This window comes from Ictidomys tridecemlineatus, chromosome 2, assembly GCF_052094955.1.
Source record: "Ictidomys tridecemlineatus isolate mIctTri1 chromosome 2, mIctTri1.hap1, whole genome shotgun sequence".
Classification (NCBI taxonomy): domain Eukaryota; kingdom Metazoa; phylum Chordata; class Mammalia; order Rodentia; family Sciuridae; genus Ictidomys; species Ictidomys tridecemlineatus.
The window spans coordinates 132,783,607-132,927,785 of record NC_135478.1 but is presented as its reverse complement, the minus strand read 5'-3'; the positions used below and the strand labels follow the sequence as shown (position 1 = coordinate 132,927,785).

General features: G+C 41.3%; 3 protein-coding genes, 1 long non-coding RNA gene and 1 pseudogene across 18 annotated transcripts; 2 read left to right on the top strand and 3 right to left on the bottom strand.

The window, feature by feature from the left end:
* Window positions 1-1,917: 1,917 nt before the first annotated feature.
* LOC101957491 (uncharacterized) lies at window positions 1,918-7,094 on the bottom strand (annotated as a pseudogene).
* A 54,157-nt stretch (window positions 7,095-61,251) lies between these two features.
* On the bottom strand, window positions 61,252-64,500 carry Mrps24 (mitochondrial ribosomal protein S24). The gene is made up of 4 exons (XM_005319225.5): window positions 64,174-64,500; window positions 64,035-64,103; window positions 63,758-63,869; window positions 61,252-61,703 (listed from the first exon to the last, which is right to left on the bottom strand). The coding sequence occupies exons 1-4, from the start codon at window positions 64,498-64,500 to the stop codon at window positions 61,420-61,422; spliced, it is 792 nt and encodes a 263-aa protein (XP_005319282.2). The 3' UTR covers window positions 61,252-61,419.
* LOC144375347 (uncharacterized) lies at window positions 64,437-67,566 on the top strand. Its single transcript, XR_013435043.1, has 2 exons — window positions 64,437-64,572; window positions 67,429-67,566. It is a non-coding gene; the product is annotated as an uncharacterized LOC144375347 (long non-coding RNA).
* A 3,876-nt stretch (window positions 67,567-71,442) lies between these two features.
* On the bottom strand, window positions 71,443-118,824 carry Urgcp (upregulator of cell proliferation). 9 transcript variants are annotated; one of them, XM_040291874.2, is made up of 6 exons: window positions 118,674-118,824; window positions 81,793-81,819; window positions 81,419-81,489; window positions 78,025-78,075; window positions 77,631-77,669; window positions 71,443-74,769 (listed from the first exon to the last, which is right to left on the bottom strand). In XM_040291874.2, exons 4-6 carry the CDS (start codon window positions 78,056-78,058, stop codon window positions 72,176-72,178), a joined length of 2,667 nt encoding a protein of 888 aa, XP_040147808.1. In that variant the 5' UTR covers window positions 78,059-78,075; window positions 81,419-81,489; window positions 81,793-81,819; window positions 118,674-118,824; the 3' UTR covers window positions 71,443-72,175. The 9 variants fall into 9 exon arrangements, with proteins under 9 accessions (XP_040147808.1, XP_040147806.1, XP_013211416.1 ...); XM_040291872.2 differs by having other exon boundaries at window positions 81,793-81,814; window positions 118,674-118,813; XM_013355962.4 differs by lacking the exon at window positions 118,674-118,824 and adding an exon at window positions 118,296-118,520.
* On the top strand, window positions 118,523-140,061 carry Ube2d4 (ubiquitin conjugating enzyme E2 D4). 7 transcript variants are annotated; one of them, XM_013355964.4, is made up of 7 exons: window positions 118,523-118,656; window positions 123,531-123,594; window positions 128,048-128,079; window positions 128,169-128,320; window positions 135,126-135,231; window positions 137,291-137,384; window positions 139,134-140,061. In XM_013355964.4, the coding sequence occupies exons 1-6, from the start codon at window positions 118,633-118,635 to the stop codon at window positions 137,354-137,356; spliced, it is 444 nt and encodes a 147-aa protein (XP_013211418.2). In that variant the 5' UTR covers window positions 118,523-118,632; the 3' UTR covers window positions 137,357-137,384; window positions 139,134-140,061. The 7 variants fall into 7 exon arrangements, with proteins under 7 accessions (XP_013211418.2, XP_021577979.1, XP_005319283.1 ...); XM_005319226.5 differs by having other exon boundaries at window positions 118,524-118,656; window positions 128,169-128,246; XM_078039823.1 differs by adding an exon at window positions 119,524-119,668 and having other exon boundaries at window positions 118,538-118,656; window positions 128,169-128,246; window positions 137,291-140,061.
* Window positions 140,062-144,179: the final 4,118 nt, after the last annotated feature.

The following is a 144,179-nucleotide window of genomic DNA, read 5'->3' as shown; positions in this document are numbered from 1 at the left end:
GTACTGAGAATAAAACTACAACTAAAAAAATAATTTTAAAAAACCATATTGTTCAATCTCCAGTGTATTTGTGTGGTTTCCATAATTTTTTCTTGCTGTAAACTTCTAATCCCATTCTTTTATGATCTGACAAGATGTAAGGGATTTTTGTATTTACTAAGACTTGCTTTGTAAATACATGGTCTTTTTTGGAGAAGGTTCCATGAGCAGCTTAGAAGAAAGTAAATATAGTGATTGTTGGACAAAGCATTTTGTACATGTCCATTATGTTCATTTTATTATAGTATTTTCTAGATCTGAAGTATCTGTTGATTTTATGATGATGAGAATTTAAATTCCACAGTATTACTGTGTTGGGGTTTTTCAGAGTCTTTATGTCAAGCAGTGTTTGCTTATATAATTAGATGCTTTAATGATTGGGGAATAAACATCTATTATCATTATATTTTCTTATTAGATTATGTCCCTTACTAGTATAAAGTGACTTTTGTCTCTTCTGGTTAATTTTTGCTTGACATCTGCTATTTGAATGAGAGTAGTTAGTCCTGCTTTCTTGGGGACTCCATTTGCATAGAATGTCCTCTTATATCTTTTCACTGTCAGTGTGTATATGTCTTCATTTATAAGACGAGCCTCTTGAACCACATGTGGTAGTGTGTGCCTGTAATCCTAGTGACTCAGGAGGCTGAGGAAGAAAGATCATGAATTCAAAGCAAGCCTTAGCAATATACAAGGCCTTGAGAAACTTAGTGAGACCCTGTCTCAAAAGGGCTGGGGGTGTTGCTCAGTGGTTAAGTGTTCAATCTCTGGTACAAAAAAAAAAAAAAAATGAGCCTCTTGCATACAGCATATATTTGGGTCTTGTTTTTTAATCTACTCCACTCTGTCAGTCTTATTAGAGAGTTGAGACCATTAATATTCAGAGTTATTATGGAAATATATTTATTAATTCATGCCATTTTTATTTGTTTCATATATTGAATTCAGGCTTAACTCTTAATTGCTTAACTGTTCTTCTAGTGAGTTTCATCTATTTGTGATCTCTGGGTAGTTTTTGTTTTGTTTCTGTCCACTATCACCACTACCACCCTGTCATCTGTATGTAGTATTTCTGTAAGTATTTTCTTTTTTTTTTTAATTGTTGGTTGTTCAAAACATTGCATAGTTCTTGATATATCATATTTCACACTTTGATTCAAGTGAGTTATGAACTCCCATTTTTACCCCATATACAGATTGCAGAATCACATCAGTTACACTTCCATTGATTTACATATTGCCATACTAGTGTCTGTTGTATTCTGTTCTGTATTTTCTGTAGTGCTGCCATAGTAATCATGCACATTTTTAGAATTTATTTATTTATTTGATACCAGGGAACCCAGAGGCGTTCAACCACTGAGCCACATTCCCAGCTTTTTCTTCTTCTTCTAAGTTGCTTAGGGCCTCACTGAATTGTGAGGCTGGCTTTAAAGTTGCAATCCTCCTGCCTTAGCCTCCCAAGCCACTAGGACTATAGATATGTACCTAACATGAACTCTTTTACTTGATATGTTTCTTAGAAAGTTTTTATTTCTGATTCACATATTTCATTTGATAAAACACAATAGCATGAAGGCCACTAAACTAAGCAAACAGTTTTTTTTTTTCTTTTTATGTTAGAGATAGAGCCTAGGTCCTCTTGCATGCAAGGCAGGTACTTTAAAACCACAGAGCTATATCCCTGACTCCATAGGTAATCTTAGACAAAAGGAGTAACAAATTTTATGTGAGCACTTTGCAAAAATAATTTTGACAAAGATTGTCCTTATAGGATTAGTAAATTTTGAAAAAATAACTAAGTTTATACTATTTTCTAAACTCTGCTAAATTATATTCATTTTCACAGTAGAATAATACTGAGAAGTAGGGAAATAAGCTTGCTGATTTTGTTTTTGATTTATATGAACTTATATGTTGTTGTTGTTGTTATTCAGCTATATACATAGTTGGTACAATGATAAATTTTAACAGTGGACATGTAGTTCTTGAACTGCTAGCAATGATTGGGAACAGATATAGAATTCTCAAAATCATTCTGGGATAGCTCCTTTTGACTTTAAGAATGATGCTGATCTCCCAGGTGATTATGGAGGCAAGTACTGTCAGATCTGTGTTCTGGGAGAGGTTCTATCACTCATTTTAGAGCATTTAGCCAAGTCATGGGTTTAATTTCAGTGGAAGTCAATAATCTGAAATTGGGCTTCATGTGGACACACAACTCGCTGAATTGCATCAGGAATTAGGCTTCATGTCTCCTTTTTTGAAAGGCAGGAGGATTGCAAGTTCAAACCCAGCCTCAGCAAATTAGTGACACCCTGTCTCTAAAAAATTAAAAAGGGCTGGGGATGTGGTTCTGTGGTTAAGCACCCCTTGGCTCAAGTTCTAATTCTCACACACACACACACACATCCAACCTGTATTGAAAATAAGATCCTGAAGGCTCTAACCAGAATTCTTCAATTTTATATTTCTTCTTCCATTTGTTTATTTGACATAGTTCTGTGATATATTATTGGGCACATATATGTATTTTTTCCACAGAACAAGAATTTATGACTCAAGTTTCATTTTTTTCATTAAGCTTTCTGACTATGCTTGAACCTTTGACACTTTCATAATTTTCTTTTTTCAATATTTATTTTTTAATTTTTGGTGGACACACAAAGATCTTTGTTTGTATGTGGTGCTGAAGATCAAACCCGGGCCACGCATGCCAGGCGAGCGCGCTACCGCTTGAGCTACATCCCCAGCCTACTATCATAATTTTCTACTCCTCAATAAGGTAAATATGCTTAATCCTGTCACAAACACATTTAGCACAGATAGAACCATGGGCCTGGCTGGCTTTTTTTTTTTTTTTTCCATTTTAGACAACCTCCTAAGAATGTTAGTTTTTACTACACAACACCATATTAGTCTCCCTGGGTATAAAACACATGCAGATTTTGGTGCTTTCCCAACCTCTTTGGTGTATAGGCAAACTCTGTTTCCAGGGTTTTGGGACAGCCTACTTAGAGGCTGTACTGTAGAAATGTCCACAGTATGTCAAATGCTGGACCATTCTCAGTGTCTCCAGACACCACCTTGAAGAGGAAAAGAACTAATTGCTAAATATATGTTGGTATTTCCTCTATGTTACTGAGTGATATTTTTATCAATATAAAATGTCCTTGGATCTCTATTTCAAAATCCATCTCTAGTACTAATAAAGCTATTTTAGTAATTTTTCTGGTTTCTGTGTATATAGCTTCATTTTCAACTGTTTGCTTTTGTTTGTAACTTTTGAGTTACTCATATACAGTTGTATTTTGTTTTCTAATTAAATCTGAATATCACTGTTTTTTGATATATTCCTTAATCCATTTACACAGTTATTCTAGATACTGTTGGATCTGTCTGCCATTATTGTTTTCAATTCATCCCATACTTTTTCATTCCTTTTTACTGCTAAACAAGTGAATATTTTGTAATGTAGCATTTCAATTTCTTTAATCTTTTCTCTTTATATTCCTCAATGCCTCAGAGAGTGTACTTGGGATTTTTTCCACTTTGTGAGTTCACTGATGCCTATTTAAACATCATTAACATGTTCCTGAAGTGGGAAAAATGAGAATGCTAAAAAGTATGACATCAATTAAAAATTTAAAATTGTTGGGGCTGGGATTGTGGCTCAGCAGTAGAGCACTCATTTAGCACATGTGAGGCCCTGGGTTCAACCCTTAGCATCACATTAAAAAAAAAAAAAAAAAAGGTATTGTTTCCAACCACTTACAAAAAATAAAAAATGTTAAAAAAAAATTGCAACGTCTTTAGTAGGAAATGATGGTATCAATTGTAGCCTCAGAACCAGGCAAAGCAGCTGGAATTGTGGCCTGTTCTGTAAGTACTCTAAGTTCTATTTGAGATTTTGTTGCCAGCCAATGCCTTAAAAAGTTGGAATGAGGACTACAGTGGAGCTTGGATGTCTCTTAACATCAACATTTAAAAAAAATTTTTTTAAAAAGAAATAAGATAACTGAATGGTTGTTCTTATGTTGGCAGGTTTTAAAGTAATGTTCCTTTTTTCCATATTCCCCAGGCAGATAGCTAAGTTAATTGATGATAGTGACCATATGAAAACCTGAGAAACGCAGGCTGTGTCCCAGAGAAAATAAAATAGTTTTGGGGGATGAGTAGTATGCTTATGCCATATAAGATTTTTTTCTACTTTGTGAGTTCACTGATGCCTACTGAGGTCTGCTTCTGGTAAAAAAAAAAAAAAAAAAAAAAAAAATTCCACACTGATTATATTCATACTCTTCTTCTCACTGTGAATTCTTTGATGCTTCCTGAGGACTAACCTCTGATAACAGGTCTTCAACACTGAATATGTTGATAGTTGTTTCTGCCCTGTGTGGATTATCTCATATTTAGTGAAGGATGACACAGTAGAAACTTCTTTTTTTTTTTTTTTTGTACTGGGGATTGAACTCTGGGATGCTCAACCACTGAGCCACATCTCCAGCCCCGTTTTTTAAAAAATATTTTATTTAGAGACAGGGCCTCACTAAGTTGCTCAGAGCCTTGCTAAGTTGCTGTGGCTGGCTTTGAACTTGCAATCTTCCTGCCTCAGCCTTCCAAATCGCTGGTATTACAGGCTTGCGCCACTATGCCAGCCTTCTATAATTTTGGTCTTTTTTACCTTTTTTATTTATTTTTACATGGTGCTAAAGATGGAACCCAGTACTTCACACATGTTAGGCAAGTGCTCTACCACTGAGCCACAACTCCAGCCCATTCTCCTACAATCTTTACATTCATTTGGCTTCTCAGAATACCTGATGCATTCTGAGCCATCATTTTTGGCAAAGGATTTTCCACATTCATTACATTCATAGGGTTTCTCTCCTTGTGAGAGCTGTATGATGCTTCCTGAGGTTGTAGTTCTAGTAAAAGATTCTTGGGCTGGGGATGTGGCTCAAGTGGTAGCGTGCTCGCCTGGCATGCGTGCGGCCCGGGTTCAATCCTCATCACCCCATACAAACAAAGATGTTGTGTCTGCCGAGAACTGAAAAATAAATATTAAAAAATTCTCTCTCTCTCTCTCTCTCCCCCCCCTCTCTAAAAAAAACTGTTTTAAAAAAAAAAAGATTCTCAACATTCACTACATTCAAAGGGTTCCTCACTTCTGAGTTCTCTGATGTTTTCTTTTGGTTAAAGGTTTTTCCACATTGCTTACACTTTCAGCAAAAGGTCTTCTCACATTGCTAACATTAATAGGGTTTCTTCCCAGTCAGCTGTGACTTCCTGCCAAGGTCTTCCCACATTGATTACATTCATAGGGTTTCTCTCCTGTGTGAATTCTCTAATGTATCCTGAGGTCTGACTTCTGGGCAAAGGCTTTTCCACATTCATTACATTCATAGGGTTCTCCCCCAGTGTGAATTCTTTGATGCTTCCTGAGGTCTGACTTCTGGGAAAAGGGATTTCCACATTGATTACATTCATAAGGTTTCTCCCCTGTGTGAATTCTTTGATGTTTCCTGAGGTAGGACTTCTGGTAAAAGTTTTCTCACATTCATTACATTCATAGGATTTCTCACTTGTGTGAGTTTTCTGATGTTTTCTGAGACTGGACTTTCGGGAAAAGGTTTTTCCACACTGCTTACACTCATAGTGTTTCTCTCCAGTGTGGACAGCCTCATGTTGACTCAGTTGTGACTTCCAATAAAAGGTTTTTCCACACTGATTACATTTGTAGGGCTTCTCCCCTATATGAAGTCTTTGATGCTTCCTGAGATTGAACTTCTGGCCAAAGGTTTTTCCACATTCATTACATTCATCGGGTGATTCCCCAGTGTGAATTCTTCGATGTTTCCTGAGACCTGACTTCTGATAAAAGGTTTTCCCACATTGCTTACACTGATAGTGTTTCTCCCCAGTGTGGACAGCCTCATGATATGTCAATTGTGACTTCCAGCAAAAGGTTTTTCTACACTGCTTACATTCATAGGGTCTCTCCCCTGTGTGAATTCTCTGATGATTCCTGAGGTTGGACTTCTGGCCAAAGGTTTTTCCACATTGATTACATTCATGGGGTTTCTCCCCAGTGTGGATTTTCTCATGTCGAGTGAGGTGTGATTTCTGTCGAAAAGTTCTTCCACATTGATTACATTCATAGAGTTTCACCATAGTGTCGACAGCCTCACTGAGTGTGAGGTTTGACTCCCGGCTGTAAGTTGTTCCATACTGAGTACATTCATAAAGTTTCTCCCCTGTGTCAATTCTCTGAGGGTCTCTGAGGTAGGATTTTTGGTAAAATGATTGAACGTATTCAGTACATTTGTCAGGATTCTCACCTGCGTGAGTTTTCCAATGGACTGTAAGGTCTGACCTATAGCTGAAGGATTTCTCACACTGGTCACATGAGTAGGGTCTTTGCCCTGTATGTGTCCCCAGATGTACTGGAAAATCTAATTCGCTAATGAAGTTTTTCTCACATTCAAGACAGTCACAGGATGTCATCTCTGTTTGTATTTGCTGATTTTATTTGAGAGTACATTCTTGATAAAAAATCTTCCTTCCTTCCTCGTCAATAAGAGCCGACTCATAATGGTTGTTCCCATATTCATTATGGTTACCAGAAGTCTCTCCAATCTGAACACTCTTTTTCAGTACAGCTGCCTCTTTGTTGAAAACTTTCCCTTCTCCACTATATTCAAAATTTTCTCCACTATATTCAAAATTCTGCTTCCAAGGGTGAATCTTGGGATGCTGATCAAAATTTTCAGGACATCTGAGGAATTTCCCAGTTATGTTATAGTCATCACCAGATTTCTCTCCAGGATGCATCTCCTCAGGCTCAATAGAGAGATGAGAGTTCTGACATATATTAAACTCTTCAGGCTTTCCATTATTTATAATCAAATCTGAAATACAATTTGGGATCAAAGAAAAAGTGTTTCCTAATCCATCTCTTTCCTCCGTTAACATGTTGTTGGTGTTCATTACATCTTGCCAGAAATGGCTATCTTGTCTTCCCTGGTTAATCTCAATTAAATCATCCATTTTCTTCACATCTAAAATGAGAGGAAAAAAAAGAACACACCTATGAACTACATATGAACATTTCTTCTTTTCATGGGACAGCTGGGATTGAACCCAAGGCTTCATGCATAGTAGGCAAGCACTCTTCTACTGGGCCACATCTATAGCCCTTCATGTTTTTGAGAAGGTCCCACCAAGTTCCCAGGCTGGTCTCAATCTTGTGATCATCCAGCCTCAGATTCTCAAGAGGCTGGAGTTACTAAAGACAAGTATCATCACTCCTGGCTTAAATATTTCTGTGGAATGCTCATATATATGTACGAGCATATCCTATCGGCATAAAATTTTATAAAATACATAACAAGTATTGGTTTTGCATTCTCTTCCTACTGACTTCATTTAATAAATGGCACTGGTAGTTTTTCTAGTGCACAACTGTTTTTCTATGTTTATTTCATGAAGAGACAGACATTTGATTAAAATATTCAGCTACTTCTTGCAATAATTCTTCATTGAGTGCTTATACCCTGCCATTAGTTTTCCCTGTTCTTTATCTCCACTTTTTTTATATAACAATTATCTCCCACTGAGATTCTTCTCATTATTCTGTTTTGAAGGTGGCAAGAATTTCTGTGACCAGCTCCTTGTAGGGTGAATCAGGTCAAATGACTGTCCCCTAGAGAAGGAATATGGGTAATGGAAAGTGTTTTGTATCTATGTTCATTTAGTTTTCATTTTTCCCTGGGGAAAGACTATAAGTATATGGGAGTTTTCTAAATATAAAATTGTTTTACACTCTAGAAAAGGACAGCTTTCTGACAATTTCTAATTTAACCTGGCTTCCTCCAGTTCTCAGAACCAAAACAAGTACAGGAAGCTTCAGAGCCCCACCCTGAACACTCACCTTTGGTGCCCATAATCTCTGGAAAGTGTTTTTCTGGTTCTTTCTGAGATTAACAGCCCTGGCATTTTCCCCACTATTCCTGGGACATGTACCAATTGGTTGATAATCCACTGCTTTTGAGGAATATAATCTCATGCACTGCAGTGTTAGCAGTTTTGCTAATTTTATGCAAAGTGGAGTCTTCTGTACATTTCTCATTGTGTATGTTGTTTTAGAATAATAGCCACAAAGAGAAAAGGGAAATGCTAAATTCAAATTCTACTCCCCAAAATGTCAGCTCAATGTAAAACCCTTGGTTCTGTTGTGCTTCAGGCCAGAATTTCCTGACTCTTCCCCAAGTCCAAGACCACCCCTTTCCATGCTCATATACTGGATCCTCACTTTGACGATTTCTGATATCCTGGTTCACATATGTGACTCTGGACTTCTCTCATTTTCTTTATGAAATCCTTTGTTGAATTTCTAAGAATAACTTTACCACATTTACACTATCAATTTCCAAATTTACATTTCCAAGACTGAGTTCTGCTTGCAAATCTAGATCTTTTTTTTATATCAACCTATGTTTTTTTTCTGTAAAATTTCAAAACCAGTAACTGAAACAATACCAGTGTAAACATTAATAATTCCCCTAAAAATATAACCTAGTTGAAAAGTGCTTGACGAGTATGCACAAGGACCTGGGTTTTATGCCCAGCCCCATAAAAACAAATCAACCAATGAACAAAAAAAATCACCCTAAGGCTGTCTTCTCTCACCATCCTTTTTAAATTATAACATTTCCTGTTTCTCTCTGTCTCACTCTGGTTAAATATTCTTCACAGTTCTTAACTGCCTACTCAATACACAGGAACTTTTCATTTAAATATCATCATAAATAAATTCTATGAGAGGCACAGAATCACCCTCATTGCTGTCATAGGTACAAATATAAAATCAATGGTAGTGAAAATATGCTCCATTAGGATGTGCTTGAAGCATAAAGAAATTTATGAAGAAATGTCTGACAGCAAAAAAAAAAAAAAAAAAGCACATGAGAATGAAGGATAAGAGATAACAGAGAATCAGAAAAAGTAGAAATCAAAGAAAAATGTCTAAGAAGTATCTAAGAGACTAGATTTGGTGTAAATGTAAGAAAATATTCAGCAAAATTGAAGGTAGGAATATATGTGAGAGTCCTCCTTAGTGATTATATTTCACGTGTCTTATGTATATAGAACAGCTGTTCTCATGTCTGGGACCTAGGGGATGCTTGTGAAGACAGCACAACATGGCCAACATCTCCTGGCTCTCCTCTTCAGGACCTCCCAGCCCAATATGCACTCACTGATGCTCTCATTTGGGAGTTCTCCCATCCACGGCTCTGCTCCTTGCTCCAGGTTCACTTCAGGTTTGGTGATGCAATGTCCTGTCAGTGGAAAATAACTTGGGACTTTACCAAACTATTAAGGCAGGTTCTTTGAAGAATTTCAACAGCTCAACTTCAGGGGCTAGGCAACTAAGAAGCCTATGTAAGCCTTTTAGAGATGGGAACACAATCAATTCTTCATAGACTGGAATCTTCGATCTAAACAGCATTAAATCCTACAAGTGTTCATGTGTTTACTATAGAAAGGGCTTGCTTCTGAGAATAACTGCAGAGTTTCACTCACCCAGTGACATCAGGGAACTGTAGGTCTCCAACATCGAGTCCCTGTGCAGAGTCCTCCGAGTATCATCCAGATCTTGCCACTCCTCCCAGGTGAAGTCCACAGCCACATCCTCAAATGACACTAGTACTTGTAACAGCATATTTCTCAAATCATCAGTCCTAGTCTAAAGAGTTAGAATTTGGAAGTTCTGGCTTTTGGGTGTGCTGAGGGGTGGGGGTTATGTGAATTTTACATAGAATGCAGCTTACTTTGTACTCTACATGGCAGGGAAAAGAAAAATCATACACTATCCTGCCCTTTTAATTAAATACTTATTTATCTTTACCACCGGGAATTGTACTTATGGCATTATACATATTAGGCAAGCACTCTACCACTGAGATACAAACCCAGCCCTGTTCATTTCACTTTGAGATAGGGTCTTAATAAGTTGTACATGCTGGCTGGAACTTATGATCCTTCAGCCATAGCCTCCTAAGTAGTTAAGATTAAAGTCATGCATCATTTTATTAATTAGTTACTAATGCTATTATCAAGCTTACCTTCTGGATCTGAAAATCAACCTTGTTGCTAGGGATTAAAGTGTGAATATAATTTTGCTTGTTCAAAACACTTATTACTTAGTATGAAGACAACACAAGAATAAATACCTACAATAATTTCTTTGATGAACCAAACACAACTTCCATGTAGATGAATTGAGGAAGGAGAATAAAGTTCTATTTTGTACTATAAGACTGCCCCTCGCTAAAACACCAAAAACATTTAAGCTCTGCCATGTATCAACCATGTGTTTTCATGAGAGCAGGAATCCAGTCACCAGCACACAAACACCACACACCTGGCTGAATCCAGGTGAAAGAATCTGGATCATGATGACACAAACACAACACTGAAAGAAGATATTATGGAGTGGGTGATTCTACACTTAAATACTGAAAAGATCCCAACTTTAAGCAACATTGTTTATAATTACTTACAAATTAAAAGCATGTAGAGAGGCATCCCAATATTTCCTTCCTGCATGCCAAAGGCATGTTTATGTTCACTTCAGGCTGAGCACTGCCACTTTCCAAACCACAGGGTGTAAACAGTGAGATCATAGAAGATCAGGTCAGTTAACTAAGAAGTTCTATATTTCAGTAGTCATTCCCTAAAAAAACACTGGAGGCGGGCTGGGGATGTGGCTCAAGCAGTAGCACGCTCGCCTGGCATGTGTGCGGCCCGGGTTCGATCCTCAGCACCACATACAAACAAAGATGTTGTGTCTGCTGATAATTAAAAAATAAATATTAAAAAAAAAAAAGAAAGAAGAAAAACACTGGAGGCCAGGGCTGTAGCTCAGTGGCAGAGTGCTTGCCTAACATGTGTGAGGCACTGCATTTGATCCTCAGCACCACATAAAAATAAACAAATGAATAAATGAAATAAAGGCATTCTGTACATCTACAAAAAAAATTTTTAATTTACAAAAAGAATTGGAAAGGGTTAATGAAGAGAAGGGAAGAAACCAGAATGAGACATGATGGGACTACATGAAAACCACCATCAGAAAATAGAGAAGTAGGAACACTGAATAAGTAATCCAAAAAGACAAAAAAGAAAAGACAGGAACAGAATTTAGTACTAACTTGCTGAGCAGAAGATTAAAACAGACCTTATATTTCTAGGCTTCCTGCATGCATGCTGCTAGTTAGATACTTTTGCTATAAAGAGAATTTAGAAAACATAAGAACATAATGGCAAAAGTAACACATACCTGAACACATCATATCTGGAATCCTAAAGTCCCAGATGTGGAATGTCCAAAAGGCAATTACAAACATATGATTCTGGAGAGTCCAGGAGAGAAGTAAGTGGAATATTAAAAATTTAGAAAGTAATACAATTTAACTGTTGCTTGAAGTCATCAGAGTGAAGAAAATGGCTTGAAGAAAATGTAAGAGACTGAAGAAGAAAAGTAACAGGAAAACTAATATATGCTGACAAAAGCAAAGAAATAAAAGTGTAAAGAATGAAAGAATTTGGTTTTATCCCATGAATAGAGGGAAATTCAACATTAAGGACACTACTAATATAATTTATCATATACATACTTCTTCAGAGATAAATTCTTTAGGTTGTCTGCATAGACATTCAGATGACACTATAAAAAAATATCATCCTAGCATCCAGCCCTATATGTAAAGAGCCTGAAAGTTGCTTTAGTTTGCAATGTACCCCAAATACCCATGTGTGAAAGGCTCAAATTTATAAGAAGGAGTGGTAGAATCATTAAGAGGTGAGGCTTCATATGTAGAAGTTAGATTATCAGAGTCCTACATTTTTAGGGGACACTGGGACCTTGGCCTGTTCCAGCATCCAGGCTAGCTTCAACTGCCATTTGCCACAGGCCCAAAAGTAATGAGGTGAATTCACCATGGACTGCAACCTCCTAAATTATGAGCCAAAATAAACCTTTCCTCCTTTTAAGTTGATGACCTCAGGAAATTTTCTCAGTAATGGAAATCTGAAAGACAGCTTTCCATTCTTAAACCAAGTAAAGAACTTAAGAGACTAAAGAGAAAAAAAAAATCAATAAATCTTCTTGAATATAAAAGTAAGGAGAAGACACTGAGATTAACCACTGAGCAACATCCCTAGTTCTTTTTGTCTTATTTATTGATTTAGAGACAGGGTCTCACTAAGTTGTTGAAGCTGGCTTTGAACTTGTGATCCTCCTGCCTCAGCCTCCTGAACCACTGGGATTACAGGCGTGTGCCACCACATCTGTCTACAGAGCCCTTTAATATGGTGTAAATGTTTGTGTCTTCCCAAAATTCATATGTTGAAACTTAATCCTCACAGTAGCAGTAATCAGAGGTGGGGCTTTTGGACACGGATTAATTCATGAAGGTACAGCACCAGTAAACAAGATTAATTCCCTGATAAGAAGACCAAGGTAGCTTTTCCACAACTTCTGCCAGGTGTGTAACAGCACACAGACAGGGCTATCTATAAAGAAAAGGCCCTCACCACACATGCAATCTACTGGGGCTCTTGGACTCTGAAGATTCCAGAACTGTGAGCAATAAATTCATATTGTTTATTAATTGCCCACTCTAGGTTATTTTATTACTGTAATCTGTACAGACTAAAACAGCCTCTTACACCTTACCACAAAGCTAAAATGATTTCCTACAGTTCCTCTTACTTGGCATAACATGCCAGGCTACAAAGAAAATGCTACAGGGCATACCAAAGGCATACATGATTTCAACTGGCAAAGGATGCACTAGAACAGACATGGCAGGATGTAAGAAATATCAGACAGCAAATGTGGTTAGAAAATAAAATACAACTATATATTCACTACAAGAAGTTCACTTTCAATATAAACATATATGGATGAAAAGTAAACACATGAGGAAAAACATATCACACAAGTACTCAAATGAAAGTAGGAGCTAAGGACATAGCTCAATGGTTGAGTGCTTGCCCAGTATACATTAAATCCTACAGCTTCAAATCTGATATCCAGCGTACATGGTGGCATGCTGAGAGCTCCAAAGAGCTAACACAGCCCCAACTCTATGGTCTTTCAGGCTGCAGTTCATATAGCCACTCTTGGATGGCTCTGCTTATTCCAAGTGGCTTTCCTTGGCAGGCTATCCACATTCCTGACATCCAGGTTCTCCATGGTACTTCAGCTCATTCTTATAGCTTCACCCATTGCCTACTTAAAGAATTCCTGCAAGCACTCCAACCCTGCCACACAGGTCTTCCTTTGAAGCCTTGGTGGGAGCCTCCACGACCCCACACTTCTTCCATTCTGCACTGCTACAAAACCACCATCAAGTGGTCAATGTCATGTCTGCTACTGACTTCAGTAGGAACTAGGTCCTCCTGGACCATGGTGGCAGTGGCCTCTGACTGCTTGGAGGGCTGAACAAGGTGAAATAAATCCTGAGAAACAACCTGCTAGATTGCCCAGTGGGGAAGCAGAGCACCCAGGAGTTCTATTCTCAAAAGAAAGAATTATACTTTTATACCCTTGAGCCTGTGAGAAATAGGGTCTTGCTGATTCCTGAGATGCTCTCAAGCCATCTTTCTTTCTTTCTTTCTTTTTTTTTTTTTTTTTTGAGAGAGAGAGAGAGAGAATTTTTTAATATTTATTTTTTAGTTTTCGACGGACACAACATCTTTGTATGTAGTGCTGGTGCTGAGGATCGAACCCGGGCCACACGCATGCCAGGCGAGCACGCTACCGCTTGAGCCACATCCCCAGTCCTCAAGCCATCTTTCTTACTGTAGTCCTCCTGCAAAGTATTTGGCTTCTTTTAATGGTCCTAATGTCCTCAGCAAACACCCCTTTCTCAGCCCCCATTTCACATTTGATGCATTTCTGGTCAAACTACAAGTCTGTAAATCTTTCCACTCTGCTCTTTGCTCTCAATTTCCACAATAAACCTGGCTAAGAGCAGCCAGAAATGCCCAAGGCATTGTCTGAATGCTGTGCTACCTTGAAATTTCCTTTTCCAAATTAATTAGTCCATCATCTTTATGCTCAGCCTCACACAAAATCTCAGTACACAAACAAAATATAGACAAGTTCTTTGCTAGAAATACCTCTATTCCAATTCCAACAGAGTTCTAAACCTCATGAGCATCGTCTCTTACTATCTATATTTCAGTCAAAATTCTGGTCTTCTAATCTCACAGAATCGTCCACTAAACTCTACCTTCAGAATTCTAGGGCTTCTCGACACTGCATCTCCAAACCTTTCCAAATCCTTCTACAAACCAGGTCCAAAGCTTCTGATTCCAATGGTCAGATGTAGTCAAAGCAACAATCCCTACTCTTGGTAACAGTAATTCCTGCCAGCTGGCTGGGCTGGCGAGGCGAGCTGGGTTTAAAAGAGCTGGCTGCAACATTAAACTAAGAAAACGGTGAAGAAACCATGCAACACACACACATGAGTTTCTCAGGTTGAGAGGGGGACTGCTCTGTGACCTCAAGGGTCCTCTTCCATGCTGGAAGGCAAAAGAGAACCCACCCGGAACACCTCTATTTATTAGGGAAAAGCCATTCCATAGATAAGGCAAGGGATAGGGTTTCAAAAGGTGGAGTCTTGCTTTGTGATGTCTTGGATATTGATTGACATCATGGCAAGTCATACCCTTCTCAGGTGCTGTGTGGGATCACAGGCAGAGTGAGAGGAAGGGCACGCTTCCGTCACACAGCCCAATCTGCGTGCAATGCCAGACCAGTCCCCTCATATCGCTCAAATGTGCATAGCTCATACACACAGTCTGTGGATGACTCACAACAAATATTCTATGTTAGCCAGATTTCAGTCACTGTAACAAAATAACTCACATAAACAACCTAAAAGGAGGAAAGACTTATTTTGACCCTCTGTTTCCAAGTTTTTAGTCTACAGTCATGTAGTTCCATTGTTTGGGGGCCTGTTATAAAGCACAACATGTTGCTAGGGAAAATGTGTTGGAGCAAACTACACACATCATGATGGCTATTTACCTTTCAATCAGTAACCTACTTTCTACAACTAGGCCCTACAACCAAAAGTTTCCACCACCACCCCAGAAAACACTCAAACACGGAAACAACCTCGATATAATAAAAGCCATATGTGGAAAGCACAAAGTTGACAATAACTCAATGGTGAACTTTAAAATCTTTTCTACGATGATCTTTTAGGGAAAAGATTACATTCCCTACGTTCCCTTGTGCAGTTCCTGACACACACATGGTTAATCATTATGAGAATTCCTGTTTAAGCCAGTAAGTTTGGGGGAACTTTAACATGCAGAAGATAATTGGAACACCTTAAAACTCATTACAGGTCACAAATAGTACCTTAGTTTAAAACATGCAATGTGAAGGTTTTAATTTAAAATTCAGTTCAAAATAAATAAAGATCACTTCACATTTTGTTATATGGAAATATAATAATGAATTTAAATATTCAGTTAATGAGGATTTATTCTTTTATTTCTTTTTTTTTTAAATATTTTATTTATTTTTATTCGGTTCTAAGAATTAAACCCAGTGCCTCACATATGCTAGGCAAATGCTCTGCCTCGAAGATACAGCCCCAGCCCAATAAGGTTTATTCTTACCCTATTATGAGCTACAGTTATAGTCCATTAACATATCCATGATTGTCACACACATCCATTTTTCCTTATTCATGGTTAAATGGTTAGAGGAAAGAACAATGAAATTAAATGCAGTCTTTGAAAGAGTTTGAAAAGAGCTTGCCAAGTACATGTGAGGCACTGGGTTTGATCCTCAGGACCACATAAAAATAAAAATATATAAATAAAATAAAGATGTGTCCAACTACAACTTAAAAAAACAAAACCAAAAAACTCTACATAGAGCCACTGTAACATAACAAATTTTTATAAAGACAAGGTACCAATTAGGAAAATCTTGTTTTCATTCTCTGCATGGCTTTCTAGTGACCTTTCCATATGGCCCACTAACTCCTGCCTTCTTGCTCCACCAGACTCCTAAGGAAGTCACCACACATGCTGCAGAGCTGCACCACCCAAGGGAGCAGGCTTCCAGTATTGCCAGGAATGGCATTTCTATAGTTTCTGTGTTTTATTCATGAGCATTACCAGCTCCTCCCCTACACTGGAATTGTATACAAATATTAGAATAAAAATGAAAGGAATTTTTTAAAGTTGCAAAAGTTAACACCACATTGGGGGAGACCAACCTCACACGTGTGACTGAGTTAACTTCCTGGCTGGGCGATGTGGCAGTCAGGCACCCATGCTGCTAGACTGCCCGGCTCTTCTAGGGTTGGAGTGACTGTGTCTTTGCCCGGGCGTGTCTTCCTACAGCCCCATGGGTGAAGCTAAGCTCACCTGTTCCTTTGTAATCTAACCCCTTGCCCTGTTTAGGATAGAATTTTCCATGGAAGTGCCTTGTGTGTGTCCCCTTCCCTTACTGTGCCCTTGGATGTGGCCTACCCAGGTGTCAGTCAACCTGCTGACAGTGGACATCATGAAGATAAACTCAGCCCCCTGAAAGCTGACCCCTTGCCTCATTTGAATACCTTCTCCTCAATAAAAGGGGTCAGCACGTGTGTGTGCGCGCGCACGCACTCACGCTCTCACGCTCTCACGCTCGCGCTCTCTCGCTCTCTCTCTCTCTCTCTCTCTCTCTCTCTCTCTCTCTCTCTCTCTCTCTCTCTTCCTGTGGACCCTTAAGGTCAGAGGAGCCTTCACAGCGACCTCAAAGAAAAAAGTATTTGTGTCTCTTGTGTGATTATTTTGTGCAGCCCAGTTAACCCAGTTTACCTGGAGTGACCTCTGAGCCACTTAGTCTCAAACAGAAACCCGGCACCACATGAGATAGGAATCCAAGGAAAAAACTCATCTTTGAGGGCTGTATCACTGGCAAGATGGGGTTGTTTTAGCAAGCTTTTTCACTGTTGTAACCAAAAGACCTAACAAAAACAGTTTTAGAGAAAGAATATTTTGAGGTCTCAGTCCATAGATAGCCTGCTCCACTGCTCTGGGACCAAGGTGTGGCAGAACATCATGGTGAAAAACTGTGATGGAGGAAAGTGGGTCAGGACATTACCAAGAGGAAGTAGAGAGACTGCGATGCTCAACAAGGACAAAATATAAACCCCAAAAGCATGCTCCCAGGAACCAATCTCCTTCAGCCATACCCTACCTGTGTACAGTTACACCCAGTTAATTCCTATCCAGGATTAAGGCACTGATTAGGTTAATGCTCTCATAACCCCATCATTTTGCCTCTAAACTTTCTTGCATTGTTTCACGTGGCTTTTGGAGGACACTTAATATCTAAACCATATCAGGGGTGAGCTAAAAAAAAGATTTTCATTTTGGATCTGTCAGGCAGTCAAAGGTAATTCAACAGGGAACTGAAGGGGTGGGGCACAGGTCCACACTAGAGAGAAAGAGGAGTGCAAACCAGAGGGAGCCAAAGCCATCAAAGCAAACTGTAGAGTGAGAAGAATAGAGCCCAGGATGGAGCACCTGGATGAGCTCTGTGAACAAGTAGAAAGGGGAGCAGAATTCAGGGAAACAGAGAATAAAGGCATCATGACAGAGGCTGTGACAGTAACTGACAAAGAATTTCCAGGAGGAAATCATGGGCAGTGATTTCTAATAAGGCAAGGGACTGTCGATTCAACTACACTTCAGATTATTAATGAGCTTATGAAGAACTAAGACAGCACTGAGTGGGACAAAGTATAAATGAGCAATGGGAATATTTGCCAGAAAATAACTTTGAACAGGGGGCTGCACACCCTGTGTGTGTAGATGAGCTGAGACATGTGTACAGAGAGTTACTAAATGACCTGTGGTCAGAAGAATCCTCCAGAAAATCCTTGAATCAATATGGCCTTCCAAAACCTGCCAAAGACCACACTATTTTACTAATTCCAGAAAAACCTTAAGACAGCTTTCCTTTAGAACAAGTTAGTTCCACTGCAGAAAGTTAGAAGTGTTTATTTCCAGGCGTTAGTGAAAAAACTCACCACAGCTTCACCTCCATGTCTAATGAAGTCAATGTTTTCAGCTTTTAGTGGTGTTATGTCCCATCAAAGGTGAGCATGTACTCCTCTCAGGTTCTTTTCAAATCATGTAGCAAATGTGACTGCACTGTGTCAGGCATCAGAAAGACGAATTCTACTCAACATAGATGTCTTTCAGGTCTCAAAGCCTGCCTATAGCTGAGTGCAATGGCACATGCATGCATATCTGCAATCTGAGAACTGAGGCAGGAGGATCACAATTTCACAGTTAAGGTACCTTAGCAAGACCATGCCTTAAAATAAATTTAAAAAAAAAAAAAAAAAGCTGGGGATGTAGCTCAGTGGTATGCACCTATGGGTTAATCTCAAGCATCAGAGGCAGAGAAGATGACCCTCTCTTAGCTCCATGTCAATTTTACCTTATATATGTACATGTCTCTGATGCTGAACTTGACTCTTTTCTACAATTCCATTTTAATTCCTGGACTTCATAAAGCTCCCAACATATGATGTAAAACAAACAAGGAATAGATAAACAACTCACCAGAGATTTACTCATTTTTTGTTGCTCTTCAAAACATGCTGAGGACGCTGGAAACATGGCTGCGAGAAGGCAAGGGAAGCAGTCAAGACAGCACAGGCAACATTTGCCCTAAATTCTCCTGCTCAAAGCACTCCACATGTTAGCTGGAAAGAGGAAAAAAAAGACAAAAGAATAACAACAAAAATTCTCAGTAAGAGAATAGCCCCATCAATGAGAAAGAGCAACAGACCCCATTCAAAATATACCCATGAGTCCTTTAATTGGCAGAGATTAGACAGAAAATGTATTAGTGTATTAATGAAAACATATATTATCAATTGATTAGCAATAATTAATGTTCCCTAAAAAAATAATATTTTAAGCCAAAGAAATGCTATACCTTCACTAAAATGAGTGTTATAGAAATGCTCTTGGGCTAGATGAACTATTCTTTTAATACCCACACAGGAATCCACAAGAATATTCCATTACAATATTTTCTGCCTTCAAGAATGTACAAAATGTACATTTTTTGGTGTGTGCTCTACTGTTTCAGTTATGGTTCCAAATGAGGCATGTATCTACATCCTTCTACTCTCCACTGACAATAAACAGGCTTGGGCATTTGACATGCTTTGGCCAAAAAGACATCATTCAATGTGATGAAAAACCTGTTTGAAAAGTATTTGCTTACTGGCAACTTGCCTTCTTGGATACAGTCAGGAAGAAGCCTGGGGCCACCTACTGGACACACAGGCAATAATAGAAGTGAAGCTAACTTGAACCAACCAGCCTCACCAGGTGACTAACACCTACATATAATCCCAGGCAGCAAGAACCTAAGGACTTCTTAGTTCACCCAGAGGAATGTAATCAAATCAAATGGTTCTTCAGTCAATACATTTTTCTTGATCTTTTTTTTTTTAACACAGCAATGCCTAATCTAAGGACATTTTAACCTTTTGGGGAGTGGGAGAAAAAAAAGTCTCCAAACATACTAAATGCAATTAGAAAACATAACATGTACAAGTTTTGAAAAGCATGATCATGGCCAACTAGATGGACAGAGTTTTAAGTATCTCACACTAACATAATTCTGTGACTTATCTGTTAGCACTGTACTGTTTTATGTACACTTTATTAATGTGTAGTTCAGGTATGATATAATCTGATTTTCCACCTGTAAATAATTTATTAAAAGCCACTATCATTTTCCTGCAAAACTTCGAATCTTTACTGACATTAAGAGGGTCACGACTATTATAGGTCACAAAATGCACAGATACACTGTGGATAAGAAAGGAAAAGTAGTTTTAAAACAATGTTCAGGGTTGGGGGCTATATTCAGGGTGAAGTGTGCCTGCCTCTCATGTGAGAGGCCCTGAATTTGGGTCTTCAGCAATGCAAATGAAAGCAAACTCTGGAAAAATCTTAAAGCAATGTGCTGGTTAAACTGACTGAAGTCTCAAAAATGATCTCACAAACTAAAAAAAGCCCTCTGAGTTAATTATATGAAACAGGTAACATTAACCCCAAAAGCAAGATATACCAGACATCTACATCTACATCTCCTTTAAGCCATTTTTTCTTTTCCATCTTTCTTAGAAAGTTAAAGTACTTCAGCAAATAATTCCTGTGATAGTAGAAATAACAGGATGGAGGGATCATCAGATAACAAATTTGATGATAATCCAGGTTTAAGTGAGTTCACAAACTGGAAACAATGGGGGCAGATTGAAAGAGTAGGTGTGTCTAGAGAGCACATAAAATCAGATTTTCTCAAATGTGACAGGGTAGCCCCCCACTACAGTGCACACCTGTTGGATCCCTCCAATAAGAAATGTTACCTTTCCCAGGTCATTGCCCATATTTCTCAGTACATTCAGCTCACCTCTCTCCCATGAAAGTGATGCCAGATTTACAGAGAGGTAGTTAGTATAGTTAGGTACATTGGGTCTAATATGGAGTAAGATAAATAAAATGGAGGCCATTATAGAGAATGGAATCCAGGAAACCAGAGCAGCACTTCGGGAAATTTAAATGTTAATGTTCCCAAGGCCCTGAGCCCATCTTAAGGAAATGTTAATGAAGCAGCTCCCAACAAACAGGGAGGTACTAATCCAGAGCTCCCCAGGCCCTTCCTGCCCAGATTACTCCTTCAGCCCACCTATCCTCCACTTTTTGGGCCTTCCCACCTGCATTCTATCACTGAAAGAGAAAGGGAAACAAAAGACAAAAATGTGGGAAAGCTAAAAGAAGACCTAGCTATAAAAAAAGGGAAGACCTCCCGGATTCCACCTTTGGGGTTCCCTTCTTCCTCCGGGAGAAGTCTTTTCTGTTGTCCTTTAATAAAGCTTCTACTTTCCACTCTACACTTCCCGCAGCCTGCTTCTCTGGTGTTATACTTCAGCACTCGGGGAAGCAAGGTAAACATGGGAAAACAGCGGTAACAAAAGTTGGTCCAAATTCTCCATGAGCACGTAGTTGTTGACAGTTTCTGGAGAAGGCAGTAGCATCCCTATAATGTAGTCTTCTTTAGGCACCTGGATAATTACTTAGGCCATGCATCTTCACCTCTCTGGGACACTGTGTCTCTGATTTGAAATTCTGGTGACGGGGTTCACGCCACAAAAGTGTTCCTCCGATGGGATTCCTTCGCATGGGATACCCTTCTTCCAACTTTGGAACACCTCTATTTTGTTCCAAAAGAAATAGGACTGTAATCTGTACCCCAATCTTCCCTATAAAACTCCATTTCCCTGGAAATAGGTCCTATATAAAACCTTCTGGGGCCTCTAACCAGGAGCGCCGGGGAGGCTACATGATGCCAAAGACCAGGAATGTCACTTGCTGAAGACACCAAGAAACCCCACAAAGAGAACAGCCACACAGCAAGGCTCAATCTGCACACACTTCATAACTACTTCTCTTCCTTTTGCGAGAATTTCACTAGCACTGTTAATACCCCCATCTCACAGCTGACAAGTGAAGTCGCGTAGCTGAGTGACAGGCTCCTTCAGCAGCAGAGCAGGGTGTGAACTCACACCACACACCTCTCAGCACAAGCCGCCTGCAGAGTGCACCCACCCCACGTCGCCACCCGGACTCCACCATCTGCCTAGCGGAGCTTCTGGAGCCACCGCCGGGACACCTGCAGTGATACCTGACCTCCTCAGGGCAGCCTCTTCCCAAGAGCAATCCTGAGCGTGCAGCCTGACTCCCCCGGTCCCCTCTGAGCACTCGCCAAAGTCCCTTCCCAGACCCGCTCAGCTCCCACCGCCAAGACCCACGGACGTTCCAGCCGCCGCCTACCTGAGGGGCACCTGGTCTGCCCCTCAGTGGCCCAGAGCCCGAGGATCCTCTCCTAGCGCCGCACCCGACCTTCCAAGACGCAGACCCAACCCAGCACGCAGCGCACCAGCGTTGGAAAACCGCGGGTCAGGATTTGACCAACGGAAGGGCGGGACTGGGCAGGGCGGCACTTGCCCAGGAGAAACGCCCTGGGTTGGGGGCTTATTCTGAGAAGGTTGGACTCGGTCTCCCAGGTGGCTCTGCGCGAGTCCTTCAAGTTCAAAGGGCCTTGTGGTCAGTCCCAGGGTGGCAGTCCTAACACCCTGAGACCAGAATGGGGGTGCTTCTGGACTGTTCGTGGGATGTGGAACTTTGCTTCTTTCTTAAGTCATAGTTGGCAATCCACCACATTGTGCTTTTTATGTGTTATTGAAAATTATTGTGGTTGTCAACTCATCTCTAGTTGGTACACGTGCATTCCAAGGCTTGAAAGATCATGTCTCAAAATCAGAATTTGCAGGGAAATGGATGGCATTAGAGCAGATTATGCTAAGTGAAGCTAGCCAATCCCTAAAAAACAAATGCCAAATGTCTTCTTTGATATAAGGAGAGTAACTAAGAACAGAGTAGGGACGAAGAGCATGAGAAGAAGATTAACATTAAACAGGGATGAGAGGTGGGAGGGAAAGGGAGAGAGAAGGGAAATTGCATGGAAATGGAAGGAGACCCTAAGGGTTATACAAAATTACATACAAGAGGAAGTGAGAGGAAAGGGAAAAATAATACAAGGGGGAGAAATGAATTACAGTAGAGGAGGTAGAGAGAGAAGAGGGGAGGGGAGGGGAGGGGAGGAGGGATAGTAGAGGATAGGAAAGGCAGCAGAATACAACAGACACTAGTATGGCAATATGTAAATCAATGGAAGTGTAACTGATGTGATTCTGCAATCTGTATACGGGGTAAAAATGGGAGTTCATAACCCACTTGAATCAAAGTGTGAAATATGATATATTAAGAACTATGTAATGTTTTGAACAACCAACAATAAAAAAAGAAAGATCATGTCTCTTACTTGAACTTTTCTAATGAACAAGAAATTCTTCCCGTAACTCTCTTCCAACCTATTAAAAGTTGTTTGTCCTCACCAAGCTGATTTGTACATCTCCAGTGCATCATACGAATCAGCTGGAAACACTGCTCTTGTGTATGTATTGCAATGAAGTAGCAGAGGTTCCATCCATCCATCCATCCATGTATCTAATCTTTAATTAAGGATTTGTTTTGTTTTGTAGTGAGCCTTGAACTGAGGGCCTCCCACATTCTAGGCAAGAGGTCTACCACTGAGCTGTCCAATCCCAGCCCTTTGAGGGGAACAGTTGCAGGGAGTGTTAGGGAGAATTTGACATAGACCACACCATTTTCAAACATATTCGACATCTTGGAACAAGAGTCAACACACAATAACTCTAACTCAGCTCTGACCTAAACCCCAGACAATACTCCATTATTACACAGGAAAGGGAATTGTTATCTGGGACTGAAATCTTGAGAAACACCTTGTTTGACATGAAACAGAAATCACCACAAAGGATGAAAGTGACTGCCACAAGGACCCTTCCCTGACAATCCTCAGCAACAGCCTGTTACTCAAAGTTTGGTCCTTGTCCCCCATGCCAATACAATAACAAGAAGTGGTTTTGAGAAAAGGAAAAATGTTTTACTGCTTGGCTAACAAAGGAGAAACACAGGGCACTCCTGTTCTAGAGGCTGTGATTCTCCACATCAGGGTGAATAGGGTGTTTTTAAAGAGGCAACTCAAAGGCTACATTCCATGTGTTCCTGTCTGGAGCTGTAATTCACTCATTAATTTAGGATCTTCTGGTGCCACAACCCCCCCAAGTCTGGATTACTTCATTTCTATGGTGGGTGTATGTGCTCAAGGACAGATAACTCTGCCTAGGATAGGGAAGAAAAGTAAGTGCAACACCCCACCCCACAGCCACAGGAAGAAAAAGAAACATGTCCATTTTGAAAATAAGTCGCAGTGGCAGAGCAGCAAGGGCTATAGTCAAAGCATAAAGTGGACAACTGTTATACTCACATGCATTACAGCATTTTTGCTGACCTGGTTTGCTGGTCAGCCAGGTTTCTGTTTGTACTTGGTAGATGTTTAAGGCTTGTACTTGGTAGATGTCTGCAGTGTCTATTGCTATACTTCCGGTATATACTTGGGGTTTCTGTGATAAAAAAAAAAACCTTAGCCAAGTGCAGTGGCGCACTCCTGAAATCCCAGCAACTCAGGAGATGAGTGTTGTGAGTGAGCTCTGTCACTAACATAGGCCACACTTATTTGTGTCTTTTTATGATGTTACGGTTTGGATGTGAGATGTCCCCCAGAAGCTCACATGTGAGACAACACAAGAAGGTTCAGAGGAGAAATTATTGGGTTGTGAGAGTCTTAACCTGATCAGTGAATTAATCCCCTGAAAGAGATTAACTGAATGATAATTTAAGTGGTAGGGTGTGGCTGAAGGAGGTGGGAATTGGGGTGTGGCTTTGGGGTATATATTTGTATTTGGCAAGTAGAGACCTCCCTCTCTACTCTCTGATCATCATATGACCTGGTTCCCTCTGCTACACTCATCTGCCATGATGTTCTGCCTCACTTCTATGAGGAAGCCCTGAGGAATGGAGCCAGCCTTCTATGGACTGATACCTCTGAAACTATGAGAACTCAAATAAACTTTTCCTCCTCCACAATTATGCTGGTCTGGTCTTTTAGTTGCAGCAGCAAATTTGTAGCAAGCCTTGGCAATTTAGTGGCACTCTATCTTAAAATAAAAATGAATGGGGATATAGCTTAGTGATAGTGTCCCTGTGTTACCGCTGTTGGCCGGTGACGAGTCCTTGCTTCCCCAATGTTGAAGAATAACACCAGAGAAGCACGCCGAGGCAAGGTCAGAGTAGAAATTAGAAGTTTATTAAAGGACAGCAGAAAAGACTTCTCCCGGAGGAAGAAGGGGACCCAAGAGGTGAAATCCGTGGAAGGGCTGTTGTCTCCCTTTTTTATAGTTCTTTCAGTGATGGACTGTAGGTTGGAAGGCCAGAAGGGTGGGACACAGGTGGGCCAAAGAAGTAATTTGGGCAAGAAGGACTTCATTAACACTTCTTTGGGATGGGCTATCTTCAAATCTGCTGGGGCTGTTCATTAACATTCCTTTGGGATGGACTTCATTATCATTCCATGAGTTGTCCTGTGTTTCCCGGAATCATTCCCAGCATGGCCTCCATTTTAGATTTCACTGATACTAGACCCGATTTACCTAACTACACTGACTACCTAATTTTAAATCTGGCTTCACCTGGATTGTATACCCCATGTCAAAAGATAGATAGATAGATACATACATACATAATAACCCATATCAATAACCTAACAAAGTGTTAGACCAGGACGCAAGAAAAGACCACTGACTCTAATTAAAATCAAATTAAAGCAAGCTTATTATTTTGACTGGGCTGCCTTTCCCTCCCAAAACGGCTGGAACAAAACAGCAGTCCCACCTTTCCTACAGCCCAGCTTTATAGCCCAGAAAGTTACACAAAGGGGGGTTACAGATAACAGAACTCTGAAAAGCATCACACTAATGGTAATTTACATTTTTTTTTTTTTTGCTGGCCCTAACATCAGAATTTATGAAGATCATTAGAGCCTCAGAGAGGGTCGTTGTCTGGCCAGGGAAGGCCAATATTTATGAGGTGTCACTAAAGTTTCAGAGAGGGCTGCTATCTGTTCAGAGAGAGAGCCAGGCCTGGGTGAGTTCAAGGCACGGGCAGGCATTCCAAGCAGGTTCAGAATTTGCAGTAATTTATAGTAAAGCCGAAATTAGCTTTTCATGGCTTTGTGGCAAGATGGCTCCCAATTTTAATAAAAGATCAGGTTGGGTCTATCAAAAGAAATAAAAGAAAAATAATACTCTGGTACAAAATCTTTCACAAGAAGCAGCATGTGGTGTGGGCCTCGGGGATGTCCAGAATGTCTGAACATTAGACCACCAGGACTCCTGAGACACAAAAGCTGACAGTAAATGCATGTTGTTTTGAGGTAAATGAAGGCTATTTCTTATGCTCCAGTAGAAACCTCATGACCTACATAAATACCCCAAAACACACCAAGTCCCAATTTGACTTTCTTAGTTTCCCCTCACACTAGTTCTACAACATTCCTCCTTGCCACGTCAGGCCCCACATCTGATGCCACTATATGCAACCCCACACTATGTCAACAAATAGTAGTGTCTTCCCATAGAAGAACCATTTGTCCCATGTGCTTTCTGTTGTAGAAACTTTCCCGGACATGCCCCAGAATCCTCCCAATATACCCCTATGCATAGCTGGGATATTGCTCAAAGGATAACTAAAGGAAATAATAGTTTCAGATAATCATAAAAGCTAAACTTAGATAAACCCCTGTGTTGAAGTAGGTAACAAAACCAAATCAAGACTTTGTCAGAATGTGAACATGGCTGAAGTAGAGTCAAACTAGTCCTACCAATTTAATATAGTAATTTTGTCAATTATGACAATCACTATCAATATCATGGCTAAAGACTATATGCTCTTTATCTGGTGCAAAGGAAATATGGAAAGAAGTTTACTTATCTAATGTAGTCCTTAGATTACCCTCTGAGACAGTTTCCTTTATTACTTCTTTTTTTGTAAATTTTCCATTTGTTCTTTTTAGTTGTACTGTACTATTGCTTCCTTTTTGAACAAGAAGAATCAGAAGCCCAGAGAGGTTATGGTAAGAAGTCATGGGCATGAAGTGGTAGAGACTAGGATTATCATATTACTCCACGCATGGGCATGCGTAGAACACTCGATCAATGAAAATGTAAATGTAGAGACCGCTCAGTTACACAGCACTGAGTACACACCTATGCTGCTATCCCATGTAAAGACATGGGGATGAGTGAAGAGGAGGTTTTGCTTCCACAGGTTGCTTTTCACTGAACAGAATCAGTGCCATTAATTGTAGCTGTTTATGCCAATTTAGGTTTTGGGGGTTTTGTTTGTTTGTTTTTGTGCCAAGGATTGAACCTAGCGGCACTTAACCACTGAGTCACATTCCCAGCCCTATTTTGTATTTTTTTATTTAGAGACAGAATCTAACTGAGTTGCTTAGTGCCTCGCCTTTGCTGAGGCTGGCTTTGAACTCGTGATCTTAACTGCCTCAGCCTCCAGAGCTACTGGGATTACAGGCATGTGCTGCTGAAAGCCATAGCCAAGTAGGAATGAAGCATGGCATTTTTGGTTGAAAGGTGACACCAGCAAACCATTGAGATGATAATGATTATGTTAAGATGTGCATTCAATTGGAGATTAGACCCCTGCTGTCCACCTAGGCCTGCTACTTTGGAGTTCTCCCTGGACTCCAGGGAGTTTTGGAAATAAAGTTTGTTCCTGCTTGAGTGGCTCCTGATTTTGTGCCCAGCAGACTATGGCAATGTGCCACTGTGCCTAGCTAGTTTATGCCAATTTATACTTAAACTATTAACCGTTATGTGCCTGCTGTGTGCATTTCAGAGAAAGTAGTTTTTTGGTTTTTTTTTCAACCCACTGGCTGGCACTATGTAAGTTGCAGACTTTATCAGGAAAATTAGTGGGTTTTTTCCTTTGTTACCATGGATTGAACCCAGGGATGCTTTACCACTGAGCCACATCCACAACCCTTTTTATTTTTTATTTTGAGACAGAGTTTGATAAGTTGCTAAGGGCCTTACAAAGTTGCTGAGGGTGGTTTTGAACTTGAGATCCTCCTGTCTCAGCCTCCCAAATCACTGGGATTACAGGTTTCTATCACCATGCCCAACAAAACAAAGTACTTTTGAAAAACCAGCCTCTATCTCAGAGCAAAGCCTGTCCAAGGAAGGGACATGGCCTTTGTCCTTGGAAAAATTCACAGAGCACTCCTAGGCACATTCCCACCTGCTAAGTTGTTTATCTAAAAATAACAGGAGAGATCTGCTGCACCAGGTGTCCCTGACTCAGTCAGGCTAGGTGGGGATCCATAGCAGCCCCCTAGCAGCCACCAATCAGCATGAGACAGGGAAATACCTGGGATGCCAGATGACCCTCCCAGTATTTTATGGTGGTTGATAACAAGTTGGGAAACCATGTAGTTCAGCATGAACACCCCTCTTGGCTCAAACCAATCAGTTCAAATGAATACCCCTTTTGTACTGACCAATCACCCCTACCCAACTTGTTCCTGCCAGTAAATGTGCTAATCATGTTTTAGAGTTGTTATTTGATTTTCCCGCGGTGTGTAATGATTTGCTATGATTTCTGTGAAGTCCCTGCCCTCTCCAAAAAATGTATAAAACTGCTGCAAACCCTGGGCTCAGGGCCTCTCAGCGTCACCAGTTGCTGTGTGTACGCACAGAGGACCGAGCTAGCTCGCAATAAAAACCTCTTTGCTGCTTACATCTATCTTGGGTCTCTGGTGGTCTTTGGGGGTCCCGAATTGGAGCATAACACTTTTTATTTCCAGTGTTGAGGATGAATCTCAGGGTCCTGCATATGCTATGAAATTGCTGAACCACTGAGCTGTAATCCCCACCCCCAAAATTATTTTCTTTACTTAAGAGATTGGTAATAATGGTAATAAAAATTAACACACACTAGGAGTAGGCAAAATGAAAAGTATAATACTTTCTATTTAATATATTATATTTAGCAAGATATAAAGAGTGGTATTTAATGTGCTTGGGATCTGATCTGTCCCACAAAGGTTCATGGAAGCTTAGTACTGAATGTGGTGGTGTTGATGAGTAAACCTTTTGTTGGGGTGCAGCGGAGCGTCGGAGGGGAGAAACCACACAAGAGACTCACTTCATGCAATCGCAGGGGGGAAGTTTATTGAGGATCCTGTTCCAGCGCGCTGGGACTCTGTGCTCACTCAAGAAGGGAGAGCAGCCCAGAGCCCAGAGCAGAGGTCAGGTGGAGCTTAAGTACACTTTTTGGAGAGGGTGCATACATCAGAACAAATCATCATGAGGCGCGGGAAAATTGAACAACAACCCTGAGTCAGGATTAGTGCATACATTGGCGGGAACAATTAGGGCAGAGATGATTGGTCATTTCTAAGTGGGGTACACATTTAAACTGATTGGTTCTGGGGCCTAGATGCGTACGTGCCATGCTACCTAGAGCCCTTAGCTATTAATCAACCAGGGAATCAATGGAGACATTTACTAGGCAGTTCCCTCATTGTTCTAACAACTACAGGGATTACAGGTTTGGGGGGTAGCAGAGGGACTCTAACAATACTAGTCTTTTACTTTTTAACCCAATCCCTGCACTTTGGAAACTTTAGGATGCCTGGTCTTTTACACTTTAACTCAGGCTCTGCGGCTTAGATTCAGCTTGGAAATTTTACCTTTACACTTTAAAATCTGGGGACTAGTGAGGGTGAATCAGGTCATTGGAGGTGGTGCAACCCAAAGAATCAATGCTCATCTTGCAGTCATTTCCTGTAAGAATGGGTTTCTTGTAAGGCAGGGCCACACAGCATGGCAATTTAAGTCATGTGTTAGAGAAGGTAGATCACTGGGGGTATGCCCTGGAAGGGTTCATCTTCCCTGTGGCCCCTTCCCCTCCTTCTCTCCTTCTCCTGCTGGTTTCTAGCTACCAGGAGGTGAGCAGCTTTCTTCTATGACACTCTTCTGTCATGATGCTCCCTCTCCTCTCCAGCCCAGAGCAATGGATTCAGCCAGCTATGAACTGAACCTCTGTAAGGGTGAGCCAAAATAAAAATTTTCACCTACAAGTTGTTCTTGTTTTTTGGTCCTAGTGAAGAAAATCTGGCTAATACTAGTCACAATATTTATTATGCTAGGTGTATGTATTTTGTACCTTTGGTTATTTTTCAATCCCTAAAGGAAAAATTTCTAACATAAAATACTCACCTGCATAAACCCTATGTACTTGAGGGGTCTGTTCTGTGTTCTGTCGGCTCATAGCAGCATCCTTGCCTCTGCTCAGTAGATGCACAACCTCCAATTATGTCAAACAAAAATCTCTTCAGTCAAATGTGCCTGGCAGGCAATATCCCCACTCATAATCCCATTAGTGGTACATACTATAATATTTTATACTGCTGATAATATATTTGACATCTCTATTGGGAAACAGATTAAACGACATAAATTGAGTTTTTCCCTTCATTACAAAGTCTCTGATACGTTAAAAAGTTGGAAGTTTTATGAAAAGCTTTAACATACTAAAGATAAATATTTACTTTATTCTTAGTATTTAGTGAGATCCCTCTGCCTGATAAAGGCATTTCTAATTTGTTTCATTCTTGTTGTTTTATCCACATTTCTTAGTTTCTTCCAAAAACCACATAGAGATAAAAGAAGAAAAGAAAATTTCTCTTTTGTATGATTCTTCAGATAAACAAGGACTTTGTTTATCTGAAGAATAAAGAAGATAAACTTCTCTCAGAAAGCTCTCACATATTCACAAAGTGAATTAGGGAGAGTGGGCATTTATTTTTATTTTTTATTTTTTGCTATATGCTAATAGAACACACACAATATGACTCCACAGAGTATGTATTTACTCTTTTCTCATTCATATAACAAATGGAGGGTAACTACAATCCTTTGTCTTGAATCACAGTGAACTTGTTCCATCAGTGGCTCCAAAGGCCATTCTGAGGGTTGATCCTTAAGTGCCAGTTGACCTGACTCCCAAACATCTTTTCTCTTTTTTTTTTTTTTTTTTTTTTAAAGAGAGAGGGAGAGAGAGAGAGAGAGAATTTTAATATTTATTTTTTAGTTATCGGCGGACACATCTTTGTTTTTGTATGTGGTGCTGGGGATCGAACCCAGGCTGCACGCATGCCAGGCGAGCGCGCTACCGCTTGAGCCACATCCCCAGCCCTATTTTCTAGTTTCAATGTCATCAGAATTAAGTTCTATGAAAAGAAAAGATATGATTTTGATTACTGCAGTCATAAGTACAACTATAAAACAACTAGTGCTAAAACCTGCTCCATTAGGATGCACTAAAGCATAAAGGAATTTATGAATCAATGTCTGGGGAAATAGTCCACAGGAATAGAAGATAAGAGACAACTGAGAATATTGAGAAAGTAAACAACCAAGAAAAATGTCTAAGAAGACAAAGGTGAGGATTAGATTTTGGTTAAATATGAGAAAATATTCTGCAAAATAAAAGGTTGGAATAAATGCATGAGAAACCTCCTTGGTGAGTATGTAATGCGCATGTTTGATATATACTGACCACCTAGGATCTACAGGATCAACATGGCAACATCTGCTTAGCGCTCCCCTTTAGGACCATTCTTCCCAGAAAGGTATTCACTGGCCTGGGAGGCTCTCATTTGGGAATTCTCCCATCTATGGATCTGCTCCTTGCTCCAGCCTCAAGATCACTTGGGGTTTGATAATGCAGGGCCTTGTTAATGGGAAATAACTTAGTACTTTGCCAAACCACTAAATCATGTTCTCTGAAGACTGAAAGCAGCTCAGTTTCAAGAGCTGTGCAATGAAAGGGCCAATGTGAACCTTTCATTACGGAGGGGTGTAAAATCACATTCTACATAGAGTGCAATATTAAACCTAGATAGCATTAAACTTTTTAAATGTCCACATATTTATTACAAAGAAAGAGCTTGCTTATGGGAATTACTGGGGGAGTTTCACTCACCCAAGGACACCAGGCTGCTGTAGGTCTCCAGCAGGATGCTTCTACATGTCCTCTGAGCATCAGCCAGGTCCTGCCACTGCTCCCAGGTGAAGTCCACAGCCGCATCCTCAAATGACACTAGCACCTATAACAGCACAATTATCAGCTCATCAGTTCTGGTCACAAAAACCAGAATCTGCAAGTTTCTGGCTTCATTGTATATTGTAGGTGACAATTATATGAATTTTCTTTTTTTTCTTTTTTGGCAGTACTAGGTATTTAATCCAGGGTGCTCTACCACTGAGCCACACCCCTAGTCCTTTCTATTTATTTTTTATTTTGATACAGAGGCAGGACATCATGATGGAAGGGTATGACAGAGGAAAGCAGCTCAAATAATGATCAGAAGTAGAGGGAAAGACTACACTTGCCAGATACAAAATATAGACACCAAAGCCATGACCCCAATGTCCCACCTCCTCCATTCACACCCCACCTGCCTTCAGTTACCACTTAGTGAATCCCATCAGGTGATTCACTGATTGGGTTAAGGCTCCCATTACCCAAAACTTTCTCCTCTGAACCTTCTTGCATTGTCTCACACATGAGCTTTTGGGGGATGCCTAACATCTAAACCATAACACATATGTTCCATGCAAACACTACACCATTTTATAACAGGAACTTGAATATTTTGAGCTGGGGATCCTGGAACTAATTCCCCATGGATGCTGAAGAACACCTGTACTAGTTTTCTATTGCCACAAGCTCAGCAGCTGAAAATGACACATTCATGTTATAGTGTCCAGGGATCAGGCATGGTGGGTCCTCTGCTCAGGGCCTGATTGGCAGACAAGGCTGGGCTACCCTGTCCTCCAGAGCTCAGCAAGATACAGTTCCTCACAGCCGTAGGTCTTGAGATCCTTGCTTTGCTGGCTGTTCACAGAGACTGTTCCCCACTCCTGGAGATTACACACCTGCCTCCAATTCCACACTACAGCACAGTGCTTACTAAGAAGCGAGCTTCTAAGTCACTTGCCCTATGCTAAACACAGGTTCATCTAGTTCCAAAGACCATGTTGTTTCTACTATTCAACAGTAGTAGGTGTGTGAGGTGAAATTGTAAAGATGGCCTCAAGATTCACCTGGAGACTGATTACTGTTCCCTGCCACCTGGCCCCTTCCACAACAAAGTAGCCCATCCTTTAAGCTATCTGGAGAGATTTCTACTGCTGATAATACACACACTCTTCTGTCACAAGCTGGAGAAAATCCTTTGATTGCAAATGGATCATCTGGCTGGTGATTGTGGCATACACCTGTAATCCCAACAACTCAGGAGGCTGAGGCAGGAGGATCAAAAGTTCAAAGCCAGCCTCAGCAACATAGTGAGGTGTCACGCTCCTCGTGACCAAAACACTCAGGGTCACTCCAAGTGAACTGGACTGCACGAAATAACCACACAAGAGACAGAGATACCTTTTTCTTTGGGGTCTTGTGATGACTCCTCTGACCTTAAGGGTCTGCAGAAAGAGAGAGAGGGAGAGCACATGCTTAACCCTTTTATTGAGGGTTAAAAGCCATTCAAATAAGGCAAGAAGACAGGTTTCAGAGGGTTGAGTCTAGCTTCATGATGTCTGCTGTCAGCAGGTTGACTGACATCCAGGAAGACCACACCCAAAGGCAGAGCAAGAGAAGGGGACACACAAAGGGCATTTCAATGGAACATTCTATCCCAATAAGGACAAAGGGGTAGTATTATAAAGGAGCAGGTGAGTATAGCTCAACCTCATGGGTGACACGCCTACATCTGAAGACACACCTTCAACTTTCTGAACCTGGACAACATCCAGGTCACAATGAAATGTAGTGACCGGTCAAAGCCTCTCACTTCAGTGAGGTCCTAAGCAAGTTAGCCAGACCCTGTCTCAAAAGAAAAAAAGTAATAATAATAAAAAGCGCTGGTAAAGCTGGGAGAGGACATGACCAAGCTTTACACAACCAGGCATTTGGGAGTGGGGGATGGACATCTCTATAATGCAATTATGACTCAATAGTAGAAGTAAAAGTGATGCAATTGGAGTGGACTGCTTCCTGCTGGGTTTGCTGGACTGTTATTTCACTTGATGTATGGAAAACAAAGTCTTCTTCAATGTGCTGCAATCCTAAGAATCTGGCTGGAGCCTTCAGAAATGAAGTGAAAGCTTTCTTTCCATAACAGCTGGATATAAATCAGAGCTGCCATCAGTGGGTTAAATGTATGTGTTCTATGGGGGCAGGACATGGCTGGTCTCCCCAGGATGGACTATCCTGGCAGGTTCTGTCATCTCCTTAAGCCAGTGTTCCTCATCTGCAAAATGGGGGCATAGTTTCTTCATGGTTCTTTCCCATGGGATTATTCTGAGGACAAAATGAAATGATGCATGTAAGGTGTGCAGCAAGCAAGTCTGTAGGCACATAACACTTATGTTGCACTGTATGAAAGTCCTTGTGAAGATCAGTTATTTTATTATATATATTTTAGGATATGAAAGTCTTGATGAAGATTTCACTTGCTTATAGCATAATGAAGAAATGCTCTAAGGAGCAGCATTTATTTACCCTTGTTGACAACACAAAACCTCCAATGGGTAGAAAGAAACTTCTTATTGAGATGTCCATCCACCACTCCTAAACCTTAAGAAAGGTTTTGCAAAACGTATGTAAGATTTGTCTAGAAAGGGTCAGACTCCACTCTTTTTGAGTCTTTACCAAACATTACCTTCATAAACACTGCATAATTCTGTTTGAAGTTCATCCTGAGCAAATTTTTATGCTGCATGTTTTCTTTTCAGGGAAGGGACTTAAAGCAGCATCTTGGAGGAGGTGTGACAGCTAGCGGTAGGAAAAGTCACCAGGGCATTAGGAAAGGGGAGGGCAAATCACCATCCCCCAAGCAGGAAGAGGCCTACAAGTGGAAGCTGCAAGAGTCATCCTTCCTTCAGTGTCTTCCTCCAGGTCACCTGGCTTCCCTTTTCTTCACATATGAAAAGACCCCTTGACCTTTCTCACCTAGATCCATTCATGTCACTCCAACTAGTGGTATATCTCAAATTGGCCTGCCCTAACAGGCAAGATCCATCTTAGCACTGGTGGCCACCAAATGCCGCAGTCTGGCTGGGCACAAAATCACGAGCCACTCACGCAGGAACAAACTTTATTTCCAAAACTCCCGCGAATGCCTCGAACGGGGCCTTCTCCCTGGACACACTCCACCAACAGGAAATCCCTCCTCCGGATTCCCCTCCTACGCACTTCCCCAATCTCCCGGAGTGGAGTCCCGGGGAGAGCTCCAAAGTAGCAGGCCTGGGCGGACAGCAGGGGTCTAATCTCCAATTGAATGCACATTTAACATAATTATTATCATCTCAATGGCTCGCTGGTGTCACCTTTCAACCAAAAATGCCATGGATCATTCCTATCAGCACAAGGAAGTGCAGAAAGAGGCCATTACCTCCCTTCTGTGACCCAGAAAAAGGACAATGTCTAGTTCACTGCCAGTTTGGCAAATCATTCTTCAGTAAACCCACCAAAAGTCCAAGATCTCTGAGGAGAGGAACAAACCCCCATCAGTCCTCCCCTGCAGTGATAGTTAACTTTGTGTGCATTTGAATGGACCTCATAGTGCCCAATATTGGGTCGAATTAGCATTTGAATTCCTAAACTCAATCAAGAATTTCCCTCCCTAATGTGGGTGGGCCTTGGCCAAAGTGTTGAAAACCAAAATAGAATAAAAAGGTTGAGGAAGAATTCCTTCTACCTGATGGCCATCTATCTGGGACAACTTTTTTCTGCCTTTGAACTTAGTCAGAAACTTTGGCTCTTCCTAGATCTTGAGTTTGCCAGCTCCAGGGTCAACTACACAATTGCCTCTTCTGGTCCTCTGTCCTTTGAACTCAGACTTGAGCTCCACACTTGGCTCTCCTAGGTCTCCAGCTCGATGATTCACACTGTAAAAATTGGGATTTGTCAGCTTCTTCCCTATCTGCATGAGCCAATTGCTCATGATAAACCTCTCCCTCTCTTTCCACATACACATCCTACTGGTTCTGGTTCCCTAGATAACCTAACATACTCAATACCTCCACAAATAATGGTTCTGAAAGTTGGGACAGAGGGCAACCTGCCCCTGATTTAAAGTTAGGCAATGCACTGTCTCCTGAGGCACCTGTCACCTGCACCCACATCAGCATTTCATCACACACAAAAAAGTGGCATTTATTGTGTGCTGTCCTCTTTTATGTCTTCAATGTATCAATGACTCCTCATGAAAAACAAACTTTGGGGTGGGCTCCGAGGCTGAAGCCACAGTGGCAGTCTTAGAGAGGCAGCACAGCCAAAGAGTAGGGGCAGTAAGCAGGCGCAGCAGGTGAGGCAAGGCACTCAGAGCGCCCAGGGGCAGGGAGGCTCAGGGTGGGAGTCGTCCTGCCTCGATGGGCCACAGGGCGAGGTCTTTGGCTGTCCCATAGGAGTACTGGAGGCCAGGGCCCATTCGAGGTGCCCCTGACTGAGGCTGAGCCTGTCATTAGCCTGCTCCACCACGACGCTCTCCAGGGCCCCCGCCTGAGGGGGACGTGGTAGCAGCGTAGGCAAGGCCTCTACACTGAGGCCAGGGAGGATGAAGGAGCAGAGGGAGGGGGCGAGGCAGAGAGCCCCGTGCACTGGTTCTCCAAGTGGGAGCAGAGTGCTTGGCCCTGGCCCAGGAGGGCGAGCAACTTTCCCCTGAGCCGCAGGAGGCGGCAGCGGCCGCCCTGCAGCCTGAGCACAAGCAGCACAAGTTGTGGCACCTCTTCCAGAACTCGGCCACGACCGAGTGTGTCAGCAGCCAGCACTTTCTCTCTGGGTCCCCTTCCAAAACGCAAGCGCCACCCTCACCAAACTCTACAAAGAAAAGTGTCTCACCCGTGAGATTTTGGGGGACACCTCACATCCAAACCATAACATGACATTCATGAATGCAGACATGATACATTCATGATACATTAATACCTACATGATATATCTGATTTACAAAACGCAGCTTCCCACCTGCTCTCTTACATATTCTAATGATTTAAATCCAGAAGAAATTTCACTTTAAATGATTGTAGGCATCATGCATTATTTTAAAAATCACCATTCCTTTTCCATCTTCTAAAATCCATCCAAATATTTTGCTAAGAACAATCTCATCGAATTTGAAAAAGTTTGTGTGTGTATGTACATATGATCTATTTGAAACAATACCAAGGACAGTTGGCTCCTTCCAAAGACATCTTCTTAAATTTTTATAATTTATTTATTTAGCAATTCTGAAGATTGTGCTCAGAGCCCTCAGGCATGCTAGGAAAGTAGTACACCACTGAGGGACATTCCCAGTCTCCAAAGATATCTTATTTAGAAGAAATTAAGCTAAAATCATTTAAATAACTAGGGGTGCAACTCAGTGGGGGAGCGTGTGTCAGGTATGCATTAGGCCCCAGGTTGAATCAGCAGCACCCCACAAAAAAGAATCTTTAAAAATTATGAGAAATTCTAAACATGACTCCTCTCAACCAAAAATAAGTTCAGCTAAGAAGTATTACTTTTAATTTCTCCATGAAAAATAGCAGAAGTATGTGTGATTAAAAATTCTCTGGAAAAATAGAAAGGTGAAAAGTCAAATAGTAGAAACTTGTTGGACTGAACTGGAAATGACTCATTCCCTATTTAAAAATACACATTAAAAATTAAGAAAACCATAAAAAGACTAACCCACATAGAAAAGCTCAAAATGGGTGCTAGCATATGTGAGGCCCTGGGTTCCATCCTCAGCACCCCAATACCTTTATTGTGTTCATCTACAACAAAAAAAAATATTAAAAAAGAAATAAAAGCTCAAAATGATGCTTAGAGATCTATGATTTGAAAAGATCCCATAACCTTAGGGGTTCACAATTGGGTGTAGGTGGGTCTTTAATAAATTCTGATCTTGGGGCTGGGGAGGTGGCTCAAGCGGTATCGCGCTCACCTGGCATGCGTGCGTCCGGGGTTTGATCCTCAGCACCACATACAAACAAAGATGTTGTGTCCACCAAATATTAAGAAAAATAAATATTAAAACTCTCTCTCTCTCTCTCTCTCTCTCTCTCTCTCTCTCTTTCTCTCTCACTCTCTCTAAAAATAAATAAATAAATAAATTCTGATCTTATATAAATAGTAAAGATCAAGAAAAAAAAGACATGTGACTTTTCAATTCATCTTAGACTATAATAATGCAGTTAAGGTATTTAATGCAAGATGTCAATGTTCAAATATCAGATTTTTTTTTTTGGGTACCTTAACAAGTATATTACCAATGAACTGTAAGACTATCAATAAAAGATAAGGTATTATTAATGAGTTTACCCCCTGGAAAGCCACAAAGTAAATATGAAAATGTAACAAGTTTGAAATTATGAAAAATGTAACAAGTTCTGTCTTTGATATAAATAATAAATTTAAACTGAAATAGTGTTGTGAATTTTAATGCACTTATTTCAAATTTCCAATACTATTTCTACTACTTTTACACTGTAATAGAAATGAATCCTCAAAACACGAATAAAAGCAAGTGATAGGGTGCACGGTGGCCCTTTCCCCTGAGCTCTGGGTAGCTCCGTTGCGACTCAGCATTCTGCCTTGCTCTGTGCCAGGATTTCCCACACAACCATGGGGGGGGGGGGGGGGAGTCCCTGTGTTAGAATGATGAGCAGCACAAACCTCAATGAAGGGATAATTTTGTAAATTAAATCTTGCTAAAATGAGTAAGTAAGGAACACAGAAGGCTCCCTCTTCAGCCTCCGGGCCTCAGATGGGAGGCTTTTTCCTCACTCTTCCTCATATGCTGCCCTGTTCCCCTAGAGCTTCTGAAGCGCCTGCAGAGGTCTGCTCCAGAGAAGGGAGCAGCAGTGCTCCTGGTGGACCTGGCCAGTCTCAGGACTGGGCCTGGGTTCGTGTTTGAGGCACCTCAAAGAGGCAGGTTGCTGCCCCCTGCTGGTATTCTGGGGCAGCACAGGATGAGAACTTGTGTTTTTTGTTTGGTGATGGTGGTGCCCTTTCTAGGAACACCTAGTGAATCTGTAATTCAGTGTGAATAACCACTGCCATTCTATTGCACATTCAAACAGAAGTAGAATCCACTGTCCCATGCCTTGATCGGAATGCACATGCCTGTGGTGTGAATGTCCTTCAGAATTCATGTATTGTAAACTCTAACCCCAAATTCATATGTTAAGGGTATTTGGAAGGAGAACTTTTCAGAGATGATAGGGTCTTGAGGGTTCTGCCTTCATGAATGGATTCATCCATTCATGAATTAATGGGTCAGCAGGTTGTCAAGGGAGAGGCTTTGACCTCAGGATTCTGTAGGAGGCCTCACTAGCAAAGAGGCCATCAACACATAGAACCCATTGTTCTGAACTTCCTAGCCTCTGGAACCGTGAGAACATATTTATTTAGTTTATGAATTATTCAATCTCTGATATTTAGTAATAGCAACAGAAAGCAACCAAGATAGGTGAAGAAAACAAAAAGCAAAGCAGATGATCAATCACACAAAAGTAAACTGATATTCTATATAAGAATAATTGGAATTTGAAATTTTTTAAAAAATACTATTTATAGTTGCATTCCAAGCACTGAAGTACTGAAGTAGAAATAGAACAGACAAATATGCCTTTGGCCAACTTTGAAAGATGGTTGAAATAAATCAAAAGAAACATAAGTAAATTCAGAGGTATTCCTTGTTCAGAAATAGTTCAATCATTTTTCTTTTTTTTCTTTTTAGAGAATTTTAATATTTATTTTTTCGGTTTTTTCCCCCCCAGTGGACACAACATCTTTGTTTGTATGTGGTGCTGAGGATCCAACCCAGGCCGCACGTATGCCAGGCAAGCGTGCTACCACTTGAGCCACATCCCCAGCCGCTCAATCATTTTTCTTAAAGTGATGATTCCTTCTAACCTGATCTATACATTCAGCAGAATCTCAGTCAAATTCCCACCAAAGATGCTAACAAACTGTTTTCAAATCAAGAAAGATAGCATAAGACTTACAAAGAATTGAAGAACCAACATATCTGATTCTAAGCACTGATCATAAATCTATAGTAATAGAGAGAATGTGGTGTTAGGTAAAAAATCAATGAACAGCTAAATGGAACAGAATAGAGAATTGCAAATAGACCTATGTAAATATAGTCAACTGATTTTGTCAAAGGGAGAAAGGGAAATCAGTGGAAAGAAAAGTTTCACAAATATTTACAGAAGGATTATAGAAAAAAATAAGCCAAGGGGACCTTTATCAGGGAAGAAAAAGAACATAGACACGTAAGCTTATGGCTTACCCCAAGACCTTACTCAAGATGGTCCATAAACAACATTTTCAAATACAAAGCTACAAAAGTTATAGAAGAAAATCTACATAGCCTCATGCCCTTCTATAAAGGAGGATTCAGATGCAGAAATGCACACAGAGAAAACACCATGTGGAGACTGGAGCTCTGCTACCACAAGTCAAGAAACTACCGAACTTGAAGCAGAGCCTGGAACAGACTTTTTCTTGTGCCTCCAGATGCAGTGCTGTCCTGCTGACACCTTGACCCCAGACCTCTGAACTTCAGATCTATGGGACAGCAGATCTCTGCAAGGATAATCCCCCTGACCTATGGTACTCATCAGGGCAGCCCTGGGAGAATAATACAGGCAGAACTATTCCATCCAACACTCTCCCAGCCACATCTGCCTCCCCCAGCCCAATCCACAAGAAGGTGGGGATAGAAGCAAGGTCCTTCACAGGCCATTGCTGCTGTGGGGTGGTCACTTCCTGCCCTGAGTGGGAGCTCTGGACTCAGCTCTCAACCTCCTGAGGACAGTGGCAGGATGAGAACAAGGAGGGGTAAGAGGTCATCATCCCTGGAGCTGGTAACTAAGAATCCACTCTGATAATCCTAGAGCCCAGAAAGCCTTGGGCTGGACAAACCCCATCCCTCATCTCCTCTATACCCACTCCCAGCCATCTGGAGTTTTAAAGAGCAAAAAAGCCCATTTTAAACTCAATGGGAAAGCTCAGAAAGAAGATGATCCACCTGAACCTGGCATCTCACATGTGTCCACTGGGTCCAGGCTGGCCCTTTAGGGATGAGGGTAGAACAGGTTGGGAGAGACACACCTCTCTTCTAAGGGAAACCCAGAAGACAAGTCCAGAAAAGGGAGAGGAAAAGGAAGGGTTTGTTTGACAGGACGTCAAGGGCAGAGGCTCCATCTATATAGGAATTGTGTGGAGAGAGGATGAGGAGGGGCCTCCTCTTCCATCTAGACAGGACTTCTGGCCACTCCAGAGGTCCCCCTTCTCAGAAGGTCCAGTCCCAGCCAAGGATCAACTCCAGGGATTTTTCTTTCATTGTCCCCCAAATGGGCATGATGCAGCAGGCCGAATCACAGTTCTAGAACTTTCAGGACTGAGCCTGCTTCCTGTCCAGGATAGGAGAGAGCAAAATGCCCTGGAATTCCTTACACAGTCCTTGCTTCTGACTGTGACCAGCTCCCTAACAGGTACCTCCTTGCTGGGTACACAGACCCTGCTGGGCACAGGAAAGAACAGGTGGAGGCTGAGATAGGCCTGGGGTACACTAGTTTCCTGGGAAATCTATAGGGTGACACCCCTCATGGTGCCACAAGGCATAGTAGTCACTGCCTCTGCCATCTGAGTCTGGGAGAGCTGTTAGGTGCAGGACAGGCTGAATAAGCTGTCTGCAGGGCATGCCAAACAGCTAACTACCTGCAGGATGACCTGGCTTCTCAAACCCTCTGTCTGGTTCTTTATCACCTGTTTGCTTCAAGCCCAAACGCCCAAGCCCCCGCTCAAGGCTGTACACTTCGCCCCCCTGCTCAAGGCCGAACACTCAACCCCCCACTCAAGGCTGAACACTTAACGCCCTTTGTGCCAACAAGGGAGCTTGCAGACCCAGAGACCCCATTAGATTTGGGCTATAAAAACTCCCTCTTGCCGGGCCCCTCTCTCTTGCTTTCTCTTGCTCTCTTGCTCCCTGTCTCCCTCTCTTGCTTTCTCTGTCTCTCTCTTGCTCTCTTTCTTGCTCTGTCTCTCTTTCTCTCTCTTTCTTCTCTCTCTCTCTCTCTCTCTCTCTCTCTCTCTCTCTCTCTCTCTCTCTCTCTCTCTCTCTCTCTCTCCTCCTCCTCCTCCTCCTCCTCCTCTTTTTTCACTGCTGCAATAAAGATCTCCTGCTTGCTCTGATTGTTGTGGTCACTTTCCTTTCATGAGCTGGCCTGGTAGAGAACATGAGGATCCACCCTCCTGTAGTAGGTACCATGGAGGCTCATGAGAGTTTTGAGTCCCTGAAGATTCTGGTAGTGCAGTCCAATTCTGCCCCCACGTCCCATTCCAGGGAGTATCAAGGGAGCTATTTGCTTACCTGGGTAGGCCCCATGGAATTCTGGGCAGTGTAGTCTGAATTTCTGTCCACCTAGCCCTCTCCACAGAGACCTCTAGGAGCTGCAGAACCTGAAACTTCTGGATAGTGAAATCTGAACTTGAACCTGAAACTCACTCTGACCTTGAACTTGAACCAGACCTTTACTTGAAACTTGAATTTGGTCTTGATTTACACCTACACCCTGATATTGAACTTGACCTTAAACTGAACTTTTAGCCTGACTCTGAACTTGATCTCAGACTGAACTTTACCCTGAACATGAACTTGACCTTGAATGTGAACTTGATCCTGATCTTGAACCTGCTGATAGCACATCCTCTGAGCTCAGGCCTGGAAGGCTGGTGCCAGTAGCCTTCTCTTCTTGTAGGTCCAAGGGTTACCAGGGGGAATGCCAGGCTCTAGGTAGCAGTGTGAGTGCTTCCCAGACATTGGACTCCATGCTTCCTTTTAGAGTATCGACACAGTCCTGTGCAATCCTGTGCAACCTAGGGCCTCCCAGCATGGCACACTTGAGGGTAGTTTCAAGAAAGAGCACCCCAAAAAATATTTTTTAAATTTATTTATAATATTTGAGTCTTTAAAAAGTGATACAAGTTCATGTTAAAATTTTCTATGAGCAGAAAATATTAAGGAAGAAAAATAAGTATTCTTATCCACAATGCTTGTTTTGAGACATGGTTATCATGATTTTTTTTCATGTATCCTACTGGGAAATATTCCAAAAATGATCTTTCTGTGCCTGTTTTTTCCCTTGACCAATGGTGATAATAACACAGGAGGATGTTGTGAGGTTTGGGTGAGCTGATCTTTGTAATACAGCAGAGCTATCAATTTACAGCCTTCTCATTTTTTATCAAGGGTTTTGTGCCTTGTCACAAGATGTTTCCAGGAGACTGCTCCTCATCTTACATACGAACAGGCCTCATTTCCTCTTAAAGGGCTACAGGGCATGCTGCTGTGTGACAGACTTATTTATTTATTTATTTATTTATTTATATTTATTTATTTATTTTTTTTTTTAGAGAGAGAGAATTTTTTTTTTTTTTTTTTTTTTTATTTAGAGACACATTCTCACTCAGTTGCTTAGCGCCTCACCATTGCTGAGGCTGGCTTTGAATTTGCGATTCTCCTTCTGGGATTAAAGGCGTGCATCACCACGCCTGGCCCATACTGCCTACTTGAGAGAGTGAGAGAGGAGAGAGAGAGATAGAGAGAATTTTTAATATTTATTTTTTTTAGTTCTCGGCGGACACAACATCTTTGTTGGTATGTGGTGCTGAGGATCGAACCCGGGCCGCACGCATGCCAGGCGAGCGCGCTACCGCTTGAGCCACTTCCCCAGCCCCGAGAGAGAGAATTTTTAATATTTATTTTTTAGTTCTCGGCGGACACAACACCTTTGTTGGTATGTGATGCTGAGGATCAAACCCGGGCCGCACACATGCCAGACCGCCTGAGCCACATTCCCAGCCCGTGACAGACTTATTTATGAAACTGGTTCTCTGTGGAGCCAGCCTGATTGTGTCTGTTCTCTAGCACCCTCTGTCACAACAGAGGTATGAGCATCTCTTTGGAGTCATCTTCCTAAGCAGAAACCCTGTCAAAAGTGTGCATTTAGACTTCAGATAGTTGTTTCCTAATTACTTCTGAAATGGTTATGACCACAAACTCCCAGCTGAGAGGGTCCTTACTTTGCCTGAAAGGATCTGATTGCTAACCTACAAATAACTCATATTTACTGCTGAATAATTAGAAATGTAACCAGCAAGGAGAAAAAAATTTCCATATGCTAGAGCAACACAACCAAGAAGCAACATCATGGTTTTAAGTATAGAACAACCAGATTTTAAATGAAGAAATCTTTTGCTTTTTATATAAGATATATCCTAAATTCGTTCTCTACATATGTAATATGATATAAATACACCCATAGATTCATACCCCCACATATCTATCACCTGTTTTCCTCACCTTCTACACAGCATGGCCTTCCTACTCTGTCTGTCCAGGAAGGAGCAAGGGCAGAGGGTGGTGAGGAGGGGTATGGAGCTTGCTTATCCAATGGACCACTGACAGTTAAAATCTTCAGTTGGACACAGTCATAGGGGGAACCAACAATACCATAAAATTTACCTCCAAGATCTTGACCGAGATCCTACAGTAAATACTGGGGAGAACCGTCCTGTAGGAGAGAAGACAAACTATTTTGAAAAATACCACAGAATTCTGTTCTCTGAATAAGGCCTGTTCTTAGGAGAAACTACTTAAACAGAGTTTCACTTAGTGCAGGTATTACTGTAGCCTATGTGACTTGGGGGAAGGAAATACCTACTCCAGTCATGACATCTAGTCATCCACATTGGAGAATGAAAATGCCCACCTCCAACCTTCTCTAGCCATCCTGTTCCTCCTATGGGGAGAGGAAGGAAAAAACTGAGAAATGTTTGAGAAATTTTGAGGAGGAGACTCCCTCAAAGACTGAAAACTGACACCCAAAAAACATTTTTAAAATTTATTTATAATATTTGAGTCTTTAAAAAATGATACAAGTTCATGTTAAAATTTTCTGTGAGGGCTGTGGTTGTGGCTCAGAGGTAGAGCACTCACCTAGCATGTGTGAGGCACTGGGTTGGATCCTCAGCACCACATAAAAATAAAATGAAGATATTGTGTCTACCTAAAAGTAAGTAAATAAATATTTAAAATAAATAAAATAAAATAAAATTTTCTATGAGCAGGAAATATTAAAGAAGAAAAATAAGTATTCTTATCCACAAATGCTTATTTGGGGACATGGTTATCATGACTTTTTTTCCATGTATCTTACTGGGAAATATCCCAAAAATGATCTTTCTATGCCTGTTGCTTCTCTGAATAAGGCCAATTTGAGGTGACAGAGAATGCATCAGAGCCCTTTCACTATGACCTAAATATTGTGTCTTCCCCAAATTCATGTTGAAACCTAATCCCCAATGCACCAGTATTCAGAGGTGGGGCCTTTGGAAGGTGATTGGTTCATGAGTCACAGCCCCAGGAAGTGGGATTAGTCCCCTGATACCCCTGATAAAATGCCTGATGTAGTTTTTTATTCCTCTTCTACTACATGCAAGCACATAGATGGGGCCATCTGTCAAAGAAAAGGGAGGGGCTGGGGTTATGGCTCAGTGGTAGAGTACTCGTCTGGCAGTGTGAAGCATTGGGTTCAATTTATAAGAATAAATAATAAAGTAAGGGCATTGTGTCAATCTACAACTAAAAAACAAACAAACAAAAAAAAAAACAGGACACACAGAATCTACTGGGGCCTTCCTTGATCTTGGATTTTCAAGACTATAGAACTGTTTTGTAGTATTTATATATTTATATTTATAATATTTACTACAGCTGAGTTGTAGTATTTATAAATTCCCCAGTCTCAGTTATTTTATTATAGTAACCCAAACAGACTAAAACAGTTTACCTTTCCCTCTGTACCTTACCACCACATTGCTAAATGCATTATTTCCAACAGTTCCTGTCATTTGGCATGACATGTCAGGTTATGAAGAAAATATGACAAGATACTATTAAAAGGCAAAATACAATTTGAAGTGAAAGAGAATGCATCAGAACCAGACATGGCAGGGATTTGGGATTATTAGGCAATAAATTATTAAAAACTCTGATTAAGGCAATAAAGAATCTAATGGATAAACTAGACAGCATTCAAGGAGAGAGGGACAAAACAAAAGTCAACCAGATAATGCTTACAAGAATTTTATTTTAAAATATACACATAAACATGGATTAAAAGTAAATAGAGGGACTAGGGTTGTGGCTCAGTAGTAGAGTGTTTGCCTAGCATACATGAGGCCCTGGGTCTCATCCTCAGCACCACATAAAAATAAAATAAAGGTATTGTATGTCCACCTACAACTAAAAAAAAGTAAATATAGTAAATAGAGAAAAACATATCATGTAAACACTAATAAAAGAAACCAGGGGCTAGGGATAGAGATCAGTGGTATATTACCTATCTGGCATGTGCAAGGTCCTGGGCCGAAAAAAAAAAAAAATCAGCAGTAGCTACATTGATTTTAGATAGAGCAGACTTCAAAGGAAGGAAAGTTATAAAGGCATTACATAATAAATAACAAACAAGCCAATTCTCCAAGATGTTAACAATTCTTAACACGTATGTACCTAACAACAGGTTTTGAAACTATTCGAGGTCAAACTTATAATTACAAAGAGGAAAAGAGGGATCCACCATCATAACTGGAGACTACAACAACCCTCTCTCAAAAATGGTCAGTTCCAGCAGACATGTAATCAGCAGTGACATAATTTAACTCTTAACAAAAGGACCAATTGAGTGCATGTCATCTACAGACTACTTCTAACAGCAGGTTACACATTCTCCTCAAATTCACAAACAGCCCACCTTCTCAGCCATAAAACACATCTGAACAAATTTTAAAAGTAGAAATTATACAGTCAGAGATGTTGGTGCAAGCCTGTGGTTCAGGCTACTCAGGAGGCTGAGGCAGAAGTGCCACAAGCTCAAGGGCAGTTTGGGCAGTTTAGTGAACATCATACCAAAGTGGATATACTAGCTAATAAGTAAGACAAGAAAATAAAATGAAAGGCATTTCAGATTAAGTAGGAAGAAATAGCACTACCTTTGCATGACATGATCTTTCACGTAGAACATTCAAAACAATTGACCCCAAATACATACGGAACTCAACAACTCCATAGCATCATCATCATCATACAATTTTTAATTTTTTTTTTATTTTTAGTTGTAGATAGACACAATTTCTTTCTTTCTTTATTTTTATTCGGTGCTGAGAATCGAATCCAGTGCCTCACATCTATTAGGCAAGCACCCTACCACTGAGCCACAACTCCAGCCCCATCATTCAATTTTTAAATAGTCAATAGACCTAAATAGACATTTCTCTAAGATGTCATTCAAAGGGTTAACAGATATATGAACAAATGTTCAAAGTCACTATCAGGAAATGCAAATCAAAACCACAATAATATATCACTTCACCCTTTAATTGGCATTATCAAAAAGATAAAAGCTAGCTGGTCACAGTGGCACATACTTGTTATCCCAGTTACTTGGGAGGCTGAGGCAAGAGGATTGCAAGTCCTATACCGACCTAGGCAATTTGGCAAGACCCTGTCTCAAAAAAGAGGTAGGGGGCTGAGGACATATTTCAGTGGTAGAGGGTCCCTGGCTTCAATTTTTAATACCACACACACACACCAAAAAAAAGTCAAAGATAACAAGTGTTGGTAAAGATGTGGATTAAAGAGAATACTCACACATTGGTGGGAATACAAATGAAAATGGCCATTATTGAAAAAACATCATTGAGATTCCTCAAACAATGCCCATTATTGAAAATAGCATTGAGATTCCTCAAACCATCAAAAACAGAAGTTTCATATCGTCCAGCTATCCCACACTGGGTATATATCCAAATGAAACAAAATCAGTATGTCAAAGAGATACCTGCACTCCCATGTTTATTGCAGTACTATTCACAAAACCTTAAGAAATGGAATTAATCTAACTATCCATCAATGAAGAATGGATAAAGGAAATGTGGTTCATACATACACAATAGAAAATTATTCAGCTACAAAATAGAATGAAATTATGTCATTTGTAACAACATAGATAAAATTAGAGGACATTGTGTTAAGCAAAATAAGCCTGGTGTAGGAATACAAATATCACATGATCTCATTCATACACTTAATCTGGAAAGGTTGATCTCAGAGTAGTTCAGAGTAGAAGAGTGGTTGTCAGAGGCTGGAGAGAGATGTGGGGAAGGAGAGATGGGGAAAGGTAGATCAATGAGTACTAAATTACAGTCAGATAGGACATGTATATTCTGGTGTTCTTGACCAGTAGGGTGATTATAGGTAGTAATAATATACTGTGTATTTCAAAAAAGCTAGAATATATTCAATGTTTTCACCACAAAGAAATTATAACTATTTGAGGAGATAAATAAGCTCACCCTAATTTTTACATTACAAAATGTAAACATATATCACATGATATTTCAAAATATGTACAACTAAAAATTATATTCCTGGAACTAGTAAGTGATTATAACAAAATTCCAGGATACAACATAACACATAAAACTCAATTGCTTTCCTATACACTATCAACAACCAAGCACATTTAAAAAACAAATGAAATGAAAACTGTATTACCATCCTCTCCCCCCAAAAAATGAAAGCCTTAGGTATAAATCTAACAAAATATCTACAAGATGTATATGAATAAAACTACAAAACTCTGATGGACAAAAGTATAGAATTACATCAATGGGAGTATATGTTCCCATTATATGTATATTCCCATTATAGGAGTATATGTTCCTGGATGGGCAAACTATTGTCAATACCAGTCTTTCCCAATATGATCAATACATTCAAAGTATAGAACACATTTTAAAGTAAAAAGCACTTGACAAAAAATAAATAGATGGAAACGACTTTAACATAATAAATGCCATGTATGAAAAGTCCATAGTTGACCTTTCCTCAATGGCGAAACTCTAAAAACTTTTCCTCTACAATCAGGAACAATATAAGGATACCAGCTCTTATCAGTTCTATTTACCACAATACTGGATGTCCTTGTCAGAGCAATTAGGCACAGAAAAAATAAAATAAAATACCTGACAGGAAGGAAGAATAGAAGAAAGTTGTAAATTTGTCTCTGCTCAGAGACCATGTTATTATAGTGAGAGAAAACCATAAATATTCAACAAAAAGTAATCGATGGAACAGTTACAAAGTCAACAAGAACGCAGATTTCAGTGACAAAATGTAGACCTGATGTTTATAAAGCAGAATATGGACCTCTCAACAAGAAAGACCATATATTAAGCCATAAAACAAATCTCCTTTATAAGATAAACCTTATAAAATATATTTTCCTGAACATAAAGCTATAAAATAAGAAACAGAAAAGCCTGGTTAAAAAAAAAAAAAAAGCTATTTCCCGTCATTAAAAAAGGAGATTTCTGAGAAGAATGGGAAAAAAATACTACCTGTTCTCTTCTCTCTGCTTTGAGAAAATATGAGAGTAGAGAGATGAATTAAAGAAGATGCTTAACTTTCAAACAGAGTTAAGAGAAAACACGAGGAAGCCAAGATATTCTGGGTTTGAAATAAAACAGTTCTCATTCACAGTGTTGCCTAGCAAAACATTTTCAAAGAAATGCCTTGGCTGCAAGGATCCAACCCAATGTTTTAGTAAAAGAGACGGAAAGAGATCAAAAAGATGTTCTGTATTCTAAAAGTTTTAGGGCATGATTCACAGTCCCATTTAAGGACTGCTAAGGGTGTTGTCCCAAAGAAGTATTAGGGAAGGGGAGGTCAGAGAACAGAGGACCTGTCTCAAAGAGTGTGCTGTGGATGGCTTCTGTTAATGGGTTTTGATACACAGGAAGCCCACTTTTTAAAGAAGTGTTTTTGGTCAGCTTTTTCATTGCTGTGACTAGAGGACCCGACCAGAACAATTGTTAGGGAAGGAAACGTTTATTTAAGGGCTCATGGTTTCAGAGGTTTTAGCCCATATAAAGTCGGCTCCATCTCTCTGGGCTCGGGGCTGGGGGCTCGGGGCTGTGGTGATCAGGAAGCAGAAAGAGATTTCACTTGCCAGATACAAAATATATACCCCAAAGGCACACCCCAATTCCCACCTTCTCCAGCCACACCCTACCACTTCAGTTATCACTCAGTTAATCCTGATCAGGAGATTAATTCACTGATTGGGTTAAGACTCTTACAGTCCAATCAATCATTCCTCCTCTGAACCTTCTTGCATTGTCTCACATGTGAGCTTCTGTGGACACCTCACACTCAAACCATAACAAGAAGTGATTACACTCAATGAATTCTTTATTTTTTAAAATTTATTTATTTATATTTTTAAAGAGAGAGTGAGAGAGAGAGAGAATTTTAATATTTATTTTTTTTAGTTCTCAGCAGACACAACGTCTTTGTTTGTATGTGGTGCTAAGGATCGAACCCGGGCCGCACGCACGCCAGGCGAGCGGGCTACCGCTTGAGCCACATCCCCAGCCCTCAATGAATTTTTATACAAAAAGGCCACAGTCAGAAAATAAAAATGACAAGAGGAGGCAGCTGGGGATGCAACTCAGCGGCACAGTCCATGCTTAGCATTCACAGGGGCCTGGACCCAATCCCCAAACCACATACACGCACACAAAAATTTTTAAATGAAATGGAGACTACTGGGTACTCAAACAAGCATATGTGGGGAAAGTTGATCAACTGCAACTCAGGTACTTAACTTTAGAAAAAAGAATATCAACTCAGAATGGCAAGAGTCCAGAGAGCAGAATGAAGAGGCATGAAACTCTTTCCCAGGGACCAGAACTGGGCTGTAATCAAAGAACTGGAGCAGGTGCTTCATGGGGATAAACACTCAGATCAATGCATGCAGGGTGCCTCCTGCAGCCCAGCAGCCTTGCCGGAACACATGTGCCAACCAAGACCATGCCAGTGTTCTCACTGTGTGCTGGGTGTGTGTGCACAAGCATGTAAGAGGTCACCAGGACCTGAATTCAAATTATCAGCCAATGCCATAATAGGAAAAGATTTCAGGGGCAATGAGAGAGGCCAAGTATGTTTTGAATTCTGGAAAAATGTAAATAATTTGTGGCTAGAAGGCAATGATCTGTTTTAAAGGTTGTTGTAAAGTCAGTATCACTCTTATCAAGAGATGAATTATAACTGTCCTCCTCTTGATTCAAAGCTGGTCTTAGTGATGTGCTAAGGAACGTGGTAGGAGATGTGCTTTGGGACTTCTGAGGGGAGATGAAGGAGCCTTCCAACTTCAGCCTGAGTCTCTATATAGTTGCTCTGGAAGGAGTCAGCAAGTCTGACTCCTCTGAGACTGCCATACGGTGAGGTAGTTCAAGCTGGCCACCAAGACAAGACTGAATGCCTGCTCATGTCCCCAGACATTACTGTCCTTCCAGCTGAGGCCAGACACATTGTGTAGTAGACCACACTGCCTCAGACACACTGTGATGCAGCCAATCCACATTGTCTGTCAGTTTTCCTGATTCACAAAATTGTAACAGATGAGATTTCCTGGGTAAGCCAGTAGGTTTTGTAGAAGTTTGAAACATGGAATGTGAAGGTTTCAGCTGAAATTTAGATGTGAAATAAATGAATAATAAAGCACATTTTACATCTTATATCTCATAATATAATGGTGAATTTAAATGTTTAGTTAATAAGTTTGACATTTTTTATTCTTTCCCAAACATAAACTCCAGTTTTAGTTCATAAATACAGCCATGACTGGCACACACACATCCATTTTTCCTTATCTATGGTTAGTTAACATCAGAGGAATTAAATGAATCTTTGAGTTTGAAAACATGACAGGTCTTTTTGGACTACAAAAACAATTGCTATAAATAAAAACTATGAATAGAATTACTCTCATAAGTTTGTATCAGCAAAAAGTACAAATTATGAAAAAGTATTTCTTGTTTTTATTCTTTGCATTTGTTTTTCATTGACCCATTAACTCCTGAAGTTTTAAAAGCATTTTCTCACTGGTGCTTGTCTTCTTGGACACAATCTGGGGTGACCCTACTGGAGACACAGGGACTAGCCAAGAGTAGGCACACACTGCCAGATATGGGAGTGGTGCCATCTTGAAAGGACAAACTACATGAAGGCACCAGGAGACTAATGTCTTATTTGTGATCACAGGTAGCATGAACATAGGACTTTCCTAACTGTGACCAGGACAAATGTTGACTCAGACAAATGTGATCAAATTAAGTGGTTCTTTTATTAAGCCTATAAATTTGGGGTGATTTTTTGATACAGCAAAGGCTGATTCAAAGGTTGATTAGAAATCAACATATTAGGGCTGGGGATGTGGCTCAAGCGGTAGCGTGCTTGCCTGGCATGCGTGCGGCCTGGGTTCGATCCTCAGCACCACATACCAACAAAGATGTTGTGTCTGCTGAGAACTAAGAAAAAATAAATATTAAAAAAAAAATTAAAAAAAAAAGAAATCAACATATTAGGGAGTGGGATAAAAGTCTCTGAACCTGCCAAATGCAATACATAATTTCAGAACCATATGTACCAGTTTTGAAAAGCACAACAAATGTCAACTGAAGGGACTTCAATGTTGTTGAGCTACATGATTTAAACAATGTCTGAAGATGAGTGCAGTGTTTTACACCATAACATAAGTCTGTTGCTTATATGCGAGTATTGTGCTGTATTTTAGTTGCATTTTATTTAGTTTGGAGCACAAGTATGATGCAGTCTAATTTTCCTATTTTACATATTTTAAATAGTCTGTTACTATTTTCCTAAAGAAATTGTAAGGTGTGTGTGTGTGGCGGGGGAGGCATTGGTATTGAATCCACATGCCCTCTACCACTGAGCCACACCCCAGCTTTTTTTATTTTATTTTGACACAGGGTCTCACTAAGTTTCCCAGGTTTGGCCTTGGACTTGTGATCCTCAGCCTCCTGAGTCACTATGATTACAGGCATGCATCACCACATCTGGCAGAATTAATGATTTTTAGGAATGAGTTGCTGACATTAAGTGATAAATGCTTCTTTTTTTAACCCTTTTGAGGCATGTAATGCATAGAAAATATTGGGGATGACGAGAGAGGTGTGTTAAAGCAATGTTTGATGATTGAGGGTTGCAGCTCAGAAATAGAGGACTAGCCTAGCATACACTAGGCCCTGGGTTCTACTCCCAGCACCAAAGAGGGAAAAAAAAGTCCCAAACAGGCCCAATAATAAATAATATTCCTGTTAAACTGACTTCAGTGTGACAAATGTGATGTCAAAAATAAGCAAATACTTGTTTTTAATTGATTGTGCAAAACAGGAAATATTAGCCAAAAAGTCAAGATGTGTCTGACATCTATATATTATGTGACCCTGGGCAAGTCACTCATCTCTTTGAACCCAACTTTTTTTCCTCTTTCTTATAAAGCAGAAGTATTCTGGCAAACCTTTTTGAACTATCAGGAATAACAGGATAGAGAAATCATCAGTATATCTGCAGATGATCAATTTTTTTCTGGTCTAGGTTTAAGAGACCTCACATACTGGACACAGTGAAGACAACTGAAGGAATGGGTGTATGTACAGAACACTGGAAGACTCAGCTCAGTAGTCCATGCTGGGGTAATCCCAGTGATTCGGGAGGCTGAGGCAGAAGAATTACAAGTTTGAGGCCAGCCTCAGCAACTTAGTGAGATCCTATCTCAAACTAAAAATTCAAGAAGGGCTGAGGATGCAGTTCAGGGATAAAGCACCATTGGGTTCAACCCCAGTACTAAAAGAAGCTAGAGAAACTGTAAGCATATCCTCTCAGGTGTAACAGGGTACTCCTTCAGACTGGCCTACAACTTCAAGATTGTGCCAATAAGTAAAATTTCCTAGGCCCTTGCCTATCTTAGCTCTCCTCATTTCTCCCTTCTGAAAGTTGGTTCAAACCCTCCAACAACACCAACTACCTGTTCATAGCTTCTGAAGAAGGTAAGCAGTGTGGTCCAAAGGTAGGTAATGGGTCAGTAATTGCTTAGTCCATCCAATGCTAGGAACTTCACTTTTCTAGGACACTCTGCCTCTGATCTGAAATGAGAGGGCTCAAGCCAGAAAGAATCTTCTTTCAGACAGGGATTCTCGTTCATTGCACGCCCTCCTCCAAACTTTGTAACACTTACTTTATTCCAAAGAAAACAGGCCCATCATTCACTACTCCAGTCTCTCTCATAGAACTCCCTGCCCCTGGAGTGAGATCCTATCTCAAACCCCATAAACTCAAGCCATGTCTCAGGCTACACTAATCACCCTCCATTTCAAGACAAATTCAAGGTTGAGGATTTTGTTATGCATAGGTTATAGGCTACTTTAAAGAGGTTTTCTCAGTTGTACTATTTGTATTATGACAGTTTACATTACGTGTCTCTGTGTGTGTGTGTGTGTGTGTTCTTAATCAATGGAATGAATGACTTTAATTCTTGTAGACTGTGTTCAAGGTTTTTGCATTTATATGAAATGTACCTAAATTTTGAATATGTTAGGGAATATGGTATTGAACTTTCTACCCAGATGGTGATTAATCTTGATTTGCATAAGAATTCTATTTAAAATGTACTCTTTAGTGCAGATGAAACAAAACTTCTTTTTACAAACAAGTCGGTTTATTTGATTGGAAAAAGATGATAGAACTAAAAAGATTATGTTTAATATATATAGTCTATATATACTATATAGACTGGATTGCTTTGCTCTTATATTCTTTAGCCTTAAGAGTCAATCTTTCCAAAAGCTTTCTGATGCTTAAAATTGGTGTAAAGGGGGTTTTTTGACACTAATCATTAACTGTAGCTTTCTCTCCAGTATGGGACCAATCATATCAAATAATGGGACAAGGATCCTGCACCGTATAACAAAACCACTTGGCAAATAATCAGAAATATTTTGAGAGGAAATCATGCAGAGATGGGGGAATTACAAGGAGTCACTTGTCAAACTCCACTACAATCAACAGCCAGGAAGTTACAGAAAGGGAGTTTTTACCCATACCAAAACTGAATTCCTTCACCTGGGAAGAGCTGATATTTCAGACTTTGCCTCCTTCAGGAATAAGAATCTAACTCCTGACATTTGAGTCCTTTGATAGGTTGTACACACTGACCACACTATAATCTGCCAGCCAGATGACACAGGGTCCTAATTCCCTCAAGACTGAGGGATGAAATAACAAGGGATTTGAAACACTCCTTTTGAAATTAAAGTAACTTCCTAATAACTGTTTTTCTGTATCCCATACTTCCTCTTGCTGAGATCAGAAGACAAGGAAACCAAGACTGACCTAACATGTACTCTGGTTAATTAAATCTGAATAGATGTGTGTATATAATAATGTAAACACATATAAATATATTATGTATAATTAAATCTGAATATATGTGCATATATTAATATATAACCCACAAAATTACAATTATCTTATATTAGACAAAGATGCCAAAAACATGCATTGGAGAAAAGATAACTCTTCAACAAATGGTGCTGGGAAAACTGGAAATCCATATGCAACAAAATAAAATTAAACCCCTATCTCTCACCATGTACAAACTCAATTCAAAGTGCATCAAGGACCTAGGAATTAAACCAGAGACTCTGCATCTAATAGAAGAAAAAGTAGGCCCTAATCTTCATCATGTGGGATTAGGCCCCAACTTCCTTAATAAGACTCCTGTAGCATAAGAATTAAAACCAAGAATCAATAAATAGGATGGAATCAAACTAAAAGGTTTCTTCTCAGCAAAAGAAACAATCTGTGAGGTGAACAGACAGCCTACATCCTGGGAGCAAATTTTTACCCTTCACACATCAGATAAAGCACTAATCTCTAGAGTATATAAAGAACTCAAAAAGGTAAGCACCAAATAAATGAATAAATAAATAAATAAATAACTCAATCAACAAATGGGCTGAGGACCTGAACAGACACTTCTCAGAAGAGGAGATACAATCAATAAACAAATATTAGAGAAATGCAAATCAAAACTACTCTAAAATATCATCTCAGTCTAGTCAGAATGGCAGCTATTATGAAGACAAACAACAATAAGTGCTGGTGAGGATGTGGGGGAAAAGGTACACTCATACATTGCTGGTGGGACTGCAAATTGGTGCAGCCAATATGGAAAGCAGGAGATTCCTTGGAAAACTGAAAATGGAACCACCATTTGACCCAGCTTTCCCTCTCCTCAGTTTATACTCAAAAGACTTAAAAACAGCATACTACAGGGACACAGCCACATCAATGTTTATAGCAGCACAATTCACAATAGCTAAACTATGGAGCCAACCTAGATGCCCTTCAGTGGCTGAATTGATTAAAAAAATGTGGCATATATACATAATGGAATTTTACTCAGCAATAAAAGAGAATAAAATCATGGCATTTGCAGGTAAATGGATGGAGGTACTAAGGACATTAAATGAGAAACCAAGATTTCAGTGGCCTGCAGGCATTTCTATGCTATCTTGCTGCCAATGTTAAGGTTACAAATACAGGACACTTTCACTGAGGATTTTCTTAACCTGGGGTACAAATAACAACTTACTGCTGCTGGCTCCTACAGACATCACATTGGAGACAAGAAACAAGACAAGCAATGGTTTGCTCTAATGACTCCTTAGGGAGGAGGAAGAATGTCTAAATTTATAAATAAAGCCTACTGTGTTGGGAATATGGCCCTCACAAATACAGGTGATGTTACCCTTGGGTGTCATCACCTAAGGAACACTTTGTGTCCATTTATGGCAGAAATATATATACACATTTGTTCCAGGGGTTGAACCTAGGGGCACTTAATCACTGAGCCACATCATTAGCCCCTTATTTATTTATTTTTTAAATTTTATTTTGGGACAGGGTCTCACTAAGTCACTGAGGCTGGCTTTGAACTTGCTAACCTCCTCCCTGAACCTCCCAAGCCACTAGAATTACAGATATGCACCACCATGCCTGTAGGCAGTCATATATTCTTTTTTTTTTAAAGAAAGAGAGAGAGGGAGAGAGAGAGAGAATTTTTTAATATTTATTTTTTAGTATTTGGCGGACACAACATCTTTGTTTGTATGTGGTGCTGAGGATCGAACCCGGGCTGCACACATGCCAGGCGAGCGCGCTACCACTTGAGCCACATCCCCAGCCCCCAGTCATATATTCTTGAGGTTTCTTATTCTTTATATACACCTGATGTACAGATTGATGTGGTACACATGCCCAGGTAAGCACACTATGCAGGCTGCTTTACCAACACAAGATCGTACAGCAACCTGTATTCTGCCTCATGGAACTGATTTGACATCATTAATCATAGGGTAGCAACAAGTGACCTATTCCTGGAAAGAGTAATGGAAGTTGCACATTAAGCCAGTCAGACTGATGGTTGGGTCTGCTCAGAACTCCCTGTGACTGCAGCACAAGGACTTCCCTGGGTAGTCCAATCTACCAATGAAATGGAATGGACTTAAATAAAATAGAACTGGATTAAAACAAGATCTTTTGCCTTAACCCAAATGTCTAAACCAATTAATGCTATATTTTTGAATTTTTTTGTTAGCATTTATATATTTTTTATTTGTTCTAATTAGTTACACATGAGAGTAGAATGCACTTCGACACATCATATATAAAAGGGGTATAACTTCTTCTGGGTGTACATGATGTAGAATCACACCGTTCATGTAATCATATACGTACATAGGGTAATAATGTCTGATTCATTCTATTATGCTTCCTACCCCCATGTCCCTTCCCCTCCCTTCATTCCCCTCTGCCTAATGCAAAGTACCTCTATTTTTCCATAGCCCCCCTTGTTGTGAATTAGCATCCGCATATCAGAGAATACATTCAGCCTTTGGTTTTTTGGTATTGGCTTATTTCACTTTACATGGCATTCTCCAGCTCCTTCCACTTACCTGCAAATGCTATAATTTCATTCTTCTTTCAGGCTAATATTCCACTGTGTATATGTACCACATTCTCTTTATCCATGCATCTGTTAAAGGGCATCTAGGATGGTTCCATAGTTTGATTATTGTGAATCAAGCTGCTATAAACAATTTTGTGGCTGTATCTCTGTAATATGCTAATTTTAAGTCCTTTGGGTATAAGCTGAGGAGTGGAGTGGCTGGGTCAAATGGTGGTTCCATTCCAAATTTTCTGAGGAATCTCCATATTGTTTTCCATAATGATTGCACCAATTTGCAGTCCTACCAGCAATGTACGAGTGTACCTTTTCCCCACCTCCTCACCAACATTTTTCTTAATTGCCTTAGCATGCTTGCTAATTAATAAGTTCTTGCTCTTTATACTGCTGTTGTGGAGTATGGATGTGCTTCCAGAGCCCTGTCCTGAGGGCCTTGCAGAACATATGCTATGGTCTGAGATTGTGAGGGACATGAAGAGGCTTCCAAGACACTGAAGGGGTGGAGAGTTGAGTCAAACACTAATCAGTGCCTAGGAAAATTTGTAGTGAGATAAGAATATCTCTAAAAGAAGGTGATGATGAGGAAAATGGAGAGGGGTAGCTGGACACTCCCCTTATTGCAATCTTTAGGAGAGGATCTAAACAGAGCGACCCTGGTTGTAAAGTAAAGAAATAAAGGAATGCACCCATAAACATCTGCAGACAGTTGGGGGGGGTGGTGACACAAAATTTTTTTTAAGAAGAGCAAATATATAGGATCCATATGATCATTCCAATGTTTCTGCTCAGCATTTTTGCTCCCTCAGTGCACGGATTTCTTGTCCAAAATAAACCCAAATCTATAAAAAGACAAACAATCAAAACACACACACATACACACACACACACACACACACGAAACAAAACCACCTTTGGCATGCTTTGATGAAAGCAGTCAAAACTGCAATAAAAGAATGACTGCACAATGGCACACACCTATAATCCCAGTATCATGAGGCAGGTGGATTGCAAGTTTGAGTCCAGCCTGAGCAATAAAATATTGCCTGAGAAAGCAAAACATGCATCAAACTTCCCTCCCCTGCAATAAGAAAAGCTAACAGCTTTTCCTCACCTCTCCCTCATGGGACCCCCAAGCATTCCAACACAGGCTTGGTCCTGAAAAGGAAGTTCTAGTCCTCACCCTAGACACACCCCAAATATCTCCCCTCAGAACACAGGGCACTTCACACAGATCAGAGAAGGTAGGGTTGAGCATCCTCTGTCAGTTGCCAGAGGTGTGCAGGACAATGAGTGCTGTTTGGCCATGGTCATTAGTCCCCTCATCAACAATTCCAGTGAATCTGAAATTCTGTGTTCTGATTATTCCATGCCATCATTTGAAAATTCAAACTGAGATAGAGCCCAGCACCTTGTACCTTAATCAGAATGGATAAAGAAGCAAAGTAGATGGCCAACAGACAAAAATCAATTCATTTCCTATACATCAGCACCACATAAAAATAAAGATATTGTGTCCATCTAAAAAATATTAATAAAAATATTTAATAAAAAACTTTCAAAATAATATACAGATATGTTTAAAACACAACACTAAGAATTCCAAAACAGAAAAAATTCAACTTGACCTCGTATTTGGTATAGAGTTCTTGTTTATTTTGCAGTAATAGACATTGAAATATAGGTCCTAATGCATGCTAAGCAAGCACTCTGTGGCTAGGTTATACCCCTAGGCATTTTTTGTTTGTTTTTTGTTGCTTTTGAGACAGATTTCAATTGCCCACACTGGTCTCAAATTTGAGATCCTCCTGACTCAGCCTCCTTAGCTGATATTACAGGCATATAACATCATCTTCATTAAACTAAAAACAACCTTCTTTGCATCAATGTATTGTGGTGACCAAACCCAGGGGCTTACACATGCTAGGCACACATTCTACCAGTAAGCTACATCCCAGCCCTAAGAAAGGCAGTATGAGGGTCAGATACGTAGCTTAGTGGTGAGAGAGCTTGCTGAGCATAGGCAAGACCCTGAGTTCTATACCCAGCACTGAAAAATAATAATGACAACATCAAATACAGTGGGAGATGTGGAACAGGAACTCAAATTAATTGATGGTGGAATGTGTAATGGTTCAATTTTGAAACCAGTTTTGAGTTTTTTCCAAAATTAAATCTAACATTCTGATCCAGAAATTATACTCCCTGGTATTCACAAAATGGCTTTGAGGCCAGCCACATAGGTGCATACCTGTATTCCCAGCAACTCCAGAGACTGAGGCAATAGAATCACAAGTGTGAGGTCATCCTGGGCAACTTAGTGAAACTCTATCCTAAAATAAAAATAAATGGCTAAGGAGGTAGCTTAGTACTAGAGTGACTCTGGAATCAATCTCCAGTACCATCAAGGGAGAAGAAAATTACTTTGTAAACATACAAATAGGCAGGTGTGACAGCTAATGCCTGTAACCCCAGAGACTTGGGAGACAGGGAGGATTGCAAGTTCCAGGTCAGCCTCAGCAACTTAAAGAAAACTTGTCTCATGATAAAAAGGGTTGGGGATGCAGCTCAGTGGTAAAGCACCCCTGGGCTCAATCCCCAGGGCAAGAAAAACATGTACAAATAAAAACCAGTCTGCATTCTTATATAGCAGCTCTTTTAAAATGGCCAACCACTTTAATGAATCAACATGAACTGCAATAGCTGAAGATGGGGCACATCCATCAATAGACCACTGTTCAGCAAGAGGCAGAAATGAACTCATATAAAAGATTTGGGTGAAGCTTACATGAATATGGCTGAGTCCAAGAAGCCAGAATGAGGAGGCTACACACTGTGTGGAGCCAATTAATAAGATGCTGGAAATGCCAAAACCAGAGAGATGGTAAACAAACTGGTTCTGACAGTGATGTGTAGTGGGAAGGGAGTGGGATGAGTAAGGAAATAGAATGATGTAAGGATATACAAAGGGACTGTGTATATTGTTTTATTTTTAAAAAATTACATAAAGACACTCATAGTGGTGCACATCTGTGAACTTAGGAGGCTGAGACAGGAGGATCATGAGTTCAAAGATAATCTCAGCAAAAGTGAGGCACTAAGCAACTCAGTGAGACCCTGTCTTTAAATAAAATACAGAATAGGGCTGGGGATGTGATTCAATGGCTGAGTAACCCCAAGTTCAATCCCCAGAACCCCCCACAAATGACATTAATTACTTTATTAAAACACATCTTTATTAGGTGAAGTATGTGGTATATGGGGTAGAGTAACTGCACAAACAGGTCCTCACTGAACTGAGCTAAACTTCAGAAAACAGGCAGCTTCCCTACTAGCCCTGAAGACCTAAACAAAACCCAACTCTAGCTCCCTGACCAAAAGGGCAAAGGGAAGAACTGGAGATATAGCTCAGTGGTAGAATACTCCCTGAACCTGCATGAGACCCTCGGTTCACATCACCAGCAGAGAAAATAATTAATAAATAAATAATAAAAGTTTAAAAACCACAAAAGGGTAAAGGTAAACAGAAGCAAGGCAGCACAAGGATCTTTATTCAACAGCTGCTTAGAAGTGATGATGACTCTGTCTTCCAAGGATTTTCATTTCTCCTCATTCTACTGGTCTTCTTTCCCACATTTCTCACCTTTGCATATTGCACCTTGATATAAAAAAGAGCATCATCCTAAATATACTTATATACAACCTTTGCGGGCACAGTTTGGAGATGGAGTCGCACAGGACACTTGTAAAAGTGGGACAGCAGAGTCTCACTGTAGCCCACGAGGAAGTAGAACTTGTGTGCTGGCAGCTGCCTCAGGACCAGGGCACAGATCTCCACCTGGTTGGCCCGGCGCTTCAGGACCAGCTGGTCAGCCAGACAGCCTGGGAAGGTACCCAGCATGAACTTGCGTAGGAAAAAATCCTCCACCGTTCGCTCTGCAGCATGTTCTTCCCCATCCAGATTACCTGAAGAGAAGGCACCACAGCAGTCAGCCATATTGCCCAGGGAGCTGCCAAGAAGTCAGATCCAATATCTAAGAGCTTTGGGCATTCAATCCCACTCCTTGCCACAGCCTATTCCCTTTTCTTCCACTAATGGAATAACAATACATTAAAAGTCAAAAATACATTATCTTATTAATTCCCAAACCAATTCTGTGAAGCAAGTACTATTATCCTCATTTTACTGGGATTATATAGGTATGAGCCACCTGGCTCCAGTCTTTCTTAAGAGCTTTAAAGAAGCACAGTTCATCCTGTGGGCCAGTCAGATGATGCCAATACTTATGAAATTACGGACAGTAGCTTCTCAAGAGCTTGGACCACAGCTTCCATAAATGGGTTCTCAGTATGGGCCTTGGAAGCTCGAAGCCCTTACAGTACATGTTGAATCTGCACACACATACCCAGGCCTCAAAACAAGAACAGGAACCTAAAAGAGTGGGAGACCAGAACCTGTATTTTATTTATTTTCATTGTGCTGGGAATTAAGCCCAAGAACATATAAGTTTTCTAAAAGGGTGTGGTGGCACCTGCCTGTAATTCCAGCAACTCAGGAGGCCCAGGCAGAAGGATCAAAGCCCTCCAGGACAAGTTAGTTAGACTCTGTCTTGAAACAAAAAATCAAAAGGGCTAGGGATGTAGCTCAGTGGTAGAGTACCCCTGGGTTCAATCGCCAATACTCTAGCTTCATCCAAACATAAGTTGGTAACCCTCATATTGAACAAAATACAGTTGATTCTCATTATTTCACAGTAATAATGTCACTGTGAACACGAGCTAGTGAATTCTGAAACAATGCTTGTAGGAGGAATACACTATTAGATTTGTGCAAGCCTCTGATTAAAATATTTTCATTAACAGGTTAATACATAAGCTAGTTTCAGGTGCCCTTCTGTTTAAAAATACTTTAATATATATGGTTGATTAACATTTAACTTTCAGCCAAGAGCACTGTAACTTAGGCTTGAATAAAGCTTATCTAACACAACATTTTCTGTGTAAGGCACATCACAGTCTTGTGCTCAGAAGCACTAGACAGTAATTCAGGATCCTTTTAAACAGCAAAATCACAAACAAAAGGCACATTAATTTTTAAAATGTGTTGCTAGACTGTGATAAAGGGCACTTTTTACACTATGAAACTTGTGCTACCTCAATTGCAAAAAAACATAAGGGCATTGCTCTACTTGTGTCCCTAAATAACTTGAACGTGATAGGGCATTGATTTTGAGGTCACAAATTTTAGTCCGTATAAGAATACACACAAGTGCCAGGTATGGTGGTGCCCAACCCTGAAATCCCAGCAGCTGGGGAGGCTGAGACAGGAGGCTCTCAGGTTCCAAGCCAGCCTCAGAAACTTAACGGGCTGTAAGTAACCTAGCAAGACCTTGACTCAAATTAAAAAATAAAAAGCTCTGTGTATGTGACCCAGTGGTTAAGTGCCCTGGTATGTACGTGTATGTGTACACACACACACACACACACACACACACACACACACACACACACACACGAAGGAGAAGGAAAAAAAAGAAAACAAGAATTTACAGAATCTGTGAATAACAAGGATTGACTGTACATACTTGCAAAAAAAAAAAAAATCGTGCTTCAGTGAAAAACTACATTATTTTGGACATACTCTTCCCGGTTACAGATTCTATGGAGGCTTTACTCCTTTCATTGCCTCTGTTTTACATCTATGTAAATTACAAAAAAAGAAAAAACAAAACTGATAGCAATGGAAAATCTTGTATGAAGACATGCAAATAATTTCTGTTTAGTGGAGGCTCAACCAAGTTCCTGGGCCCATGGAAAAAGTTAGATTTATACTCATCTTCAACTTGATTTCAACAGCCAGATCTGTGTTTGCTTTTTTTGGGTCTCCTCTTAACTGGATTAACAGATTCCTGACACTGGCCTCAATGACCAAGTTAAACTTGTTCGTCTAGCTCACATGACAGTTGGACTGAGCGCTCCTCCTCCGGGAGAGCTGGGGTCTCCAGTTGAAGTCCCCTTACCTGTGTGCAGCGACAGCCAGCCCTTTCGGTGGGCGATGTAGTGTGGTGGGTGGGCCTCCTCGTAGGTCACGGGCTTGTCCCCCTTGCCCACGCGGACTCTGGCCGCCCGGTTCTAGGAGCAAAGGGCTCTTACTAAGCAGCCCCGCCCCGAGTCTCGCCCACTGAGCCCCGCACCCGTCCGGCTTTTCCGAGGCTCGGCTCTCACCCCGGGCCCGCCACCCATTCCCGGTTCCCGCTATCGTCCAGGTCCCACTCCCACCCGGCCTGGAGCGCTCACCTTGGCGCAGACTGCGGAGGTGTGCAGGGCACGCCAGGCGCCCGGAAGTTCCCTACTCCACGGCACCACCTGTGGGGAAGGGGCGTGAGACCGAAACCAAGATGCCACCCGGACCCTCCAGCCCGTACCGCCCACTCACCCGTGGCCACAGGGGCAGAGCGCACACGGACGCCGCCATCTTGCGCCGAGCAGGGCCCAGGACGTGCCACTGTGCTGCTCGGGCAGGGGGGGGACAGCGCGGACGAGACCAAATTGCGCGCGGGGGCGTGCCTTGGGTGGCGGGAGAGGCGGGGCGGCCTCCGCCGAGAGGAGCGCCACCTGGCGCCAGGTGCTGGTCTTTCGGGCTCACCCGGGTTACAGCCTCCTGGCTTTGATTGCTGGGTGTTAGATTTCTGATCCGGAAATTCGATGAAGCAAACGTGAGCTTTCGCCCTCCAAGAACTCGCGGTAGGGAAAGTGATGGCATCCTGAAAATGGAGAAAGGGGAAACCCGCGCCGCCTCGCCCCCCCGCCTCCATCTAGACTTCAGGACGTCCAGGTGCTAGAAATTAAACTGCGCGTTTCTCCAAAAGATCTTGTGAAATAAGCAGGGCGTGGGTGCTGGTGTATAGCTCAGTGGTAGAGCACCTGCTTAGCATGTGCAGGCCCTGCATTCAGTCCTCACACCGCAAGAAAACCAAACCTCCAAACTCTGGGCTTTTATCCACAAGGAAGAAACATGTTTTGGTCAAAATTGTGCCCAGTTCTTGAAGGATGTGTTACACAGAGGTTTGCCATTCATGATCATCTAATAGTGGCTACCCTAGGGGAGCGATTCTCCCCACCGCCTGCCACCACCGCCCAAGTACTGGGCATTGAACTTAGGCACTGTACCACTCAACTACATCCCAGCTTAAAAAAAAAAAATTAAAACAGGCTCTCACTGAGTTGCTAAGGCTGTCTTCTAACATGCCAACCTCCTGCCTCAGCCTCTTGAGTAGCTGGCATTCCGGGCATGAGCCACTTGCCACCAGTAAGAAGGTAAATTTTTAAGAAGCAAGGAAATGTATGGGGATACCCCAGGGCCTTAATATTCACATCAGAGCGGTGCCAATTTAGTTGGTGTCCGGTAATTATTTAATGACAGAGGGGAAAAATAGCAACACTTGGTATCTTATTTTAGAACTCACTACAGTAATGGAAAACACGTGGGCTCTTGTATAACAACCTTTGTACAGTCAAACTTCAGTATCATTATCTATCAAATGGCTTATTTTTTGCTAGTACTACTTCATAGAGCTATTAGGATCAAGAGGATATTTAATAAATGATAACTGTTTTGGTTGTGTTAGGTTGAATGGTGTGAAGTTGCCAGTATTTGGCTGTTTAGGACCTGCATCTTTCATCCTAATGATGCTTGTACCCTGTCAAGGGAGGGAAGACTAGGTGATCATGTGTAAAGAGGGAAATGGAACCAAAGTGGGAAGTGAGTTGCCCACAGTCACACTGGGGCAAAGACAGAAAGTGAGCAAGACTGGAGTCTCTTGGCTTCAGTCCAGTTGATTTCCATGACCAAAATTCCTCTCTGGGATCTTGATTTTAAAAATCCTTAATAAAATGAAAGGGTCTTTCATCCTCACCTCCCTAGGAATGTTTTATTCTTCCTTTTTCCTACTGCAGCCTGTGCTGTCCTGAATATTGGATAAGAGCACAGACAGATGTGATGTTCTCCACAATCCACAATGCCTTGCAAACATAAGAATTCAATTTTTCCTAAAGAATCCTTTTTAAATGATAGTCTTTTTTTTCTTTTAAAGTTTTCATAAAGTTTGATGGTTTTACAATTTGATAAATTATATAAGTCTGCTCCAATGTGCCAGGGAACATAGGATCTAGCATTTGAACTACCTAGATCCAAATCCTGGATCCACCTCTTGGTTGTGTAATGTGGGTCATGACTAAACCATCCTGAGCCCAGGTTCCCTCATTTGTAAAATGGGGACAATAATGGTTGTGAGGTTGGAGTGTAGCTCACTGATAGAGTGTATGTTTAATATATGTAAGACCCTGGGTTGAAACCTGAGCATCACCCCCCAAATTTTTTTTGTGTGTGAAAATTACACAGTAAAATTCCTGGCAGCAGGAGCAGCTTAGTGTTTTCTAGTGTTTTTAAAAGAGTCCCTGATAGCTATTCATCATTTTAGGGAGATAAACCCTGAATGAACTAGAAGGAATAGGGGAAGAACAGATTGTTACACTGAGTCCTGAATCACCACAGGCAAAGGTGACAAAGGCACAGGTACCTAGCGGGCCAAGGTACAAGTGCATCAGGAGACAGGTTGACCAGATGAGAAGGACAGGAATGCTGTGCTTGGGAGCTCAGGTTTCTCTTCCAGGCAGTAGGAACAGTACAATCAGATTTATTTATTTTTCCTGATTCAAGCCATTTCCCCTTTCCTAAGTTGCCTCCTGGGAATTGTAAACCTATCTAGCAATATGATGAACATTTCAGGGCAAAAATCCTATGGTTTAAACACACCATTACCTTCCCTTTGTTGATACAATGCTTTGCTGCAAAAAAAAAAAAAAATTCAGCTGGTTCCTTGATTGGAGAGGGATCACATGAGTTAATTTACATGATTAAAGTAACTTAAAATGACACATTGTGTACATTAGTATGAACTGTGTTTAAAATCACCAATGGAAACTTTTAAAAAATGTTTCTTGTAGATGGATACATTGCCTTTGGTTGTGGGTGTTTTTGGTTGTCAGTGAATATTTTTATTTATTGGTATGCAGTGCTGAGAATTGAACCCAGTGACTCATACATGCTAGGCAAGCACTTTACCACTGTGCTATGATCCCAGTCCCTTTATTTATTTTTATATGGTGCTAAGGATCAAACCCAGTGCCTCACACCTGATAGGCAAGCACTCCACTACTGAGCTACAACCCCAGTCCCACCAATGGAAACATTTTAATAGGGACATCTTTTTTGTAATTTGACACACTGTTTTTCCCATCCATCTTGCTAAGGAGGCAGTATTTCTAGACTTCACAGATCAGACAAAGGCCCCCAAATCACTTGAGATTACAGAATTAGCTCCGTTTATAGAGCATGTACTTGTGTCTTCTTCCAGGGTTCCATGGTTGGGCAAGGGCTCAAAGATACATTAGGATGGGTGTATGGTTTAGATGTGAGGTGTCCCCCCAAAGCTCATCTGTGAGACAATACAAGAAAACTTAAAGATGAAATGATTGGGTGATGAGAGTCTTAATCAATGCATTAATTCCCTAATAGGGATTAATTGGATGGTAACTGTAAGTAGGTGGGGTGTGGCTGGAGGTGAGTCTTGGGGGTGTGCCTTTGGGGTTTATATTTTGTCTTGAGTGAAGGGAGTCTCTCTGCTTCCAGGTGTCATGTTCTGAGCCACTGCCACAGTCTTCCACCATGATGTTCAGCCTTACCTCTGGTCCCAAAGAATGGAGTTGGCATTCCATGGACTACGACATCTGGAAACATGTGCCTCCAAATAAACTTTTCCTCCTCTAATTGTTTTTGTCAGGTCTTCTGGTCACAGAAGCAGCACAAAAGGGCTGACTAAAACTAATACCTCTTTGATGATTCTGGTTTGCAGTAGGGTGGAGAATTAGTATCTTAAATTAGTTTATTTGAGGGACTCCCAAAACCTGTATCTACAGAGACCTGTTTGGGGAAGACCATGGCACTGAGGGGACTTGTTACAGCCAGGCCTGCCACTCCTGGGCCACTAGGCAAAGAAAGGGCCTGTGAAGTGATCTGGACTTCCTGGAGATGGTCTGTCCAGCTGGGTCCAGCCACCCAGAGTGCAAAGAGGTGGACACATTACTTTTTGTAAACCTATTACTCCTGGTAATTCACTTACCAAGAATCCCAAGGGTTGTCTCTTCTGAGAAATAAATCAAACCACCACTGAAAAGCCATTACAAAGCACAACTGTAAATCCCAGTTACTTTCGAGGCTGAAGCCAAAGGATTCAAGGCCAGTGTGGGCAACTTAGTGAGACCCTGTCTCAAAATAAAATAAAAAGGTCTGAGGATGTAGCTCAAATGTAGAGCACTCCTACATTCAACTGCCAGCACTACAAAACAAAAACTAAACCAAATAGAAGTGTCTCCTACCACAGATGGTCCATGATTCCTGTGAGCTCCCACTTCCACACATTCTCCCTCCATTGAGGGTCAGGGAAAAGGGTCTAGGTGCATGGGTTAGAACCAAGCTATAATTACTAGCTTTAGCTTTTGGGCTCTGAGAATGTCCACTCTCCTGGTATCAGAGCCAAGTGCAGTTAGAAAGACCCAGTACCACACCATGATCCTGGGTGAAATATCAGAACCCAGAGGAGCCAAACCTGGGCTTTGTGTGAGGCACTGGGTTCGATCCTCAGTACCACATAAAAGTAAATGAATAAACATTTATTATGGTATTATGTCCATCTACAACTAATTTTTTTTAAATGAACTTGAATGGGGAAACAATTAAAATGTTATAAAACAAGGACCAAGAGAGGATAGGCCCCTGACCCTGTCAAATGGTGTGAATGAGGGAGGCTGGCCTCAGACACTTAAGTGAAAGAGAAGTGCCACCACAGCAAGCCAGGGCCAGCAAGGCAGGGGGAGGCATCAGCTGACAACAGCATGGAGGTAGCCACGGTGTGGCTGCTATGGACTGAGCAGAATATCATGAACCAGGATCAAGGACAGCTTGGCTCTCTTCTGTGGCCCTGCCTCATCACTGCTTATAAAGCTGCATTCTGATGTAATTTTGTTGGTCCTAGAAGAAATCAGATAGGATTAGGGCCAAAACCATTTTATTACTGACTCAAAAAGAGAAAGGATTTTTCTTTCCTGAGCTAATTCATCACATCTAAGGAGCTGGAGTAGCTACAGATCAGGTTTACATTGGTACAGACTACAAAACACCAGCCCTACCCAGTACTGTATTTAGTGAATGTAAGATAACATCAGTTACAAGATGCTATTTTGTATATTCTTAAGGAAGAAAGATGGTTACTTTTAAGATACATTGATACATTAATGATTCTTAATTTGGCATGTTGACATTTGAGACATGGCACTTATTCACAGAATACTCCTCCAGAGCAGGCACTGTGTAAGCACTTTCCACATTAAGCAGGTGCTAGTGGGCAAACCAAGGCTTAGAGAAGCCAAGTAACCTTGCTCAAGGGTCAGTTAGGAGGAAGCAAGGACAAGATTCAGACCAGGCTGAAAATCCTGTGTGCTGTAACAGCACAGTCCATCTCAAGGGTCCTTTGTCTCAAATTCTTACAGGATCACCTAATGAGCAGCCTGCTGTCTGCCCATGCTTCCCCTGAGTGATTCTCCCATTGCGAAGTTTGGCTATAAGACATGACCTCCCCAGTAGCCTCTTTGCAAGCTCTAGGCCTCTCAAATCCTAAAGGTGTTTCTTGAGGTGTGATGCAGATTGGCCTCTGGCTGTGGTAAACATCCAGAAATGAGAAGGGCAGACTGACACTTTGTGTTTGTAGCTCTAGAGCTACCAAACTAGTTTTGGGGATTATGTAAGTTTGAATCCTAGGAGCAACCCTGACTTGAGGGTCTGAAGGTCAATCCCTTTTTCATAGTCATGGGCTTGAGACATCAACCCACCAAAAGGGCAAGAACATGTGACTTCCTGAAAAAAGTCAGAGCTCCAGGGTGACCTCTTCTGTTCCTGCATCTCAGAGTAGCAATGATCTCTCACTTGACACAAGTAGTTTCAGAATTCCTCCAAAGTGGTTCTGACCAAGGCTACCCCTGGCAGACTCTCTTGCTCCCAATCTGCAGACTGGTCTTTTTTCAAAATTTTAAATATTTTGTACAATTGTTTTATAGGGGATGTATAGAATAACTTCCCCGATTATTAAGTGGTTAGTAATAATTTCCTTTAAATCCTGCATCTCTTTGAAAGGCTGATGAAAGCATGAGCTGCATACACTTAAGCCTCAGGCATTTAGATTGAATTTATCTTTGGACAATGGGTAGATCCTATATAAAGAATCCTTGATTTGTTAGAAGCCACTAGGGCCGACTTCCTTGTCATGGATTTTAGGAACAGCTTGAATCAATTTTTTTTCTTTTAACCCAGTGCTGGGGATTGAATCTAGGGCCTTACTCATGCCAGGTAAATGTTTTATCACTGAACTACCTCCTTAGCACATATACCTCTCTCTCTCTCTCTCTTTTAATGGTGCTAGGGATTGAACTCAGATCCTTGTGAATGTGAGACAAGCACTCTACCAACTGAGCTATATCCCCAGTCTAACCAGCTCAATTTTTTAAGGGAACTGGCTGATATTCAGCAATTCTTAAAGGAGTTTCCAGTGTTTTAACTTGAGGCCCAGGATTATCCTGGATGAAATTCCTACTGTGTTGGAGAAGCCCCTGGGCAGCTTCTATGGCTCTGGTGGAAAAAAAGGAAAGGCCTTGGTATTTCCAACTCAGCTAGCATTCTTCTCCCCATTTCCACCCCCAGTACTGAGGATTGAACCCAGGGCCTCACACGCTGAATGCAAACACTCTTTCACTGAGCTACAACCCTAGGCTTTTTTGAGACAGGGTCTAAGTTGCAGCTTCACTATGGAACTTTCAATCCTCCTGCCTCAGCCTTTCCAGTAGCTGGGATTACACCACCATGCCCAACTTATGTGTTTCAGAAGGGAAAGTTTTTCCTAAACTGCTACCTACTACATATAACTAGAAACTGCTCCCATATCACAGTGACAATAATTTGAAAGTGAAGAGATCAGCAGATGGAGCATACTGGGTCCCCCCAGCAAGCAAGGCAGACAGAAGAAGGATCAGGGAACCTCCATTCAAGAAAGGGTTCCAGACCAGAAGCCCTGGAGCTGAGGGCACCTTTGCTGTGTCTGGTAAAAGGACAAGAAACAGGGTAGGTTTCCAGCTGGAGGATCAACAGGGCAGGAGTCCAAGGTCTCTGGTCAAGTATCAGGCCTAAATGGTGGCTAAGTGGGCCAGGGAAAGATGTGGAGAGGACACCAGAAGGGTCAGGCTGGCTTGCTCTGGTGGCTCAGGGATCCTTAGATATTGTGGAGGTTAGGAAGAGCCAATGGATGAGTACACCACTGGTTCCTCTGTGTTCTGCCATGTAGGTGTGCAGTCTGGGGCTTCCTCCATCACCTATAAATTGGGGCAAAGATGGAATTACCTAAGTGCTTGTGAAAGCACTTAATTCCTTTCTCAGTTAACAGCCAGAATTGCTCTTTGCTTAAAGAAAGGGAACAATTTCACATTTGTCATGTAGTTCTCCAGAGCTCTCCTTAGGCAGCTGTTGTATCCTCTCTGAGCACACAGAACAGTGAAGGCACAGAGAGGCAGAACCTGGGCACTACTATCAGGTGAGCATTCATTCATTCGACAAACATTTATTAAGTGCCTACAGTGTGCCAGACCCTGGGGATACAGAGCTGGATGTTCTGTCCCTGCCCTCAAGGAGCTCACAGTCTGGGGGCAGACAGTAAACACATGAGTGACAATACGCCATGAAATGTTGAGGCAGAGGTATGACAAAGTGCTGGGACACAACAGGGTTTCTGATGAACGCATCCTGGGGGCAAGGGTCAGGGAAGGCTTCACAGATCAGTCCATATACCTGGTTCTATGGCAGTGTCTTGCACACATGGGCAGGATCACATCACCAAAACCTCAAATGCTGGTCCACAACCCTTAGGTTTTGTGGAAGCAAGACCTCCCCTATGCTTCCTCAGGACAACTCCTAACCTCAACTGGATATCCCTCCCTGCTGGGGCCTACAGTGACTGAGGAAGCTGTTCCAAACTCCAGGGGCCAATGAAGGAGTAGCTGTCCATAGGGCCAACCCTTAGGAACCTTGACAGGATTCAGGAAAGATCAAATTACTGCTTGTGTCACCCCACCCAGGGCCTCTAATTTCCCCAGTGACATCTCTGAGCTGGTCAGTGAGGTTATCTCTTTTCTTAACACTGTTAGGAGACCCCTACCCCTGTCTTTTACTGGTCTTCCTTCTCATGTGCAGTAGGCACCAGCCGCCTCTCAGGTGCCTGGGCACAGCCTGCTAGACCCCATCAGAATAGGCCACCATAGCAGCCCCAACACCTGAACACTCACAGACGCCGCACCAGCTCAATGAGCTGCTGGATGTTTTTGTTTTGGTTGGACAGGCCATTTCTGATGTTTTCTAGCAGGCATCTCTTCAATTCAAAAATGGCCTCACTATACCCCAGGCTCACAGCAGCCATGGGTGGTGCTCCATGCCACAGTCCTGGGACATGCCAGACATGCTGCCTCTCAGGGTCGCAGAAGGCTAGGCCCGCCAGTGTCCGGAAGCCACCACCTTGCTTCTCCATCTGGGCAGCAGCTCTGTTCAGATCACTGGGTGGTTCCAAGAGCTGTCTCCTCTCTCTTGGCTTGGGGCTGGGGGCAGGCATGTCATGAAAGTTCTGGTACACAAACTGATAGTTGGGCATGTGTCCTGTTTTTTCCAACCTCAGAAATGCATGCAGAATAGCTGGTGGAATGTCCCTCGTTTCAGCTAAACTGACCACAGTAACATTACTCAACCCCATTAGCAGAGTGGCCAGTGAAGCCTCCAGCTCAAACCTGTCCCCAGCTGAGGTCAAAGCCCCACTGATCAGCCCCCCAGAGTCTATCACAAGGATGTGGTCACAGCCCAGGTCCTGGCTGAAGCCCTCAGCCACTGTGATGAGCTGCATGAAGGCCCCCCGGGGACTGCAGATCCTCCCGGTAGCAAATCGCAGGCCAAACATGGTGTTGAGAAGCATGGATTTCCCTGTGCCTGGTATCCCCAGGGCAGATAGAACTACCAGCCGAGACCTCCTGTCCAGGCGGATGTGCAGCTCCTTGAGGAGCCCTGTGACCCAACGAACAGGGATGCTCAGGGTTCCCCCATCCACCAATTCCAGGGGCAGCCCCAGCAGCAGCAGCTCTACAGCCAGGCCTGGGAAGTGGGCAAAGCGCCTCTGGCCAGCTGGCAGCCTCCCTGCCTCCACCAGGCAACTCTCTGCCTCATAGAATTGCCCCATCTCACGCAGGAAATGCTCTACCCCAAGAGGCTCAGGCCAGAGTGATTCACTCAAGTCTGAGGCCCCACTGAGTTTTGGTCTCAGAGTGAGAAGGGTCTCTGGGGGCTGTCTCAGCCGTGGCTGGCCCACCCGAGCCAGCCCCCACTCCATCCACCTCAGGAAGTATTGTCTCTCACCCGGAGAGGGGCTGCTGATCCCAGCAATGAACTCTTGTACCCCTGAGGTAGGCTCCTGGCCATTCTGCTGCATCCGGAGCTCTAGAAACCGACGCCTCAGCTCAGCCCGGTGCTTCTCAGGTGGGTCTGGGGCCCATTGCAGCTGGCAGAACTCCCTCTCCACTTGGGCTGCTTTCCTTCCAGGGTCTCCCTGCAGCCTAAGCTCATCCCTCCTGTAGGCATCTATGTCCTTGATCTTTCTGGTGATTCTCTCCATTCGGTCCTTTGCCTTCTGACACTCCTCACAGTCCTCATCAATTCTGAGGCCCAACTTCCGGGCTGCATGAGCCATGTCTTCCACAGACACCCTCCTGCATGGGGACCGTACCACACTACCCACAATCCCTCTGATCCTCCTCACAAAGCTCTCGCTGTCAGTGCTACTGACCTTCACCAGGACATGTGAGTGGTCTATCTTCAGCACAGGGATCAGCTTGTTCAGGAATCGGAGGTTTGTGTTCCGTTTCCCCCGGTAGGGACTCAGAATGAAGTAGTATTTTGTGGTTGACTCCTTCATAGAGTATAATAGTTTGTATTCCTTCTTACTGATGTTGTCTGTCAGAATAAACACAGCCGAGGAGATTTCTGTCAAAAGTTTAAACTGCAGCCAATGAGACCCAATGTCACCTCGCAGGTTCAGAAAGGCCACAGGCTCTGGGAAGACATCCAGGTCATCCCTGCCGCTGGGGAAAAACCAAGAAATTTCTACTAACCCATCTGCAATCTCCCGGGGATTAGTGCCCAAGTTGAGATCCCGATGCCAGAAGCAGTCCCATTGCCTACGGCCCGGGCTGAGGATGGCATTGAGCAGCTGGGACTTAGAGTTGCTGCTGACATCCATGCGCACGAAGGAAAAGGTAGGTGCCCTGGATAGGACCACACTGTCCTCTCTTAGGCTGCCCAGGCCCCGAGGGGGCTGGGACCACCACGTCCGTACAACAGCCCGTAGGGCCCACAGCAGAAAGGTGTGATAGTGGTTTTCCGAGTCAGGCAACACAAGTGGGAGTGCAAACTGGCAGAGGGACATCTTGAGTACAATCTCCTGCTGCAGAAAGCTGTCTGAGGACAGCAGCAGGGCACAGAGAAGGTCCAGGGGGTTCACTGGTGTGTCGGGTGTTGGCAACTCAGAGAAAGAGTAGATGTCATCAGCAGCGATATCCTCGGCTGGATCCCAATAGATCATCTCCTCCATCTGGTTTTCCTTCTCTGCAGGCCGGGCATCTGGAGGCATATCCAGCACCATGGTGGTATTCCTGGCTTCAGCATTGAGGGCCTGCAGTTTTCTGAGGAAATGCCAGGGCAGGTCCTTGGGAACCTGAGGAGCCCAGTTTTTCATACTGTCAAAACTGATCTGCAGAGAGTCCTGGAGGCTGAGCTTCTGCATCTGGTATGTCTCCAGTCCCAACAGGGATAGCATTTCCTGAAGCCTGCTTCTCTCCACTGTGGAAAGAAATGGAGACATGACTGCTCAGTCTACATTCCTGAGTCAGGGCCACTGTAGAGCTGGAGAGGGAGAGTCCAGCAGGAAAGGGTTAGAAAGGATGTCCCTAGGAGTGGGATGCAGAAACAGGAAGCTCAGGGTATGTTTAGCTGACCTGAGATCAGGGAGGGGAATGGGATCCAATATCAAGGTAAATACTATCATCCTACACAGATGTGATAACATTAGAAAACAGAAAGGAGGGCTAGGGATGTGGCTCAAGCGGTAGCGCGCTCGCCTGACATGCGTGCGGCCGGGGTTCGATCCTCAGCACCACATACCAACAAAGATGTTGTGTCTGCCGAGAACTAAACAATAAAACATTAAAAATTCTCTCTCCTCTCTCACTCTCTCTTAAAAAAAAAAAAAAAAAAAAAAAGAAAACAGAAAGGAAAAAAAAAAGAGTCACAATTAAAAATTGGGGAGAGTTCATGTAAAAGCACCAATTTCTGGTTTCTCTAGAAATCTCCAAAATCTATCACTTAGCTCAAAATTAATTGGTTAGAGTGAACAGAACATGCCCCTTAGGTAATGAATGCAGGCCCCACCTCCCATACCATAATGCATGCCAGAGTTATTCCAGTGCTTCTGGCCACACACATAAGCTGAACCTTGTGCTCCCTCAATGTCACCAGGAAGTTTCCACAGGGGCACAATCACTATTTACTCTCTGAATTCTAATTAATGTTATTTTTCCTTATAAATAAGTTGGATAATATTTTAAAGGAAAATATTAGTAAGCAAGGAAAGTCAGCAATCATAGATCTGAGACCAATATGTAATTTTTAGTCATAGTAAAATATCTGGTGCAGACTAAGTGAAAACTTGTTTATTTGTTCAGATAGTCAAATATCACTCTATACAATATAAAATCTTACAAGTTAGATGCTCTGGACAGGATTGCTATCTCCAAGAGTCTGGCATAGCATCTTTTTTTTTTTTAATATTTAATTTTTAGTATTCGGCGGACACAACATCTTTGTTGTTTGTATGTGCTGAGGATCGAACCCAGGCCGCACGCATGCCAGGCGAGCGCGCCACCGCTTGAATCACATCCCCAGCCTTGGCATGGCATCTTACCAAAGTTCAAACTGCACATAATCACTTTACTTTAAATGTTAATGCATAAAACAATAAATATAATAAAAGCTCCAAACTTTTCTCCAGTTCCTCTTGAGAGGAAGAAATATGCTCAAATAAACCATGAGAGAAAGCACTGGTTGATTCAGCCCTGCTATTGTTTCCCAAGGTCAAGTAACAGATTCAGGACCTTTCCCAAGTGACCTAAATGCTCCACAGCACTGATCCCAAGGCTCAGAGTTCTACAGCAGTGTAATTGTAAGACCACTCCAGAGAGAACAAGTGGCATGGGAACTTGCAAAAACAGAGGAACCGCATGGAGGGTTACACTGTGGCAATATCCTGCGTGGATATTTTTCAGGTTTCATAGTTTTGCCTGGATGAAATCAGGGACATAATTTTTCATCTATATAAAGAACAAATGTTTTTATTAAGTTACAAGGAGTAAAAGGCAAAAGGGAAAAGCCAGAACCAACAACCCATTCTCCTATGCATCTGTGCCTAAACAGTGGCCTTTGGCAGGCTGTTTGGCAGCTCTGGGCCTGCATTCCCAAACTCAGGAGAAACTACTGGGCCACCTGAAAGGTTTCCAGACTAGCTGAGATAAGAATCACTTTAGGAACTTGTTTAAAATAAAAGATTCCAGGGCTGGGGTTGTGGCTCAGCAGTAGAGCGCTCATCTAGCACTCACTCTGCAAGGCCCTGAGTTGGATCCTCAATAACACATAAAAATCAATAAAATGAAAGTATTGTGTCCAACTACAACTAAAAAATAAATATTTAAATAAATAAATAAATAAATAAAATATTCCATCCAGCTTGGACCGGTGCCCCACGCCTGTAATCCCAGCAGCTTGGGAGGCTGAGGCAGGAAGATTGCAAGTTCAAAGCCAACCTCAACAACTGTGAGGTGCTAAGCAACTCAGTGAAACCCTGTCTCTAAATAAAATACAAAATAAACCTGGGGATATGGCTCAGTGGTTGAGTGCCCCTGAGTTCCATCCCCAGTACCCCCACCAAAAAAAAAGGTTCCATCCAGCCAAGCATGGTAGTACACTTACAATCCCAGCTACTCAGGGGGCTAAAGCAGGGGCATTGCAAATTCAAGGCCATCCTGGACAACTTGGCAACACCCTATTTCAAAAGTTCAAAAAAGGAATCGGGATGTAGCTTACATAGCTTGTACAAGGCCCATGGGCTTAATCCCTAGTACCACACACACAAAAAGATTCCTGAGCTTCCCCTCCACAGATGCTAAATATGGAAGTGGATGTGTTGAAGGAGAAGGTTACTACTGCTAGTTACTCCCCATGGTTAGTGAGCTTTCAGAGGTTTGGTTTTCAGCAATATTACTAATGTTCCATAAATGATTAATGGATTAGGGCATCCCAGATCTCAGCACTTTGCCTTCCCAGGATTTGATGCAGATAGATGTGGAACCACCAGCCTAGATAATGTCCCCCTCCAATAATATATCAGAAAGCTAGAACAGCTGGGTGTGGTGGCATATGCCTATAAACCCAATGGCTTGGGAGGCTGAGGCAGGAGGATCACAGGTTCAAAGCCAGCCTCAGCAATTTAGCGAGGCTAAAAGTGAGACTCTGTTTCAGAATAAAAATAAAAACAGACTGTGGATGTGGCTCACTGGTTAAGCACTCCTGGTACCCACCCACCCTGCCAAAAAAAAAAAAAAAAAAAAGGAAAAGAAAAGAAAGCTAGAACAAAAAGAGAAAATGTATACCTGTCGGGAAGTCATTGTCCTGAGCCTCATTCGTACCATCTATGAGAAAAGAAAAGAAAAAGAAAGTGTCAGGGCTACCATCTATGAGAAAAGAAAAGAAAAAGAAAGTGTCAGGGCTAGGAATGTGGCTCAGTGGTAGAACAACAGCTTAGTACATTCCTGGGTTCAATCCCCAGTACAGCACCAAAGAAAAGAAAAGAAAAATGAAGGTCATTCAAATACGTGCCTTTGATTGACACAAAGTAATTTAACCTAAACCCAGAACTCTCCTTCTTTCTTACCAAAATAACAAAGTATCTCAATTATTAAAAATATGAAATCCTAGTTATTTTTCGATTTTCTCCCCTCCTTTTCCTTCTCCAAACCAATCTATGCTAAGTCCCACAGTTTCTACCTCCATAATGGAACCCGCAGTCATCTCCTTCCATTTCTCTCCATTCCAAATCTAGGAAAACAAAAAACAAAAAACCAGGCATTTAGTTTCATCAGAAAGTTAGAACATTTCTATCAAAACACTTAAGTAAAGACTCATAATGTAAGTAAATCTGGTTGTAACTTTTATATGTATCAAAATTAAACCATTTTCTTTCATCAAAAAAAAAAAAAAACACTTAAGTAAGGGGGCTGGAGGTATAGCTCAGTGGTACAGTGCTTGCTTGCCTAGCATGCCTGAGGTTCAATCCCCGGCACAACACACAGACACACACACAAAGTTTACATAAGGTTACTGTGGTCAATGATAACTGTTCCTGAGGCTCAAGAAATGTTTTGGGTTTTGGAATTTTTCTTTGCAGTACTAGGGATTGAATCCAGTGCCTCAGGCATATCAGGCAAGCACTTCACCACTGAACTATATCCCAAGCACCCCCTACAACCCCAATTTTTTGTGGTACTGGATGGAATCCAGAAGCCCTCTATCTTTGAGCTATATCCCCAAACCTTTTTATTTTATTTTTGAAACAGAGTCTGGCTAAGTTGCTGAGGCTGGCCTCTAATTCCTGCCTTATCTGCTGGGTCACTGAGATTAAAATTATGTGCCACCCTGCCCAGTTCCCCAGCCCTTTTTAAAAATTTTTGAGAAAGGGTCTCACTAAATTGCTCAGGCTAGCCTCAAACTTGCAATCCTCCTGTCTCAGCCTCCAAAGCAGATAGGATTACAATCATGTGCCACAATGCCCAGCTCAACATTATTTTTATTCCATCAGAAAGAGTGTTTGTAATCACTTAAAGTAATATTTATATGAGAGCACAAATCCCCAGGTAGGGAGGGCAGAATAGGAAAAGTTGTGTCTCTAGCATAACACTAAATCCATCCACACTAATATTTTAATGATAGAATGTATTTAATTAATGCTATCAGATATTTATATCAGGAAAAAAAGACTTTAAAAAAAATCAGGTCCTTGTGCATGTGAGGTGAGCCTTCTACCACTGAGCTAAATCTTCAGTCCCCAAATTTACATTTTTAAGAACTTATTATCAAAAAAAGATTCTGATATTTTCAATTCTCTCATGATTCCCATATAATTAAGAGAATATTCTAAAATTTCAAACTGTCTTCTTTGATGATGTCTCTGGGAAATGAATATGAGACAGGCCTGAGAGAAAAAAAGGAAAGCTCTTCTTAAACAGCCCAAAGATATAAGAGACAATGCAGGACAGTTCCCCTGACTCAAACTGCAATGTCTAGCAGTCAAAAGGTTATTTTGCTCAAAGTGAAGTAAACATCAGAAAAATTTTTTACAAAGAATCCAAAATACCATATACGGAAATGGCTAGAGAAGAGAATGGGAAACTAGAGAGCCAGAGATGGGGTTGGAGATTCTAGAGTAGTCTGAGTTGGAATCAAAAGTAACCTTCAGTCCCCAGAGGAAACAGGGCTTTGCTTGGTTAGGGATGGAAAAGAGCCTGATTCGGATTCAGAGAGATAACAGGTACAAGAAGTCAAGTGAGCACAAATAGTCAAAGTCAGGGAACTAAGAGGTGGACATAACCTAATGTTCCACAGGTAGAGATGCAGAAGGCAAATAAGCAAACTATGCAAAAGACAGACAGGGACAAAGCAGGGCCCCAGCAAGGGCACAAATCCACAGCAAATACAAGGAGGCCACAAGGCTCAGATCCATGAGCCAAGGACTCTACTAGAATTCTTACTAGGGCATGGCCCAAGAGGACGTAAGCCTGAACTCCAACACCACAGGAGCACCAAGTTCAAATGGGCACAGGGCAGTGTGTGGGCCAGACCTACCATTAAAATTATATCCATTAAGAACTGTTATTAGCCTAAGTGGGAGAACCAAAATAGGGCAATTAAAGCCATTTTCACTCAAATGAAATGATCTCCTCCCACCAATTATTACAATAGTTGGTATGTACCCTCTATAGTGTTTTCCACCAAATTTTGGAATACTTGTTATTGGGCAGTAAACAGACATTTAAGATATCATTTCACACCTTGGAGCTATTAGCATCAAGAATGAGGTATGAGGGCTGGGATTGTGGCTCAGTAGTAAAGTGCTTGCTCAGGATGTGAGGTACTGGGTTTGATCCTCAGCACCACATAAAAATAAACAAACAAAATAAAGGCATGCTATCCATCTACAACTACAAAAAAAAAATTTAAAAAGAAAGAATGAGGTATGAGCTGGGCTTGGTGGCACACACCTATAATCTCAGTGACTTGGGAGGCTGAGGCAGGAATGTCACAACTTCAAGGCTAGCCTATGGAATTTAGTAAAAGCTTGTCTTAAAATAAGAAAAGGAGCTGGGGATGTAGCTGACTGACTGGTAGAGTCAGGGTTAATTCCTAGTACTACAAAAAAAAAAAAAAAAAAAAGAAAGAAAGAAAGAAAAAAGAAAAACAGAAAGAAACAGAAATAAGGTATGGTTATCTGCATGCATAAGGATAAAGTTACACCTCTACCTAACACTGTATACAAGTTATTAATTCAAAATGGATCAATGATACAAATGAAAGTGCCCAACCATGAAACTCTTAGAAAAAGACATAGACATAAATCTTCATAATTTTAGATTTGACAGTGGGTTCTTATATGCCAAAAGCACAGGCAACAGAAGAAAAAACAATAAAAAACTTGTGCATCAAAAGACATTATAAATAAAAAAGAGGGTTTGGGATGTAGCTCAGTGGCAGAGTGCTTGCCTAGCATGTTTGAGGCCCTGGGTTTGATCTCCAGCATAGGAAGGAAAGAAGGAAGATGAGGGGAGAAGGGGGAAGAAAAGAAAAGGAAAAAAAGGAAAGAACGAAGATGATCAACTCAACAGAAGAAAATATTTGTAAATCATATATCTGGTAGGATCTAAGTATCCATATAAAGAACTCTTTATGCTGGGAGTGGTAGCAAATACTTGTAATCCCAGGGACTCAGGGAGCCTGAGGCAGGAAAACCACAAGTTCCAGTCTATCCACAGCAACTTAATGAGACCCTTGGCAGTTTAGTGAGACCCTGTCTCACAATAAAAAATAAAATGGACTGGGATGCAGCTCAGTGATAAAGCACCCCGGGGATCAAGCCCCATACTAAACAAACAAAAAAAGAACTCTTACAACTTTATAACAAAGACAATATCTCCATTAAAAAGTGGGCACAAGACTTGAATAGAATACCTTGAGATACAATCTTCTTTTAAAAAGGAAAAATAAAGGTCTTACACTTATTTATTTTTGAGATCCATAATCCCCAGCCCAGGAAAGTACTGGAACCCAGAAACCCAATGGGACAGAAGAAAACACATCTGCTTCAAAATGGGCTCAAGTCCAACTTTACCTGCAATTGCCACAGCTGTACGTCTCTCTGATGGTTTTATTTCTGGGGCCACCTCTCCCAATTCAGAATGTCTGAAACAATTTCAGAAGAAATACATAATTAATATAATAAACTATGGCTTACACCTATCAAATTGGTTGCTATGAAAATCTCTTGGGGAGCTTTTAAAAACTACAAACTCTGGTTATACCCCAGGTCCACGAAACCAGAACCTCTGGGAGCCGGTTCTGGGCATCTCTGCTTTTAAAAGTGCCCTCTATGACTCTGATGTGCAGCCCAGTCAAGAATCATTAGCCTGGAAACTCCAGCACTCACAAAAGCTGCTGGCCAGAGAATAAATACAGCCATTCAGAAAGACATAAAAATATACATACCCTTTGACCAGTAATTCCACTTCTATCCTAAGGAAATAATTAAGATTTAGTTATAAAGATGTTGATGCCAGCTTTATATATAATTGCAAAAAGTTGGATGCCTTTTTAAAATCAAAGACAGTTAACAAAGAATTATGATCTTATTCTGCAGCCATTACAAAATATCCTGTGGATTTCTTTTTGTGGGCAAAATGATTTTAGATGAACATTATGGAAAGATGTTAATGATATACTAATTAGGAGGGGAAGTCAGGTTACAAAATAGTATTCTAGTATGATACAATTTAATAAAATTGTGTGTATTTATCTATAGGCATATATAGAGAAATCTAAAGGAATGTTCATTAAAAGTTAATAGTGTGGGCAGGGAGGGATGATCCTAACATTTTTTTAAGTGATGGTGGGAATCACAGATGTGATTCTGCAATCTGTATACGGGGTAAAAATGGGAGTTCATAACCCACTTGAATCAAATGTAAGAAATATGATATGTCAAGAGCTTTGTAATGTTTTGAACAACCAATAAAAATAAATAAATAAATAAAATAAAAAAGTGATGCTGGGAATCAAACAAGACTAGCCTAGGCAATTTATACACCAAAAGCACAGATGTTAGGCAAGTACTCTACCACTGAGCTATACTACTAGCAGTCCCTGAATTCTTTTATAAAGACTTAAGAACTGTTTTTCCATTATGAATAACCTATTTTAGGTATGTCATAGAAATAAGCAAACAAATATATGTGTTGATTTTGTTAGAAGCCACGGTTTTCACTGGAGAAGAAAGGACATATAAATATAAGAAATTACAAAACTTACAGAGGTGTAATGGAATGGAAGCACTAGTATGAATTGTAACTTCACATGGATGCTCAGATCTGTTTATGTACATGCATATTTCTATGTGTAGATATGTGTGCATATACATATTCATATCCCAGCTCTGTCCCCAATAAGTGCCAGGAAACAAAGACACTGCAATAGTAATGCGCACACCTCGTACCTTTAATTCCATGGCAAAAGAAACAACGATTTCCTGGAGATTCTGCCTAATGCCAGGGCTAGCAGGGAAGGAACAAGAGGACTTGAGTATATTAGTTCAGAAAGCAAGTAAGTGCTCTGAAAAGTTCTGGGGCATGCTATAGGATTCAGGTGCCAACTAGAGGGGCTTCCCCTGGCCAAACTAGGGACAGTGTGAGGATGAATAGAATTAAATACAGTAATTAATTTAAAACCATTGAAAAACAGGAATTAATTAGTCCATACAGATAACAGACAAATAAATGGAGGGCTCTTGCTCACAACAGAATTTTAAATATGGAAGGGGTGCTACAGTCAGAATGCTATCATTTTGCAAACATCATATTAAGATAGTCCAAGCAAGAGCAAATACCCAATGCTAACTCTCAGAGGAGAATTCAGATGAGGAGCAAGCTATTTGCCTGGTCTTAAAATGTCTCCTTTTAGACTGTTTATTAGGTGCCAGGAAGAAAAAAACACAATGGAGAGCTCAGGTGATACTCTGGATGATCAAAATGAACCTTAATGTGGAGGACAGGGAGACTTCATGTGCCCTATTGTGACACACAGAATAAGGGCACAGTATCTCTGCAGTGTTCTGGCCCAGAAGGTAAAGTTCTGATCAATCATGAGGACAAATACAAAATGAGGGACTTTATGCTAAAGAGGAGAAGTGTATTATTCCAGAGCGTGCATGTCACAAAAGACAGACTATGGAAATGTTCAGGATTAAAGGGAGTTAAAGAGACAAAACCAAACCCAATACCTGACCCTATACTAGATCCTGCACTAGAAAAGGAAATTTTGGGGTCCAAAGACAAAAAAAAAAAAAAAAAAAAGAAAGAAAAGAAAAAAAAAGAAATATGGTTGTGTTACTGTACTGTGGTTATATAAGAAAGTATCTCTATTATTAGGAAACACTGAAGGATTTAAGGGAAAAGTCAGGTGGTATATATAACTTACTCTCTCTATGTAATGAATGTTTGTATCATTCCAAAATTCATATGTTAAAAAGTTTACCCCCAGTGTGTTGATATTTGGAGGTGATTAGGTGATGAAGGTAGAGCTCTCATGAATGGGATTAATGCCCTTATAAAAGAGGCCCAAGGGAACTTGTTACATCTACCATCATGTGAAGACACAGCAAGAATGCACTATAAGGAATGGGCTCTCACTAAATGGTGCCTTGATCTTGGACTTCCCAAACTACAGAACTATGAAAAATAAATTTCTGTTGTTTATAAGCCACCCACAGTCTATGTTATTTTGTTACAGCAACCTGAATGGACGAAGTGTCTAATGGTAAGAAAAAAATATTTTTGTGTTTATGTGTGTGTGTATATAGGCACACATAGACACAGTTTTTGGCAGACACAACATCATTGTTTGTATGTGGTGCTGAGGATCGAACCCGGGCCGCCCGCATGCCAGGGGAGCACGCTACCGCTTGAGCCACATCCCCAGCCCCCACACATAGACACAGATGAGAGAATGCAAGAGTACACAAGAGAAGTGATGAACAAGAATGATAAATGAGGTAAAATGTTAATGGGAGAATCTGACCAGGCATGGTTGCACATACTTATAATCCTAGCAACTCGGAAAGCTGAAGCAGGAGGATCACAATTTTAAGGCCAGCATAGGCAACTTGCCAAGACTCTGACTCAAAATAAAAAAGGAATAGTGAATATAGTTCAGTGGTAGAGTGTCCCTGGATTCAATCTCCAGTACCACAAAAAAAAAAAAAAAAAGAGAGACTCTAGAAGGGATCTTGGGACCATTTTTATTTTTGTAACTTATCTCTAAAAGGAAATTATTTGTAAATATAAAGATTAAAAAGTTAAAATTAGGGGCTGGGATTGTGGCTCAGCGGTATAGCGCTTGCCTAGCACAGGCAGGACCCAGGTTCGATCCTCAGCACCACATAAAAATAAAGGCATTGTGTTGTGTCCATCTACACCTAAAAAAAAAATTAATATTAAAAAAGTTAAAATTAATAGTGGACAGTTACATTTGGGTAACAGGACATTCAACTATTTTGGTCTTATTTGTATTTTTTAATAATAGCAAGTATTAATTTTATAAAACTAATAGAGCTATTAAAATTATGATGATTCAAGGTTGGGACAGATGAGACAAATGGGTGCCAAAAAAAGACTTGATAACATGGTGTCCTTAAAAAATTATTCTTCCAAGAGTGCATATCTTATATGTGAGTCTGTGGCATAGAGAACAGGCCTCAGGCCCCTTGAAGAAGGCATAGAGCACCTCCCTAAACACCCATTCAGTTGCTCAGCAAGACAAAAGTTTTGTATTAAGTACGTCCTCCCAGAGGAACTTTTAGAACCTTTCGTTGTTATTCCAGCATGTTCCTTGGGGTCTCCTTCTCTACCCAGAGGCTTCTGCCACCCACTTAAGATGGTCCCGATAGCTAAAGGTTTCCTGTGTGCATGGCCATCTTAGCCACTATAAACAGAGCATTAAAAAAATTTGACTTCATCAAACCTTGATGCTGATAAAGTTTTTCATTGCCTTCTCTTCACTTGTCTGCAGAAAACATATTACATATTGCTTTGTAACATGAAAAACACCAAAAGTAACCTTAAAAAAGGAAAACAGCATGACAGGTTAAAAATAGTTCCACAGAGGGGAAGCTACAAGCCTGGCCCTGAGGCTCCAGGATGCTGCCAGAGAATGTCAGGTAGGGAGAGAGCAGATGACAGGTTTTTACAGCCCAAGATGCCAATAACAGGCCTCCTAGGCTGGACATTTGTCCCCAAGACATGCCTTCCAGATAGTGCCCTGGACAGGAGTTTAACTTCACCCCTTTCCATCCCACGTGAGAAAGTGGCAAAGCCACAGGGATGATCTTGAGTTTGTGCTAATTTAGAAAAGAGTTCATATTTGCAAATTCTGTACTTTATTCTTGCTCCCAAACTGCTTGCAACCCATCACAACTGAAATGCACAAACCATGATTTGTGGATCCATCAATGCTCCTGAAAAATGGGGGAAACTGGAGGCAGAGCCAAGTGTCTAATGATTCTTATTTTACAACTTTACTACACATATGCATGATATCTTTGAATACTTGTACTGGACTAAATTGTGTGTATCCTCAAAATTCTTATGTTGAAGTCCTCATCCCAATGTGGCTATATTTAGACATGAAGCTTTTAGGTAATTAAGACTAAATGAGGCCATGAGGGCAGGGCCTCATGTGATGAAATCAGTGTCCTATAAGAGAAGGGCTCGCTCTCGCTCGCTCGTTCTCTCTCTCTCTCTCTCTGAAAATGCAAAGAGAAAAAGACCTGATTAGAAATCCTATCTGCAGTACCTTGATTTGGGACTTTCAGCCTCCAGTCCTGGAAAACGTAAATCTCTCTGTGTAAGCCCCCAGTCTGTGGTACTTTAGAGGGCAGTTCAAGCAGACAAATTCAATACCCAAAATCTACTTTGCAAGGTGGAAAGCAGGGCTCAGAGAGATGTGGCCAAGGGATCTGCCCACATCACCAGAGTTAGGACCCAAATATCTGAATATCTGGTTCTCTTCTAGTTCATTATCTTTTTTTTTTTTTTTTTTTTTTGGCAGTGTTGAGGATCGAACCCAGGACTCAGTGTATGCTAGGCAAAAGATCTACCACTAAGCTAAACCCTCAGTCCTAGCTCATTATCTTTAAGGCTCAGGAAGGTTTGAGATAATTTCTAATGATAGCTAATAATTTCAAAAGTTATACAAAGAGTCAGTCTGTTAACCCTAACTCCAGCCCCATTTTGTGCAGTGGGCATTGTAGCCTTAGGCATCTTCCCATCTATACTACAGGCAGAGTTGAATTAGGATGGCAAAATACTAATAGGTCCTAGACACAGGCAAGGGAGCTTTTCTGCAAAGCAGTTTTTGCAAATTACTAATATCATTAATTTTTTTAATTCCAAAAATAATATAAATGTAAAATATTGAAAAGTATCATGCTTTTGCTCTTTCCTATCATACTTTCAAAAACTATCCCTACATTAATCTGTCCTTCCCTGTTAACTGATACACTGTTAACTGATACACTGCATTCTGTGTGCTCCATCTGACTCCCTCCTTAGTAGCTGTGTAGTTTCAGTCTTCTCGAGACTCACTCTGGCCCTACGCTCTTTTTTCTTTATTAATATATTTTACTCTACATATTCTACTTTCTTACTCACTTAACTGATCATGAATATTTTCCCATATCCTTAGCAACTCTGGAAAACTTTCAACTTTTAATACTAGAGGTAATTTTTAAAGGGTAAATGTTTTCTTTCCTCTCTCTCTTTTTCCTTTGTATTGAGAATTGAATACAGGGGCATTTTACCACTGAGCTACATCCCCAGACCTTTTAATTTTCCTATTTTGAGAAAGGGTTTCACTAAGTTGCTAGGGGTCTAAGTGGGTCTCAGTAATTGCTGAGGGTGACCTCTGACTTGTGATCCTCCTGTCTCAGTCTCTCACATCACTGGGACTAAAGGTGTGTACCTCCATGCCAGCAAGGGCAAATATTCTCTTACCAGTATTCAAAATACATGTTTAGGTGGCCCCAAAATGTGGAGATAAAGTCACTTTCTAGAGGTGAAAAATGAATCCATAGGTTTGCAAATGAGCTCCATCATTTGCAAAAGTAATTTAACCCTGTCTTAGAGGCTAGTCTATAAATAGCTTAAAAAAAAAAAGAAAAGAAAAAGAAAACAGCAGAGCATACGGCACATACTTGTAGTCCCAGCTACTCAAGTAGACTAAGGCAGGAGGATCATTTATGTCCACCAGTTTGTGGATAATGCAGTATAACATCTATCTCAAAAATAAATAAATAAGGGACTGGGGTTGTGGCTCAGTGGTGGAGTGCTTGCCTAGCATGTATGAGGCCCTGGGTTTGATCCTCAGCACCACATATGAATGAACAAATAAAGTAAAAAATCCATTGGCAACTAAAAAATATTTTAAAATAAATAAATAAGCAAGCAAGCAAGCCAGCCAGGCACAGTACTGCGTCCTATAACCCAGAGACTCAGAAGGCTAAGGCAGAAGGATCCCAAGTTCAAGATCAGCCTCAGCAACTGAGACCCTGTCCTAAAATAAACAATAAAATGAGCTGGGGATGAAACTTGGTAAACAGACCCCTGGCTTCAATTCTCAGTACCAGAATAAAATTAAATAAACAAACAAACACACACCTACATTCACATGCACACACCAAAACAAACAAATCCTCTCAAGCCTCTAGGGTGTGCCTTCCAGGGGCACCTCCTAGCACAGACATCTCTCCAGGGCAGAAGTGACTTGACCTTCAGTGTCCTCAGCTCTTTCTCACCATGTTAGGAAGTAGACCTACTAGTTTATTCCAGATTGGCTACCGGTTGAAAACCCTGAACATTGCCAGGATACAGATGGAATCCACCCAGAGACCTACCTCTATTGTGACTGGCACGAAGTGGTCTTATTTCTATTTCTGGCAAGTCTACAATGGTTCACCTTTCTCTTTCACCTCTCAAAAGTTAGTTTTGAAGCAAAACAAACTTTCCTAGTCTCTTTTTCTTGTTTTTCCCTTTCCTTTCTTTTTCTTATTTTATTTATGTTTTTCTAATTTTCCAACAGAATTAACTGGGGAGCTTTTGTACCAATACCTGGAGTTTCTGATTCAGAGACCTGGGTGTTTAATGAATAAGAAATTATCTATTGGAGTTGGGCGTGGTGGCACACACTAGTAATGCCAGTGACTCAGGAGGCTGAGACAAGAGGATCACAAGTTCAATGCCAGCCTCAGCAACTTAGTGAGGCCCTAGTCAACTTAGCAAGACACTTTCTCAAAATAAAAAATGGATATGTATGTAGGTAAGTAGGTCTGAGGATGTAGCTCATTGGTAAAGCATCCCTAGGATCAATCCCCAGGATGGATGGATGGATAAACAGATGAACAGATGGATAGAAAGAAAGAAAGAAGGAAAAGAAGAGAAGGGGTAGAAAGGGGAAGAGTAGGAAAGCTAAGAAAAGAAAAGAATCTATTGGACACTGGGATAAGCCACACCTTTGTTTTTCTGCTGATCTGCCTCAGAGCAGACAACCCCTGGACAATGCCCATCAATGCCATGCACAAACAGGGTAAAACTGTGAGCAGGCCCAGGTCTTGTCTCACATCAACCACTGATTACCAGCAACAACCATGGCTTCTTCACTGGGTGATGCCAAAAGACAAGACAGTACCTAGAAAAACAACTGTCCCAGATGAGCACTAGATGAGCACAGGTACACTGTCACCCTATCATGATAACAGATGACACAGCTATAAATACTTACAAAAATGTAACTGACAATAGGTTATAAACTGCTTTGGATAATAAAGAGCAACTTCATTTTTGAGGTTAGATGTAAGACTTTTCAAGTCCCCTTCCCTTTCTGCTCTACATCTGGTGGGATGACAAGAAAGCCTGAGGTTCCTTCTTTGGTGCTGGCTGGGGACCCTCACTCAGTTACCACCCTAAACCAAAGCAAAACTCCAAGACAGCTGCTCTGCCCCAAAAGTCTCACTCCTTTTAGCAATAAATCTTTTTAAACCTTTGGGTATATGTTGTGGGTTGAACTGGGTGCCCCAAGTCCCAACTCTGGTACTGTGAATGTGACTCTACTTGGAAACAGGATCCTTGCAGATGTCATTAGTTAAATTTTAAGATAAGGTGATATAGGCTGGGCCTCTAATGCAAAAACTAATGCCCTTTTAAGAGGGAAATCTGGATACACAGAAAGAATGCCATGTGACAACAGGGCTAGGCTGATGTAATGCATCTACAATCCAAGGAAAGTCAAGGATTGCCAGAAGCCAGAGAGAGTTCTAGGGCAGAAACCCCTCAGAATCTCCAGAGAAAAACAAGTCATGCTAATCTCTTTGTTTTGACTTCCAGAGCTGTAAAAGAATAAACTACTACTTCTTTTTTTAAGCCACCTAGTCTGTGGCACTTCTGACAGCAGCCACAAGAAACTAATACCAACCGTGTGTGTGGCTTGACAGATGTATTATTAGCTTCTACCTCTGTCTTCACATGGCTTTCTCCCGTGTGCCTCTTTTCTGCTTCTTATACAGACACCCATCAAGTTACCCTAGAGACCAGCCTAATCCGGTATAACCTCATTTTAACTAATCACATCTATAAAGACCCTATTTCCAAAAAGGAACACATTTAGGACTTTAACATATCTCTTCAGGGGGACACAATTCAATACACAATGATATCTAGGACAAATCTGGGGTAGGGACATCCCACCTATAAAAGGCAACTCTGAAAGGCTTAAAGCTTGCTGTGTAAGCTAGGTGCAGTGGCACACACCTGTAATCCCAGCAGCTTGAGAGGCTGAGGCAGGAGGATTTTGAGTTCAAACCCAGCCCCAGCAACTTAGAGAGAGCTTTAGCAAGTTAGAGAGGATTTTAGCAACTTAGCAAGACCCTGTTTCTAAATATAAAAAAGAGGTGGTGATGTGGTTCAGTGCCCCTGGGTTTAATCTTTAGTACAAAAAAAAAAAAAAACAAAAAAAAAAACTTGCTGCTGTACAGCAAAGGAATGGCTGAGACAAGGTACAATATACTATCAAGTGACACACAGGAAGGTCAAGGAGGTGCCAGATAAAATAACACTGACTACTAGAAGAGGAGGCAGAGTGACCACCTGAACCCTAAGGCCATAATCATCCCAACACCCCCAAACTGAGAGATTTCTGAGGAGACAAATAGTTCTAATAAGCTACCAGTCTTTGTCAAGGTTTCCACGGCATGTAAGGCTCACCATATGATAGGAAGTGGAACTTTCAAGAGCAGCCCTAATCCTAAGTGTAGACTTAGGTTGGAGAGATGAAGAATCCCTCATTGCACAAACACTGCATAACACAGATGCTAATCCATAAAATGAGGTTTGCTATCCCTGGCCTGCATAGCTCATGAGGTTGCTACAAGGATCCAAAGAGATTACATCCTAAGCAAGTCAATGTTCTCTTGGATTTACCCCACATGGATTTACTGCTTGGAACCTTTCTAGGAGTTTGGGATATAAAGGTGAAGGGCAGAAATGCCTGACTCTTCACTTAGCTCAATGAGACAAGGAGAAATTGACAATGAGTAATACCAAAAACAAACTAGAAGATGTTAAGTGCTTAGAAAATAGAAAGCAGGCTAAGTCACGGTGGGGTGCAGGCATGAGAGGGTAAAAGCAGATGCTGTATTGTGGGATGGTCAGAAGGGACCATGTAAGCACAGGCTTTAGAGGCACAGCCCAGAAAAGGCCCCAAGTTGCTCAGAGCTTGGCAGGGAGACTGAGTTTCAGAGGCCACAAAGAAGACTCTGGCTTTTATTCTTCAGGACAGAAGAGCCATCACTGGCTCTGAGTCAGGGTAACAGGCCTGTCTGTGTCACTGGCTGAAGACTGAGACCTGGCCAGCAGCCCTCAAGATGATAGCACATGGCTAGGCCCTCAAGGTGTCTATGAAGTGAAATCCTAAACACACCAGACAGAGGGTGTGAGAAAGACAAAGGACACAGGTTAAATCCAAGATTTTAGACTCAATCAGTTGGTCCTATCTCCATTGGCCACGGTTGTGGGTAAAGCAAGGCGGAGGGGATCATGAGCAAAACAGCACTGACATGCTGACACAAACCAGCCCCTACCTCCCATTTGCCAACATGAGCTGGAAGGGGCCTGGAATCCAGGAGAGTCAATATCCCACGTAACTGGGGAAACCACTGGCAGGAATTTTCCCAAAGACATAGACTCTAAAGCTCCTTCACATCAAGGTTTAGCTACAACAAAGATAAGAATCGATTTGCATTTTAGCCAGACATGGTGGTATGCACCTACAATCCTAGTGACTCAGGAAGGAGGCTGAAGCAGGAGGATCACAATTTCAAGGCCAGCCTCAGCAATTTAGCAAGATCCTATCTCAAAATAAAAAATAGGGGCTAGGGTTGTAGCTCAGTTGGGGGATGCTTACCTAGCATGTGTGAAGCACAAGGTTTGATTCTCAGCACCACATTAAAATAAATAAAATAAAGGTATTATATCCATCTATAACTAAAAATAAAAATAAATAAAAGCAAAAAATAAAAAGAGCGGGGGCTATAGCTCAGTGGTATTGCACTTGCATAGCATGCACGAGGTCCTGGATTCAATCCTCAGTGCTGTTAAAAAACAAAACAAAACAAAAAACCTAACAACTTTATAAAAAGCTATAATGAAGAGAATATAAAACAGATCTCAGTCTCTGACCCATACAGCAGTATTGTTCCTGGTGTGCAGGTAGCCTGGACACTCAGTCTCTAGGTGCAAATCCTTAAAAGGAAAAATTTATCTCTGAATTATTCCATTCTAGGTTTTTTGTTTCTCTCTCTCTCTCTCTCTCTCTCTCTCTCTCTCTCTCTCTCATTTTGTAAAGCCACAATTGAAGGTATGGTCTACTTGGTTAACACAGCTTCTTACTCTGGGAACCCACATGAGCACATCCTTACCTCTGCTTCACTCAGAAGGTATGAGGAGAAGCTGCCTGTGCTCTTGAAGAACAAAAACTACAGAATCCAACCTTTTTGTCTGTGCCTTGGAAACCAAATTTAAACCAACAGTAATAATCCTGAATAGTCATTGTTATGGTTTGTATCTGAAATATTCCCCAAAAGCTCATATGTTAAAGGCTTGTCCTAATGCAGCAGTGTTCAAAGGTTGAACTTTGGGAAATGATTGTATCATGAGGGCTCTGACCTCATCAATGAATTAATTCATTAATAAATGAAGTTATAGTTTGAATTTTTTTTTTGAGAGAGAGAGAGAGAGAGAGAGAGAGAGAGAATTTTTTGATATTTATTTTTTAGTTTTCGGCGGACACAACATCTTTGTTTGTATGTGGTGCTGAGGATCGAACTCGGGCCGCATGCATGCCAGGCGAGCGTGCTACCACTTGAGCCACATCCCCAGCCCCATGAAGTTATAGTTTAACGAACTTTCAGGAGGTGGTAGAAACTTGAAGAGATAGGACCTAATTGGAGAAACTCAGTCACTGGAGGCACATCTCTGAATGGTTTACTTTGTCCTCAGACCCTTCCTCTCTTTCTAAGTCTCCTGTCTGCCATGAGGTGAGCCACTCTGCTCTTTCACATGCTCCCTGCCATTGATGTTCTGCTTCAACACAGACCCAGGAGCAATGGAACCAAGTAACCATGGACTGAAACCCCTGAAACCATGAGCTAAAATAAATCTTTCCTCTTTTAAGTGATTTTCTCAAGTATATCATCACAGCAACAAAAACTTAATAACAGTCATTTTGCATCAAGTTTTTTTTACCTTAAACTATTGAGCTGGGCCTCGGTGTCTTCATCTATGTAAAGGGGATAATAATAGTACCTACTACATAGGGTTGCTATGAAGATTAGCTAACATATGTATCAAGCACTCAGTACAGGCCTGTCAACATACTTTTTGGAAATGGACTGGATTTAAATTTAAAAGAGCATTTCCTAGGACTGGAAAGTCCCTTTCCTGGAGGTTCTAGGTAAGAGACCCTCCCCTGAGCTTAGGGGTGCCCTTCTGTTTCAGGTCAACTGCTTGGATGGTCTACCGAAGCCCTGATTAAGTGAAGCTTGAAGGGCTGCTCTATAGAACCAGTGCCACCTCCACCCCTGAGAGACCTCCCGGGTACCAATATGAGAATCCTAGATTTGCAATGAAAGCCACTGCAAGGCCTCAGCTCTGCAGGCAAAACTATGTCCCTTCCACACAGACCACAGCCCTGATGGATTTCTCCAAGAGCAGGTTAAATCTTGATCAAGCTCTCTAGTGCTTTCTCCTCAAAGTGTAGTATATAAGCCCCATTCCTCCCTCCTCTACTTGGTCCTCAATCTGGCTCCCTTAGGTCAGTCTAGGCCACAGTGAGAAAGCAAAGCCCTTCCTTCCCTGCAAGATGTTGGACCAGGCATGGTGTTACATACCTGTATGCCCAGTGACTTTTTGGAAATGGACTGGATTTAAATTGAAAAGAGCATTTCCTAGGACTGGAAAGTCCCTTTCCTGGAGGTTCTAGGTAAGAGACCCTCCCCTGAGCTTAGGGGTGCCCTAATATGAGAATCCTAGATTTTGCCAGCCTCAGCAACTTAGCAAGACCCTCAGCAACTTTGTGAGACCCTGTCTCAAAATAAGAACTGGGAATGTAACTCAGTAATAAAGTGCTCCTGGGTTCAATCTTCAATAACCACCCCCCCCCAAAAAAAAGAAGATACCTGTGTTGGGAGAGAACCTTCCTAGATAAGAAAGACAATAGGTTAAAATAAGCTTTAAGTATTTTTAAATGTCCAATGAATGTTAATAGGAGTGCTTTAGTTACCAAGGCAGATGAGTCCTTGAGAATTCCAATGGATGGTGATGTTGCTCAGGGGAGTGGGCATGAGGTCTCCAGTTAAGGTTATAAAGGACAAGCAAGTAAGACAAGGCCAAAAGAAATGTCAAGGAAGGCTGGAAAGAAGAAAAAGAAGGAGAGGGGAGGAAAGAGGAGACGGGAAATAAGAAGGGAAGGAGTGAGTGAAAGAGAGGAAAGAGGAGAGAAGGAAGAAAAAGCTAAGAGGAAGGGAGATGGGCTCAGTTCAGGTACTCTCCCTCCTCAGGCACTGGCTCTGGGTCTACAGAGAACCACTGGCTTTGGGTTTATGTCCAGTGATGGCTTCACACAGTCTTGAATTCAATCAGTTCCCTCATCTACTACCATGAGTCTTACTTCTCCCCAGCTCCACTCAGAGCCCAAGCTTCCTCCGCCCAAGCTTCCTCCCCTGAACTTGACATCTTTGACACTCCCACATCTTCTCTTTCCTCAGCCTGAGCTCCTTCCTTCCCAGACAGGCCTCATTCCATGTGTGGGAAAATTTCAGTATAACAATGACCATATTTTCTGCAAATGAGAAGTTGAGGAATATAAGTTCATTTATGTAGATCAAATGTTACTGGTGGAATGCGGTTGGTTAGAACTTGATATTACCAATCAGATCAAACAAATTGGACTGGGATGAGGTTTCTAGAGAATGGGTGAATGAAAATGTCATGTTTCCTACTCTTTGGGCTCATGTCATGTATAGGGAGGTATGAAGAACCCTTAAAAAAAATCTGGTGGTAAAGGGGAAAGTGGTAGAGTTTTAGAGATAATTTGTTAGTGTTAATTTAAAAACAGACAAGATCTCTGACCACAAAGTCCAATTCTCTGCATCTGCTACAGATGTCTAGAGGGAGACAGAGGATGGGCAGCATTAGACAAAACTGTAAATATTCTTATCTAAATAATATAACCATGCCACAGAATATTATATAACTGTCAATAATTACGTAGATCTGTTTCTTGTTCTGACATTCAAAGAACTTCAAGGCATACTGTTGAGTGAATAAAGCAAGCTGCAGAACAGTATGATAGCACTTACATAAAAACAGAATAAAGAAAAAACATGATATGTAAATGCAAAGGAAAAGTCTGTCAGGTAGTCCAACCACAGATGGGGAACAGAGAAGGACTTTTATTTCTGTAAGGCTGTCTCTCTAAGATTAACAGAATATTTAAAAACACAGTAGTTCTCTCTTATCCCTAGTTTTGCTTTCCACAGCATCAATTATCCATGGTCATTTGCAGTCTAGAAATGTTACATGGAAAATTCCAGAAATAAATAATTCCTAAGTTTTAAATTTTGTGCTATTCTAATAGCATGATGAAATCTGCTGTCCAGCCCTGTCACACCCAGGACATGAATCATCTTTTTTCCCAGTGTATCCATGATCTATACACTACCCATCAGTCATTTAGTAGTCATTTATCAGATCAGCTATGTCACAGCTTGTGTTCAATAACCCTTACTTCATTTAATAATGGTCCCAAGTCACAAACTTTTATTCTAGTATATTATTACAAATGATCTATTTTATTGTTATTGTTGTTAATCTCTTATTGTGCCTAGTTCATAAATTAAACTTCATCACAAATTAAACTTTTTCATAGGTATGTACGAAAAAAACATAGAATTTTATATTAGCCACTGTTTCAGGCATTTGCTGAGGATCTTTCAATGACTCCTACACAGATATAGTTATACATGGACACAATATCTTTGTTTTGTTTATTTATTTTTATGTAGTGCTGAGGCTTGAACCCAGTGCCTCACATGTGTGAGGCAAGCACTCTGCCACTGAGCCACAACCCCAGCTCCTATACACCAGTAATTTAAGAGTGGTGGTATAGTCACGAGCAGTAGTGCACACCTGTAGTCCCAGTGACTTGAGAGGCTGAGGCAAAAGGATCACAAGTTTGAAGCCAATCTTGACAACTTAGCAAAACTGTCTCTAAATACAAAATTTAAAGAGAGCTGGGGATGTAGCTCAGGGATGAAGGGCCCTAGGTTTGATCCTCAGTACCACAGGGGGAAGAAAAAGGGGTAATGGTCTAGAGAAACCTGGATTACATTTGATTTTTATTTTCTGTCTTATACATTTTATGTTACTCAAATTATCTACCAATATAATCTGAAAAATGTATATACTTTGTATAGGTAACTCAGGTTTATTAAAGGAACTTGAGGAGCTATATCTAGTGCACAGATAGAAATGAAAATCTGGGAATTCAGGATGGATGGTTAGGGATTGTTAGGGATAAGAACACCTTTGAGAATCTGATGAAAGCCAAAGAAGCTTCCAGGAAAAATATACACCATACCTAACACTACACACAATTTCAGGGAACACAGGAACAACCCCAGAAACCCACCTATAAATCATGGACCAACAGTTAAAGCTACAGAAATAGGCTGAGCATGGTGGCACACAGCTGTAATCTCTAAAACACAGAAGGTTGAGGGAGGAGGAGCATAATTTGAAGATAGCCTAGGTAACTGAGCAAGACTGTGTCAAAATAAAAAAAGGGTTAGGGATGATGCTCAGTGGTAGAATGTCCCTGAGCCCTGAGTTCATTCCACAGTACCACTTAAAAAAAGAGAGAGAAATAAAAACAGATCACAGAACCCAAGGAAACACCAACAATGAAAAAGCAAGCAGAGAAGGCAATGTTAAGCAAGGCAAGGAAAGGAGATTTAGGCAGTTGTAGAAAGGGCAGGGAAGGGCAGATAAGGAACAGGGATGGTGGGAGCTGGGTGAGTGTTATGTGTTCAGGAAAGGCTAGCTGGTGGCAGGGGGGGGTGAGCATTATGTGTTTTCTGCCCCTCTGCCTACTCCATATTGCTTCACATGGTTTCTCCTAGAGCTCAACACAAGGATATGGGCAAGAAAGACCCTTCAGCAATTAGTAAGACAATGAGCCCAGAGTCTGGCCCTGCCACCTCCTCTGGCCTTGTCTCCACACAAAAGGCTGTGGGTCATTTCTCAAACACACCTTTTTCTTTAACACAATGCCTGAAACATTCAAAAGCTCTGCAAAAATGCTTAAGATTTCTTCTTTCTTTCTTAGCTCTCTCATGGACCCTATCAATAAAAAACAATGGATTTGGAAACCTCGGTATAAACACTTCAATCAGAATTCAACTTTTCTCCTACCTCTGCCCTATATTTCTGGATTTGCTTCCCCCAACACTTACTGTAGTAGGTTTGATGATTGTAATCAGCTGACTAAGACAGGCCAGGGGTCTCAGGAAGCACTGTCCCTATAAGGAGACACTTGGGAGTCATGTCTGGAGATGTGCTTCATGAAGGCCACTGGACTGAGCTTACTCAGTTTAGCTCAGGTCTCATTTGTAAGAGATGTGCATTGTATATCCAGTAATAAGCACATAGTTTTCCTCCATAAAACAAAATGAAGAATACTAAAGGTTTTGTGACCTCAGTTTTGCAATGTATACTCTTCATAAAATTAAAAATTACTACACACTGCAGACTCTGGGTCACTTACAAATAGCTCGAACCACACATATTGAATGTCACTTACAACAGGGACATAGTTTAGGCCCAACTGGCTCACAGAATTACCAGCCCAACATTGTTATCCTCTGACCCAAGTCTAAAAAGTAGTGTGCTTAGGAACCAAGTGCACCATGATTTTTTCAAAGCTTCATGAGAATTCTACACAGGCTCAGTCACCCACATGCTGACTCTAGGAGGCCCTGCCTTGCATTTTCTTGACAAGTGGGACAGGAATGCAGAGGGACCTTGAACCCCTGAGTCAATCAACCTGGCCTTCCTAGGGATGGGCCACTGCTTATCCTATTTATGAGCTCAAAGTACTGGGTACAGAGCTGGCAGTGAAAAGGCCAGGTCCCAGTAGTGATTGCTGCTCCCAACCCTAGAAAAATAGTGGGCCTGAAGTTAGAGTCTGTAGGCCTAGATTCAAGTTCAGCTTGCTTCATGCAGGCCACTGGACTGAGCCAAATTACTCAGTCTAGCTCAGGTCTCATTTGTAAGAGACACAGCATCCCCATCTTCAACCTACAGGTCTCCTAGCAGCTGTAAAGATGTATAACACAGTCATTTCTCAAACACACCTTTACAGTGCACTGTAAAGATGTATAACATGAATTGCTACCATTGCTACTGGGTCTAAGACCCTCTGAATGACTGGCAACAGTCAAATAAGAATTTTACCAACTAATGGGATGACCTTGAGACTAATTTTCTGCCTCTGTAAAATGAAGGTGTTTGATTAAATGCCAATCTCAGATTTCATGTCCAGCAAAACTATCAAAAAGATAATAATTAATTCTGAGTTTTATTTTCTCAAGTGCCAAAAAAATTACAAACTATATGTGTCACCATCATTTCCTAAAAGAAAGAACATTTTTAAACAAACAAAAATAAATAAAAAGGTAATATGAGAATAATATCAACCACCCTAAGCAGGCCGGTGGGTACCGGCTGGACGGATGAGACGCCAGGCCGGCTTTTCAGCTCTGGGCAAGGATAGGGCTGTCTGTCTGCCCTGCCATCCTGGGACACCCTAGGAACATCCTAACGATAGCGACACCGAACCTCAGCTTCCAACGCAATCAAGTTCAAACGCCAGAAACGCAGACGCCAGGGGCGGGTGAGCCTTCCCAAGGCCTCTGCGAAGACCCGCATCCCGATTCTCCGACGCGACCCCAGTACCAAACCCTTTCCACGTCACCCAGACCCTCAGGCCTAGTGCTCCGACCCCTGCCCGCAGCCCGCGGCTGTTCTGGTCACCCCCACCCCGACCCGGCGCCACGACCCTGGCCCGGCCGCGTCCGCCCAAGGTCGGCGGGGAGGCCGCGTCCGCGGGCCGCGGACCTGGAAGAAGGGAACGCCGGGGCCGCGTCCGAGGCCAGGTCAGGACGTGGGTACAAAACACCGGTAGCTTGGGGCCCGGCCCCCGCTGGGCCAGCGCCCCGCGCGAGGTGGCGGCGCGGCCCAAGGCGGCACTCACCCGGGAGACGCCATGAACGCGGAGGCCTCACGCTCCCGCCTCCTCCGCTGCTCGCACGGCCGCGGCGGGCGCCGGGGAGGGGCCTCGCAGCCGCGCCCGCCCCGCTCCGCATCGCGCGGGGCTCCAGGCGGAGGGCAGGCGGCGGCTGGCGAGGGAGGGAACGGACTGACGGCCGACTGGCCGAGGTGCGGAGAGTGAGCCTGGGCCAACACAGCCCCACCCTACTGCCTCCCACCCGCTCTGTCCCGGCCCTAAGTTGCCAGGCTGCACCTTCGGTGCGGAACCTGCCTGATGACCTGTCCCAGGCCATGAACACCAGGACCTGGGGAAAATCTACACTTCTGCGTTTTGAGTTTAATTTACTAAGAAAAGCCTTTTTTCCGAATCTCTGTTATTGTTATTAAGCAAACCAACAACTTTCTACTTCTAACTTGCAGGGCTGTTTTTGAACGTGTTTCTGGCCTGTTAACCCTTGCAAAAGACGTAAATTCACACCGTGAAGCTCTAACAAATATTCTTTATATTGTATTAATAAGCACTATAATGAACCTGGAACTCCAGCAGTGGGGTTTTTTACACCCTCACCCACAAGCTATGAGTATTTGGACAGATAAAATTTTGAACCTCAGCATTTTCTGAGTTGTCACATTAAATATTATTAAAAATTATTATTTATTTTATGAAGTATACAAGACAGCAAAGCAGAGCCAGAATACCTGGATTGGAATCTGAGATCCATTAATAATTAGGAGCTAGAACTTCTCTGGGGCCACAATTCCTCCTTTGAAAAACAGGGATATTATGTCCTATCTTCTCTTTGAGGATTAAATGAGTTCATATTTGTATGGGATTAATATGTTGCCTGGTACAAGGTTTCATTCTGTCCTGGGAGAATCCATTCAATGTTTCTTAGCCTTGTCCTCTTCAATAAAATAGTAGCTCACAGTTGCTACCATTTTAAGTGGTAGCAACCACGAAGTTCAGAGGACAATTAATGATCTGTAAATGGGAGCTGAAACAAAGCTAGAGGGATTTTGGGGACTCAGATTAGGGATAGATACAGTGAGGAAGAGTTTGGGGAGTGGGCAATCCTAAATGGATTTGATTTAAGGCAGTAATGATTGCCACTGGAGGTCAGATTAATTTTATTTGTATTTATTTGTTTGATTTTTGTGGTATTGGAGATTGAATCTAGAGGCCCTCTACTACTGAGCCACACTCCCAAGCCCTTTTTATTTCTGAGACAGGGTCTGCCTAAATTGAAGAGGCTGGCCTTGAATTTGTGAGTCTCTTGCCTCAGTCCCCTGAGTGGCTGGGATTACAGGTATGTGCCACTATACCTGACAAGGAAGTTGTTTTCTAAAAATCATTTGACCACTAGGCCTGAACCTAGGTTCAATCCCCAGAACCCAGGACATTGTGCATGCTAGGCAAGTGCTTTACCATGGAGCTACATCCCCAGTCCTGTATTACTTAATATTCTGGAAACCAACAATTATTTTTGTTTATAATATTTTTAGTTGTAGATGGAGACAATACCTTTATTCATTTATTTTTTAATGTGGTGCTAAGGATCTAACCCAGTGCTTCAAATGTGCTAGGCAAGCACTCTACTACTAAGCTACAAGCCCAAGCCCCAACAGATTTTTATTATGTTTATTTATTTTTTTGAGACAGGTCTTGCTAAATTGTCCAGGCCAACCTCAAAACTTTCTCTTTTCCTTTTTTGAGGTTAGCCTAGACAATTTAATGAGACCTGTCTCACTAAAAGTACATAGGAAAAGTTAGGTCACATTCACTCCACTGTTCTTCCCTTATCCAAACCTTTTTCCCTCCCTCTCAATTCCCTTCATCTAGTCCACTGATCTTTCTTCTACTTTGATAGAATCCTTCCCACTCACCCTTTTCCTCCCCTAAACCTTCCCCCCCAAACCCTTTTCCTTTCCCTCTTTTTCCCTTCTATTTTTTTTAATTTGTTCTAATTAGTTATACATGAGTAGAATGTTTTTTGACATATTGTACACAAATGGAGCACAACTTCTTCTCCTTCCTCTGGCTGTATGTGGTGCAGAGTCACACCAATAGTGTAGTCATTACATGTATATAGGGTAATATTGTCTGTCTTATATTACAGACTTTCCCATCCCCACAGCCCCACCCCTCCCCTCACTCCTCTCTGAACAATCCCAAATTCCTTCATTCTTTCCTGTCTCCCCACTTTGGATCAGCATCCACTTATCAGAGAACACCTTCGGCCTTTGACTTTTGGGGATTGGCTTATTTCACTTAGCATAATGTTCTCTAGTTCCCATTTACTTGCAAATGCCATAATTTCATTTTTCTTTCAGGCTGAGTAATATTCCATTGTGTATATGTACCACATTTTCCTTACCCATTCATCTGTTGAAGGGCATCTAGATTGGTTCCATAATTTAGCTATTGTGAATTGAGCTGCGGTAAACATTGAGGTGGTTGCATCACTGTAGTATGCTGATTTTAAGTCCTTTGGGTATAAACCGAGGAGTGAGATAGTTGGGTCAAATCGTGGTTCCATTCCAAGTTTTCTGAGGAATCTCCATAATGCTTTCCATAATGGTTGCACCAGTTTGTAGTCCCACCAGCAAGGTATAAGTGTACCTTTTTTTCCCTACATCTTCATCAACATTTATTATTGCTTATATTCTTGATAATTGCTGTTCTGACTGGAGTGAGATGAAATTTTATAGTTAGTTTTGATTTGCATTTCTCTAACTGCTAGAGATGATGAACATTTTTTCATGTGTTTGTGGACTGATTGTATATCTTCTTCTGTGAAGTGTCTGTTCAGTTCCTTAGCCCATTTATTGATTGGGTTATTTGGCTTTTTGGTGTTAAGTTTTTTTAATTCTTTATATATCCTGGAGATTAGTGCTCTACCTGAGGTGTATATGGTAAAGATTTTCTCCCATTCTGTAGGCTCTCTCTTCATGTTATTGATTGTTTCCTTTGCTGAGAAGAAACTTTTTTAGTTTGAATACATCCTATTTATTGATTCATAATTTTACTCCTTGTGGTTTAGGAGACTTGTTAGGGAAGTCAGATCCTAAGCCAACATGATGAAGATTTGGGTCCAATTTGTCTTCTATTAGGCCTAAGTTCTCTGTTCTAGTGCATAAGTCTTTGATCCACTTTGAGTTAATTTTTTGTTCAGAGTGAGAGATAGAGGTTTAATTTCATTTTGCTACATATGGATTTCCAGTTTCCCCAGCACCATTTGTTGAAGAGGTTATCTTTTCTCCAATGTATGTTTTCGGCACCTTTGTCTAGTATGAGATAACTGTATTTATGTGAGTTTGTCTCTGTGTCTTCTATTTTGTACCATTGGTCTACATGTCTATTTTGGTACCAATACCATGGTGTTTTTGTTACTATTGCTCTGTAGCATAGTTTGAGGTCTAGTATTGTGATACCTCCTGCTTCACTCTTCTTGCTAAGGATTGCTTTGGCTAGTCTGGGTCTATTATTAGTTTTCCAAATGAATTTCATGATTGCTTTTTCTAGTTCTATGAAGAATGTCATTGGGATTTTAGTAGGAATTGCATTAAATCTGTATAACAGTTTTGGTAGTATGGCCATTTTGACAATATTATTTCTGTTATCCAAGAGCATGGGAGATCTTTCTATCGTCTAAGGTCTTCTTCAATTTCTTTAGTGTTCTGTAGTTTTCATTGTACAGGGTGAGAGTCTACCAACCAGCTTCTTGGTTGGTAGGCTTTCACCTTTCTAGTTTGATTGATTCCCAGTTTTTTTGTACTATCATAAATGGGGTAGTTTTCCTAATTTTTCTTGCAGTGAATTCATTGCTTATGTATAGAAATGCATTTGATTTATGGGTATTGATTTTATATCCTGCTACTTTACTGAATTAATTTATTAGTTCTAGAAGTTTTCTGGTGGAATTTTTTGGATCTTCTAAATATAGAATCATGTCCTTGGCAAACAGCAATAGTTTTGAGTTCTTATTTTTCTATTTGTAATTTTTTCCTCTGATTGCTCTGGCTAGAGTTTTAAGGACCATGTTGAATAGAAGTGGTGAAAGAGGGCATCCCTGTCTTGTTCCAGTTTTTAGAGGGAATGCTTTTTTTTTTAATATTTATTTATTTTTTAGTTTTCAGTGGACACAACATTTTTGTTTGTATGTGGTGCTGAGGATCGAACCCGGGCCGCATACATGCCAGATGAACTGCGCTACCACTTGAGCCACATCCCCAGCCCGCCCGAGGGAATGCTTTCAATTTTTCTCCATTTACAATGATGTTGGCCTTGGGCTTAGCATCAATAGCTTTTACAATGTTGAGGTATGTTTCTACTATCCCTAGTTTTTCTAGTGTTTTGGACATGAAGATGTGCTGTATTTTGTCAGATGCTTTTTCTGAATCTATTGAGATAATCATATGATTCTTGTCTTTAAGTCTATTGATATGATATGTTTATTGATTTCTGTATGTTGAACCAACCTTGCACCCCTGGGATAAACCTCATTTGATCGTGGTGCACTATCATTTTAATAATTTTGTATATGATTTGCCAGAATTTTATTGAGAATTTTTGTGTCTATGTTTATCAGGGATATTGGTCTAAAGTTTTCTTTCCTTGATATATCTTTGTCTGGTTTTGGTATCAGGGTGATATTAGCCTCATAGAATGAGGGTTCCCTCCTTTTCTATTTCATGGAATAATTTGAGGAGTATTGATATTAGTTCTTCTTTAACGGTCTTCTAGAACTTGACAGAGAAACCATCTGGTCCGGGCTTTTCTTGGTTGATAGGCTTTTGATGGTGTCTTCCACTCACTGCTTGAAATTGATGTTTAAATTGTGTATGTCCTGATTCAGTTTGGGTAGATCATATGTCTCTAGAAATTTGTCAGTGTCTTTGAGATTTTCTATTTTATTGGAGTATAAATTTTCAAAATAGTTTTAATTATCTTCTGTATTTCAATAGTGTCCATTGTGATAATTCCTGTTTCATCACGAATTTTAGTAATTTGAGTTTTCTCTCTCCTTCTCTTCATGGCTAAGGGTTTATCAACTTGATTTATATTTTTTCAAAGAACCAATTTTTTTGTTTTACCAATTTTTAATTGTTTCTTTAGTTTCAGTTTCTTTGATTTCAGCTCATTTTAATTATTTCCTGTCTTCTACTACTTTTGGTCTTCTTTTTCTAGGCTTTGAGTTACACCACATTTATTTTTTGGCTTTTTATTCTTCTTAACAAATGAGCTCAATGCAATGAATTTTCTTCTTAGTACTTTCATAGTGTCCCAGAGATTTTGATGTCTTATCAGTGTTCTCATTTACCTCTAATAATTGTTCAATCTCCTCCCTGATGTCTTCTGCTATCTATTGTTCATTTAATAGCATATTATTTAGTCTCCAGGAGTTGGAGTAGCTTTTATTTTTTATTTTACCATTGATTTCTAATTTTATTCCATTATGATCTGATAGAATGCAGGTAATACCTCTATTTTTTTTCTGAGAGGTGCTTTGTGGCATAACATATGGTCTATTTTAGAGAAGGACCTATTGCTGCTGAGAAGGTATATTTGCTCAATGATGGATGAAATACTCTATGTCCATTAAGTCTAAGTCATTGATTGTATTATTTAGTTCTATAGTTTGTTTAGTTTTTGTTTGGAAGATCTATCCAGTGGTGACAAAGGTGTGTTGAAGTTACCCAGTATTATTATGTTGTGGTCCATTTGGTTCTTGAAATTGAGAAAGGTTTGTTTGATATACTTAAGTGCTCCATTTTGGGGGACATAAAAATTCATTATCGTTATATCTTGTTGATGTATGATTTTTTTAAGCAGTATGAGATGTCCTTCTTTATCCCTTCTGACTAACTCTGGTTTGTAGTCCACTTTGTGAGTTCACTTAGAGTCCCACTTCCACTTTATGAGGATAGAAACCCCTGCTTGTTTACACAGTCCATGTGAGAGAGATGTTTTTTCCCAACCTTTCACCTTCAGTCTGTGAATGTCTTTTCCTAAGAAGTGAATCTCTTGAAGACAGCATATTGTTACGTTTTTTTTTTTAATCCAATCTGCCAGTCTCTCTTTTGAATGATGAGTTTAGGCCATTAATTTTCAGATTATTATTATGATTTATATTTCCAGTCATTTTGGTTTATTTTTGTTTTTTAATGTGACTTAGTTTCTCCTTTGATTGACCTCTCCTTTGTGTAGCTCCTCCCTTTGTTAGTTTTCAGTGTTTTTGTATTTTTTTCAATTTCTCCTCATACAATATTTTGCTGAGAATGTTCTGTAGTGCAGGCTTTTTTTTTTTTAAAGAGAGAGTGAGAGAGGAGAGAGAGAGAGAGAGAGAGAGAGAGAGAGAGAGAGAGAGAGAGAGAGAGAGAGAGAGAATTTTTAATATTTATTTTTTAGTTCTCGGTGGACACAACATCTTTGTTGGTATGTGGTGCTGAGGATCGAACCCGGGCCGCACACATGCCAGGCAAGCGCACTACCGCCTGAGCCACATTCCCAGCCCTAGTGCAGGCTTTTTAGTTGTGAATTCTTTTAACGTTTGTTTATCATGGAAGGTTTTTATTTCATCTTCAAATCTGAAGCTTAATTTTGCTGGGTATAGTTTTCTTGGCTGGCATTCATTTTCTTTCAGAGCTTGATATATGTTATTCCAGGGCCTCCTGGCATTGAGGGTCTGAGTTGAAAAATCAGCTGAAATCCAAATTGGTTTCTCCTTATATGTAATTTGAGTTTTTTTCTCTCATATCCTTTTTAAAAATTCTATCATTATTCTATATGCTAGTCATTTTCAGTATAATGTACCTTGATGTGGGTTTGCTGTAACTTTGTATATTTGGTGTCATGTAAGCCTCTTGTACTTGATTTTCCATTTCATTCTTTAAATTTGGGAAATTTTCTAATATTATGTCTTTAAAAAGATTGTGTATTCCTTTGGTTTGTACCTCCAGGCCTTAATCTATTCTGATAAATCTTAAATTTGGTCTTTTCATGATATCCCATATTTCTTAGAAGTTTTTTTCATGGTTTCTTACCATCTTCTTTGTGCGGTTGACTTTATTTTCAAGAGTGTATATTTTGTCTTCATTGCCTGAGGTTCTGTCTTCTAAGTGGTCTAGTCTGTTGATGATACTTTCCACTGAAACTTTAATTTGGTTTTTTGTTTCCTTCATTTCAAGTATTTCTGCTTGATTCCTTTTTATAATCTTTGCCTCTTTATTGAAGTGATCTTTCACTTCTTATATTTTCTCTCTGATACCATGCTTTATTTTGAAAATCAGCCTACCTATCTTCTAAACTCCTTCTCTGACATTTCCTCTACTGTGTTGTCTATTGATTCTATTGTTGAAACATCTTGGTTTGTTTGGGGCACTTTGTTCCCTTGGTTTTTTTTTTTTTTTTTTTCATGTTGCTTGTGTGTCTTCCCATTTAGTGGTATGGATCTGAGGCAGAATAGTTTCTACCCTGTAGTCTTATAGTGTTCCTGAAGGCTTCCAGTATCTCATCTTTAAGGGAGAAACTAATATGAACAGTACCCAATGCAAACAATATACACCTTTAAACTAAATAGCTCCTATCAAGGCATCTACAGTTTTTTCGCCATAAACAGAAATGATGTGTTCAATTATTATCAACAAGATAAACAGTAAGTTTGCTAAAAAGGTTTACCGTTTCTAACGATGGACAATGAGGGAACATAAGTAGTGTGATAGACAACGAGGGAACATAAGTAGTGTAAGATGTGATGTTTTTGAGGGAGAAGGAGAGAAGATAGAGGTAAAAATTTATAGTAAGAGAAAGGAGGAATTAAGAGTTTGGCTATTAGTATGAAAGAAGTGAGCAGAGAATCCAGGGAGACAGGTGAGAGAAAAAATATATACAGATTTAAAAAAAAAGTAAAGGGGCTGGGGATGTGGCTCAAGTGGTAGCGCACTCGCCTAGCATGCATAAGGCACTGGATTCTATTCTCAGCACTACATAAATATAAAATAAAGATATTGTGTCCACCTAAAACTAAAAAATAAATATTAGAAAAGTAAAAAATATAAGGATACACAACAAAACTGTAGTATACTATTCAGACATCCCATCCCTCAATAAACTGATGCATGAAAGATATTGGATTCAAAGATGGTAGAGATGTGAGAGTGCAAAAGAACAAAAAAGGAAAGTCTCAATGTAATTGAATGATATCTTCTGTTGACTTCTAAAAATTTTCTCAGCTTCCTTTCTCCACTTATTGGGGTTGTCTGAAGTTTAATGATAGCTCCAGTCTGGTGGGTGCCTGACTGGTTGGGTGGGTAAGCTGATAGCAAGATGCTCTCACACCCTCTTTCAGGATACCCACCTATTGTAGCCAGTCTCTTCTGTCCCTGAGTATTTCAGGACTCAATGAGCTGGAGAGAGTCTGGTTTTCTCCAGTTTCTCCAACCTGAGCTCCCCCCAGGGAACTGCCCCTAGTCTCCAGCTTTCCACAAGGCTTGCTAAACCAGACTGGCCCATTCAAGCCCAACTACAATCTGACGGACCTGTTGTCAGATTCCCCAGGGTCTGCCTTGCTGCAGTCCCAAGATCTCAATGCCATTTCAATTTGCAGAGAGACCACCAGGGATGCACTCACACAAAGGAGCGACCTTACCAAAAAGCAGCCAGATGGTGGCCACTAGCACACCCAGCAGAAAGATCTCAGGTGCAACCAGACTTGCAGGTATCCTGACAACATATCTCCTGGTTGGTGTCCCCAGACTGAGGTGGCCACGCCCCCAGACTGCTGCAAACCTGCAGGCCCTGGCCAGTGTCCCCAAATGGTGGCAGCTACATGTAACCTGCAGGTACTGTGACAGTGGACTCCCAGGCAGCAGGGGGCAGTGGGCAAGCTCATGGCAGGTGATCCACAGGTGCATGTTGGGATCCGAAAGTGCTCATCGGGCTGCAGGCAGGTAAGAGGCAGGTAATGGGAAAATGGCTGATGATAGGCAATAGTCATGAGCAATCTATGCTCAAAAGGCAGGTGATATGCTGGTAGACAGTGGGTGATCATGGCAGACAAAGAGTAGGTAAACAGCAGGGGATCAGTGGGTGGCAACAACTGCTTTGTAGAGAAAAAACACTTGTTGATTTTTGGTTTTATTTGTTGTGCTTTAGGAGTCATGTTAAGGAAGTCAGTTCCTCTGTTTGAATCTCAAGTCACGGAGCAACAAGGAATGCAACCTCCTTCCAGTCAACTATCTTGGATCTCCCCCCTGCTTTTAACTCTTTTTATTTGGACTAGCTTCTGCATATCAGAGAAAACATTCAAATTTTGACTTCTTGGGTCTGGTTTATTTCACTTAGCATGAAAGTCTCCAGTTTCATCCATTTTCCAGCAAAAGTCATAATTTCATTTTTCTGTATGGCTAAGTAATACTCCATTGTGTACATGTAGCACATTTTCCTAATCCATTCATCTGTTGAAGGGTACCTAAGTTGATCCCATAGCTTGGCTATTGTGAATTCTGCTGCTATAAACACTGATGTGGCTGTGTCTCTATAGTATGCTGATTTTATTTTTCTTTTAATCTATTTATTTTTTGGTACCAGGGATTGAACCCAGGTGCACTTACCCACTCAGCCACATCCCATGTCCATTTTACTTTTTATTTTGAGACAGGGTCTCACTAAGTTGCTTAGGGGCTCATTAAGTTACTGAGGCTGGCTTTGAACTCATGATCTTACTGTTTCAGATTCCTGAGTTGCTGGGATCATAGGCTTGTGCTACCATGCCCAGCTAGTAAGCTGATTTTAGATCTTTTGGATATATACTGAAGAGTGGGATAGCTGGGTCATAGGTTGTTTCATTTCTAGTTTTTTGAAGAATCTCTATACTGTTTTTCCAGATTGTTTGCGCTAATTCGCGGTCCTAATAACTATGTATGAATATATCTTTTCCATACATCCTCGCCAACACTTATTTTTATTTCTCATTATTGCCATTCTGATTGAAGTAAGATGAAATCTCAGTGTAGTTTTGTTTTGCATTTCCCTAATTGTTAAAGATGTTGAGTATTTTTTCATGTAAATATATGGCCATTTGTATTTCTTCTTTTGAGAATTGTCTATTTAGTTTTTTTGTCCATTTATCAAAATTTTTTGGTGTTTTTTTGAGTTCTTTATATATTATGGATGTTAATGTCCTCAGGAACAGGTGGCAAAAATCTTCTCCCATTCTAGCAGTTGCAGAGTTTCTAGTCTAATTCCTAGGTCTTTGATCCACTTTGAGTTGACTTCAGTGCAAGGTGTGAGACAGAGGTCAAGAAAGGGGTCTTTTACATATGACTTTCCAGTTTGCCCTGCACCATTTATTAAAAAGGCTATCTTTCCTCCTATGTATGTTCTAATACCTTTATCTAGTACGAAGTAACTCTTTTTATGTAGGTTTGTCTCCTATTCTATTCCATTGGTCTTCACATCTGTTTTGTCCCATCCTTCATTAGATTAATTATAAAGTTTTGAGTTGTTTTTTTCTTTTCTTTTCTTTTTAGGTTATTGTGAATGGGTTAGTACTCCTGAATTTTTTTTGGATTGATAAGCACCTTGCCATTGCTGAGGCTGGCTTTGAACTCACAATCCTGCTGTCTCAGCGTCCCAAGCTGCTGGGATTATAGGCATATGCCACCGTGACCAGAGATATTTCCTTTATCACCTCCAATTTTATCTGAGTCCTCTTTCTCTGTATTTTGGTTAATTTGGCTAAAGATTTATCAATCTGGTTTATCTTTTCAAAAAACCAACTCTTTATTTCATTGATCCTTTGTATTATTTTTTATTCTCCATTTCATTGATTTTAGCTCTGATTTCAATTACTAACTTCTACTGATTTTGGTGTTGATTTGTTTGTCTTTTTCTAGGGACTTGATATGTAATGTTGAATTATTTTTTGTAAAGTATGAACTAAGGCTATAAATTTTCTTCTTAGAACTACCTTTATGCTGTCCCAAGGATTTTGGTATGTTATCACTATTCTCATTTGTAAGAATTTTTTTTATTTCTCCCCTGATTTCTTCTGCTATCCATTCCTCATTCAAAAGCATACTATTTAGTTCCCAGGTATTAGAGTGATTTTTTTTTATCTTATCGTTAATCTCTAACTTCACTCTATTCTGATTTCATAGGATGAAGAAATTATCTCTATTTCATTGTATTTGCTAAGATTTATAATGTGACCTATAATGTGATCTATTTTAACATTTTAAAAATGTTAAGGAATATAAGTTTGCTGAAATTAAATCTTCCTTAAAACATGAGTTTTAGCATCCTACAGCATGGTGGTCCATGGTATATTTTAACAACCCCTACTATTGGACATAAATATTTCTACCAGTATTTCATTACTATAAGGAATGTGGACAAGAAATATACTAGTACCCCAAATGGCCTACACACATACATGATTATTTCCTTAAGCCAAGTTTGTAGAAGTTTAATTTCTAGGTCAGTAGTATATTAGCATTTTAAGGCTTTTCAGATACATATATCATCTCTGTGTGTATGTGTTTATACACATACACATATACATAAACATACACAAATTTGCACACATATATACAAAGACAAAAATATACAAACACACATACAGATTATCCTCCTGGCACAATCACAAGCTCCGAATGATAGTGCCAGTTTCCCAAAATGCTCTCTGTATTTAAAAAAAAAAAATCATTGCCAATTTGAATTCCCCACAGAAACAAGCAGAAACAACTAGAAGCCTTCTAGACAACTAGAAGCTCTGGAAAAGTCAAAAATTTACCACAACCAAGCAAACACTCAAGCAAGAAAAAGCTTTAAGAGGTAGGAATGTTTCATGGCATTTTTACTCAAAATATGCATTCTTCACCAGCATGGTGGTAGAGTTTGTCCTAAGCAGATAGCAACCCATTTCCCTTTTCCTCTTTTTAACTGAAGGAAGCATAGCATATCTTCTTTGCATGCTCCCAGCCCTACAAGGAACAGTAAAGGGAGCCTTCAGGTTGAAATGAAAGGATGCTCACAAGCCAAAGATATAAAGATCTGCAGTGATGATAAATGTACAGGCAAATATAAAAATCAGTATTATTGTAATTTTGGTTTGTAACTCCACTTCTTATTTTCAACAGGACTGAGCCAGGTGCAGTGGCTTATACCTGTATTCCCAGCTTCTCAGGAGGCTAAGCAGGAGGACCACAGGAATTTAAGACCAGCCCAGGCAACATTGTGAGACCCCACCCCCCATCTGAAAGAGAGGGGGGGGGGAGGGAGGAAGGAGAGAAGAAAGGAAGGTAGGTAGGTCAAATGCATAAAAATTATAAATTTAAAATTTAAATCTCAAAAAAGGACAAATGAATAAAAATTATAAATTTAAATCTGTGCTACTAGGGCTGAGCAGGGTGGCATACGCCCATAATCCTAGCTATTTGGGAGCCCAAGGCAAGAGGATCAAAAGTTGGGAGGCCATTCTGGAAACTTAGTGAAAAAAAGGGAAAGAGGGGTACAACACAGTAGTAGAGTACCCCTGGGTTCAATTCTTAATACTGCAATAAATAAATAAATCTATATTGTTGGGTATACAATGTATAGAGATAGAATTTATAACACCAATAATATGAAGGGGGAAGAAAACTGTATGAATAGTTTTTTACTGCAATTGAAGATGTTAGTATGAATTTAAATTAGATTACTATAACTTTAGGATGCTCTTTGTAATCGCTATGATAATTACAAAAAATATCTGGAGAATATGCAGAAAAGTAGCTTGGCACAGTGGCATAGGCCTGTAATCCCTGAGACTTGGGAGGCTAAGGCAGGTGATCTCAGGTTTGAGACCAGCCTCAGTAATTTAGCGAGGCCCTCAACAACTTAGTGAGACCCTGTCTCAAAATCTAAAAAAACCGGGGTTGGAAATTTAGCTCAGTGGCAGAGCACTTTTCTAGCACACGCATGGTCCTGAGTTCAGTCCTCAGCTGAACTCAGGATAAAGGACTGGGGATATAATTCAGTGGTAAAGTGTCTCTGCATTCAATCCCCAGTACCCCTCCTCCAAAAAAATCAACAAACTAGGAATAGAAGAGAATTTGCTCAACATGAAAAAGGGCACTTACAAAAAAATCCACAGGGAACATCATACTCATGGTAAAAGAGTGAAAACTTCCCCCTAATATCAAAAACAAGAAAAAAATGCCCACTTTCTCCACTTCTATTCAATATAGTATTGAAAAGGTTTACAAAATGGAACGGGTATAAAACTATACTTGCGGATGACATGACCTTATAGAAAATTCCAAAGAATCCATAAGAAAGCTACTAGAGCTAATAAACAAATTCAGCAATGTTGTTGGGTAGAAGATCAATAACAAAAACTAAGTAGTGTTTCTATATACTTGTAAAGAACTATCAAGAGTAGGGCCTGTCACCCAGCAACTTGGGAGGCTGAAGCAGGAAGATCATAAATTCAAGGCTAGCCTCAGTAATTTAGTAAGGCCCTAAGAAACTTAGCAAGACTCTGTCTTAAAATAAAAAATAAAAGGGCTGGTGATGTAGCTCAATGGTAAAGCAACCCTGGGTTTAATCCCCAGTACAAAACAAAAAATAAACAAAAACTTATCAGAATAGGAAGTTAAGAAATTCCATATATAATAGCATCTAAAAGAACAAAAATATCTAAGAATATATTTAACCAAAAAAGGAGGTGATAGATTTATACACTGAAAACTACAAAACACTGCTGAGTGGCTGGAGTTGTGGCTCAGTGACAGAGCCCTTGCCTTGCAAATGTGAGGCACTGGGTTCAATCCTCAGCACCACATAAAACAAATAAATAAAATAAAGGTATTGTATCCATCTATAACTAAAAAAATTTTTAAAAAATCATTGCTGAAAGACATTTAAAAAAAATGGAACATCAATCTGCCCAAAGCAATCTACAGATTCAATATATATATACTTTTTTTTTTTTTCCTTCAGTACTGGGGATTGACCCCAGGGCTTCCTCCATGCTAAGAAATCTACTCCTGAGCTACACCCCCAGCACTCCCATCTTTTGAGTCAGGATTTTGATAAATTGCCCAGGCTGGCCTGCTTCAGCCTCCTGAGTAGCTGGGATTACAGCCTTGCACCATCATATTTTAAACATGTGTACGAACATATAATTTACCCATCAGCAATCACTCCCTATTCCCTCCCTTCCTCATTCCAGGCAACCATTAATCTACTTTCTGTCTCTATAGTGTTGCCTATTCTGGATATACAGATGGAGCCATACACTATTTGGCCTCTTGTAACTGGCCTCTTTCACTTATTTGATATAATAAGAAATATATATATTTGGTCTTTGCCCCTGGTCCTGGCACAGTTTTTTTAATATTTATTTTTTAATTATAGGTGAACACAATGTCTTTATTTTACTTTATGTAGTGCTGAGGATCAAACCCAGTGCTGTGTCACGCATGCTAGGGGAGTGCTCTACCTCTGAGCCACAACCCCAGCCCCCTGGCACAATTTTTACAACCCTTGGAATTTCCTGCATGACAGAAGTGATAGGAAGCGTTTTCATAAACAAAAACAAAAACCTGAGATATGCCTATAGGAGACTCTTGGTAGGCCCATAGATTAGTTTCAGAGTGATGGGTAGGATTCCCGAGGATCTAACCCTGTGACTAGAGGGCTGGAACTTCCAGCATCACCCCAGGACTACCAGGGAAAAAGAGCTGGACATGGGGTTTCATCATCAACACCCAATGATCTCATCAATCATGCCTACCTACTAACTGGGTTCATGTCACAGACAGCCTAACCCAGGGTCCCTGGCTGGAGGATTTAGCCACTGGCTCACTTAATAAACAAAAGATGGAAAAATAAATTGTGAACTTCATGCAGTTTGATCAAATCAAGAAGCAGTTAGACTGCTTTTCTCCACCAGCCCCACAGAAGCAGTTACAATTTATAGAAACAAAAGCCAGATGATATACATACATAGATTTAATTACCCTGTATTAGAGCTGGGGCAGGGAAGGGATCTTCATTCTTTAGCTTCCTTTAGCCATTTAGCTTCCTTCCTTCCCCAGGAGGAAGACTGCTCTTAATTCAGAGTAGGGACTCCAAATTCACTCTCTTTCATTCAGGTGGCAACCTGAGAGTTGTGAGGGCATTAGAAATGGGGGCAGTCTTGTGGGGACTAAACTCTTAACCTGTGGGGTTTGCTTTGTGCTAACTCAGGGAAGTTGGTACTAGAATGGAATTGAATTATAGTATAGCCAGTGTGTGTCTGGAGAGTCAAAAGAATTGGTTGATAAAAGGAGAAAAACTCACACCTTTGGTGTTAGAAATGTTGAGTAAAATTAGATCAGACTTAATATTTTCTTTTTGAACTCAGAGGTGCTCTATTGCTGAGCTACATCAGCCCCTGCTTTGTGTGTGTGTGTGTGTGTGTGTGTGTGTGTGTGTGTGTGTGTGAGAGAGAGAGAGAGAGAGAGAGAGAGAGAGAGAGAGAGAGAGAGAGAGAGAGAAAGAGAGAGACAGCATCTTGTTGAGTTGCTGAGGCTGTCCTCAAACTTGTAATTCTTCAGCCTCAACCTTCTGAGTCCCTAGGATTACAGGCAAGGGCCACTCATTGCACCCTAATATAGTATTTTCAGGGTTTATTTATTGGTGCTGGGGAATCAAACCCAGTGACTTGTTCATCCTAGACAACTGAGTTACACCTTCTGCTCCTCATCTATTATTGTGTTGAACTGTGTCCCCCCAAAAGTTGTTAAAGTACTAACTCCCAACAGCTATGAATGTGACCTTACTTGGAAACCAAATCTTTGGAGATGATCAAGTTATTAAGAGGTCATTGGGTCTCTAATCCAATGTAACCATACCTTTTCTGTTTGTTTGCAGTGCTGGGGATCAAACCTAGATCATTGTGCATATTAGGGAAGTATTCTACCAATGAACTATACTCTCAGCTCTGACTGTATACTTACAAAAGTAAGTATACAGTCAGAGCTGAGAACACACATAGCAGGAAGATACTAAGAAGATACAAGGGAACACTATTTAACAAAGGCTGCTAAGGAGCTAGGGGAAAGGCATCCCTCAGAAAGAACCAACCCTGATAATACCCTGATTTCAGACTTGTGGCCTCCAGAGTTTAAGCCACTCAGTTCTGTTGTTTAAGTCACTCAGTTTGTGTAATTTATTACAGCAACCCTGGAAACATATATATAAAGTATATATCATTAATTTATTCCCCAAAAATACTCCCTTGTATGGAAACATCACTTTTTTGTTTAGCCATTGAACATTTCAGTTATTGTGACCTTTTGACTAGTATATATAATGCTGCTATTATAAACATTTGTATACAGATTTATGTATGGACATATTTTATCTTTCTTATATGTATATTTAAGAGTAATATGATAACTCGATTTAACTTTTGAGCAACTATCAACCATTTTCCAAAAATGACTGTACCATTTAACTTTCCCATCAGAATGTGTGAAGGCTCTAGCTTTTCCATATCCTTATCAAAACTTTTCTTGATCCTGGAGGGCACAAAGTGGTATCTCATTATGGCTTTGATTTGCATTTTTCTTATGATTTTTTAAAAATGTGCTTACCAATTTTTTATCTTTAAAGAAATGTCTATGCAAATCTCTTGCCCAGTTTTTGTTTGTTTGTTTGTTTGTTTGAACTCGGGACCTTATGCATGCTAAGCTAGTGCTCTATCACTCAGCTATATCCCCAGACCCCTTTTTGTGTTTGAATATTTGGTGCTGGGGATCCAACCAGGGAACACTTTTTTTTTTTTTTTTTTTTTGAGACAAGTCTCACTCACTAAGTTGCTGAGACTGGCCTCAAATTTGTGATCCTTCTGCTTCTGCCTCTAGAGTAGCTGGGATTATAGGTAGATGCCAATGCTCCTGGTTCCCCAGAACTTTTTTAAGTTTTATTTTTAGATAGGGTCTTACCAAGTTGCCCAGGCTGACCTATAACTTCTAGCCTACTGCCTCAGCTTTTTTCGCAGCTGGGATCTCTGGCAAGCACCACCATATATGGCCCAGTTTTAAGTTTTTATAAAGTAAGCACTGGTGTTTAAATCTTTTTTGTAACATTTTAAAATTAATTCTGTATATCTAAAATATTTCAAAGTTAAAAATTAAACAATACATATAAGAATAATAAAAAGTTAAGAAAACTATAACCTAAACTATCAATAGGAAGTAAAATTGCAACTTTTTATTTTCTGTTCTTTAGAGCTTTATTTGTTTCCCTGGATTACACAAGTGATGCAAATCATCTGTACAAATTTTTGGAAATTGGTATCACTAGTAGACCCACTATCCAGGAATAACATTATCATCGAAATTTATATTCTAATACCAATACATAAACACTTATAAAATTTTGGGATACAAGGCAGGGGTTGTGGCTCAGTGGTAGAGCACTTTTCTAGCATGTGTGAGGCCCTGGGTTCAAGTCTCAGTATTATATATAAATAAAATAAAGGTCCATTTACAACTAAAATAAATAAATAAATAAATATTTTTTTTAAATGTGGGGGATAATTTGTTCCACAGAAGAGTCAGGTAAACAATGTAGAGCTGGATGGGCTATGGTCTAACACACACATTTTTTATCCATTCTTTTTATGTATTCAAGACCAGGTCTCACTATGTTGTCCAAGCCTACCTCAAACTTGCAATCTTCCTGATTTAGTCTCCTAAATAGCTGGGTTTAGAGGCACAGGCAACTGCACCTGGCTGGAAATTTGTACTGCAAATATGTGAAACCAAGAGAAATTTCTTAACCTGGCTCACTCAGAGAGTGATGATTGAGCTAGTTTTGGAAGGTACTACACATTGAATCCTTACTATTTTCCAAGAAAAGTTGTTTAGAGCCTTGCTGAGTTGCTGAGGTTGGCCTCTAAGTCCCCATCCTCCTGCCTCAACCTCCTGAGTTGCTGAGATTACAGGAGTGCACCAATGTGCTTAGCTGGAAAGTTAAGGGTGAAAAACGGAGTTTTCCAGATGAAGGGCAGCCAGGAGTAAAGGAATATAAGTAGGAACATTGATAGAAATCTTTGATAGTAGGATTGAAAGTTAGGGAGGAAGAGGTAAAATTAGAGGATACTAGATTCTAAAAAGAACACGGATACCTGAAAGTATTACTATAGATTACAGTGATTCCTTAAGAGTTTTGGGAAAGGATGCAGCTTGATTAGACTAATGTTAGATTCATGAACTTGTGGGGAGGACAGTTTGGGGGAATGAGAGAATGGAAGGCAGGGGGAACCATTAAATATAATTCATTTTATATCCTGCATATAAACTCAAAGATGACCATATGTCCTGACTGGTCAGAGACAATCCCAGATGACATCTTTGGTCCTATAGTAGTTGCATTAGTATCCTTGTCCTGTAAAGTGTCTGGAGAAAAAAAATATCACCAACATATAACACACTTGCACACATCAACAAAACTTTGACAATTCTTGTCTTTACTATGTGAGATACACCAACATTATATATTTTATTGTATTACACTTCATGTTTTAAATTGTAGTTGCAATTCGTTAAGCTGATTTCATGACACACTACTAATTAGTTCATAACCATGAATTGAAGTTGACCTAGACAACTCCCAGGTCTTCGGAAAGGGGGAAGGGTACAGAATTAAGTTTAAGATATTAAGTTTCAGGCTGCAGTTCTTAAACTTTGGCAGTGCGTCAGAACTACCTGAATTAGTGAAAATGCAGGCCCTACCACATAGTTATGCGTGCCTGTCTGCTTCGTATGTACACTTTTTTTTCGGTCCTGGGAATTGAATCCAGGGGCACCCTACCACTGAGCTACATCCTCCCAGTTCCTTTAGTTTATTATTATTATTATTATTTTGGTCTCATTAAGCAGCGCGGAACTTGTGATCCTCCCAACTCAGCCTCCCCTGTCGCTGGGATTACAGGAGTGCGCCACGGCGCCAGGTTTGGGATTGCATCTATATGGAAACAGCTGTTAGAACCTCCAATCACAACGTATAAAATGCATACGTATACTCACAGGGTGGAGAATACCCTCAGGAATTATGCGAAAGCCTGGGAAGGAGCCCAGGCGGGAATAGAGAGCATAGCGTAGGGCGCTCGGCGGGTCGCTGTGCCCCAGGCCCTCGCCGACCACAAGTCAAAGCCGCACGGCCCTACTTGGGGCCACAATAACTTGACAAGCAGGACCTGGCCCCCAACCGCGCTCGGACGCGCCACGCGCGACGACCGCCCCACAGTGCCCCGCGTTACGCACGCGCGGACAGCGGTTCCCGGCGTGCAGCGCGGCGGCCAAGCCGGCAGCGGGCCGCCCCAGGCAGCCCCGCCGGGCCGCCCGGTCCCAAGCAGCGGAGAGGATGGCGCTGAAGCGGATCCAGAAGGTAAGGGGCCTCCCCACCTTTCGACCTGGGCGTCTAGAGCGTCTAAATGAGGGCCGGATGCAACTGCCACGAAGCGACCGATGACTGGCGCGGCGAAAGGCACTGACACCTGTCTCGGTGGGAAGCAGAACCGCCGCCGGCGCAGCCTTAAAAGGGGTCGACGTGTGCGCGGGGCGGGGTTGGCTCACGTGGGCGGGGTCATGAGTCCGGGTCACGTGTGCGCCCTGCCCAGGAGCTAGAGGCCGGAGGAAAACTGACTGACTGGGGTTTCGAGGTTGACGCTAAGTATTGGGGTTGAATAGGAACTCAGAAGTGGTGTAAAGGGAGAAAGGCCTTCCTGGAGACCGTGATGCTCGGAATGGGGTTGGGGCCCAGGGCTTCTAGAAAGAATACCAGGCTTTTATCTTGTAGGTAACACGGTGTCTTGGTAGGAGTTCAGTACATTATACTAGAATTTGGAAAATGCACAGCAGTAGAATAAAAAGTATTTCCAATACTACCCTCTTACCATTTAAACATTTTAGCATAGCTACTTGCAGTCTTTTTCTTATACACACACACACACTGCATTTTGTCCTACATTTGAATATAACTTTTTTTTTGGGGGGGGGGACGGGTACCAGGGATTGAACTCAGGGGCACTCAACCACTGAGCCACATCCCTAGCTCTATTTTATATTTTATTTAGAGACAGGGTCTTACTGAGTTTCTTAGCGCCTCGCTGTTGCTGAGGCTGGCTTTGGGATTATGAGCTCCACCGACTGGCTATTTATAACGATTTTTGGAGGGGGTCCTGGGGATTATACCTAGGGGTGCTTTACTACTGAGCTATATCCCCATTCCCTTTTATTTTTTATTTTGAGACAGGGTCTCACGAATTTGCTGAGGCTGGCCTCAAACTTGCTATCCTCTTGCCTCAGCCTCCCAAGTTCCTGGAATTACAGGCATGCACCACCGTGCCCGGCAATAATCATAATTTTTAGCATTTTATCATCCCACCAGTGCATGGCCAGTAAGTAATTTATTTAATTATTACCTGGAGTGGGTGTTAAAAAAAATAGATTTGGGTGTCAGATGGACCTGAGTTAAAGAATGCAAGGTTACTTCTAGTGGAACTTCACAAAAGCACTTAATCATTCCTAGTCTTCCTATCTTACCTATTTACAGAGTTGTCTTGAGAATTACATAAGATGGTATGTTTGTGGTTGACATATACCAAGCACTCAACGAATTAACTCTCCTTTATATGATTCTACATTGTTCTTAACATAAATAATAATGTTCTTTACATAAATAAGGAAGTAATGAATACCATTTTGCATTGAGGCTTAGCTTATTTCTTTCTTTTCTAATTTTTTTTCTTTTTTTGAGATGGGTTTTTTATTTTTCCATTTGTTTTTTCCTAGACTCAAGCCATCTTTCTGCCTCAGTCTCCCAAATGTCTGGGACTACAGACACTTACCCAAATCAGTCTTTTTAAAAATTTATATTATTAGATTTGATTGTTGGAGGTAGAATTGCGCGATCTTTAAGAATACAAGAGACACCAGTCTCCCCACTCCTTGGGCAGTGCTGGGGATTTAACCCAGGATATTGTGTACATTAAGCAGGTGCTATACCACTCAGCTGTGCCCCTAGTCCTAAAACTCACTTTTTTGGGGGGGTACTTCTGTTTGAACCTAGGGGTGCTTTTACCACTTGAGCTACATCACCAGTCTTTCTCATTTTGAGACAAGTTGCTAAGGATCTCACTAAGTTGCTGAGACTGGCCCCTAATTTGTGATCCTCCCGTTTCAGCCTCTCAAGTCACTGGGGTTATAGGCATGTGCCATCTTGTCCCACCCTTTAACTCTCTTTTATAAGTAGTTTTCAAAAAAAAGAGATAATTTTAACCAATTGGTCTCTAAAAAGGGTCATCTATCATCCTAGGGCTTTGAAGCAGATGAATGACATGCTCAAGTCTATTATAAAAAGAGCTTTCTGACATCATATGACTTGGAATAGGGCATAGGGAGACTTGAGACTATTATGAAAGTCCAGCAATTGCTTTGTCCAAGTTAATGATCATGGAATGGATACCAGGCAAGAACAGTGCTTGTACAGCTCAGCAGTGGTGGGTTTGACAGAACTTGAGGAGGGAGGGGTATGTGTAGCCAGTAATTTATTTAATTATTACCTGGAAGGGGTAAAAAAAGTAGACTTGGGTGTCAGATGGACCTGAGTATATATACATATACATACACACACACATATATTCTACCCATCCACCCCTGGTGTGTGGGGGTGCTAGGGATCAAACCCAGGGCCTTTTTGCATACTATGCAAGTATTCTATCTTCTTTCCCTTTATAATGCTAATGGTCGAATCATCTGTGCATCGCACTGTCCTTGATCTTACTGGGTGCTCTTGTTTACCATTATATGCATTAAAAAAATCTGTTGCCACACAATAGCACTGACAAGTTGGCAGACAAGCATAATTACAGTTTAACAGATAATTATATTAAGACCCAAAAGTGATTTTCCCTGTGCTAGAGCTGAATTTGAATCTTCTAGCTCCTTTCAGTGAGCACAGTAATAATTATGTGAGTGATAGAATAGGTCACACTATTGTTCCTGAAAATGCCAGTTACTGATCAGAACCCCTTGGTGCTAGTTGGTATCTATCAGTGGGGGCCACTTCTGGCCTTTCAAAAGTTATTTAAGTCCTAATAACTACTTATCATGCCCCTAAAGGAGGGACATAGATTCTGGGTAATCTGTGGAGACAAAAGAATGGAGTTCTGGGAAAACCTTGTGAACTGTAGGAGAATCAGCTTGTACTGCTGGATTTTCCGCCCCTTATCATTCATATGGTCTGTCCAGGACTTGCTCTAACAGTCTCATCGAAGAGCTCATTTATTCATGCAGCACCACAATGGATGTAAATATATACTCTGCAGAGTCACAGATGAGGTGCTGAGGGGCACAGCTCAGAGATGTAAGCAGAAAGGACTGTTCTGCAGAGATTTCTGTAGCACTTGCATTTTTTAGTATGTCCTCATATGCATGTTCCCCAAGTTCTCTTCTGCTCTCAACTAGTAATGCTGCTGACCGAACACTTTCCAAGTATAATCCATTTTGTGTGTGAGGAAATGGGTTCATATATATTAGGTAATTATTGAGAACTAACTAGTAGTGTACTGAAGATTCTTTTTCCCCAGTACTGGGGATTGTACCTAGGGGTACTCTACTAATGAACTGTATCCCTATTCCCCACCTCCTGTTTTTGAGACAGGATCTCACTAAATTGGCCAAGCTGTCCTCGAACTTGTGCTCCTTTTGCCTCAGCCTTCTGAGTTGCTGGGATTACAGGCATGTGCCACCTTGCCTGGCCCTGGCAGATGTTTAGAAATCAACTCTAGGAGAGAAAACATTCCTGATTTGTAGAATTTTCAGGCTTCTGTGGGAATACTGCCATCATGACTAATTATATTTAGTGGAGAGGCTGGGATTGTAGCTTAGTGGTAGAGCGTTTATCTCACACAGTGAGGCACTGGGTTCCATCTTTAACACCACAAAAAATAAATAAATAAAGTAAAGGTATTGTGCCATCTATAACTAAAAAAAAATTTTTTTAAATAAATAAATTTAGGGGTAAGTGGAGTAAGTAAAGCAAGGTGAGACAGTAAGGGATTTCTAGAATGACCACCATGCCAAAGACATAGTAATTACAGGAAGGTCTTTGTAGGTGAGATGGTATATGACTTAGTTAAGGTAAGGAAGAATGTAACCATCCAGGTGTGAACTTTGTGCAGGTACTGCACCCTGGGATTACCTAACATGTGATGGACAGTTTCTTTTACAACCTCTGGAAACCCCAAGAAGTCTGTTGGGATCTGGAACCTGGGGAAGATAGGGGATGTTAAGAAACATTCTCATACATACAAACTAAAGTTTGAGAGTCATTTCCCAAAATCTTGGGTCTTGAGGCTCATACTGGACCAGGGGCATCTTTAGGGATTGTGTCAGAGTTGATATCTCATAAAGGGAATCTAGTCATGGTGTAATTACTGGTCTCCATTGGTGCATAAGGTAGCAGTGTTAAATGTTGGCTTACCATGCCTTTGGTCTCTATAATGAAGCCCTAGGACTTGCTAAACACCCAGTAATGGGCTTTGAAATGGTGATAAGGGAGGTACAGTAGAGAGATTGAAGTACCAGAACCTTGTGCATGATGAGCACTTTTTCTGTGCCACTTAATTCATTCCACTTAATTCGTTAGCCCACAGATAGCATCTGACCCCTACCCTTCTCCCAGAGATTCTCTTGGGGCTCTTCCCCCCACCCCTATTATTGGGGATGAACCCAGTGGTGCTCTGTCACTGAGATACATCACAGCCCTACCCCCAATTTTTTTTTTTTTTAAGATAGATCTCACTAAGTTGCCAAGGCTAGCCTCTAACTTGCATTCCTCCTGCCTTAGCCTACCCAATAGCTGGGATTACAGGCAGGCACCACACCACCAAGAGCTTCTTGGGGCTCTTTTTATTCTAAGTTTTTGTGAGGTGGTGTCCTTCATCTGAGCAGGTGGGAAGGTAGGCTTGGAGTAAGGCAGATCTATCGGTAACTGATTCCTTGCCCTCCCCTCATCCAGCTCTGTAACCCTGCCTTATTTACCTCACTGCTTTACATTTCATTTTCCTAATTTACAAAATAGAAATGATAATACTTAACTTCTCTGGTATCTTCACAGCTGAGAGTAGGCCCTGGATTGGCCTTGTCTTCATTCACCTCCTAAGGCTTCCCACCTGGAGAACAATTGTGTCCAGGGGGATCTGTGGGTAAAGATGACCCCAGGCATGCCTCAGCCTAATCCACTGTCTCCTGTTGTAGGAACTGACCGACTTGCAGAGGGATCCTCCTGCCCAGTGTTCCGCAGGACCTGTGGGTGATGATTGTAAGTATTTTTCAGGACTTCAGCTAACTCTCCAAATTTATCAGCTGAGCACCTTTTAAGAAAACCAATCTTATTTTTCTTTCATTTTGTCAATTGCTTTTTCATTGAAGGTCTTAATTTCACCTCAGTGTGGCAGGTCAGGTTACACTCTGCTGCCAGAAATCACCCCTCCCTCCACTGAGTCATGAGAAAACCAGTTTGTCCCAGGGCATATAGGCTTCTGTAAAAGGCCTCTGACCAAGTCAGACTTGAGGCACTGATGTAAAAGTTGTTATACAACTAGTTATAGATAAGTATACCTGGGAGCCAAACAGGAGGGCTGATTAGGGGGCAGGGTGGCAGCTACATGCCTCTGGTAACTGGAGCACAGTTATCTATTCTTTTCTCACACTTCTGTGCTTCACGAGGGGAAGACTGAAGAAGTAGCTATAAGCAGTTGATTGGGACAGGGGTTAAGAGAAAAAAGCAACCCTGGCCAGCCCTGGAGGCTGAAGCCGCCCAGCACTAGAGTTTCCAAGAATTCCCTTATCTTCTTTTCTTCTCTCTTCCACTGGTAGGCAGCAGCTGTAATAAAATCATAGGGTCCTATAGACTGAAATATGCTTGCGTTCACAGCATCATTATTCAATAGTTGAAAGGTGATGACAACACAAGTGAATGGATAAACAAAATGTGATCCTGAAGTACACTACAATATGGGGGAACCTTGAAAGCATGCTAAGTGAAATAAACCTTGAGGTGAAGGGGAGAGACAAATCTTGCATAGTTCTACTTATACCAATGTCTAAACTAGGCAAATTCTTAGAGATAGAAAGTAGCTGCTGAGCATGGTGTCATCTACTGTAACCCCAGTGTCTTAGAAGGCTGAGGCAGGAGGATTGCCAATTCAAAGCCATAGCAAGGCCTTAAGCAACTCAGTAAGACCCTGTCTCTAAATAAAATACAAAAAAGGCTGGGGATGTGGCTCAGTGGTTAAGCGCCCTGGGTTCAATCTCTAGTAGCAAAAAATAAAAGTTCATGAGGGATTACCCGATGGTAAAGGGATATAGATTGTTTCATAGGCATACTGTTTCTGTTTTGGATGATAGAAAAGCTTTAGAAAATTCTCAGTTTCAGTCCCCAGCACCACAAGAGGTGGGGTGGGGTAGGGGCGGGGAGAAAAGGAAGGGAGAAAGGGAGGGAGAGGGAAATGGATAGTGGCAATGGTTGTACAACATTGTAGATGCGTATAATACCTAATACCACTGGATTGCACATTTAAAAGTTGTATATAAATCTCATATTTTGTTATATATAGTTTACCAGTATCTAATGAAGAAAAATTTCGTGAAACTAGTGGGAAAAAGTTGGGTGGTATCCCATGTGTGCCTTCATGTCCTGGGAAGAGCTAGAGCTCAAAGGAGCCAAGGTTAGGCAGATGAAGCTAGTGAAAGTGCAGGCTCTGAAGGCTTTCTGTGGGAGTTTAAATAATTTTTTTCAGCAGAGCAGAAATGATTCATTTGCATGGACAGAGTATGAATACGGCAACAAGCTCCAAAGCCTCCTGACACCTGCTTCTTGCTTGCTCCCCTTTAGTCACTGTTTTGCTTGTATTGTCTTCATAAGCATCTTAGATCTCCAAAGCATTTTTCCCCTGTGACCTGTTACTTAATATCAAGTTAAACTAGGGTCATAGCAAGGTTGGACTGGTTCTAATTAACTAGAGGCAGCTTCTTGGTACTTAGCTTACATTCTTGCTCACCTTGCACTGCAGCCCTATATCAGGAGTCAGCTATCACTGTTAAAAAGACTAACACCAAGTCCACTTGCCCTAACCAATACCTTGGTGGATGAGACTCAGACAACCTTGGAAGCTGGCTTTCCTTTCAAGCTTATTTTATGCCTGCCCCATTAACAGATAGCTCCTGTACAGCATCTCTTCTCTATTTCCTCTCTCATCCTCTCTCTTTTGGGGACTTCTCTTCTGACTGTGTCCTCAAGACCTGCTCAGCACCCCAGCGGCTATTAGGGGTTAAAATGAACAAAACCAGAAGATCCTATCCTGTAACCAAGAAAGGACCACTTTTATTAGCTACTCATTTGTCATGGGCTCCTATTCTGAAATATATTATCAAAACACTTATTTAGGACTGGGACTATAGCTCAGTGGCAGAGCGCTTGCCTAGCATGCATGAGGCACTGGGTTGGAACCTCAGCACCACATAAAAATAAACAAAGACATTCTATCCATCTACAACTACAAAAAAAATTTAAAAACACTTATTTAATAAGGAATTCTATACTACATTTTTATTAGGCAAACTGCCATCTAACAATTAACATGAGTTGAGGCTGGAGATTTAACTTGGTGATAGAGCACTTGCCTAGCATTCACAAGGCCTTGGGTTCAATCCCCAGTAGTGTTGTAGGAACTGACCAATTTCAGGGAGATCCTCTTGCCCACTGATCCACAGAACCTGTGATGATTGTAAGTATTTTTTAGGGCTTCAGCTAACCACCCAAATTTATCTGATGAGCAGTTTTTAGGTAAACAATCCTATTTTCCTTTCATTTTGTGAATTGCTTTTTCATTGGAGGAAAAAATGAAACAACAGATCTTCCATTAGCATAAGTTGGAATAAGAACAGAAGTAAAACAAGTGATATTTTCATTAGCTGAGGCAGTCTTATTACAGATAAAGGTATCTTCTTCATCAGTATTTTGTTGAAATATTGAAACAGGATCACTGGCTGCCTTGACTATCTTTGGGCTCACCTAGTGGGTTTGGGAAACTTCTCTTTAGTTCTTGCACAAGAACCCTTGCCTTGGTGCCTTCCCCATCCTGCTGTCATGGGTAAGCCTGTGGAATATTTGAACAGGTAACAGGAAACCCAAGATAGGACCAGGCCTGAAACCTTGAGCCATTCTACACCCATCATGAGTCCAAATGAGATGAATTCCCTTGAAAATAATAGGCCTCTCAGGTGCTCTCATAAGCCCAAACCTATGGTTGTGTAGCCATTTTCCACAAAGGCTCTGGAGTTTTTGCCCTGGGTCACACATATGACTTGGGAGCCTTGAAGGTGAGTATGTGGTCTACTTAAAGATTCCTTGCTGAGTGCACTAGAGCTGCTTTAGGGATGGACAGAACAATAAAAGTAACCAGGGACCCTTTAGAGGGCAAGAGGTGTGATGTGTAGCAGCTTGGCTGCTGAAGTCTGGGAACCTAGGAGGAAAAACCAGGAGAGCCTCATCTTATCTTGTCACTGAGTCCCCAGAGCACTGTCTGGTGATATGCACGAGAAGACGTGTAGATGTGGCAGCCGTGAGCCCCCACAGCTGTTGGCAATTTGTTCTTTAGAGAGACTATTTGGAGAAGGCTTCAGAATGAATCAAGGGAAGAACCAGGGAATAGAAGGCACTTATCAAGAGCAATATAAAAAGAGCCCAAAGCCTGGGTAAGGCCTAGTTCTGTGCCAAGAGAGGTCTGAATTATAGTTATTGGCACCTTTGTAGTAAAGAAATTAATCTTGGACTGGAGCTATAACTCAGTGATAGAGCACTTGTCTCAACATAAAGGAGGTCCTAAGTTTCATTCCCAGTATTTCAATAAATAAATAGATATAAAAATTAATCTTGCCCCCCAAAGATCTGAACTTCTTCCTCAGCCTCTGGCAGGTGATCTCAAAGATGTCTCACCCAAACCGAGTTTTTGTCTAGAGGCTTTGACCCATACCAATAATGTGATTTAAAGTGAGGACTAGCCATGCCAATAGACCAACTATGTGACTTAAGATGGAGGCTTTGAATCATGCTGGAGAGACTGGAGATTGAAATCAGACCTGTAGGCACTCAAGTCATTAATCATATGTTTATGACAGAGCCCCAACAAAAATTTCTTGAGTATTGAGGCTTAGGCGAGCATCTCTGATTGGCAATATCTGTGTTTTATCACATGTTGATGCCAAGAGAGTCCTGTCCTCATGAGGAGAGAATAATGGAAGCTCTGCATTTAGACCCCTCCTTTTATTGTTATTTTTTTATTTTTATTTTTTTTTAGAGTGAGAGAGGAGAGAGAGAGAGAGAGAGAGAGAGAGAGAGAGAATTTTTAATATTTATTTTTTAGTTCTCGGCGGACACAACATCTTTGTTGGTATGTGGTGCTGAGGATCGAACCCGGGCTGCACGCATGCCAGGCGAGCGCGCTACCACTTGAGCCACATCCCCAGCCCTAGACCCCTCCTTTTATTAATCTGTGCCATTTCCCTGTAATAAACTGTCACCTTGAGTACAATAGCCTTCAGTGAGCTCTGGGAATCCTAGCAAATTATTGAACTGTAGAATACATTTGGTGTCAGAAGTCAGACAGTCTTTTGTAAACAGCACACTCTAAACTTAGCAGCATCTTTTCAATAAAATAGACATGTTATTCGGGGGGGGTCTCATATGTTCCCATCTCTCTTTTGTCTTGTAGTGTTCCACTGGCAGGCCACCATCATGGGCCCGGTAGGTAGTGCTGCTGAGTGCACAGCTTCAGTTTTGCTTCTTATACTTTATACTTAGGACCAGCACTGAATTCTTCCTGTGTCTTCCAGAATGACAGTCCTTACCAAGGAGGTGTTTTCTTCCTGACCATCCACTTTCCTACGGATTACCCTTTCAAGCCCCCAAAGGTGAGGCACCCCCCAACTCCTCTGATGTTTGGACAAAGGACAGCTTGTGATGAAGGGGCCTCTTCAGGTTACAGGTAAAGAGAGCTGTGTATGAACCTTCTCTCCAGGGCCTGTCATTCCAATTCCATGGTTTTAGCCTTCTAGGATTTTAAACTCTGGACTTTGAGAATTAATCCCTGTTGTGAGCAAGGGAGAGTGTGGTGAACAGGCTTCTTGCTGAAGTCTCAGTTTTAAGGATGCTCTTGTTCAAAGAAAATCTGGTGTAAAAGGACTGACTACATAAGCAGAGGGTACCAAGAGTCTGCAGAAGAAGCAAACAGATCCAGAATTACAGAGTACATCTTCATTGGGGGCTTATAGACAGAAACATGGTTGAAGGTGACATCAAAACAGTGGATCCTTATGACTTGGGTCAAAGGGAGGGAACTTACAATGTGGTCAGGACAAATTTGATTTTCATCCAAGCTGGAATGTACCTGGTTTATCTCAACCTAACATCACAGACATCAGGCATATTCCCAGAGCTGATGGCACCAGAGTTCAATTGTAAAGATCCACATGCCACTCTAATAGTTTTTTATCTTATACTATGTAGGGAAAATAGACCAGGTTTACTCAAGGGCAGTCATGGCAGTAACAACTCAGAATGGCTGCTTCAGGTCAATCTGAATCTCTATAATACTCCTCATTGCTATGTCTAATCCTGGTTAGGTCTGCAGGCTACTGTTTCCTTCTTTGAAGTTATTTACTTATGGTGTAGGATAGGAATTCTTGGCTAGAGTGATTTTGCACTTGCTCCAGGAACATATGGACAAGATCTTGGCATATTTTGGGTTGTCAAAACTTGAGGGGTTTGCTATTGGTATCTAATGAGTGAAGACTGAAGATGTTGCTCAGCACCCTACAGTGTCCAGGACTATTCCCCTTCTCTAGCAGAAAATGCCAAGGTGAAGTCATCTGGTCTAGGACCCTGGCAAATCAATTTCCTTTATTAAGTTAGAATGGTAGCTTACTTTCCTTTGCTTTTCACACACAAACCACTCCCTCATTAGAGCCTCAGAGAATAATGCCACTGATAGGAGGGGTCTGCCTGACTACCCTGCCTCTGCCTGTCAAGTAGATTTCTGGGATCTTCTATTTGCAGGTTGTCTTGCTCCTGGACATACATCCTACTACCAGTGTTGTCCTCACTAACCTGGACTCTGTATACAAAGTAAAGCCTGCTGTTTTGAGGTTCACAGTCCTAGGGAGGAATAGAGATATTTATTACGTGAGCTAGTCAGTACTGAGAAGAAACACAAACAAGCAGTGGTTGAGCTGCCTATCAGCTGTGGTCACACATAGTGGGTACATAATTCACATCATTTTTAACTGCTTTCTTTTTCTGATTGCAAAACTGGAAAAAGTTTGTTATTTTTAAATTAGAGAAATAACTAGTATGCAGATGGAAGCCAGCTTGCTGTAGACCCACAGAAGATCACAGTTAACAGCCTATACATTTCTCCAAGATTTTTTCCATATACACCAATGTATATTTTTATTCTCATTTTAAAAATAAAATGCCAATTCTGTTTTGTGAATGAGGAAGCTAAGTCTAAAGGGGGATGTATATCTCCTTAAGATGACATGGATAATACAAGGTGAAACTCAGACCCAGATATTCAGTCTTTTTAAAAAAAGTTACTTTGAGTTAATTTTAGAGTTAGAAAAGTTGCAAGGACTGGGAGTATAGCTCAGTGGTAGACCACCTGCTTTTCATATTCAAGGCCCTGGGCTTAGCCTCAGCACATTCACAATATATAGCATACTTACAACAAAATAGCTACAAAAGTAATATAAAGAGTTTCCATGTATTCTGTTTGTTGTTGTTGTTGTTCTAATTAGTTATATATGACAGTAGAATGCATTTTGACACATCGTACATAAATGGAGTATAATTTCTCATTTTTCTGGTTATACATGATGCAGAATCACACCATTAGTGTAATCATACATGTACATAGGGTAAAAATGTCCAATTCATTCTAGTATCCTTCCTATCCCCATGTTCTCTCCCCTCCCTTCATTCCCCTCTGCCTAATGCATACTACCTCTATTATTCCCTAGGCACCCCCCGTTATTATGAATTAGCATCTGCATATCAGAGAAAACATTTGGCTTTTGGTTTTCGGGGATTGGCTTATTTCACTTAGCATGATATTCTTCAGCTCCATCCATTTACCTGCAAATGCCATAATTTCATTCTTCTTAAGGTTGAGTAATATTTCATTGTATATATATACCACATTTTCTTTATCCATTCATCTGTTGAAAGGCATCTAGGATGGTTCCATAATTGGGCTATTGTGTATTGAGCTGCTGTAAACATTGATGTGGCTGCATCACTGTAGTATGCTGATTTTAAGTCCTTTGGGTATAAACCAAGGCGTGGGACAGCTGGGTCAAATGGTGGTTCCATTCCAAGATTTTGTTTTGTTTTGTTTTTGTTTTGGGGGGGGGGTGCTGGGGATTGAACCCAGAGCTTTGTGCATGCAAGGCAAGCACTCTGCCAACTAAGCTATATCCCTAACCCCCATTCCAAGTTTTCTCCATAATGCTTTCCATAATGGTTGCACCAGTTTGCAGGCCCACCAGCAATGTATGAGTGTACCTTTTCCCCACATCCTCACCAACATTTACTGTTGCTTTTACTATTGATAATTGCTGTTCTGACTTGAGTGAGATGAAATCTTAGTTTTGATTGCATTTCTATACTTGCTAGAGTTGATGAATTTTTCCATGTATTTGTTGATTGATTGTATTTCTTCTTCTGTGAAGTGTCTGTTCAGTTCCTTAGCTCATTTATAGATTGGGTTTTTTTGGGTTTTTTTTTTTTTGTATTAAGGTTTTTGATATATCTTGGAGATTAGCGCTCTACCTGAGGTGTATGTGGTAAAGATTTTCTCCTATTCTGTAGGTTCTCTCTTCATGTTATTGATTATTTCCTTTGCTGAGAAAAAGCTTTTCAGTTTGAATCCATCCCATTCATAATTTTACTTATTATGCTTTAGGACACTTATTAAGGAAGTCAGTTCCTAAGCTGACATGATGAAGATTTGGGCCTACTTTTTCTTCTATTAGGTGCAGGATGTCTGTTCTAGTGAATAAGTCTTTGATCCACATTGAGTTGAATTTTGTGTAGAGTATGAGATAGGGGTTTAATTTCATTTCGTTACATATGGATTTCCAGTTTTTCCAGCAGCGTTTGTTGAAGAGGCTAACTTTTCTCCAATAAATGTTTTTGGCACCTTTGTCTAGTATGAAATAACAGTATTTATGTGGGTTTGTCTCTGTGTCTTGTATTCTGTACCATTGGTCTACATGGTGTCTGTTTTGGTGTCAATACCATGCTGTTTTTGTTACTATTGCTCTGTGATATAGTTTAAGTTATGGTATTGTGGTGCCTCCTGCTTCACTTTTCTTGTTAAGGATTGCTTTGGCTATTTTGGATCTCTTAGTTTTCCAAATGAATTTCATGATTGCTTTTTCTAGTTCTATGAAGAATGTCATTGGGATTTTAATAGGAATTCATTAAATCTGTGTAACAGTTTTGGTAATTTGGCCATTTTGACAATATTAATTCTGTTTATCCAGGAGCATGGGAGATCTTTCTACCTTCTAAGGTCTTCTTCAATTTCTTTCTTTAATGCTCTACAGTTTGGTATCAGGTAAAGCTATACATGGAGGGCTGTGATTGTATCTCAGTGTTTGCCTAGCATGGGTAAGGCCCTGGGTTCAATCCTCAGTACCACATAAAAACAAATAAATAAATTTTTTTAAAAAGAACACATGGAAGCCGCCTCCATGTATTTTTTATCTAGCTTTCCCTGATACCAACATCTTATGTTACTGTACTGCTCCAATCAGAACCAGGAAATCAGTGCTGGTCACAGTACTATGATCTAAACTGACAACTTGATCAAACTTTACCAGTTTCTACCAGTGTTCCCCTTGAGCTTTAGGTTCCCAGCACTTACTGTTTAGTTTCTTCTATCATCGCAGTTTGTAATGGTGCTTTAGTTTTTCATAATCTTGATGGTTTGGGAGGCTGGAGATATAGCTCAGTTAGTAGAGTGCTTGCATTGCATGCACTAGGCCCTGGGTTCAAGTCCCCAGCAACACACACACACACATACACACACACATATATAAATAAAATCTTGATGGTTTTGAGGAGAATTAATCAGTTATGATGTCAGAAATCGATCATTTTGGATTTGTGTGATATGTCCTCAGGATTCGATCAAGGGCAGCATTTTTATCAGACTTACTTGGTAGTCTTGTCAGGGTGTCAGAGTCCAGGAGCATGATGTCTCTGTGCCTTACCACCTGAGTTGGCCCTGATAGTTTAAGTTTGTAGCCACTGTTTTGCACTTTGATTATCTGATTCATTGTAAGAGGATCCTTTTGGGCTCACTTGTTGCAGCTCTGTGCAGGTGTTGCCAACAGCAGCCACTTGGTGCCTGGATATTTTAAATCAAGGTTAAATATGTTCAGTACTCTGGAGACTTTTCCAGCTTTTGGCAGGGGAGAGGGTTTGTAGTGATAGAGCTAAAATAGCCCCTCAGGATTGGGTACTATTGGTGGTGGTAATGGTAGTGGGGTGGTTGAAAAAGCATTAGCTTGCTTCATGTTTCTCTAACCCACCCTCCAGTCCCCTTTCCTTATGGAAAGACTGTGCATTATTTTTAAAGTAACAATTTCTAATCATTAGAATGTAAGCAGCTAAGAATCTTCCTTACACAGATAAGGATGTAGTCGTGTATATCAGTTGGACCTTTTTTAGAATCACTAACTGCCCAAGGAGAAAGTGAAAACATTGGCTATTATTAAAAGACAGAAGTAAATTCTGTGAGTTGGGATTATTTTAACAGGGAAAGATGTAAACTGAAATATGAGAGTGATACTCTACAAAAAAAGAAAGTGCTTCTGTCTTAAAATTTTTCATAGGAATCCAGGTTCGGTGGCACACCTGTAATCCCAGCTTCTAAGGAGGCTGAGGCAGGAGAATCACAAATTCAAAGCCAGCCTGAACAACTTAGCACGATCCTGTCTCAAGAAAAAATAAAAAGGGCTGGGGATGTCACTCATTGGCACAGTGCTATGGGTTCAATCCTCAGTACTTCACTTAAGAAGCAAATAAATAATCTGTTTTCATAAGAATTTTCTGACTGTAGGAGGAATCTGGCAGAATTGCATGATCTTTATAGGAGATATTGAAGCAGATACTCTCCAAGACCCTTTTGAAGTTTGACCTTACTGGGAAAAAGAAAAAATCATATGGTAAAAGTTGGTTAAGCTCACATACGCACAGCCCCCTTCACCTCATCTTTTCAAGTAAGTTCTTATGTTTACTTAGTGTGTAAGAGTCTCTGGGTTTGATCCCCAGCACCAAAAAGCAAAAGCAAAACAACAAAAAAATATTTTAAAGTATATCACACATGCAAAAAATCATGGATGACAATGTAAAGGATGCTTCTCACCCACTGTCCAAGCAAAGAAATAGTAATAGAGCATCAGAGCAGGGGAAGGAAGCAGAATCATTGCTGCTGCATTGCCCAGCAATTGCTGACATTGCTGGTCTGTGAGGTGTGGGTGGGACTGAGGGGGCAAGCCTTATTCTCATCCTACTCCAAGGACAATGAAAACTGCATGTGACTTGGAGCACCTTTCACATAAGGTGGAACTGACTCTACAGGCCCCCCATATCAACCCTGGGAACAGCATCACTCCCTATTTAAAGAGAGGACTTTGGTCCCCAGGAAATTCATTTCAAGAAGTAATGTGTGGCTATGTTTTTTTCTAGAAGAGATCAAATGGTAGGAGTATGTGCAATGAACACAGTCTTCTTTGTCCCAGTGGTCTGGATCTTTCTTTTTTCTTTTCCAAGCATCATCTACACCTGTACAACCACCTGTGTGTGTTTCCTTTTTTCTCCCATGGCATCTCCAAGATATCACAAAGCTGCATTTGATTTTTCCATCAAGAGTGCATATTGGAAATTTTTCCATTTGAGCATATGAGTATTTCCTGTGTGCTTTTTAAACAGTTGTATATATGTAACACTAATTTCACCAATAATCTCTTGAGAGACATTTGCATTGTTTTATGTGTTTTGCTACAGTGGGTATCCTTGCATATTTGAAATGTGCAAGTGTATTATGAAGGCTAAATTCTGAGAATGGGAAAACTAAAAGGAGAGAAGAGGGTTTGGAGTATGGCTCAGTGGTAAAATACTTGTCTATCATGCATGAGGCCCTAGATTCAATCTCCAGCACTGGGGGCGGGGGTGGGGGAGGAAAAGGTCTGTGACCTGGGCTTATCTGCTGGTGATGATACATCTTATGTTAACAAAGCAACTATGTTTATGTGTAGCCAAAATCAGTGATGGCTGAAATCCAAGTTTTGTCCAAGCTAGTTAGACCCAAATAAGTAATTAAGTAAAGATTGAGGAGTAAATTTTGGCTGTTTCCTGTTGTAACTGTTTCCTCTTATATCCACAATTTGAGTCATTATTTTTTTGCACAGACCTTTGGCTTTCTGAGTTCTTTCCACCACCTTCCTTGTTACTCTTCAGAGTACAGTACTTTGGGGAATATAATATCAGTCCTCCTGTGTTCAGAATGAGAATCCAACAGAAAATAAGTCAGGGGACTTCTTGGGTTACCTTTCCTGTGTCCTATTAGGGATTGGCATGGGCTTCCAGTTCACCTAGGACTGTGTGAGGCCAGTACAGAGCATACCCTAGTATAGCCCAGCAGTGGCTACTTCAACTTTACTCAGTTTGTTTTCCATATGTCCCCTGTGGCTTGTCTGACTTGGGATCTCTCATTTCTACAGGTCGCTTTCACAACAAAAATCTATCACCCCAATATCAACAGCAATGGCAGCATCTGCCTGGACATCCTGCGGTCACAGTGGTCTCCAGCACTCACTGTGTCCAAAGGTAGAAACTCTGATGTGTGTTTCATGTGCCCTATCTCATGTGTTTTTACCCACTCACTGGTGGGCATGGAGGCTCAGGGAGAATGGGCAGCTTATCCAGGTCTCAAAGCCCCATCTAGCCTTGTGCACACATGATGTCCTTGCACTGCAGAGAAGTAACATTAACCAAGCTCAGTGTCCTGTATCTTATCAGTCCTCAGTAGTCAGTCACTATGAGGTGCTTAAGACATCATATAGGTACAAGAAGAAAATATCAATTTTACTTACACTCTTCATCTAAAAATCAGAAAGACAAATATTGTACTACCTTTTCTGTTCCATCATTTATCCATTCATCCAAAAAGGAACAGCTGAGAATGTGAGTCAGCTTTGAAAGAAGAGATACATGGCCTGTCCTCAGGAGCCTCACGATTGATGGAAAATCCTCCCTTTCTAAAATAAGCGATGTTGAACACATGTCTTTGGGTGAGATTTAAAAAACCAGACAAGTAGAAATGCAGGTACTCCTCCTAGTTTGGTAATGCCAGCCTGTAATCCCAGCAACTCAGGAGGCTGAGACAAAAGAACCACAAGTTTAAGGCCAGGCTCAGCAATTTAGTGAAACCCTAAGCAACTTAGCAAAACAATGTCTCAAAATAAAAAATAAAAAGGACTGGAAATGTAGCTCAATGGTGAAATTCTGAGTACAAAAAAAAAAAAAAAAAAAAAGACAAGAAATGCAGATATTCCCTCTGAACTAAGATGTGCTGAGCATGACCTGTGTGTTTGTGTGTTCACATGAGTCCTGAATATAGTCAGTATGGTGGCCTCTCAGGTAAGGGATGGGTGGGATGGTGGGAAAAAAAAATCAGCTTCCCAAAATAAGCAGAGAGTATGCATGAGGCAGTGCAGGTAGAAGAGCTTTGGGTAACCAACCAGGAAAGGTTGCAGAGAGCCTGGGACAGCTGGCAAGGGCAGGCTTTAGAAGGATGGAGAGGGCCTACAGCAGTAGGCATGGTGAATCTAGAGAGACAAAGCACCACCCCTGCATATGGTGCACATCCTTGCCAGGGCAGAACAGATTCTGCTGGGCTGACAAATCCTGGAAACATCCCAACATCCTCCCAAGATAGCTTCCCTCTGAGTTGAACCTAGGAGAAGTATATGCAGGAAGGATTGCAGGGGCAGCCATGGCAAAATGCCACCCTTGAGGGTCTGCCTGAAGCTGAGCTGGCAGACCCAGGGCCAGCATAGTCCTAGGTATGGAGTTAGGAAGGGGCCCTTCAGTGGGAAGGAAGGAAAGAAGGAAGAAAAGCACTGGAACTTGAGTGGCCTGGAGGACAGTCCATAGTGACTACATCTCAGCTGAGACTAGCAGAGGGGTTGAGCTGCTCTACCATTTGTAGCTTACCCTTGGGGACCTGTGGTTAGGACTCTGATGAACTCACTGAAGGCAGTTTGTTGGGTGTCCTGGCAGTCCAGAACAAAGCAGGAATGATAATCCTCTCACAGTTCCTTCTGCTCTTCACCAGACCCTAGTGGATGATTCCCTTTTTTCCAGAGCCTCTCAGAGCACACTGAATGTACATGACAGAGATGAATGCAAGAATGGAAGGGTTCTTTGGCTTTGTGATTATAGACCTAGTTAAGAATTTTTACCCATTTACTGGGTGTTCCAAGTCTATGACCTTAGAAAGTTACCTGAGTGCTCTGAACTCCAGTTCTCTTAACAGGGCTCCTGGAACCAAACACCAAAGATACATGGTATGGTTAAAAACTGTGGGCCTGGAAGATGTCAGAGGCTAAGACCACAGGGGCTTCAGTAAGGGCCCGAGACCATATAGAGGAGGAAGTGTCCTGGAGCAATGTGCTGAGACTGCATCAAGAAATTTGCAATACAAACTGCCTCCCAGTTAGAATGTAGCCAAAGCAAATACTTTCATGACTTAAGCAGAATCATTATTAGATTAGGGTGTTGAGGGGAAGAGAACTGCCTGGTCAACTGAAAGCACAAGTTTGGGGGGGCTTACTACATCCACAGCTTCCTGGCCACAGCTGACTGACCGTTTCTTTCTTCCCAGTTCTCTTGTCCATCTGCTCCCTGCTCTGCGACCCCAACCCTGATGATCCTCTGGTGCCAGAAATAGCCCACACTTACAAGGCCGACAGAGAGAAGTATGCGTCCTCTTTGGATTGCCTTTGTGCCATGGCTGCCAGTGTTCCCACAGACATCTTCCTGCCTGAGCTGAGCCTGTGCGCACGGTGGATGTGCCCTGGGTGTGGCCTCTTGGCTCTCACTAACATGTCCTTTGACTCTCCTCTGAGGAGAGAGAAGGGGATAAAAGCAGTTTACTCTCCTGGATAGTTCATCAGCTGTCCTACAGAACCCTAAAATATTGTTTGCCACACCCTGTCTTGAGGCCAGCAAAGTCAGTGGTCAGCCAAGAATGGACTCAGAAGAATCTGACAACAGGAAAATTCTGGATTAAATTCTAAGGTTTATGGCATAAGACAAGGGTTTGTCTGCTTGGACATACCCAGAGTGAGGCTGAAGCCAGTCAAGGTGGTAAACACAGCTATGGTCAGTTTGCTGGGTGCGGTCAGACGTCAGTAGTATGTTGCTGTTTCACCAACAGACTCTTACTGCCAATTCTGTTTAAACATCAATTACCAGATCCAGAATTCTTACTCCCTTGTGAGCTGAAGCATGGGAGTGTTTGGCTAGTGGAGCAGGCCCAGAAGACACTATCCTGTGTTAGTCTGTATGTTGACAGTTAGCAAGAAAGGGGCCAGGTGTGATGGGACTCAGACAGCAGAAGTGTCATGTGAATGGCACCTGGGAGAGAATATTACTGGCTCTTGTGAAGAATATTTGCAAAGCCAGGTGTAGTGGTGCACACCTGTAATCCCAGCTTCTTTGGAGGCAGAGGCAGGAGGATCAAGAGTTTCAGGCCAGTCTAGGTAACTTGGCAAGATCCTTTCTCAAAAAACAAAGAGTATCTTCAGAGAGTCTTTTAGTTTATTACTTATCTTCAGTCTGAAGAGATTAGAATGAATTGGTTTTTGTAACATTTTTCTTGAGAACTTTATAGACCTCATTATTATACTCATTGAAGTCTCCTGGTAGCAATCAAAATAAGTTTTAGCTGATTAAATTTTAAATTGTTTTTACTTTAACATTTCTTATGAGCCCACTGATGTAGTTTAGTAGCAGAGTTCTTACCTAGCATTCACAGGGCCCTGGGCTCATTCCCTAGCACCACAGGGGAAAAAAACAAATTATTATAAGCTATTTTAGATATAACAAAAGGCATTTTTTTCAGTGTGTCCCCTAACTACAAATCTATAATTTACAGTCTCATGGCATCAGATTTCATTACAATAATGAAGATAAATGCACATACCTAGATAACTCTCACTGGTGCCAGGCCTGCTCCATGTACTTTATATACAGACTTGTCCAGTCATCCCCTCAAACAGAAAGTCTTTTTATGGTGAACAGCCAAGGAGATGAGGGCACAAAGAGGTGGCCCAGCTGCAGAGGGTGGTGCTGATTCACACACAAGTGACAGGTTCTAAGATTTGTGTTCTGGACAGCCTGGAACTATTCCAAGCTGAACCTTGAGTATCTTCTGCATCCATATTGAAGGACAGGAGAGAGAAAGGGTAGAGATTTGCTGCAGTATTACATCTTCCACAGCAGATAGTTAAGAAGGATCAACAGGACTCACCAAGTAAGGGGGTTACAGCCATGACTGAAGTGTTCCTGCTCCAAGGAAAGTTTTTATTTTTTAATTCATCCATCAGTCCTGGATGTTTGACAAGCAGCAGCATTTCCCCACATCAGTCATGTTCTCTGCTCCACGTTGAAGGGACATGACCATTTCAAGTGAGGGTGTCACTCCCTCTGCTTTTTTCTTCCAGGTACAACAGACTAGCAAGAGAGTGGACACAGAAATATGCTATGTAAGTGCCTCGGAGGTTTCGTGGGAGACATTGTTCAAGAGAAGCTGGCCAGGCAAAGAGGTCTTCCTGTGAAGCTCTGAGCTGTCAGCTAAGCCACTGACAGAGTGCCACCCGTTCTTCACACATATATGGGCCACCCACTTTCTTTGGCTGCAGCATGTTGGTGCCATTCTCAGCCATGGTGGCTTTGACAATGTCACATCTTTGATGCCTAATCAGCAACCATTGTAACTATGATCCACAATCTTTCTGGTTACACTGGAATGGGTCGGTCTGCCCCAACTCATCTGCTCGTCTCTGGGAGGCCAGTCCCTGCACGCCTCCCCTGCCTGGCCTCAAATGGTGCTGCTGCTCACTATGGCACCACATGGGGGCCTAGCCTGGCCCCTCACTACATGCCCTTTGCCTTTAGAACTCAGTGTTGTCCTGGGTGCCCAGGACAGAGTGGGCTTCCTTGCATCCTGTCTGCTGCAGAATCACATCCCAAGGAGTCTGAGTGCATCCTGGAGGCTCCCAGGAATGGGACAGCATCACCGGAAAGCGGATGTCTCATTCTGTGGCTTCTGGCGTCTTCCTCTGCAGTGCCACATGCTGCATATCTCTCCTCACACCAAGAAGCAGCGAGTGGAAAATGTCAGGATATAAAGCACATAACACCCTCCCTCATGAGAGATGACTGTCTTTTTTAGATGCAAGAGCAAAATTATGAAACCATAGTGAGATTTGGGTTATGCTTTTCTATGTGATGAGATTTTTCCCTACCTCCACCTCCTCCCACCAGGATTCTATACAAAGTTCAAGTGTAAGCCATTTGCAGACTAGAACACAGGGAGGGGTAGAGACTCAACTGTAAATAAAAATGCAATTCCCTTAAGAGTCTAAATAATAGTTGATATTTAAGTCTCCTTCCCCCACCCCACTCCCCAGGCAGAACAGAAGATATGAAAACTTGACAGGGTTTTCAGAGCCTTAATTAGAATAGTCTGTTAAGTGCCTGGCTTCCTTGCTTGGCTTTCTAATTGAACACATTTTAAGGTTTGACTTTCTGATGGAACACATTTTAAGGTTTGACTTTAGAGCTGACAGCTTTGAAATTAGGTGACTTAGGAAAAGGCATGAAAGGGATTTCAAATAAAACCTCCAGAGAAGGAGGAAAGTTGAAGGGCTTCAAATTTCTAAAGCCAAATTTAGTTTCTTCCAGGTTGGTTATTCCATTCTCACAGAGTGATGCTTGAGTGATTCAGAACAGAAGCAGGGCTGGGTTGTGCACACCTGCAATCTCAGTAACTTGGGAGGCTGAAACAGGAGGATCACAAGTTTAAGGCCAGCCTCAACAACTTAGCAAGACCCAGTCTCCAAAAAAATTAAAAATGGCTGGGGACCTAGCTTAGTGGTAGAGCACCCCTGGGTTCAATAACCACTACTGCTAGAAGTAAAGAACAGGGCAGAGAAGAGTAAAACTGCAACCAGAAGGCCGGGAAAAACCTCTGAGGGCAATTGGAAGGTCTACAGATCTAGAACTTGGGGTCAACCAAAGATGACTGTGGGAGTTTGATTTGTTCCTGAAACTCTTAAGTTGTAGCTGCAACCTTATTGCCAGATGTTTTGTCAATGAGAATACCTTCCTGAGGTTATTCATGTCATTACTCCTTTTGCAAAAGATGGAGTAGATGGAGCCTGGTCTGCATTTATTTGCCTTTTGGGGGTTTCCATTTAGGATTATCCTATTATAAAGCTTCTTTTTGGGTCCTATGGTCCTTGTTCCTTGCTTCTCACCATGGTTAGGGTTGCCTTCTTAATTTCTCTTTACTACCCCTTTGGTCTTTGCTTAAACAGAACAGTAAGTCTTAATAAATGGTGAGAATGCCTTTACCAAGATGTCCTTCAGAAAGGATGTTAATGCAGTCTCTGCTAAGCAGCAATGCCATGCAGTGTGTGAAATTGTGTACTTCAGTTCAGCATCACAGAAAATTTTGCATATAATGGTTTATGTAGATTAGGAAGTGGAGAATGATTCACATGTTATAGGCAGGTCAGAGGGGAAAATCCAGACCCAAACTGATGTCAGGGATGTGGGTATCCACATTCTGGATTTTCAAGCTTAATAGTTTGAAGAAACGTGGATTTTCTGCATCCAGTCAAAATTTCCCAAGCCTCCCCTCTCTGCTCGAGATAAGTAGTAGAGAAAGTAAAATCAGCCCTTTGTGGATTCCCAGTAAAAATCTTGACTCATTGTGAATCTTAAGTGGGCTTTATACTTGCTGACCCCTTGGACAGGCATGTTCTTGAGAAATCCCCTTAAGTTCTCTCCCAATGAGACAATCATCCACTTGTCATGCCTTCCAGGGCTCAAGTCAGCCTGGAAAACACTCCTTGGGTCAAAGCTTTGTTGTAACATTAACTATGGTGTGGGGGCTCCTGTGTAACCCACATCTTCAGAAATCATGCTTCCAAGGCAAGTCCCTCGTTAGCAACTGGACAGCAGATCTGAAAAGTCAGCTGTGGGGTAATGTGTTTCTTTCTTTGGACTAGAGAGGTCAGGGAGATGCATTTATTGTATCTAAGGATTGAAGCTAAGGACACTTAACTACTGAGCCACATCACCACCCCTTTTTATTTTTCATTTTAAGACAGGGTCTTACTGAATTAGTTGGTACCTTGCTAAGTTGCTGAAGTTGGCTTTGAACTTGCAATCCTCCTGCCTCAGCCTCCTGAGCCACTGGGCTTACCTGGTGAGATACATGATCTTAAACAACAAATGTATGATGAATAAATGACTGTTAACTCTCCCAGAAGTTTCTGGATTTGATGAATGGGGCTGAGATTTTGATAATCTGTAAGGTTCCAGGAATATCTGGGAATTACAAGAACATGACAAAGGGTCAAAAATCTCACAGCAAGGATATTTAACCGTATTAAAATGGTAGCTTGGGTCACAGTGTTCCACGCCTGTAATCCCAGCAGCTGGAGAGGCTGAGACGAGAGAATTGCAAGTTCAACGCCAGCCTCAGCAACTTAGCAAGGCCCTAAGCAATTCAGTGAGACCCTGTCTCTAAGTGAAAATAAAAATAAAAAGGGCTGGGGATGTAGCTCAGTAGTTAAGCACCCCTGGGTTCAATTCCCCAAAACAGACCCGTGTAAAATGGTAGCTTGTAGCTAGCTGAGCAGTATATCAATACAGAAGAATTCCATACCACCTCACTGAAGTTTCTTAAGGATGGTCATATTTCAAAGAAAGTTTTCCTCAGTGTCTGAAAAGATGCTTATAGGCCTGATCTGCAGAATTACTGGTCTGGAGCCTGGTACCCAAAGAGGCAGAGAAGGAGCCCTAAGTTCACTATGGAGCCACTTGTCTCTCATCCCTTCTGGTGCCTGACTCTTCTGACTGGCACCTTGTATAAGGGATGGACCTTACATAGCACTGGATCTACCCATGAGTGCTGGTTATCTGAGAAATGGAGGATGTGGCTATCAGCATCCCTAAATAGCAGCTTGATGCTATGTGGGCAGAAGCAGCAAATAAATCCTGAGCAGCATTCCTTCCAGAGGCCTGCTTGTTCACCTGAAGAAGGACTTACTGTTCACTTCTTGAGGCCAGTTTTCTGACTTTGTTGTCCCTACCGTCTGGTTTTTCCCTGTTGACAGGTTTTATTTAAACAAAACCTAAAGCTATGGGAAATCTGCAAAACTCCCAACAGTCCAAACAGTGTGGCTTCTCTGATTTTTCTAAAATATATCACCTAATACCTCCCTGCTTCTTCTAGGTCCCCACCCTCCAGACAGGCTCAATGGCATCCAGCTGCGTACAACAGGATACCCCTGGAGGGCAACAGCAGATCTGCCTCTTGGAGCCTGCCTCTCACTCTGCTGTCTCCTAGTCCGCCTACAATAGTGCCAGTGTCTGATCATGCAAGAATGACTGTGACTCCCAGATGGTCATTGTAATAATTTTCTATTTATGTTAAGTAGTATTATGAAAGCAGTATGCGTTATGCTCAAGTTTAGGACCTCCAGAAGACCACCAGAGACCAAGATCGATGTAAGCAGCGAAGAGGCATTTACTGAGAGCTAGGTCGGTCCTCTGAGCACACAGCAACTAGTGATGCTGAGAGGCCCCGAGCCTAGGGTTTGCAGCAGTTTTATACACTCTTTGGAGAAGGCAGGGAGTTTACATACATCATAGCATCTCTTAGCAAATCATCACACACCGCAGGAAAATCATAAAACAACTCTAAAACATGATTAGTACATTCACTGGAGGGAACAAGTTGGGTAAGGGTGATTGATCAGTACAAGAGGGGGATTCATTTAAACTGATTGGTTTAAGCCATGAGGGGAGTACATGCTGAACTACATGGTTTCCCAAAATGTTATCAACCACTATAAACTACTGGGAGGGTCATCTGACATCCCAGGTATTTTCCCTGTCTCATGCTGATAGGTGGTTGCTAGGGGTTTGCTATGGGTCCTCACCTAGCCTGAATCAGGGACACCTAGTGCCACAAATCTCTCCTGTTATTTGCAGGGTGGGTATGTGCCTAGGAGTGCTCTGTGGGTTTTTCAAGGACAAGGGTCATGCCCCCTTTCTTGGACAGGCTTTGCTCTGAGGTAGACGCTGGTTTCTCAAAAATGGAGTCACTCAGTTTCTCATATGCAAGATGTGATGGGAGGGAAACACAAGAAAAATGTGAGTGGGTGGGAAACAGGAATGGAGATGATCTACCTATGGTAGGTCCCATCCTCTCTCATTTAAAATCCACTTAAGATTCCATTAGATCTCCAAAAACCACAAAGCCCCTCCCCTGAACTTCTACCTATGCCCTATCCTTCAGACCCTTTAGTGTGGTTCACACCTCAGAACGAAAACGTCTTCTCATGATCCATGCACATTTGTGGATGGGAAAAAAATGGTCTTTCCTGGAAGGGGGCTGGTTGAGGCAAGATGGTTCTTATCCTTCAAGGTGGTACAACCACCTCCTCCATGTGAAGGTAAAGCACAAAGCG

Excerpts from the sequence above, each read along its gene's own strand:
- Mrps24 (XM_005319225.5), bottom strand. The coding sequence starts at position 64,500 with ATGCCATCACTTTCCCTACCGCGAGTTCTTGGAGGGCGAAAGCTCACG. Across the intron at positions 63,870-64,034 it reads CCTCCGCAGTCTGCGCCAAG|AACCGGGCGGCCAGAGTCCG; the intron begins GTGAGCGCTCCA and ends CTTTGCTCCTAG. Across the intron at positions 61,704-63,757 it reads CTGGCTGTCGCTGCACACAG|GTAATCTGGATGGGGAAGAA; the intron begins GTAAGGGGACTT and ends CCTTCTCTTCAG.
- Urgcp (XM_078039819.1), bottom strand. The coding sequence starts at position 99,325 with ATGCGGAGCGGGGCGGGCGCGGCTGCGAGGCCCCTCCCCGGCGCCCGC. Across the intron at positions 78,076-81,418 it reads TACAGCTGTGGCAATTGCAG|ATTTGGAATGGAGAGAAATG; the intron begins GTAAAGTTGGAC and ends TTGTTTTCCTAG. Across the intron at positions 74,770-77,630 it reads GGACAATGACTTCCCGACAG|TGGAGAGAAGCAGGCTTCAG; the intron begins GTATACATTTTC and ends TTCTTTCCACAG.
- Ube2d4 (XM_021722304.3), top strand. The coding sequence starts at position 118,633 with ATGGCGCTGAAGCGGATCCAGAAG. Across the intron at positions 123,595-128,047 it reads AGGACCTGTGGGTGATGATT|TGTTCCACTGGCAGGCCACC; the intron begins GTAAGTATTTTT and ends TTTGTCTTGTAG. Across the intron at positions 128,247-135,125 it reads ACCCTTTCAAGCCCCCAAAG|GTCGCTTTCACAACAAAAAT; the intron begins GTGAGGCACCCC and ends TCATTTCTACAG.